Genomic DNA, 122,345 nt, shown 5'->3' on the forward strand with positions numbered 1-122,345 from the left:
ACATAGATTTCTTTCGTAAAAATAATATATGTTGTTACATACACGAGCGAATCGAACAAGTTGAGATATATAAACACCATAAGATGGTGACAAGGGAACGTCACCAACTAAAAATGGATAATTAACAATAGAAAATGAAAAATCATCTCTTTTATCATAAATTTTGGTATTAAGCTTCCCGTTAAAGATATAGACGGGTTTATCTATAATTGACCTAGAAAACATGGGCGCATCCATTAACCTCTCACGTGACCGATCCGCCATTACAACCGTGAAAAATAACGCACGTGTATTGATCAAAACATTATCGATTTTCTGTTTACATTTGTATTTCCTTCATTTTCTTATTTATTTCAATATGGATACTGCCGAAAGTTATAAAAAAAAGGTGGAGGCATTTCTTGTGCAGTTAATAGTTGTACAAATAATCGTAGAAAATTTCAGATGTTGAATAAATCAATAAATAAAATATGTGAATTATACAAGTTGTGCCGACTGCACACAATCCGTTTTTTTTTAATAAAACTTGTTATGAAAGTAAATTTACACTGGCAGATGTCAAACGACTGTTAAAAACTTCAGTTATCTATGAAAATTAATCCGATGACTACAGTTCATTTGCCTCTGTTTGTAAAAAATATCTACACATCAGATGCGGATCCAGGATTTTGAAAGAGGGGAGGGGGTCCCCAAACAAGACACAGTTTGTAGTGGAAGCGGAAAAAAGTCTGGATTAACCGTGAATGAAGCTTCATAAGGGGGCCCGGGCACCCCCCTAAATCCGTTCCTGTACATTTCTTTAGATAATAACAATGAAACCCGAGATGAAACCTACCCCGAGGCTACATCCATGTAGTTAGAATTGGATGCAAATCAACCAAGTATGAAGAGACGAACTTTTTCTGTACATGACGTCTATTTTTATGCTGCAAAATGGACAGACGTTCCGACAACATTAACTCAGACAAAAATATTATTAACAGAGTAGTAAGAAGTTCAAAATTGAATAAAAGGGGGAAACCACTTCAGCGTTTAGACATATTATGAATGACAGTTACGCCTTATTGTATACCTATGTAACTAAGTTTTCTTTAATTTAGTGAAATTACAACATAATTTAATTTTTAATTGCGATATTCAGATAAGCTGTTGTTCGATCGTACTGATGAGGTTAACACTTAGTTCGATATTTGGTTATTTCGGATGGCGCTTTCATATTTTGAAAAGTAAGGCTTGTAAACTTTTTTATTCCTGGGTGCCAGTTCTTGCTGAAAAAACATAAAGGTTTTACAAACAGCTGTATCCATAGACAAATCCCAGCAAAACTTTCTATTAAGGGCACTTCTCTATAAACCTCGTCTCCATATATGAAGGCATGTGTGCTTAAAGTATATATTCACTTAAATTTGCTATCTTTATACAACGTATACAGTATTTTCTGTTGAAACTTGATTTGAACTTTCCTCAGTCGATTATTCTGTGCATGAATTATAAAATTTTGCATATAAGAAAGGATTTTTCAAAGGTCTTGGTAATCAAATAGTTAACCAGAACCTACAGAAGCGTAGCCATAATCCGACGATCCGAAATTCCGACAGTTCAGTAGTCCGATGGTCCAATATACATCCCTAATATAATACTGTAATACTGTATTTCACTGTATTATATACACCGGGGACTGATTCGGGATGAAAATATACGAGACCTCTGTTTTGGGGTGGTGGGGAGGGTGAGTTGGCAAAACACTAAATGACGCTATTAAAACATATAACTAATCATTGCTTTTAATTTACACGTTTGCGACTTTTGTGGTTTAATGGCATTCATTTATTTTTAGCACGGGCCGGAGCATGATTTTGTTCTATGCATACTAGTAGTTTTATGTCAAGTAATTTTTCTGCAAAAGAAATTTGAATTGAACACCTAATAACTAAATTCATGCGGAGACAAAAGTGATATGAAAACGTCACTCAATTTCGAGAAGTATACATGAGTCGAACCACAAGCAAAAAAATCGTTTCTGTGAAAAAGTTTATCATCAAACGGTACATGTCTATAGGTATATTTTTTCATAAGATGTAAGTAACCGCGCGCCGGAGAAAACGGGCTGTCGAATTAGGACCGTCGGTTTGGAGGATTGTTGAATTTTAAGACTGCCTCATTATAGGTCTAACCACAGAAATTTCAATGAGTTTGCTAAAATTGCACCTGTTTTTTCTGATATATCACATTCGACCCGGCAAGACAATTTAATGTATTTATGTATGTGTAATAATAATAAATATTATGATTATCAAATGATTATAATCGATATTTAAATTGGAATTAGTATTCGTATATATTATGTCCCGGGTGTAACGTATCAAATACCGTCAGTTATATTTTAAGGACACGACACCTGGCCTGCAATACACTTATAATTTTAATGTCCATTCCTTAACTAATAATTATTTTATTATTTATTCTGTAATTTTGCCGAGGTCAAGTACGCTTCACGTTCTTGTGTTTACGGTAATTATATGCGGTCTGGGAAATAGATGTATATCTTGTTTACATTTTTTGACGGTTGTAATGGCGATTACTACTACGAGGACGCCTAGGAGTCGCGTCACAAACTAAGGCAGAAAATTGTAAAAACCTGTCTATAGGTATCAAGATCCAGGAAAGGGCAGTGTTCATTGTTAGTATTAGCTTTATTTAAAGTCAGTTCAGCAGGATAAATCTCTTTAGTGTACATACTGTAATCGTCATTATTGAGAGCCAATATATCATCCAGATATCTAAAAGTGTTATCAAATTTTTGTATCAGATGTAAGTCATTAACTGTAACACTTAACAATACAGAAACAGGTCCGCAATGGTGGTGCACAGTTAGTCCCCATTGGAATTCCGATAACTTGACGATATATGGAATCTTTAAAGCGAACAAAAATGTTATCTAGTAAAAATTCAAGGGCAGTTATAGTATCAAAGCAGGTCCAATTGACATAGTGTTCTATTCTAAATGATGGTCCCATGTCCCTATATAGATAAGATATGGGGATGGTGAAATATCTCATAAGAAGACTATAGAGACATGAGAACTAAACAGTCGGGGAATCTGGCAAGGTAATAAGTTATCTGTATCTAAGGTGTGCAGACACTCAAACAGCGATCAGATCATCATTGAAATTCCATAAATGAAATGAACATTACCAGTCTATTACAAGGAATAAACTTCTGACATTACATGTCAAATGCGATTTGTTAAAATATACTTTTCACTTTTTTGGTCTCTTGGAAAATGTTGTTTGTGCTGTATTTTGACCCCTCTACCAAGAAATTTGTTTTACATGCACACGTATAAAAATTGCGGTTTTTATCCAACGCAATCATAGGTTTGAACGTTGTTTTCAATTTAGACTTGTTTTTTTTTTCGTTTGGGCTTGTATTATATTTGCCTTCGGGTTTATATGATCCGTTCATCCTATTTCGACTCTTTAAAATTCAAGTGTCTATCCTAAATTGAGGTAAATGATATGGCCTTCTAAATACCGTTTCGATCCCTAACATCACTGAAGAGACATTATTTGTCGAAATCCGGATATGGTGTACAAATTTTTGCACCTCATGTTTGCCATATACCATCTTCTCAGCAAGTTTATTGTTTTCTGTTTGGTATTGAATTAATAATTCAGATCCATATTACATCTCGTGATCAATTTATTTGGCAATCGTCAATGGCAGTCAGCAGGGTTTAAGAACATCAGTTGTTCGACCTGTTAGTCAAATACGATTTGTTTAAATATACTTTTTCACTTTTTTGGTCTTTTTGAAAATGTTGTTTGTGCTGTATTTAGGCCCCTCTACCAAGAAATTTGTTTTACATGTACACATATAAAAACCCAATCCAACGCAATCATAGGTTTGAACGTTGTTTTCAATTTAGATTTGTATATATAAATCTTATATATTTAAAATATAATATATATATATATATATATATATATATATATATATACCAACAACTTTAAAAGAGTAACATAATGGTTTTCCGTTTTAAAATCTTTTTTTATTACAACAAAATGAAAACTAATCAGTAAATCAAATATCTATAATTTAATGGATATTTACAAGGTGTTTGCAAATCGTAAGCTTTACTCCTGAGAAATAAACTCCGCCATCACAAAATATTAAACCCATCTCCCTATGAATTGACAACACCAGAAACCTCTCCGTAACGATTTTCTCCAACCACGACGAAGCATCAAAAGATACTTCATGAATCACCAGCCGTACGAAATTGACTATAGAAGAACTATTAAATTGCATTTTCTCTTTTACTTTTTTTTTTTAATTTATTTCTTATTTACTTTTTGATGTTTGTCTTTTATGTGTGTGGGTTTTTTTTTGTTTTTTTTTTCCTTCGCTCATACCTACATGAACATGAAAATTAGCCCGTGAAGCTGTTACTTTCATTATTACATAAATATTATATTTTTCCTCTATAGATATGATTCCCCTGCCTGTGAGTACTGGGGATATCTTATCGCTATATAGTACATGTGATTAACATTAAGAATAGTAATTGAGGGTCCATCAGCCGGATTTTCAGATGTATGAACACAAGACACAGAAAGGTTAATGTTAGAATTAAAGGTCAATTAAAAAACTTTCTTTCAAAATTTTGTTCAGCTCCTCATTTTTACCATACTGATTATTCCAAGCAAAAACTAGGGCTTTGTTATCTACTCTTGCATCTATTTTTGAACTTTTCGCCTCAAGATATAATAGCGTTCTTCAAGGCCAGTGCGAACCCTATATTTCGTCACTCCAGTAATCTGAAAATGTTTGGGACTAGCCATTGCTTAAAAATGATACCCCCCATTTAAAATCAGATGCACCAGAAAAAATAGACAAAACATGATGTCTTTCTGCTATCCAATAGAGTGGTTCTATCCAATTATCTAAAAACTTCCAATGGCTAACTTCTTCACTAAGATTTGAATCAATTTTGTCATTGAGTTCTTTACAGCTTTAGAAATAGCCCTTTTGCATACTGAAGTGTAAAGTTTTACCCCTGGGATTGCCAGAGACATCGATATACACATATATTTTTAAATCAATGAAACCGGACATGAATTACATCTTAAACTGTTTTCCCCTCAACACTGCAAATTTATATTTTCTCTGCTCCGTGATGAAAAATGACATACAAACAGTATCAATAATCATGCCTAAAAATGTTAAAGACTGCTTCGGCAGGAAGCTAGATTTATCTATATTAAAAAAAAATACCCTAAACTTATAAAAAGTCTAACAGCAGATCTTACTGCAATATGTGACCTCATTATGGGGTTATCTAGATCATTAGGACGATTACAATTCAATTCTTTAATCAATCGGTCATCAATGTATAATAAACATGAAATAGACTTGCTTCGAATGAATGAATGAAATGCTCTATACATTTAATGTATAGTATATGAAAGCTTAGTTTTTCCATCCAAATGGGAGGGTATTACAGCAGAAAAAGTACCCTCCCCACTCAAACCCTAGTAAATTGATGATTCAGTAATAAATACATTGTCATAACCAGATTTATCATCTAACTTTGTCAGAAATGAGCCCTTTTGAACAGTTTTTGGAACATCCACCAAAGTATCCAGATTAGAAGGTGTATCTTTCATAAACGAGTTAAGGTACATCAAGTTAATACACAAACGAGACTTGGTAGGTTCTATAGTAATTGGTGATACAATATGCGGCGGTTGCACTTCTCCAACTTTCCCCAATAATGTAACAGCACCAGATTGTAAACGAGAAGTTATTTCATCATTAATAAAAACCAATATGTTCTTGACAATTCCCTGCATTGTTGAACTGTCGGGATGGTGGGTAAACGTCATCATATTGTACACCCAAAAATATGCCTTTAAATGGCTGCATAAAGTCGTGGATATCAGCGTAACTGTTAACCCAATTTAACACTTCACTATTACTTCCCTCGATCATTTTAACCCAAACATGTTTATTATTATAAATACTGCAAGCAATGAAATAACATGGATCGGGAAAAACCATTTCTTTATCTAGATCGAAGTCTAAAACATATCTTTCAGGATCAAACACCACATCATCATATTAAACAGTTTCCTTATTCCTATTCACATACTGTATACTACTACAGCGCTTCACAACTTCATACGGTTTGAAGGAGTCAGCAGAGAATTCCCATACACGTGACTTGAAAAGGCATTGTTCATCTGAAACCTACAAAAGTTATAAAACTGTTATTTTCTTGGGCAATCTGCTCTAAAATGGGTTACATCTCCACACTTAAAACAACCAGAGTAGTTTTGAGGTATCTTTCTTGTAGTAGTTAACCTCCTGCAATTTACATTTTTGACTGGCGGAGGACTCTGAGCTTAGCGTGCAGGTTGGAAAAAAGATTGTGCTACTTGCATCATATTGACGAACTGCTGCAGGTCATACTCTGATTTCTGATTTGATGCATTTTTGGGGCTTTCATCTGAATCTTTTTCTTTGTCACACCCATGAACTTTTAAGAACTTTTGCTCCTTTTCAAATATCTTTGTTTCAGCGGGAGAAGACACCAAATAGGTGACCAGAAAACCATTTTTTTTCATAATTCTTATGGCACAAGAATCTTTGTAATACCATGGAATACAATTCTCTATTACTGTCATTTACTCTTCGAGTTACTTCGTCCAAATGATGAGCTTAAGTTGCATGGGATCTACGTTATTCTCTGAGGAACGTGCCGCATACTCTTTGACCTACCTAAGGGCTTGGGCGACAACATCAACATTCATGTTTTTTTTCTGGATTTCTATCTCTAACAACAGATCTTGATTCTGTAATTTGGTAGAATTATTTAATCAGTCAACAATTTTCCTGAGATTTTGAATTTGTTCTATATTCGCAAACACATTAGCTGGAATAACCTCACTCGTTTTAGATAATGACTTTGCAGACTTTATTTTATCACATAAGACGTTTTGGGGTAATGCTATGTTTTAACATGTCATCCGATTTCCAGCCTACATGTGACTCAATTATTTCATTGCTAATTCCTAACCAAGCTAATGTTAAAGCACACCCACTTCTGGTACTATGAGGTGTTTCACCTTCCCACATATCAAGATCCTTTAAATACAATTTTAATCTCGCATTAGCGGCTGATGATGAAAACGGTGCATCTAGAATCTCATTCTGAGACGATGCTAAAGGACGGAAAAAATATCCACCTGTTAATGCAATATCATGTTTTTTACAAAATTTTACATAATTTTCCATCTCATAGTATGAGCAAATTTCTATGTTACTCGACGGGAATACAAGCACTACCCGCGGTTCTCGAATATCTATAGTTTTCCCGATTATAAGACGCAAAAGTATTTCTTCATTATTTGGAAGCCATTTGATTTGATATGTTAGAACTGAACCAAGATCTCCTGCTCATTCGCCAGTAAAAGCAATCACTTAAAAAAAAACTATGTCACGCATTAAAATGTATTGCTGAAAGGTTGTTAATCTCTTATCCGATAACTTATATGAAATGTACCGTGACAAAAGTATAAGTTTATTAAAAAACAGAGGGACTGCCCTTTTCGGAGATGCCGCAGCTAAAGATTGTTCTTATTTAACAGCGGACAAATATCGTTTTATTATCGATGCACCGGCTGGATTACCAAGTCCTAATACTTCGTTCCAATCACCCCCTCTACCATGATCCCTAAAAAATGCACAAATTTGACCAATTAGACTATCAACCGAAAAAGCAGAGAGTCTACACGGACATCCACATGTAAACTGTCCCTTTTACCATTTATTTTCACATTGTTTTATATGCATTTGCGTTTTTCCACTTGCATCTTTTACCACTAAAAACCTACGAACATCCGATGGTAAAGCATCATCTAATGTCCTCTTTGGATCAAAGTGGTTCAGAAAACTCACAAGACTATCACGTAAATCTTTTTTTTTTTTTTTTTTGCTTTGAGTATTTTGTTCTTTGGAGAAGAGATTCCAATTCCGATATCCTATCATTTATCGTATCCCTATTTTCGAAAAACGAATCGTGACATGAAGACTGAAAATTATAAATTATTATGAACTTAACCTTAATTTTATCTGTATAATTAAATCTATATTATAAACATTATTTTCTATCTTCCGCAATCAACCAACACGTTATCATAAACTTCTGAGCAATGTTGATATTTATCGATAAATAAATTTTCCAAAAGATTGTTAAAATAAATCATTTACTCATGTGTCCAAAATTACCCAAGTCTAATTGTTCTTCAACTTGATTTAAAAAACGTTTTCTATTTTCTTTTCACCAATTCTTTATAAAAAATGGGTCAAACGGGGGCAAAATATAATTAATTGAAATTAAGTTGTATGTACAGATAAGATTCGGAAAATCTACAATGTTCACAAATATATATTCTCTCTTAAATCAATTTATGTAATTAATGCTTTGACTTGATTCACATTTATTATATATATACATCTTTTCCGCAAGTTTATTTTTTCTGTTTGGTAATAAATTAATTATAAGATCCATTTTGTTTCATCTTATGATCCGTTTATTTGGCAATCGCCAATGGCAGTCAGCATGGTTTAAGAACATCGGTTGTTCGACATGCTAGTCAAATGCGCTTTGTTAAAATATGCTTTTCACTTTTTTGGGCTTTTGAAAAATGTTGTTTGTGCTGTTTTTAGACCCCTCTACCAAGAAATTTGTTTTGCATGCACACGTATAAAAATTGCGGTTTTTATCCAACGCAATCATAGGTTTGAACGTTGTTTTCAATTTAGACTTGTTAATATATATATAGACTTGTCTATAAGTCTTAATTGAAAACAACGTTCAAACCTATGATTGCGAAAGACTCTTGAATTTTGAAGAGTCGAAATAGGATGAACGGATCATATGAACCCGAAGGCAAATATAATACAAGCCCAAACGAAAAAATATAAATAAGTCTAAATTGAAAACAACGTTCAAAATGACTGCGTTGGATAAAAACCGCAATTTTTATACGTGTGAATGCAAAACAAATTTCTTGGTAAAGGGAAAAAGTGCATAAAAACACACAGTTGCTACCAACTATGACCTTTCTTCAAAACAACATGCACAAATCACTTTACATTTCTAACCGAAATACTACCATCAAGTCTATGGAATCTACGCCAGGTTTTTTTTTTTTTTTTTTTTTTTTTTTTAGCAATTTTTACCATTTGTTCAAAATGAACAAAAGTACCTAAAAACCACAATTCCTGTTCTATAAGCATGCCCACTGTGGATTTTAACAAAAACCTTTGTTACTCATTTATTTAAATTAAAAGGCTCTCTGCATTTTTTAATCTAACAATTCACAGATACACCTGGTCAGGTTCTCCCTGATGCCAAAAACAATATATAACCGACTTGTGCTTCTGACAAGATATTGCATTAACAGGTGGATATTTTTTCCGTCCTTTAGCATCGTCAGAATGAGATTCTAGTTGCACCGTTTTCATCATCAGCCGCTAATGCGAGATTAAAACTGTATTTAAAGGATCTTGGTTTGTGGGAAGGTGAAACTCTTCATAGTAGTACCAAAAGTGGGTGTGCTTTAACATTAGCTTGGTTAGGAATTAGCAATGAAATAATTAAGTCACATGTAGGCTGGCAATCAGATGACATGTTAAAACATAGCATTGCCCCCGAACGTCTTATGTGATAAAATAAAGTCTGCAAAGTCATTATCTAAAACGAGTGAGGTTATTCCAGCTAATGTGTATGCGAATATATAACAAATTCAAAATCTTAGGAAAATTGTTGACTAATTCAATAGTTTTACCAAATTACAAAATCAAGATCTGTTGTTAGAGATAGAAATCCTGAAAAAAAGGTTTGAATGTTGATGTTGCCGCCCAAGCCCTTAGGGAGGTCAAAGAGTACGTGGCACGTTCCTCAGAGATTAACGTAGATACCATGCAACTTAAGCTCATCATTTGGACGAAGTAGCTCGAACAGTAAATGACAGTATTAGAGAATTGTTTTCCATGGTATTACAAAGATTCTTGTGCCATACGAATCATAAAAAAATTGGTTTTCTGGTCACTTCTTTGCTGTCTTCTCCCGCTGAAACAAAGATATTTGATAAGCAGCAGTTCGTCAATATGATGCAAGTAACACAATCCGTTTTCCAACTTGCACGCCCGGCTCAAGAGTCCTCCGCCAGTCATCAATGTAAATTTCAGGAGGTTAACTGCTACTAGAAAGATACCTCAAAACTGCCCTGGTTGTTTTAAATGTGGAGATGTAACCCATTTTAGAGCAGATTGCCCAAGAAAATAACAGTTTTATAACTTTTGTAGGTTTCAGATAAGCAATACCTTTTCAAGTCACGTGTATGGGAATTCTCTGCTGACTCCTTCAAACCGTATGAAGTTGTGAAGCGCTGTAGTAGTATACAGTATGTAAATAGGAATAAGGAAACTGTTTAATATGATGATGTGGTGTTTGATCCTGAAAGATATGTTTTAGACTTCGATCTAGATAAAGAAATGGTTTTTCGCGATCCATGTAATTTCATTGATTGCAGTATTTATAATAATAAACATGTTTGGGTTAAAATAATCGAGGAAAGTAAGAGTGAAGTGTTAAATTGAGTTAACAGTTACGTTGATATCCATGACTTTATGCAGCCATTTAAAAGCATGTTTTGGGTGTACAATATGATAACGTTTACCCACATCCGATCCCGACAGTTCAACAATGCAGCGAATTGTCAAGAACATATTGATTTTATTAATGATGAAATAACTTCTCGTTTACATTCTGGTGCTGTTACATTATTGGGGAAAGTTGGAGAAGTGCAACCGCCGCATATTGTATCACCAATGACATATACCATACATTAAATTTACAGGGCATTTCATTCATTCGAAGCAAGTCTATTTCATGTTTATTATACATTGATGACCGATTGATTGAAGAATTTCATGGTTATCTTCCTTATGATCTAGATAATCCCATAAAGAGGTCACATATTGCAGTAAGATATGCTGTTAGACTTTTTATAAGTTTAGGGTATTTTTTTAATATAGATAAATCTAGCTTCCTGCCGAAGCAGTCTTTAACATTTTTAGGCATGATTATTAATACTGTTTGTATGTCATGTTTCATCACAGAGCAGAGGAAACATAAATTTGCAGTGTTGAGGGAAAACATTTTAAGATGTAATTCATGTCCGGTTTTATTGATCCAAAAATTTAATGGTATGTGTATATCGATGTCTTTGGCAATCCCAGGGGCAAAACTTTACACTTCAGTATGTAATAGGGCTATTTCTAAAGCTGTAAAGAACTCAACGACAATTAAATTTGATTCAAATCTTAGTGAAGAAGTTAGCCATTGGACGTTTTTAGATAATTGGATAGAACCACTCTATTGGATAGCAGAAAGACATCATGTTTTGTCTATTTTTTCTGATGCATCTGATTTTAAATGGGGGTATCATTTTTAAGCAATGGCCAGTCCCAAACATTTTCAGATTACTGGAGTGACGAAATAAAGGGTTCGCACATTATGATAAAGGAAACACTGGGCTTGAAGAACGCTTGAGGCGAAAAGTTAAAAAAAATCAAGCATAGATGCAAGAGTAGATAACAAAGCCCTAGTTTTTACTTGGAATAATCAGTATGGTAAAAATGAGGAGCTGAACAAAATTTTGAAAGAAAGCTGATTAATTGACCTTCAATTCTAACATTAACCTATCTGTGTCGTATGTTCATACATCTGACAATCCGGCTGAGGGACCCTCTAGAAATTTATCTAAATCAGATGCATCAATTACGCAGCGAACTTGGTGGTACTTGCAATATTTATTTGTCCCACACACACTTAATATGTTTTCAATTGATAGTAACACAATGTTAGATGAAGATGGCATCATGAACGTCGTTTTATACCTTTTCCTACACCTGTAAGTCTTTCGTCTGGGGTGGATGTTTTTGTCCAGACATACAACGAAAGAGAAAGATATTACGCATTTCCTCCTTTTTGTTTGAATGCCACTGTAGAAAATTTTATTTTACAAGAAAGACTTAGCTGTACTTTGGGTTTTCCAGATTTTAAACCAGTTCAACCTTGGTTTCCTGTAGTTTTAGCACATGCGAGTCAAGTTGTTCCTATTGGTTTTAAAGGGGATACTGGAGTTTTGCTTTATCCCTCCAAAATGGTTTTCTTTCTGCCAAGAAGGGCTTGCAATGGAATATGCTTGCTGCAAGTTTTTGCTTTGATAGAGTTCATGAAAAAATTGAAAATAAATTGTTATTTCATAAAAACTTTGTTCCAGTTTTAATTATAGGTGATTCGATAATTAAATGTTTGAGCAATACAAATAAAAATGTTAACGTTATTTCCATAAGTGGAGGTAAATTGTTAGATTTTTACTTTTCTTTGGTAGAATTTTTAAAACATTCAACAAGTTTTGCAGTGATTTTCTATTGTTGAACGAATAATGTAAACAAATCTGCAAAACCGGAAACAGCTCAACTTGAAAATGCTGTGAGAGATCTAAATAATATTTTTACCTATTATCTGAGTTGCAGAAGGTTAAAAAATTTTCATTTATTTTTTCTGGTTGTGTGTATACCAAAAATGAAGTTATAGATATATTAGTTTAGGAGTTTGTTTTTGTCTGAATTATTGCATATGAAACTTTGTTTTGATATGTTTTAAATGATAAAATAAATATATATGAGAAGTGCCGTTATGCTTATTTTCACACTAGACACGTCCTCAGATGAATAACAGGAAAATGGCCTGTTTATAATTAGTCAGTGTTTATATTTCCCAACTCGTTCGTTATGCCCGTGTGTGTAGTGATGTCATAGATTTTAACGAACGTAATCAATGTATCACTGGTAAATTATCAAGTCAGGGATTTCGTTATCATAAATTACTTAAAACTTTTACTAAATTTTTTCAAAGATACAAAGATTTCATTAGCATATTTGGCAGTACCTGTAGAAAACTTATTAAAAACGGTATGTCACATCCGAAATTTTACGACAATATTGTACTAAAAGCGCGGAAATTACTATGTGATCCGTGTAAACTCACTGAACCTTTAAACACATTTATTAGAAAAGGTTATCTTATAAAGTTGTAATAAGATCTTTGCACATCTTTACATTGGCACAAATATCGATTTTGTACATAACTAAATTTGTATTCTTTTCGAATGGTTTTTTGTGATGTATAATACACATCCACGTTCATTTTCTATATAGATATTGCTTTATCTATATATAATATTATACATATTTATTACTGCATGTCGATACTTTTATTTTGACAATGCACAAGTCATGTCTTCTTTGACTGTCCATGGCGTTAAAACACTAAATCCCTGGGATATGATTTAGTTGATTTTAGTCTCTGATGCATGAATTTTTATTATTAATTGTTTTTGTCTTTTAACTAGCTTTGTGTAACTGCGAGTAATCTCAAATCGTACGTTCGTGTTAATTTGACCTGTTGACACAATTTGTAATGCATTTTTTTTGTATTTTGTGCTATATCTCGTCTCACTATTTTTAATATGTACCAACTTTGATAAGTATTTAGTATGACGATAAATTTTCACTTCTGTTCTCGTACTATGAACAACAAATTTATTTATTCAAATACCTGTGTACGTTATTTTATTTAACGCCATTTTGTCCAAGGTTATAGTTATCTTTTTGACATTGTTTTACATTCTCCCTTTTTTATTTAATATTGTATTTATATTGTGTCATAGATCTAATGTATTCGTTCAGTGTATGTTTACTTGTTTTTTATTGAGTTAAGCCATTTCAATTTATATTTTATAGTATGTCTTTCTATGTTGTAATGTAACACTGCTATTTCAGGTTAGGGTGAAAGTTGGCGCCTGTTAAAACGTTTAAACCCGCTGCATTTGTTTGCACCTGCCCTAAGTCAGGAACCTGTTGTTCAGTGGTTGTCATTTGTTGATGTGGTTCATAAGTGTTTCTCGTTTCTCGTTTTTTATATCGATTAGACCGTTGGTTTTCCTGTTTGAATTTACACTAGTCATTTTGGATCCCTTTATAGCTTGCTGTTCGGTGTGAGCCAAGGCTCCGTGTTGAAGGCCGTACTTTGACCTATAATTGTTTACTTTTTGCACATTGTGACTTGGATGGAGAGTTGTCTCATTGGCACTCATACCACATCTTCTTATTTCCATGACACATAATACCGTTTTAATTTGAACAGTATATTTAAACTTGAAAAAAATTAAATAAAACTGAAAATAATGTAAAATTTTTAAGTACTAGTATGCTAATTTTTCGAAAAAAAATTATGTGGCGCTAATACGCTCCCGTAAAATTGTCTAATTTTTCTGGGCTATTAGAGTATGTACCTGAATTTTCCTTTCCTTCATCTTTTCCAAAATCCTCTGAATACATTATAATTAGGTCAAGTGAAAGGATTGGAATCATCTTTACTAAATAGATACAAACATATGTCAAGGAGGGCAATCAGAAACAATAAGTCGAATAAAAATACACTAAACTATCACTATGACTAAAAGGGATGTGTGACAAGTAAGCTTTGTGTATGTCTTAAAATAACGGCGCACCATCAACAGTGTTAGTTTTCATAACTTAATAATAACATAACATGTATGTTTCACGAAACTCCGTTAGTTTTTGTGTCTATAAATTTCCGAACATTGTCAATAACTGTTGACTTGGGAATTTTAAGTATTTCAGCGATTTTTCGGAGAGAAAATCCATTCTGGAACATTTCCACAATCATGTTTTTGACATCCATTGACAGTTCCTGACCTTTTCTATCCATCTTGCTATTTTACTTGTTTTAACAAAACAACAATGGCAGACGACAACAAACGTCACATGACGGTAGCCCATCTGATGCACAACGCTAAAAGGTTAGTACAGTAATACTCAGTGACGTGAATGACGTGGGGCAAGGCCATTTAAAAGTCAGTCACATGTAAGAACGTAAAAACGACGCCATTGTGACCGAATACTTTTTGCACGTCTCTGTATGTGTTATTTTGATTAACTAACAGCAATCTCGCGTCATTCTAAAATTAACCTTCATTTCAAAATGAATTGTAACATTCATGATGACACGAGCTTCCACAATAAAGTGTACAGGTAAATAAAAGAAAAACTTGATAGAAATCGTGTTTTCATGATCCTAGCAAAAAAATGTAATTATAAGTATTGAATGCTTAGTAATTTTATAGGGTTGTAAAAGCGTTGACCGTACGCACATTTTAAGAATGAAGCGCTTCCGCGCTTCATGCAAAACGAACTCCGGCCAACGCTTTTACACCCCAATAAATTTACAAAAAGAAGAAGTCATTTATTGAATTAATCTTTAACGTCCTTCTATAGACGGTAAAAAGTACCGTATCCCGGTAAATTATAAAATACTGTACATTAAAAGCATGTTATGAAGATATGTTGGAGAGTTCATTTAAAAAACCCAAAGACAAATTGAATTGGGCATGTTCAGTCATAGATATTTTATGTAAATATGGTTTTCACGATGAATGGCGTAAATAATGTTGATATATTCATACATTATCGTCATGAGCTAAAACAACGAATGAAAGATACCTTTATCACTGATGTTAATGTGTTTTTTAACAATTCATCTAAATGTATACTTTGTAGATATATATATATATGACACAGATATATTGCAATTTTATTTAAATAGACCTGTTAATCAAATATATAAACCTTATATATGTAAATATCGTATCTCTGCCCATAGCCTCAATATCGAAACAGGCAGATATTACAATGTAGATGGAGAAAAAAGATTATGTACTATGTGCAATAGCAATATTGTTGAAGACGAATACCATTTTATTTTATAATGTAATAGATATAGTGATGTAAGAAATCAATATATTAAGAAATATTATTGGCAAAAACCATCCACTTTTAAACTTACAGTTGTTATCAGTTCACAATGTGAAAGAACTTAATGATTTAGGTAATTTTTTGTTCAACATCGAAGAAATCCGTAATACGTACATTTTTTTAGTTGTATTCTTTATTTATCATATGAATTTATTGTCATTCTCCGCCATATGTGTATTTTGTATAATTATTGTAATTAATATTACACTGATGCATTTAAAAATTTGATGTAAAAATGTACATTCTATAAGCTGTATTGCTTCTGAATAAAGTATTATTATAAATGATAAGTGGGCGTTACAGACGAACGTTCATCTAATCTGACACAGTCAATCGGTGATCTGAGCGCGCCAAGATATGGTCTTGTCCACACTGTTGTGAAAACGATACTATATTCCTCCAATATAGAAATGTAAATTGTAAGACAAATAAGAAAGCAACGCGTTCTCACGAAAGCCTTTTACCAACCAAAGTTATTAAAATCATATAAAAAAAGTTTTAATCATAACAATTGTTTAGTTTCAAAGTTTCAGGAAAATCAAAATGAAATGAAGTAAGTCATGTTAACATTAAAATGTAACCTCGAACATTTATGGAAGAAAACTATGGACACATTTTTCAAGATCTGCCCTAATATCTTATGCACTGCCATTAATCTATCATGTGGTGCCGCAGCCAAACATCGTAAAACAATGTGTTAAAATTCTGATTCATTATTTTTCTTCTTTGCAACCAACTGTCCTGAATGGGAAGAACTCGTCACAAAACAATAGACAAATTACGGAAATAAACCCAATAGTACCCGAGTTAATTCTATTGGTGGAGCGCATAACATTGAAAATGGCATAAATGCCTATGATTCATACATGATTAATATATTCTATTGCAATCTACTTGTAATGAAAAGGAAAAAAAATGAAAATGATAGTCTTAAAATGAACATAGATATACCTTAAAAATGAACATAAATAAACCTTTAAAATGAACATAGATAAACTTTTAAATGAACATAGCTAACCTTTAAAATGAACGTAGATAAACCTTTAAAATGAACATAGATAAACCTTTAAAATGAACATAGATAAACCTTTAAAATGCACATAGATCAACTTTAAAATGAACATAGATAAACATTAAAATAAACTTAAAGTTTCAAGTGACAATTACTTACAATCTTATAAACATATTGCCCTTGCTGAGAAAACGCTGCTTTTGGTTCAATATTTTATCTTTTATACAATAACAACAATTTCTCGACGGTTTTACTCCTGAAATTCTATGATATTATAATTGCATACTATTCAAAGAATACAAATTATATCCAATAAAGAAATCCAAATATTTCTGCTGTGTAAACAATGAAGTAAAGTATGTAATCAATAGTCTTTAGTTTCGATGTGAAAGTAATTCTGTTAAGATAACATTTAGCTTTGAAGATTCACGTCGTTATCTTTTAGTTCTTTCCGTCACAATCAAAAGAACTGAATGATCTCAATAACACAGTTTCGTTTTGATTCAGACAACGGCAAGATGATGAGCAGCAATGGAATCTTTGTTCCTTTGATAAACGAATTATTTCCTAGTATCCCATAAAATATAATAGATACGAAGGTAAATGATGCATCAACCAATGACGCAGAACTTCTACAAGCACTTGACAAAACTCAAAGCAAAGATACAACGCTTTTATTGTTGTTCCTCATCTTAAAGTTCCAAGATGTCTTCAACACTACACTATTAGGCATCCTTAAAGTTGTTTCTTATAGAAAATTAAGCAAACAAAAAATTAACTGATTAAATGACAGTGGATGACAAATGTACTTTACTGAGAGGTACTTGTATAGTATGTTCAATCCATACCGTGTTGCTCAGTCAATCTATACCGTGTAGCTCTTGCAATCTATACCGGCACTATATACCGTGTAGCTTGAAATCTATACCGTGTAGCTCTGGTAATCTATGCAGTGTAGCTCTTGCAGTATGAACCGTGTAGCTCCGGTAATCTATACCGTATAGTTCTTGCAATCTATGCATTGTAGCACTTGCAATCTTTATCGTGTAGCTCTAGCAATTTATACCGTGCAGTTCTAGCTATCTATACCGTGTAGCTATAGCAATCTAAACCGTGTAGCTCTTGCAATATCTTTTAAAACGGCCATCAAGGGAATCATCATTGTCTTAACTTGGTAAGTAAAAAGGCAATTTCCAATGAAATTGGTGTGTTCAACCATGGTTTACAGTGCACTCACGTTAAAACCCTGTAATAAGCTTTTCATCAAATGTAGAAATCATAGTTATTTTAGGATAAAATGGAAGTATCTTTTGTAACCTTTGTTTGCGGTTCCGATTTAGATGAGGTTTTTTTGTGACTTTGAATTACGTTTTTGACTTGCCTGTTGCACATAGAAACGATTGTTAGAAAGAAACCTTGGAGCCCGTTAAATACGCTATTTATATACGACAAAACAATGGAATCTACATTGGACGAAATAATACCAACTATCCATGACAATCCAAGAATGAAGAATAATTTGAAATAAATGATAAAAGTTACCCTGTTTTTATGGTTAGATGTTGCTAAAGTAGATCCTTGTTTGGATAATTCTACCTTAACCAATATCAAAAAGAAGCAAAGTAGACTGTAGAATAGGGCAACACATACCGGAATAATGTAAAAGTACAAAAGCCCATCCTGTTTAGAAATCCAACATAAACCATTTTTACCATAACCTAGATGTGAATATTGGACGTCTAAAATGGTAGATGTGACTACAACTATAAACGGAACAATGAAAGCAAATAGTGCGTATATCTTGAAACGCCTTCTTTCAGTTTTCTTCTGGTGTATGGTGTAGCGCTTCATGTTGACCATTCGTCTGGCGATATCACTTGAAATAACAACAGTCCATGCAAAAACACTTAACCAAAGAAAATGGTGGCAGATTGATGCAACTCTAAGAATCATCTTCTGTAGTGGCACATGTCGACAAACAAGAAATACCGCTTGGGCAAAGAATAAAGACGTCGAAAACATGGTGATATTCTTTCCATGGAGGTTGCGTAATCCTTTAAGATATATATAACACGTGATCATAAGCAACAAAGATAAAAGGGAGACAATCATGCAAACATCTGATATGCTGTTAATTACACTGTACAGTGATGATTGATTGTAACACACGTATAATGTGTTGTCTTGTACAAAATGTTCTGCTGGTGTTACTTCTCCGTTTATTAACAGTGTCCCATTGACGTATTCAAATTGGCTACTAGAATAAGCAGTAAAAAATGTGCATTTCATCTTACTTTGGGAAAACGCATCCTCACACACAAACAAAGTTCCGTTTTGTATGAAATGATGTCTCGTTACGTCAACTTGTTGTCCCAAAATAGAGTAAGTGCCATTTGAAAAACTGAAAAAATGCGCTGAATATTGAAAGAACCGGGAGCAAAGTCTTGACGCACAATATGTTATAACCGATAATGAGGTTTCTAACAGAGTTAGAGAAAACCAAGAATAGAAAATATCAATGCCCTCCTTACCAGGAACTAAACCTACCACCGTTTGGTTTGTGTAATCAATTTCCAACGAATGCAATGTAACATGATATGTGTAATTTGGGCATGGCACAGTGTTTTTGTTTTCGAAATTATCCAAAGACGCGATTGTTAAATACGAAACATTTAACGTATTCAGTTCTTGTATCAAATGATACAAAACGGTTGGATGCGTTACATTAAAGACAAAAATAGACGTTAGCTGAGTTTCGTTTTCTGCCCGAAAAGTATCTAAATTCAAAGCAAATAGCTTTATGACTCGAACAGCTGCTTTAGAAATGTTCTCAAATTTTGCGATTGATATATCGGTAAGGTTTATATCAGGTAGGTTAATTTTCATTATTAGCCGGTATCTAATACTGGCATACATATCCTTTGACAGATGAAGCTCGCTGGGGATACATTTGGATTCGTAAATTATAAACCCATTTGGACAGGAAAATTGTGTACATGACATCGTGATAAAGTCAAAGTATAAACCGTTTGGGCAAGTTATTTGTATCAGGTTTTCGTCTGAAACTAAGCCATATCTATCGTATGCAAAAAAGATGTCAAAGCCCGGATAGTTTGGTCGAGACTCTCCGCCACCAATGTTGCCAAATTTACATTTTGCGTTGGCATCTGATGATAAATTGAAATTGAGGCAATTCAAACAATGCCGATTCTTAAACTGCTTTGTTCTTAAGATAATCGGTTCTAGGTAAGAAGAACATAAAATGCTTTCAACATTTAGTGGTTCTTGATCGCATATTGATAATGGATGTAAATAAGACGAAAGACACTTATGAGGTAACAAGTTTTGGCTAACGTTTTTTACCACGAAGCAACCGTCTAATCCTGGTGTACGAACATTAGGACAATGAAGAGTGGCTTTCCAAAAAATTACCTCCTTGGTATTAAATCCATTGCATAATGCACAAAAAATATTACGGAAGGTTATCTGGTAAATCTGTGAAAATTTTAAATAAACTGGAATGTCCCATATATCTTCGAGCGGTGTATTTCTACATCGATTTTCAATAAAATAGTCACGATTATTATCCGGACAGCTATCAATAACTGTGTAAAAATTGTGGGGATATTCAACAAATCTACAGTTTCCGTATTGAGCAATCATTTCTGCTAGTTTGATTTGATGTTTGTCGTATCCCAATCTTTGGAACGCAGTAGTTTTATTGTAAATCATATCTGCAAGTATATCTTCTTCAGATGTGCCAAATAATCGTTCTAACATAACGTAACAGCAGTCATCGAATATCAAACAGTGCTCATCACACGAGCATAGCTTACTAGAACAATTTAGTCTGAAAAAGAATTAACATAAAAAGTAAAATATCAAAAATACCGAACTCCAAGGAAAATTCAAAACGGAAAGTCCCTCATCAATTGGCAAAAATCAAAACCTAAAACACATCAAACGAATGGAAAACAACTGTCATTTTCCTGACTTGGTACAGGCATTTCTGTATGTAGAAAATAGTGGATTAAACCTGGTTTTATTACTTAAATCAAATGTTGTAGAGTGTATCCTCCTGAGTAAATAGTGAGTTTATATTTATTTTTCATACAAAGCTTAGAGTCACCTAAAGGTATAAAATTGTATTGTGTTCACATGTGACAAAATGGACATCATCATTTGGAAACAAATAGAGGAGGAAATACGTCTGTAATTTTTGAGACCTCACATTTAGGATATCATGTCATGTATTAAAAATCGGAGACTAATTGTATATATGTATCCAAAAAAGTTGCAAAGCCAGAATCACTACAAATATGGATAGCAAACAGATTATAAAACACTGAATGATACAGTCAACCACGGTTTAGACTAGCAAAAAGGGCAATCTCAGCATTTAAAACAACTAATCACTGTTTAGTGTTTTATTTTTGGTTTATTGATTAATATGATTTATGATGAATATGTTATATTATGCTATCGATGTATGTTGCAACATTATTATCTCTTTTCAGTATAGATATATTATTTATATAATTTACCTGTATTATTGGCGCAAATGAAATGTATTATTTTGGCGCAAATGTCAGAAATGCAAATTGACGCAAAAGCAAAGCACCGATGTATCGTTGTCCATGAAAAATAACAATGAATCATTCAAACATATTTTTTGACTGCCCTATCAAATGTAATTTATTGTCGGATTTTATAATTATCATTAACAGTAACACGGGTGCCAGTAATGCATGTTGCAGAAACTGTAAATTTACACCAAATACACAAAAACACGACAAAAGGCAACCGCTGATGAGGGTTCTGACTATGGACAGGCTTGTGCGGAGAGGTTAACTAGTTTTTGATATCTCAACTTTTTACTTTTCGTATCTCGACCAGTTTACCATGTAAAGGCACTTATTATAGGATTAAACACACTTTTTCTAGAGTTCATTGATGTGTAAACTGGGGCGATTAACTCACAAACTGAATGACTTTTATGTAAGTTTGTGAGTCAGCGACCCAGTTTACACATCAATAACCATAAGAAATAATGTGTTAAATCCTTTTAATTCTTAACCCAAACTTTTGCAATTTTTAATTAACAATTTTTGGTTACTATTTACTATCAAATGCACAATTGGCATTTCGTAACTAAGGAGTAAGCCGCCATATTGACTTTCTGAAATCCACTAATGTTCGATTAATGCAATAGAATCTAAATTGAAATAACATCTACCTCAAAAACTTCATTTTAATGAGATATTTTTTAAATTTGGTATAAGAAACGGAAAAATCTTGAGAATTTTCATTCGTATGACGTCAGGTTTTCCCATGACGTTATTGCGCCAAGCTCATTCATGAAATTTCGCGGAATTTTATTTTATTGTAAATTGATACATTTTCCAGCTATAATGCATTATTTCTTTTTATTATTCATTAGAATAGAAATAACATTTATTTATTTGCTTTTTCAATCTCAATTTGCTGGAACCCTGATCCCATCCATCTGTATCGCGCATGAATAGATCACAATGAAGGTTACGAGAATAGTTTCGGCAACAAGGTTTATCGAAATGTAAACCAAGCGGACCAATCCATTTCAAGTATTTGTAGATATGCAAGTCATATAAGAATTATAGCAACATAAGATTAAAATCAGTAAAGGAAAACGGTTTAAACTATATACATGAACATTGAATTAAAGATGACAAACCAAACAATATCGGATCAAAGAATGCCCGTAATTACTTAGACCAAGCTCAAAGGACACAACTAGTAGGTGATATGAAAACATACCGATTTACATTACAATTTCAGTCGCTATACTTCATGAAAGATACATTCCCCAAAACGAGCTAAATTCTATCAAGCAAAAAACGTGTCCTTTTTGTGGACTATATAGTGTCTGTCTTCGTCTTTATGATGTTGTCTGTCTATATTCTAATTCTACGGTACTTATTTGCTACATTTGTAAACTACCTTTTTATCATACTTAAATACCATTTGATAAAACGAAATTAAGATCTCGAAGTTTTTTTCATATGCAACTTTTGTTATAATCCTTACATTTTACTTGTGCAATGGTTATGGGCTGTTTAAAGTTGGTTCAGCATTGTCTCTTTTTATTTCACATTTCTGAATTTGTTTCATAGTGTTTAAGGTATGCTCGATACTTTTGTAATTCTCTGGCTTTTCCCTAGGTAATGTTTTGATATCCTATAACTCCTATAGTTTAGCATTTGGTTAAATACATACCGATTTAAAAACACTTCTGACAAAATATTTTCAAATTCCTGTCATTTCTTCATTTTATAAAGCATTCTTTTCCCTCCAAAAATTTCTTAATTTCAAAAATGCTAGTACGCATTGTATTTATTAAATAAAATACACAAACCATCGTTTAAAAATCCTAATTTTGATAAAAACGAGCTCCATATGTGAATAAAATTTATATTTGAATATGTGATATACTTCTTTAATAAAAGGCAAAAGAAATCTGGTTTAAAGAAAAATGTCTGACAAAAAGATTGATTAACACTGAAACTTCCTACCTTGGACATAATGGCATTTCTGATTCATTTGGAATGAAACTATTGTTCTCATAATCGTTATGGTGATCATTATAAATTTCTGGAAGGAAACTAGTCGCATGCTCGTATTTATGATAAATGTCTTCTGCAATCGTGTCCGTTGTATTGGATGTCGTACTATTGAAATTATCTAATATCTGGAGATTTGATGTTTCGTCAACTTTAGGCTTTATTGAAAAACCGCCAGATTTAAAAATCGTCTTATATAATAAAGTGCCAGTAGGTTGCCATGACGTAGTTGGATATAATTTATATTTTTGGCGCTTTGGTATTTTAATTGGAGCAGTCTCGGTGGTGATAGAACTGTTGCCTACATTTCTAATTGACTGGATGTTTCTATGTAGACTATTGGTGTTGTCATCTTCAATATTTTCCGCCTGATTTTGTAATTCTGTTGAATACGTTGGGTTTGTATAATTTCTTGAATATGTTGTTTCTCCAACTATGACTGAAATTAAAAACATAGCATGGTTAAGTTAAATGAAAAAATGAGTTGATAAATAGAAATTAAGACAAAAAAATAAGGTTACGAATTTTGCGCATCGCGTCATCACAATAATACTTCCGTCAAATACATGTGTATTTGTGTTTTAATTGACTGTAATTTAAATAGATTTATGTGATTTAAACATGGGAATAGTATACTATTATGTCCCAGAGTAAACTAAATTTCTGTCCCAAAATGAAATTGTTACAAATGCCATCATGATGATTAGTTTTACATTGTCTGAAATGCACAACTTACCAGTCTTAAGAATCATTAAATAGACGTAGCATTGGAACATATGAACTTCCATTGTGGTAAGTAAAGATAACATTTACTCAAGTCCGGTGGATTTATACTCTTGCTCCAGAGTAATTAATTTATTTTCAATTTCATATTAATGTAAGTACCATCTGATAATTTCCCAAAGGCAGCTGCTTAAATTCAACCGAAAATATAAAATGTAATTAAAAATTGTTTTCGTAAAATATTAAAACTCTTGAGGACGTTTAGAGTATTTAAATGAAATTTCTTAGAAATTTATTATAAGAAAGGGCAATAACTTTCTGGATTATTTGTTTGATAAATGATACGGTACCAATAATTATTTTTCGAGTCTTCTTTAGACACGTGATACTAACGATATTAATTTCCTATTTTGGCTGGATGATAACTGAAGTACATTACATTGGAAAATATCAATCATCATAGAAACCAAACCGTATTTGCAGAACTGAAAAAGAGTCTCAGTTTTCTTTATTAATTTTATCAGAGTTAAATGTATTCTTGTGGTAGCGTGAGGGATACAAGGATTTAATTCCGACCATGCTAATTTATCTAAATTTTCATTTGCTGTCTTTCGTGTGCAGTAAGGGCAATACTGGTTGGTTCGATGTCTGTTACCAAGATAGGATAAGATAAGATATTTTATTGGGTTCAAATCTAAAATTACAGGATTGTTACCAAAGACAATAAACATTGGCTATACATAAACATACAAACACATATCTGTTCACATTTATAAACCTTGTATAATACATGAATTTGTATACCCCTCCATTATAAAAAAAATGTTACATTAGTATATATAAACTTTTCTCAGCTGAGGAGGTGGTACTACAAAGTTATTTATTACTCAATAAAGCATTTCTATAGAATTGTACATGTCACTCATAAATTTTACAATAATTCTAATTATATCATTCTCACTCATGTATTATTTATACAAAAATTTAAATCTTGCTTCATTAGTCATATTTAAAAAGAGGGAACTATTTCACTAATTTTAGAAAATAATTGTTCTCTAATTGTATTTAGTTTTGTACATTTTATAGTGAAATGAAATTCATCTTCTACTTCTAAAAGACATAAAGAACAAATAACGGAGTTTTAGTATGTCTCTCTTGTTCAATTTAAGAACACTATTACTTTTTGCAAATTTTGGCAAAATGTCCTATTACTTTTGTCAATATCAACATTAAGTAGGTTTCCAATTTGTAATTTTCTTAAAGCTGTCTATATGTTCTAAGCTTATTACCGTTCAATGATTTATCATCACAAACAAATATTTTCTTTCCAATAATTCAGATATCTATCATTAAGTTTGGTATGAAGTGCGAGCAATAAACGCTTTTTTGAAAAAGTATCTTGATTTTCCCAAACATGTGAAAGTGAGCTAGCATATGAAAATCTTTTGTCTGTGGGTTGGTCTAGCATGACAACTTAAGGCTTCATAATTCTCCATGATTAATAAAAGGGAATGTAAGCGTTTACTGAAATAAATTTAGGAATCCAATAACAGAAAAAAATATCTAGAGGTTATTATATATATTGCTTTCGTTTTCTATTCAAGAATTTTAAGATGTTCTTTACTCCATATGACAAATTAAATTACGGTATTTAACACCTTAACTGAACAATAGCACACGAGCTATATCAGAGGTCAACATACAGTGGACATCAAAATTAAGATGTGTCTATTTGGTCTTATTAATCCCTGATCTATTTATTTTTGTTTGGTTATTAGGCATATCCGACATACAAAAATTACATTTTGCTGAGGCCTGTTTTACTATTCAGAGAATATTTTAAAATGATATACCTTTCGATGCAAAATTAGTTTGTATTTTTTATATCAAAAAACAAACTTCATCAACAATTATTAAATCCAAATGAATGCAATAAAGCAATTCCAATTCCAAAAAAGTTGAGTGAATTTTCATAGGGTACGGGATATGATACGTTTAAAAGACATTTTTTTATAACTGTGAACGATCGGTCATGATTGATTTGTATGACTATTCCATGCATAATTCCTTTATTTCTATGCATATTTATTATAAAGATTTGGCCGTATGTTCATGGTTCTTCTCTTAACTAAATCACAACCGAAATTTGATGACAGACGGACATGCAAATACCGACATTTACAAAACATTGCTTTCAAATTATATAATAAACATAAAATGTAAATTTAATATTAAATATAAAAATGTAAATTTAATATTATATATAGTTTTTTTATTATTAAATATTCAAAACTTAATGAATAATTAAAATCAAAATGTTTGCGTTATAACGCAAATGTTTGCGTTATTTCGCAAAGGTTTGCGTTATAACGCAAACATAGGAAAAAATATAAAAAAAAAATGTGTGGCGCTAATACGCTTCCGTAAGATTCATTGTATCATATAATTTATCATTATGAATTGAAAATAAATCAGAGTTCAAATCTCCTGTTATCACAATATTCTCACTTAGTTGGTAACTCAATCCCAGTGAATAAATAAGTCTTGTCCAATAGTCATTGTCCGTCCACTCAGGCCTATAAGTACAACAAAGAAGAAATGACTGGCCTTTACCTTTAATCTCTACCCATATTGTCTCATCAATGTGGTTTTCGAGTTCACCTTTACGTAAGATGGATATATCATCCTTTACATAGATTACAATGCCTCAGCCGGCACTGCTACGATCCTTTCGGATTATATTCTTTGAAAATGAGAAAAGCTGCAAATCGTCTATGTTAACACTTGGATCCAAATGAGTTTCAGTTGTAGTTACTTTATCAAATTCATCAGTAAAATGTTGGAGAAAATTAAGCTTATTTCTTAGACTACATGTACGTACGTTTATGTTTCATATGGATAGTGAGGTTTCATTGATACTAGTAGAATCAGTTATAATATCTGTATTCGGACCTGGATTAGTCTCAATATTTCCAATAATTAGGATGGAATTTGAAACAAATAACAGAAAAACAATATCTATATTCGGAATTAAGCTCTGGAGAAGTGAGAGAGAGACGACGAGTAACGAGCATCTGAAATTGGTAAGTAATATTTCTTTTAAAGAGTCTAAAAGTGCATCTACATAAGTTAGATAACCCGATAGCTGCCCTATATTGTTCTATATAATTACCCATTGGGTTTAATCATAGAAATCATAATACACATGAGGCAGCAAAACGAAATATATATATACAATATTAGGTCAATGTCAGAAAAATATAAACTTTTTTGTATGAGGCTGAGAAACTGGGAAGGGCGAGGTTTTACCGAGCCCATCCAGTTTTGTGCCAAATACAAAAAAGTTTATATTTTTATGACATTGACCTAATATTGTTTTTATACTGCAACTTAAATTATTACATCGATAGCTATTTAAATTGTAACACAAATGTCAAACTTATTTTTATCCCTTAATGAACCCCTGTTTGTGGAGAAAGTGTTCCATGATGAAATTGACATTGCACAAAATATAGCTGTGTTACTATATTTAGGAAATAAACACAACTAGTTGCAGTATAAAAAAACACAACTAGTTGCAGTATAAAAATTACAACAACCACACACATCAAGTAACTGATAGACAGGCATTCAGCATTAAATAAATGAAAATATAACTTCTTCCTCTTTTTGTAAAAATCAACATAACTTTATAATGTAATTGTTTTTTAACATTTTTTTAGTAGTTCACCTACTAATTATATCAAATTGTAATCACTTTAATCACATCAAATCCAATGTACGGATGTTCCAGACCATATGCGCATTTAGACCATACGCGTATATGGTATGGACCGTAGACGAACTTATTCAAAATACGTATACGGTCGGACCGTACGCGTGCCGTCTTGTCTAATTTTAAGAAATTTGTCAAATCTAGAATAAACAAATGAAATAAAAACTTAATACAAAAGTCACGCTACATTGTAACTTTGTCAGTTAATCTCCTGTATTAAGTATGAAATTGAGTTAAAAAGCTCACTGAAATTGAAGTTATTTGAAATACAAATAATGTTGGAAGATATGTTTTTTAGAAAATTTAGAGAACTTTACTACAAAAACCGTCAAGCCAGCTGTTTATTTGTGAGAAGACTGATAGAATTAAAATGAAATGCTTGATATATAGTTTTGACAGTTTCTCAGATATTATAAGTGATATTAAAGTCATGTATACATCTTGTGTATTGAATGGTTGTAAGGTGTACATGACTGTCTGTCTGGTTTGTGTCATATTTCCTTGACCTAATTTAATGGTTCATTAGTCAAAGTTCTTATTTCTTGATGATGTTTGCTTCCGAGATACTTTAAGCGATAGCTAACTTAATTTGGTATATCATGGGATGAATTTATACGGCCTCCATGTCTGTCTGAAAAGATTTATCTCACCTTGACATCATGTTCATTGATCATTGACTTGATAATTTAATGTATTGCTTGTTGTAAAAAAAAATGTTCACTTTCAAATAACTTCAATTATAAACACTAAAACAGGGAAGACATTTAAGTGTGTCCAGTTTTGTTATAATAATTATGTATACAATGTAGGTTCTTAAATACGTTAATCCGATATCAATTATCATACAAAAATATTGGATGGAGAGTGGTCTCATTGGCACTCATACCAAATCTTATTTACACAGGTACATTGGGTCATGATGATATACCCTGTCCTCCCTCTTTTTTACGAGGCAATATTTTGTAAAAGTTCTGATTTAAAGCCATTTATACAAATGACGTTTACCTATCTATTCCTGGTCATCTATACAGATATTTTTACTTATTTGTGCTGTTTTACTAGCCAGCTATTTTTATATCGGCAAACTATATAAAAGTTGAAAAAATAGCTGGAGGGGAGTGCAGGATACATTATTATGACCCCATGTCCATGTGCTTATGTTTAGTAACAATTTAATTAAAACTAGCAAAATCGAATTATATGTCGAATTTCTTGTCGGTGCTCTGTACATTTATAGTGACGTAAAAAAGTGATTATATACAAAGAATAAAAAAACAGTACTTGAAGATTCCAGTAATTATGTAATAACTAACGAATTTACTATGAATAGATTACTTTTTAGAAATGATGTCCAAATTGGCCTGTTTGATTCATTGATCGGATCATCATAATACAAAGATCAAATTAATGGAACAAAATCTTCTACAGATACTGTACTTTTTTTCATTTATCAAACTGATAAAAAAATAACTACCAAGAACAAAAGCCCATGCTTTGTATTGTATACCGGGATAAAAAAAAAAGCGAATTGATATTCTAAAAATAAAAAAAGTTGCGTGGACTTTAACGGTGTTTTTTATGGACTTAAGCGGAACTTGTTATTGTGGACTTTAACGGCGTTTTCTTGTGGACTTTAGCGGAGGTCATTTTGTGGACTTTAGCGGAAAGTTTGTGGACTTTAGTGGCGTTGTGGACTTTAGCTGAAATTTGTTGTGGACTTTAGCGGTGTTGTGGACTTTAGAGGAATTATGGACTTTAACGGTGCCACATAGCACCATTACGATCCTTATATGCCAGTTATATTTTAAAAGACAAATGTATCTACTAGTTAATGAGCATCAGTTAATGTACTTGTCTACATTTAGTCAACTTAAAACTATTGTCTGATCGGTTGTCAGGTGGAATTTTCGAAAATTCATAAACATTTAAAAAATTCTAATTCTATATTTCGTGGAAGGGCAGACTAAAAATTTTCAGTGGTTGAAGACTATAAACCCTAGATATCACACACAAAAAGTGAAGTTTTTTCGAAGATATGCATTTTTAAGATCCAACTTAAAAGTCTGTCGTCAAGTATTTTTAGTAAAAATTGCTATTCGAACACACCTATTCTGTTTTTGTGATTCATTAGAAAGGTATTTCACTTGACCCATATATTTCATTTTTTTAGCACTGTGAATTTTCGATGTTATAAAGTCAACATGTAGCCTTGATATATAAAAATGATAGAATCTGAAGCGAGATGATGTATCAAATACTTTTGCTTTTTACGTTTTCAAGACAAAATATTCAACTCAAACACGCCCTAACATAAAAAGATGCACTCGATTTTCTCTTTTCGATGCAATTGTTACCCATTTTTGGAATTATTTCTTGAGTCACATAATGTAAGGGCAGAAAAAAAAATTAAGGAACAAATAGATTGATATGTTCTCCGTCCGTGGTATTTTTTTTTTAAATCGGATATGCATTTTTTAGATCCAACTGAATAGACACCCATGTCGTCGACTTGATATCTAATTGTTCTGCTTAATTATTTAATAGATAAATTGAAAACTTATGCAAATGGTGTTTTTATGATAAAATACTTCGTAATTTAGCCGAAAACTGTCATTTTATTTGTTTCTATTAACTTTTAAAATACTATAGTAAACATTACAGTTAGCATTTATCGCCTTCTCTAGCAAAGAGCTTTGATTCTTTTGTTCTATTTCGACTGGGTTTCCGCCTGTGTTGTTCAGGTAACTTTTAAACCAATTCAATAATTTCCCGTTCACACCGTATGACTTCTTTTTATGTAGCAATCCTTGATGCCAAACTTTATCAAAAGCTTTTTTTTTTATATTTCTTCCTATGTTTGCGTTATAACGTAAACCTTTGCGAAATAACTCAAACATTTGCGTTATAACGCAAACCTTTGCGATATAACGCAAACCTTTGCGTTATAACCAAAACATTTGCGAAATAACGCAAACATTTGTTTTATTTTATTTCTTATTTAAGTTTCAAAGGAAGCAGTTGTTATAAATGGAGGAGGCTGCATATATTAAAATTTATCACCCTTTGTACTCATTGCAATGTAAAATGCTTGAGTGTTTAGCACACATCATGGGATAAAAATGAGCAGGATAATACATGTATATATATATATATATATATATTTATACTGCAATCAGCTATTTTACTATACAGATAAAGCTATACGTATAAACGTTAGCTTTATACGTCAATGACCTCAACTAACCTATTAGCCACGCCTACTTACCGGAACTACTGTATTTCATCAACAACGTCACGTCACAACCATGACAACGTGTAGTAACAATTGTCAAACTTTTGTAAATTTAAACTTGTTATGTCTTGAAATTCGTAATTTACATACCATATTTATTAAATACTATTAAATTAGTTTATTTTCTCTTTCTAATTCCTAAAAATGTCAATGTCTTATCGCCTGGACTTTATGAGTTACTACGCTTATAGGGAAATACCCAACAATGGTACCCCAAGGGAAATTCCAAACACTTTTTTTTAACAATAAATTTGTAACGTATTTTATTTTATTTTTTATGTTTTTTATCGATTGCAGTATAAAGACAATATACGTATAGTGTCTTGAAATATGAAATTTATTTGTATTCGGCACGAAACAGGGGGAAATGCTCGGTAAACCTCGCATTTCCCCCCGTTTCTTAGCCTCATACAAATAAATTTCATATTTCAAGACACTATACGTATATTGTCTAAATATATAGATATTACAAAGAAAATTGAGTAAATTGAAGTTATACCGAAGAAAATAAAAAATCAACCCCGCTAGTGTAGCCGAATTTAAATATACTTCCAAAGTAAGAGCTCGTTTGAGCATTGTGTAAGATTGGTTAGATTCAAACAAGCTACCCTTTTTCCATAAATGTATAAGATGAAGATGTTATCTTATTATAATTATGTTATCTACATTCAAATTGCTATCCAAACATCTTAAATAGCTACCTCACTAGATTGAAATTAAAATTCCATGACTTTTTTTAAAGAATCTTTATCCTATTCTGAGATTTCAACAAACGATTTCTTACATCAAAATTTAAAAAAAAAAATGTTTTTTTCTGAATAATAAATTTTTAAGCAGAAAGATCATTTTGTCTAGTTGACTTATAGTTTCACAATTGTATGACATTATTTTTGCTCTTATCTAGTTTACCACTTTCCGTTAATCAAAACTTTCAAAATCTTGGCCTTTCAATTAAAATTTGCCTATACCATATCTATTTACTTGTTAAATCTATATAATTTTCTGATGCAAAAACCATTCTTAATTTGTGTATAATTAGTATTCCTTTATTTCTATGCATATTTATTATAATGATTTGGCCTTGTGTTCATGGTTCTTCTCTTAACTAAATCACAACCGAAATTTGATGACAGACGGACATATAAATGCCGACATTTACAAAACACTGCTTTCAAATTATATAATAAACATAAAATGTAAATTTAATATTATATATAGTTTTTTTTATTATTAAATATTCAAAACTTAATGAATAAATAAAATCAAAATGTTTGCGTTATAACGCAAATGTTTGCGTTATTTCGCAAAGGTTTGCGTTATAACGCAAAGGTTTGCGTTATTTCGCAAAGGTTTGCGTTATTACGCAAATGTTTGCGTTATTTCGCAAAGGTTTGCGTTATTTCGCAAAGGTTTGCGTTATAAAGCAAAAGGATTATAATAATAATAATAATAATATCTTTATTTAGAGAGAGTAACTCATTTGGATTACACCAATTTTCAATAAGGCTCTCTTAATACAATAATAATTACATTAAAAATAAACAATACATATTCAATAATAATGATAAATAAAGATGTAATACAATTTAAATACAATAAACAATTATTATATATGGCATTACAGTACAAATATCATGGTAATGTTAAAAGTACATAGATTTGTAGTTATGTTTAAATTCTAATACTGTGTTTGATTTTTTAATTGAATTAGGAAGAGCATTCCATACTTTTGGTCCATTGTACGAGAAACTAGACTTATACAACTCTGTATTTGGTTTTGGAATTATAAAATTATCTGAGGACGAAAATCTCGTATTGTATTTTTTGTTTGCAGAAGCTGATAAAATAAGAGTGGACATATATTCTGGACCTAAGCCATATTTTGCCTTATACATTAGTAATGATTTATGATAATGTATTCTTTGTGTAATCGGCACAATGTTACATTCGTGAAATAATTCGCTTGAAGGTTTGGTGTAATCATGTTCGTCTAAAATTATTCTTGCTGCTCTCTTTTGCAGTTTTAGTAAACTATCTAATAGAAAGTTATTACAGTTTCCCCATATTGAACAACAATAATCTAAGTGAGGTAAAACGTAAGCGTTATAGAACATTTGTCTAGCTTTGTGATTTAAATATTTCTTTATCCTTTTTAGTAAAGCTAAAGAAGAGTTAACCCTTTTTATGATATAATCAATATGAGAAGACCAGGATAGAGATGCATCAACAAAAATGCCTAGAACCTTTTCACATGTACTTTCTTTAATTTGTTGTCCATTCATAGCAATATTAATGTTTTCATTTGATGTAACTGAAAGCTTCTGTTTAGAGCCAATACATATAGCCTTCGTTTTAGATACATTTACAGCCATTTTATTGTCATCACACCAGCGAAAAATATCTTGTAAAACCGTATTAAGTTTTTGACTGATACAACTTTTGTTTTGTCCAACGACTGATATGGTGCTATCATCAGCAAATAAATCGGTGTTATGATTAGGATTAGACAAAGGAAGATCATTTATAAAAATTAAAAACAACACAGGTCCTAAAACGGATCCTTGAGGTACACCCGTTTTTTGTTTTTGTAAGTCTGAAAATGTATTTGAAATAGATACCATCTGATATCTGTCAGCCAAATATGATGTAAACCATCGTAACGAAGTATAAGCAAATGTGTATTTTTGAATAAGCAGTTCATGATTGAGAAGATCAAAGGCTTTTGCTAGATCTAGAAACACTGCCCCAACAAGATCGCCATCATCAATGGCTTTAAGCCATTTATCCAATAAAGCTGTTAACGCAGTTTGACAAGAATGGTTTACGCGAAAGCCTGACTGCATTCTATACAATAAGTTGTATTTATTAAGATACTTTACTAAGTGTGTTTTCACATGTTTTTCGAGGATTTTAGAAATGAGTGGTAAAATTACAATTGGTCTGTAATTAAAAACATCCTGTTTTGAACCTTTGTTCTTGTAAACTGGTATGACTTTTGCAAGTTTAAATGAAGATGGAAAAATACATTTTTTAATACTTAAGTTAAAAATATGACAAAGTGGTAGTGAAATAGCATGAGAAGACATCTTTAAAAACTTTGCACTTATGTTATCAAGACCTGTTGCTTTTGATTCATCTAGTGCTTTTAGTTGTAAACACACAAAATCATTACTCATAAGTGGTATAGAAAAATACACGTTATCTGGTACATGACCCGATATGAAATCATCAAGTTTGTTAAAGGAACTATTGTTGCTGTTTTGATTTATATTAAGATTATCTGTGATATTTGTGAAATAAGCATTAAATACATCAGCAACGCTTTTCGGTTCTAAAATTTCCTTTTTGTAACAATCACTTATGATTTTAATACTGGTATGATTGTCGGTTCCGTTGACAGTATGTAGGTGCTTCCATAATTTACTACAGTAACTGTTTCCCTTTTTGTGTTCTATGATATTGGTATAATAATTTTGTTTAGAGTTTTCGATGAGATATTTGACTTTGTTTGATTGCGTTATTAAGCAGAAGGATTGCGTTATAAAGCAAAAGGATTGCGTTATAAAGCAAAGTTTTGCGTTGTAACGCAATAGGTTTGCGTTATAACGCAAAGGTTTGCGTTAAAAAGCAAAAGGATTGCGTTATTTCGCAAAGTTTTGCGTTATAACGCAATAGGTTTGCGTTATAACGCAAAGGTTTGCGTTAACGCAAACATAGGAAAAAATATAAAAAAAAATTGTGTGGCGCTAATACGCTTCCGTAAGATTCATTGTATCATATAATTTATTATTATGAATTGAAAATAAATCAGAGTTCAAATCTCCTGTTATCACAATATTCTCACTTAGTTGGTAACTCAATCCCAGTGAATAAATAAGTCTTGTCCAATAGTCATTGTCCGTCCACTCAGGCCTATAAGTACAACAAAGAAGAAATGACTGGCCTTTACCTTTAATCTCTACCCATATTGTCTCATCGATGTAGTTTTCGAGTTCACCTTTACGTAAGATGGATATATCATCCTTTACATAGATTACAATGCCTCAGCCGGCATTGCTACGATCCTTTCGGATTATATTCTTTGAAAATGAGAAAAGCTGCAAATCGTCTATGTTAACACTTGGATCCAAATGAGTTTCAGTTGTAGTTACTATATCAAATTCATCAGTAAAATGTTGGAGAAAATTAAGCTTATTTCTTAGACTACGTATGTTTATGTTTCATATGGATAGTGAGGTTTCATTGATACTAGTAGAATCAGTTATAATATCTGTATTCGGACCTGGATTAGTCTCAATATTTCCAATAATTAGGATGGAATTTGAAACAAATAACAAAAAAACAATATCTATATTCGGAATTAAGCTCTGGAGAAGTGAGAGAGAGACGACGAGTAACGAGCATCTGAAATTGGTAAGTAACATTTCTTTTAAAGAGTCTAAAAGTGTATCTACATAAGTTAAATAACCCGATAGCTGCCCTATATTGTTCTATATAATTACCCATTGGGTTTTTCATAGAAATCATAATACACATGAGGCAGCAAAACGAAATATATATATACAATATTAGGTCAATGTCAGAAAAATATAAACTTTTTTGTATGAGGCTGAGAAACTGGGGAAGGGCGAGGTTTTACCGAGCCCATCCACAGTTTTGTGCCAAATATGAGGCAGCAAAACGAAATATATATATACAATATTAGGTCAATGTCAGAAAAATATAAACTTTTTTGTATGAGGCTGAGAAACTGGGGAAGGGCGAGGTTTTACCGAGCCCATCCACAGTTTTGTGCAAAATACCAAAAAGTTTATATTTTTATGACATTGACCTAATATTGTTTGTATACTGCAACTTAATTTATTACATTGATAGCTATTTAAATTGTAACACAAATGTCAAACTTATTTTTATCCCTTAATGAACCCCTGTTTGTGGAGAAAGTGTTCCATGATGGAATTGACATTGCACAAAATATAGCTGTGTTACTATATTTAGGAAATAAACACAACTAGTTGCAGTATAAAAATCACAACAACCACACACATCATCACATATAAGGGAGCTACCATTTGATTTTAATGGGGGGAGGGGGCTAGGATGAAATTTGAAAAAAATAGGCAGGACAGGAGTTTTGAGTAAAAAAAAAAGGCAGGATGAGATTATTTGCACAAAAAAAAGGCAGGATGACAATTTATGTGAAAAAAAGTCAGGATAAACTATAAAAAAAAGGGCAGGACTGAATAGAGTGAAAAATAAAAAAGCGGGACCGAATAGAAGGAAAAATAAAAAGGCAGGACAACATTTTTCATCCTAGCCCCCCATAAAAATCAAATGGTAGCCCCATAACTGAGGAAAAGTTCAAAAAAGACAAAAAAAAGAAAATATACAAAACAAAAGAAACAAGGTTTGAAATATGAGAGAGAGCATTTGTATTTGAAATGGGAAATCATTTACTACTTGAAGACTTGGAACTTTTTTTAAAAAGCATTATACTGATATGTTACGTGTAAAATCATATGGTTATAGAACTTTGCAAACTTCTTACCTAATTGCATTTAAGGATTATTGAGTGATTAAAAAGAATTATTAGTTCTCAATAAAATATAAAAAAAAAAAAAAAAAGTAAATAAGGGAAACATCTATAAACTCCAAATTTATGCATAGAGCCACGCAAAACGAAAACAAATACTACAAGTGACATCAATACAACAAAATTCATCAAATACATTACATGGTGCAGTACAACATAAAACAAAAAATAATAATAACAGCGATATAGCTACATTCGTATATGTATTTGCGAATTCAAGTTTCAAGAAGTCTTTAATGTTTTAGGACTTTCTAGTCAAACGCGCCCCAATTTAAATAACGATAACTTCATTCTCAATGTCAATTATCGTCAAAAGAGGCCGTAAGGGATTACAATATTAATAATTGCTTCAAATTTTTTTTAAGTAAAGCAGGTTTTTTTCATCCTTAATAGTTTTGATAGTAATGTTTACTTGTTTACTTTTATATTTCAATACCATTCAATAGTATTCAATAGTTGTTCATACTTAAGTACTTGTTATCATAAATTTGAAACAAAAACCCAAGTATACGTCAGTGAACTGCATGTTTTTGCATGGTTATAACATTTTGTTTACATAGATCTTTAAAGCTGGAGGCATCTGAAGGTTTTCAACAAAAGGAAGTCATATTACATTTATCAACACCGAAGTAAATTTATCAACACAGAAGTAAACTCTATCGGGTTTACAAACAACTGTTTTATTAAATTTAGATTATTTTGCGGTTGTATTATTTATATTGATTTTATTTAGGTGAGAAAAAGGCATTAAATATGAATAAAGTTACTATTTTTTTATTAAAGGGTAAACATTTTCACTGTTGTATCCAGTTTTAAAAAAAGGGGGGGGGGGGGGGGGGGGGTAAAAGTGGGGTATCCGATATTGTGTGTTTTTTCAATGTATTTAGTCACTTAGGAACTTAAACAGACATCGTCACAATACGAGTTTGGTATTACAGGAATTTTCAAGCCTGGAATTATTTAAATTAGGGGAAAAAGAAATAAGTTACAATTGAATACATACAAGTGAACAGGGGAAAAAGAGTGTGTTGGATAAATGGTGTGTCTAGCAGGTGAATACAATTATTCAGATAACTAAAATAATATAAGAAAGAAAAAAAAAGCTTTCGTTGGATTAGACCATCTGTCTGCTATTATAATACTCAAGTTAAGAAAAACGTGTTTATGGTATTTACGTGGAAAATAAGTCAATATTCATTGTACTGCAATTATTTCTGTAAATTCAACAGCTCAAACTAGATAAGAAAAACAGAAAAACAGTTAAATTTTGTTCAAACAGTTTTACTCTCCATTATTATACTGCTGTGAGTTGTTAACTTCATTTGCTTCTGGGCCGAGCTTATTCACAAAGCATCCGTTAGCTAACGGACCCGTTAATATCTCCGTTAAGTTTCCGCTAAGTTTCCGCTAATTTTAATTCGTATTCACAAAGCCTCCGTTAATTAACGCACCCGTTAACGTCTCCGTTAAATGTTCCGTTAAGCCCGATAATTAACGGGTATGTTAACGTCTCCGTTAAATGTTCCGTTAAGCCCGATAATTAACGGGTATGTTAACGTCTCCGTTAAATGTTCCGTTAAGCCCGATAATTAACGGGTACGTTAACGTATCCGTTAAATGTTCCGTTAAGCCCGATAATTAACGGGTATGTTAACGTATCCGTTAAATGTTCCGTTAAGTCCGATAATTAACGGGTATGTTAACGTCTCCGTTAAATGTTCCGTTAAGCCCGATAATTAACGGGTATGTTAACGTCTCCGTTAAATGTTCCGTTAACCCCGATAATTAACGGGTATGTTAACGTATCCGTTATACGGGCACTTTTAAAGAATGCATTATATATGGATTCGAATTTTATAATATTTCTTATATGTAATACGAAAACGAATACGAAATTTGTTCAATGAAAACTGAAGAATAGTCATAAGAATATGCAAGATGTAAAGAAAACTCAATATTGAGTAGGGGAAAAAACCCAAGCATAATCAATTTCTGTCGTCGTTATGTATCAAGCGTAATCCAATGATAAGTTCTGTGATAAACACATGTACGAATGACCTATTGTAACATTGACTAGCTTAACTTATGTTCATGGTAATCTGACACACACACATGTGTTTTAACGGTCATCCAAAGTGATCATTCGGGTTATGGAAGATTGAGATTGGTTTAGTTATTATTTTTAACTAGTTGTACACATAAATAATATTTCATTTTACTGTCCTTATTTGATTTTCTTGTCACACACTAAGTACGTTTAGGGCTTATACGCAACAACACTATTTAATTGAATAAAATATAAAGGCAACCAAGAGAAGAAGTACAAAAAGTAAAAAAAGACCAAATTTTAAAGCCGGTGTATAATCAAATGGCAAATTATTTTTACTTGTCAAACTAACGTTGTTGTCAAATTAGAAATTGGTATCACTTCATTTGGAAAAAAAATGTATAGAAAACCTTCGGAAATGGCTCCAGAACTGTAAATTCAGAAATTAATGCGTGCATTTATTTTTGCGATTTAAGGCCCCCGGCAAAAATACGAGGTTTTATTTTTGCGATTCGCTGAGATCCCATTAAATTTTAAACAGTCGGTTGTCTGTTGTTTACGTTTTTCGTATACCTAATCGTTGATCAAATGACCTACAACTCTATTTCTGTAATCGAATAAAAGAGATTATTCTTTATTGGCATAGTTTTGCAGGTTTTTATATATGAATAAATTCCAAAAAATATTTTGAGTTTATGGAAAAACGTTGATTACAAAATAAATAAGGGTATGAAAAAAGACGTTTTATTTCCATTCAATGATGTCACAAGGAGCACACATTGTTTTAGGAAAAAGTAGAAAAGAATTAATTTATCTGGGAATAATCCTGTTTATCTAAAATTAAAAAAAACACACAAAAGGGCATATTATTATTGGTGAGTCTAGGTACCAGCATGCCATCCTTGTGTCTAGTACAGAGAAGACTATAGATCTATATTTAGCATCCATTATTAAAGTTACAAACAGAAATTAATATGTCAACTCTACATTAAGTACCTAGATCAGTTTCTGGCTAGGAATCAAGTGTTTAAAGTTGGAACAGAGTGAGTTAATCTTAGAAAACATGTATTTTCTCTTACAATGTAGTTTGAGATGGTTGGCACAAAAAAAAAGAAAAGATTTTTATCATTGCATTTGAGGTTCTCCTGAAACATACTCTGCTTTACCTGGAAGTGACGTGATAACGACCTTGCTCTATTCTTAGTCTATGTGACGTAATACGCAAGCGAGTGAATTTTCACACTCGCTCAGGGGATCGTAACATAATCAGATGTCTTTCAAGACCAAAATTTTTCTTGAATGTGTTGTAGCTACGAAGCTTTCTATCAACACAGATATGCATTTTGAGTCTCCATTAATTCCTGTAGTACTGATACAGATTTCTTTTGCATAAAAATGTATGCCTCAAATTGCTTGTAGAAGCTTAACTACCAACACATTTTACATTCTTTTGTAAGTTGAAATATCCATACCATGAGGGGATTTTTACTCGTGTAGCAATGTTGACTCCAAATATGCTTACTTTATTAAATGAAAAGATGAACTCATATTTTATGCCTACGTCATTATCCGATCATAGGTTTTGTTATGCCAAAATGCGGAGGGAATTGCCTTAGTTGTGAAAGGGTGGCAAGATGTGTTGCCCTTTCCAATACACCAAGAAAAAGTTTACAAGTATCCTGAAAGAAGCTTAGGATAAGCCTGATCTACTGTTTTAGTCTGAGATTAAACATTTCTTTTGAAAGGCCTAAACTATCTCAAAGTTTCTAAACTGTTTCTATTTCTAAAAGAATTGTATGATCAAACACATGAAGACTGTTTTATATTTAGATTCAATGACAAGAAGTCCTTGTATAGCTTGTAGTATGCTTTTAATGCCTTTAAATTTTAGTTCATTTATATGTTTTGGAGTTAAGTGTGACGTCCATTTTCACCGAACTAGCACACAATTTTATTTAGGGGCCAGCTGAGGACCACCTCCGGGTGCGGGATTTTCTCGCTGCATTGAAGACCCATTGGTGGCCTTCGGCTGTTGTCTGCTCTTTGGTCGGGTTGTTGTCTCTTTGACATATTCCCCATTTCCATTCTCAATTTTACTTGTCATACAATTCCCTTTGACCGAAGGAAAGAGATTGAGATGCACTAAAATGTTGATCACAATCAATAAATATTTCATAAAGATAAAATGCTTGATATGCCTGTCTGCTTTATTCAAAACGAACATCTTATTATTGTTTTATTGGGACAAATTCTCAAACACCAGCCTTTGTAATACGTACTTAATCGATTAGTTTTACTCTGAGGTCCTTTCCTCATCTTTCCTGAGGTTGAGAAAAATGACAATATTATCATCTGCATATAATAAATAATGGACTGTTCATCAATTACCAAAGACTGGACCAGGCGAATTTTCGAGACAATCAGGAAGGTCATTTTTTTAAATTTTAATAATCATGGGCCTTTAAAAAGTCTGTCACTCTATTTTTTGATAGAACACAAAATTTACTCGGGGCATGCTCTTAATGATATTGTAAAAGTTTGAACCTTACCGCTTGAATTTTATCCCTTGGTGTATGACAATATTGAAAGCCTTCTCTAAATCAAAAAAAAAAGGGAAAAAAAACACTTTTCTTCTTTTGTGCTACAATACAATGGTATTAAGAGTGAACATATGGTCAGATAGTCGTGCTTTTTTGTTGGAACCGATTCGGATATCATTTATGATAAGATACTTATCTAAGGACCTGCAATGACGTTGAGGTTTTTTTTAACAACCTTGATAAAGTGTTCAATAAAAAAACAAAATATTATCGATTGTACAATATTGATGCGGATATTTTGACTTTCATTTTTTTTAAGCTTTCGATCTTTAAATTCAAGTTCAGGGTAGATAAATGGAAACAAACATGCTTTAAGTTAGATAAAATAAATTTCTTTTCATTGCAAATGAAATCTATTCAGTGTTGACCGTTTTATGGAGTATATAGTGGTCTGGACATTTTCCCTTACGACGAGAAAATGTTCTTTATATTCTCTTCACCCTAAGAGTGACTGGGATAGTGGTATAGAAATATGTTCACTTTTGGTCTTTTTGTGACCGGCAGTAAAACACTTGCTAATGATGAGCGTCCGTTTGGCAGTGCGGGATGTATAAATACGCAGCCACGTCCGGTCAGAATTCTGTCCTTCACCAATATACCCCGGGGCTGATCATTTTCCAGTGGCAGTCCAAATTTTCCACCCTTTAATCCGGTTGATTACCTATTACAGGACCTACTTACTGTATTTATTGATAATTTATTTCTCGTCCTGAATATGCATGAAATATTTGCCACTGGACTAAAGAAAAACAGCAATCTATCAATCAAATTCACTTTTTAGCGGAGTGGTTTTTTTTAGGAAATAGCTGATTATACGTTATAGTAGTAAAGCAAAATGTTGCAAGGTTGTCCATTGCCTTATATTCATAGGATCGTGGTATTTTTTACATACTAGACAGGGAGTGCTGTCTTTTTCATTTAATTCTTAATACTCAAAAGGGAAAGTAGACAATAGTTCAATTACCACTTTTACCGATTCTATGAAGTAGATTTTTTATTGCGGCCTGCAAATGTATCGGACTACTGGGGTGTGAGACTAATGAGGTATCGGACCAATGGGGTGTCGGAATAGCGGAGCGACTCTAAGAAAACTACGACTTCAGTTATTTTACCGTTTCTACATGGGGCAAAGAGGTAGTGCCAACTTCCCTTGAATTTGTATCACAGCAGGGACATTTTCAAAAATTCTTTCAATCTTTACATAAATTCATATACAAGGATAGTATAACAGCCTTATTTGTGATCTTAAGGTTCTAACAATATATGATTGCTTATTTTTAGTTGACTGTTATGGAATATCCGTTTCACAAATGACAACGAATATGTCGTAACTACAATCCCGTACCGTTTTCCCCGAATGTGACCTACAGAATTAGACGTATCACCGGGTTTGTACTAACATGAGCAACACGACGGGTGCCACATGTGTAGCTGGATCTGCTTACCCTTCCGGAGCACCTGAGATCACCCCCAATATTGGTGCATGGGTTCGTGTTGCATAGTCTTTAGTTTTCTATGTTGTGTTTTGTGTACTATTGTTTGTATATTTGTCTATTTCTTTTATAGTCATGGCGTTGTCAGTTTATTTTCGACTTATGAGTTTGAATGTCCCTTTGGTATCTTTCGCCTCTCTTTTATATCTAAACAGATCACCAAATTGTAAGTGCCTGAAGATAACTCATAACCGCAATTTTGACAAATTTTGGCAAATTTTGAGTATTTATCACAGAAATGTTTAAAATGATCGTCGTTAACCAAAACTAAGCTTTTTGATGTTTAATTTCCAGTAGGATTGGACAAGTTTTAGATGTTGACCTTTTGAATGAAAACAAATACAGGGTAAATGGGTCCTTTTTTTGACGTCGAAAAATGAAATTAAGGTAGCTGGAGTGTCTAAATGTTCGACGATAGATCAGGGATCTTGTTTTTTCGTTAAAATACATTGAAATAAACGAAATCACGGTTATTCTATATGGGCTTTTTTTCCTTTATTGAGGAACAATTTAAAGATATAATTGGTCAAAATTCCATGAGAGAATTGCTTTTCATAAATACTTACGAAATCTCAAATAAAAATAAAAAAAACACAAATTGTCCTATCAAATTCCATATAATTATCTGCCCTTGATTTTAAATGATCTTTTTTTTCTGAAAATTTAAAACAAACTTAACGACAATTTTTTGATAGTTTAGTCTTAAAATTTCAAGTTTTAGATGTTTCGGTTGTATATTGAATGATGCGTGGTAAATTATTTCAAACCAAAAGAGTAATTTTGCAACATACCCAGAAGGGATGCTCAAGAAAAGTCACCCGATCTATCTTAATTCAGATCAAAAAGCTATGGAAGGATTGAAAAATGTCAAAAGTCGCCAGTTACTGTCAAAGTTCAGTTTAAGTGATCTATGTAGAATTAGGCCTATAAAAAAGATCTATAATATATAGAGATCGTAGAAGTCCTTTATTATTCAAAGTTGTATTGATTTTGGAAGAACTGTTGGTAAAGAAGACAGACTTGCTTTGCTTAGAAAAGCAAATTTTAATTTTAAATAATCAAGATCAAAATTAAATGCTCTGTAATTTTGTTCTTTCTAGTTCTGATTTCTATGACCTCTGGTAAAGCTTAGATATTTTATTGTGAAATGATAGGAATCCAATTTGCCAAAACATTTGATTCTGTCGGTAAAAGACAAAGCTGAGACGCCCGACGGACAACAACTAAAAATAACATAAGTACAATCTTTGTTTTCTTACACCATAATTCGCTAAATAAAAATATAAGTCGAAGGTCTCTTCTGAACAAATTCTGTGAAATTTTAGCATCTCCTTGGCATATCCAATTTCTGTTATAGCCCTAACACAGAGACCCTGGGATTATCTACATACACCGGGGTACCCCCGAGGGATAACTTTTGAAATCCACCTAAGGCTTTTCAACATCCTTCGTATTATATCCCCTTTATGTTCCCCCTTTTGCCGTCACCGTCAAAGGAGTGTCTGAATCCGACCCTGCTATACAGGTAAATTGTGTCGTAGGTTTCAGAATTTTGATATTTGTCATAACGAAGGTCAGAATTATGAGCGAAACAGAAATTCGTGCAAACCAGGTAGGATAATTCAATTTAAATTTCGGAGGAAGGGGAGGGTCGTCCTGAAGATTTTGGAAAATAATCTGCTAGCCTAGTAAGAACTAACAAAATAATCTCGCCTATGACAGGATTAAATGTATATTCTTCCCCACAAATTGCAAGAAATAGTTATTTACAACATGGACATAAATTAACCAAGCAACAGGCGCAAACTAATATTACGTTCTCAAAAATTCCAAGCCCTCTTCCCCAGAAAATGAAATGATCGTCGCCTAAATGAGTAAAATCCTCGAAGACATCCATCATTCCTCTTCTTGATTTTTAGATTAATTGTTTGATTTGTTTTCTTAACAAAAAGTCTTTCTGAAGGTGAGTGAAATAAATGGGGAATGTGTCCATGGGACACAGATGATGCCCCCGCTTGTATATAACGTTATAAAGGGACATAACACAAGAACGGTAAAAGTGACGTTACCAAAATTCGTACTTGATCTGAGTTTTGAGGTAATAAGCATTGTCTATAAGTTTCATAACATTTGGTTGAGGCAAACTTAAGTTAGAGAACGGAAATAAAAAATTCAGCAATTTTTCGACTTGTAAAGGGGCATAACTCTAGAACGAAGAAAGTGACGCCACCAAAATTCAAAATTGATCTGTGTTTTGTAGTAATAAGCATTGTGTATAAGTTTCATAATATTTGGTTGAGGCAAACTAAATGTAGAGAACGGAAACCAATGTTGGGGCGTACGGACGGACGGACAGACGTGCAGACAGACAAGGGTAAAACTTAATGCCCCCTCCGCTACGGAGGGGACATAAAAAACTAATTGTTTCTTTGAAAATTAAAAGTAAATAACAGCACTGATTCTAAAATTTTCTTGATCGTGTATGTTATTGCAAAAATAAGTATTTTGGGTTATCTTGTCACTAGTAACTTCATTTGAATAAGTTGTCATGCGCAGCTATAACTTTAATCGGAATTCACATTTTTTATACATCTTTGACATCGGAATTATTATGCGACTCTGGGAGACATTATCCTAATCTAAAAAGAGTAAAAAATGATTTGACTAAAACTACACTAACACAATTTGATTGATGTGTTGTTGTTTGGTTAATGTTCAGTGGCAGATATTTTATGTGTATTCACACCGAGAACATATCAACAATAGATCTAATATCGTTGGTTTTGCATGAGTCGATCGACAGGGATTGATGAAGGACGAGATATTTGACTTAGTTTTAAAAATATTATGGTAGGTTGGAAAGAAGAATATTTTTCCTTGCAATATAACCTTTGGATCCTCTGGGAATTGTCGAAATAATCGAACTGCTACATTTCCCACGTGAGGTGCGCTCGCTACTACCACTAGCCTATCAAATTAAATGATAAAACTATACTAAACGTTACGAATAAATGACCAAATACCACCACCAAGACGCAGTGTTGATTAATTGTCATGTTTGTAGACGTATTGCAGCAAATTCTATAAGCATAATTATGAGAAAATTTTAAACATCGCCTGTTTACATTGTTATGATGAAAATGAAAACATTACATTATTTTTACTGTATTGCCCATTTGGTTTATAAACCAATGAAAACACCCGACACTTCAATTACGTCTAATTTGCATACTAACGCACCCGTTATAGCACACCCGTTATCACAATGTTTACGGAAACGTTTGTGAATACCACGTTAAATTTTAACGGACGTACCCGTTAACGGCTCCGTTAAGTTAACGAGTCCGTTAGTTAACGGATGCTTCGTGAATAAGCTCCCAGCTGGACTCCTATCGGTATCTGAACGTTGTTGGTTAGGTGATGCGGTAATGCCCCGTTCGATGTCAGAGATGTCACCAAAGCTATTTATCAGTCCCTTTCGACTATTTTCAGCCCTTTTAACAAATATACGACCGTCTGAGGTCCAATAGGCGTATATTTGGTTGTTGTATTTCATCTGGGATAGTTTTTTTGTCGGGTCTTTTTTTCATGTTGGTGCGCTCGAAGCGTTTACCTTAAAGGATTATATATGTTTGAATAGGTGAGGAGCTTTCGGTGGCGTAGCTAAGCCATTTTTAAGTGTACGCCCGAACATCGGCGAGGGGTTTGAGGGTTCTTAGCGGGTACAGGGCAAGGTACCTTCCAGCAGGGGTCCGACGGAAGCTAATAATTTATTGAGAGAGAGAGATACTATTTTTTGTCATTAAAACTCATCAATAGCAACATACTTTAAAGTCTAATTTCTTGATTTTTTCATGTATAATTTATTCAGTGTGTTGATTTGGAATCTAATGGCCAATAGTTGTTACTAGTACTATGAAATATGTTTAAAAGGAGATGTGGGGTAAAACAATCAATCGACCAAAGATCCAAACCTTTCGAAATATAAAAAAAGCAAGTCTACATTTTCAATGGTGTCGTTCTTTTGATTATTATGACTTAATCTAGTTTTCTTCCCTTTTATTCGCCAATTTCGATAGTGGACAAGTACATGCAATAATAAATCTCCATAATGGTCAGGTGTGACATAAACATACTCAAAGGGTTCCGTGAAATTCTGTGTTTCGTCTTGGATTGCTGCTGTCGGTTAAACTCCAAGTTTCATAACAATCTATGAAAGTTTACAAATGTAGCAGGTGAAAAATATTTAATTCAAGACCGTCTGCTAATTGCCCCCCAAAAATGGTAAAATACTGAAAAATGAAAAAAAAAAAATTTTAGACTGAAATTTGCTGACTGTTTAAAATAATTATAGAATAACTAATCGATGAATTCAAATAGAGAAAAATATTCAACGAGTGACCGAACAACACATTAATTCACGAATGCGCGTAGCGCATGAGTTAATTATCAGTGTTGTTCGGTCACGAGTTGAATATTTTTCGATATTTGAATTCTTTGATTAGTTATTCTTTTTATTACATTGGCAAATGGCTTTTTTTAATGAAATTAATGTAGAAAATGTAAGGAACTATATCTTTTTTCTATGCATTCACAATTTGTTTTGATCCGACGTTATCGACGTCTTGACAACGCCTATTGTTGTATGACGTCAGAGAGTGAAATAACCACGTTTATTTCACATGTGAAATTATCGGTTTTTATTTGACTGGGAAATCAATGTAATTCAATGCTACCAATGTAATAAAGGAATATATCTCACCCATGCAAAGCTCTGATTCTTTGTCCGGAATTGGCTATACTTTAGGTACGTTTTATTTTGATCAGCTCTTCCAATGTTTTTATTAGGTTTTGGATTTTTAAATATTTCGGCCTCAAGCATCACTGATTAGACATTAATTGTCGAAATGCGCATCTGGTGCAAACAAAATTCGTACAGTTGGTGTTAACATTTTTACATAAAATTCGATGAAGTTTTGACAAAGCAATTGATGCGTAACAAACAGTATCTACTGGTTAACTAATAAAAACAATGTTCTTTTCAGTAAAATGCGGAAAAATTAAAATTAAATTTTCATAATTATGCTCTGGATACTCTTTTGATCATAAACAAAATTCTGCCTATATTCTGTAAAATTTCATAAAGGTTTTACAAATTCATAGATGTTTTAAAAAAAATTTAGCCACAGGCTGAACATAAAAATTGACGACGCCAACGCCGATTACGGAATGTCTCGCAGGCTCGACAAAACTGCATATCGTATCTCAGCAGATAATGAATTGCTTTAAACTATAGGAAAGGGAGGATAATTCACAGTAGATACAGATTTTGACAGAAAACGAACAAATAAATAATATGATACCATTTGATTAAAAAGTAAATTTTTTCCGACTGTTATCTTCAATTACAAGTCAGTGGAGAAAGAACTACAAGGCTCATGTGCTTTTAGCCAGATCGTTTAATTCCCTTCCTGTTAAAAATGGCTGAATCCGCCGCCGATGCGTGTTGTCAATAGAACGATAGGACGATTTCCCCTCTACATTTGTATTTATTTCACTCGCATGGTCAAAATCTTAAAGCTCTTGTCAAATACTAATTGGAAATTGAATATTTAAAAGGGTCTAAATCATATACTTAAATTTTTTTTAACAATTTATATTTCCCTTACTCAAAATGAAACTCGTTGCTACAACTTGTTGCTGTTAAAGTCATTTTGAAACGAAATTACTTAATTTGTATCTGCAAAACTATTTATATCTTTTATATCTTTACTTTCAAAGAAATTTTGGTTTTGATTAACGATGTCCTTTTACACTTTTGGGGAAACTGCTCAAAATTTACAAGTCAAAATCACTTAGATATGGAAACAAGCCATAATAGTTTGTTCTTATGTTGTACTTTTCAACCATTGTCCCAGGTTAGGGGAGGGTTGGGCGCCTGCTCACATGTTTAACCCCGCCAGATTCTGTATGTGCCTGTCCCAAGTCAGGAGCCTGTAATTCAGTGGTTGTCGTTTGTTTCTGTGTTACATATTTGCTTTTCGTTCATTATTTTGTACATAAATTAGGCCGTTAGTTCTCTCGTTTGGATTATTACATTGTCCGGGGCCTTTTAAATTGGCTATGCGGTATGGGCTTTGCTCATTGTTGAAGGCCGTACGATGACCTATAGTTTATTTCTGTGTTATTTGGTTTCTTGTGAATAGTTGTCTCATTGGCAAATTGCCGGCCAGGGGCGGATCCAGGATTTGGAAAAGGGGGGGGCGTAGTAATAAAGTTCGTCGAGCGGAGCGAGGCGAAAAAAATTTTGGACCCTTTTTTGGCTAAAAAACATAAAATAAGTGTAAAATGCTTTTTATAGTTAAAGTGTAGGGTTTGGACATTTTTGGTGCCGTATTCTCTCCATTAATTGTCTATTATGAAATGATTGGATGGATCCAAAGCTATGTACTAATTAATATATTTGATGTGGGATTTGTCAGTAAAAAATGGACATGGAAAATTCTCGTTTGTTGTATGGTTAGTTAGCATAACCTCACAGATTTCTTGTTGTAAACAAGATATACGGCTATTCAATGAAATTTACAATACGACCGACACGAAGAAAGACAAACAAGCAATTTTTATCCAAATGTTTGGTTGAAATGTTTCAACCAACAAGGGAAGTGAGGGGTTCCAAATCAACCAAAGGCTACGAATGAGTCGGAAATGACAATGAAGTTGTGAATGACGGTCGACACATGGAGACATATAGGCCACACCCAGCAGGCAGGTTGCAGTCGGGCCTTGAAAAAAGTATTCAGTATATCAGTTCGGCGAAACAGACATTCCGGTCAGATATGGGATTCACATGCAACCCCCCCCCCCCCCCCCCCCCCCCAAAAAAAAAAATTACGCCCGTTTTTTATTCATCATGTTCATTTAATGCTAAATAATTTTGTTGAAAATATTTTTTTCTAATAGCAATAAAGTGGACAAGATTATTGTTTTCAATCCAGATACGGCCAGAATTTTTGTTTAAGGCAAAAATCAGGGTCAGAATTTTTTCTCTAAAATATCTCAGACTGCCCCCTCAAATCAAATTGTCCGTACCTTAGATTTAAATCTATATCTGGAGCTTACTGATTGGGGATCACTATTCAGCAATGTTATTAATAGGCTGGGGCGTGTGGGGTTAAACATGTTTTCGTATGTAAATAATATTGCTGTGGAACTTTTTTTTTCATGAGAGTGTAATAGAGTATTACTTTCTGTTGGGTGGAATTGTGAAATAGAAGTCAATACGTTCTTGCTCAATACTTTGTCGCTTTGAAGGCGTCATGCTTGTCATCCTCAGCCTAAGCAATGTGTTACTGTAATTTGAATTTCAAAATGACTGAGTGACGTTTATTTCGACGTACTGGTCAACTCCACCGTAGCGAATCACATGACTTTGACATAATCAATTATAATATATTACAGTAAATACGAACGAAAAATATCTTTATAAGTAAAAAATATAAAGAATTGTCGCATAAAAATTAAATACACGGGAAATGGCAAATTTCGCGAAGTCTAGTCTGATACTAGTTAATCATTTTACAAAATAAAAAAAAAAAAAAAAATTGCGTACGCCCTCTACGCCCCCCTCTGGATCCGCCACTGAATTGCCAATCGTACCACATCTTTTTATATAATATTGTAAGAACCTTAAATTAGATACTTGGGCTCTGCTGCTATGGAATAATTAAAGATTGAAATACTTTTTGAAAACGGTCATGATGTGAATCAAATTCAGGGGATACTGTCCCTACCTCTTACTATAATGCCTAATGACAATTCTTCAGAAAACATAATTGACCGATGAATGGAAAGCCGATTACAGTATAATATTAGTTCCTTAATATCTTAAAAAACAGGGACATTCCGGTGATAGGATGGGCGATTATTTTAGTACATAAATCATATTTTAAAACCCCTTCTAAACAATTTAAGGATCAAGGAGTGATGTACAATATCATAATTGGAAGTGTCAGACTTGAAAAACTGTGAGCAGAGAACCCGAATGCATATACCACCGTTACTCTCATATTTGTGTAGATCTCGAAAATCGAAAACAACATAAAGGTTTATACAAACAAAATTAATCAGGTGGCGAGGCGCATCATGCCAGATTGATTGATTGATTGATTGATTGGGGTTTAACGCCAATTTCAATCCTATTTTGCTATTTCATGGCTGTCAGTTTTTATTGGTGGAGGAAGCCGGAGTTCCCGGAGAGAACAAACGACCCTCAGTCGGAAAACTGACAATCCTAGTCAATTAAGATCGGAGTCGAGCGCACCTGTCACGTGCGGGATTCGAACTTACAACCTCAGTGTGGACAGGCTAGCACCATGTCAGAGAGTCATATAACATATAACATCTCATTTTTTTTTTGCTTTCTACGTTTAGGCATTTTTTACTGTCATATTGAAATGCGAAGTCATAGTGGATATGGCCTTTTTCCGCCATGATTTCAGGGATGAAAGAAATGACTAAAAATGTGTACCAAAACGCCATGAAGATCGTTAAAGTATACATGTAATTATTTTAATGAAATGTGATGAAACAAAAGGCAAAATGCCAGTTATTGCACAATATTCAATTATATTGCATACACATGCATTGAGTATTCAAACTCTGAAATATTACCAATCGGTAATCTTGACTGAAACTCACAGCTTTAAGTTAACCGATATTCAAAATTTCATAATTTCTTTCAAATTGTATACTTCATTTATACAAAATGGAGATTAACGTGGTTAATTTTACTAATTAAATCGTCAAAATAATTCGGTTCAGTCATTCAGTTTAATTCGCTAAATTTTCAAATTTTGCTACGGGAAAATATCGACTTCCGATAAGGAAAATTACTAAATTGAGATGTGCAAATATTAGATTTCCTGTAGAAACTGAAAGATGGGCCACGGTACCTAAAGAGAAAAGAATTTGTAACCTTTGAAAAACGGAATCTGGAATGAATTTATTATATTTATTCCAATGTGCATTTCCACCACTTGAACAACTTCGAAAAAATATGTACCTAGTTACTAAAGTACAAATCCAAATGAGATAAAAGTGAAAAATATGTTATCATAATGTCATGTTCAACAAAAATCTGTCCTTGTTCCTGAAAAAAATCTCGAAGTATTTTTTTAGAAATATCATGTTTCAGATTGTGCTTTTATAGCACTAAATAATTTGGTGAAACATGATATATATATCATATTTTCGATCTGGGTGTATGTTCTCTGTATTTTTACAGTCTCGCCTGCCATCATTTATGTATATAATGTTTGTTTATTGTCCTCTCATACACTCAATGTGTCTGAGGTTAAATAAAGAATTTTGAACTTTTAATTTCGATAAGACCTCGGGTTCATTAATCGATGTACATGTAAGATAGCAATGATGATTCTTGGAAGATAATCTCATTCGGTGGTTTTGGAGACGTTGCGAATGAAAAGTATATCTATGCAAAATGGATGTATTTATCAAAGTTGTACAAAAATCGAACATGTAAAAATGTTGTTAATTTATCGTTGACACGTGTTTGGTTATTTATAGTAAGGTCGGTTCCATTTGGATATTGAGTTCATGCACGAGTGAATTAAGTTGGTTTCAATTCATTAGAGCCATTGCAGTCAAAGTGTACAGTACCAGCTGCTTAATTTCGGTGTATTTACACGAACTTTCCACATTATAATACTCATAATAAAAAGAGCGCTGGTCTCTGCAAGTGGTGTCTCCCATGTGAGTTTGTGGTTATTTGATAAATATTTTATGTTCGTTTGAGTTTACGAATTAGAATTTAAGATTAAAAACACGCGCATTACGCAATTGGATTGAAAAGGCATAAACAAATAATTATAATTTTGACAGAAGTTCTGTTTTGGAACCCATTTTCAACCCCTAAAACCGAACAAACGTTGTAAAAACAGAAAATTGAAAGAGGCATAAAACTGACCTTTGAAAAGAATCTGAATACACTAATTTTAAAATCCTTTGCAATGAATGGCTAGATATGTCTTATTTTCGATGCAAAATATAGTTAGCATGCATTTTGTGTCCAGGATACACGTATATGTATGGGGTAAACAAATTAGTACAAATCTAGACACCGCGATAAATTTATATATAAATAGTGGACACATGTGGACTCGAATCTATTTCCATATATTATTAAGAATTAAAGAAACAAAGGATACAGGCGGAAACAAATGGACACAAGGTTATTTCTATATAAGAATTATAGAAACTGGAGGCTACAAGGTTTATTTTTGTGGTTCAAAGAACAATGACCCCTATTTGGGACATACAAAAAGGTGCAATAAAAATATTCTGACCTGTGAAGAGTATTACGATATTAACAAACCGCCCACAAAACGTAGTAAAAATCATCCGAAAAGGGTCGCAATTACTTAAATAAGAAATCGCCAAGACAACTTCAGCCATTTTGACTTTTCTATTTGTAGATCTTGCTAGTATTTTCTGCTTTTAAAGTTTCTATTTATTTTAGTTTTCAAGATAAAATGCAAAAATGAAGATTTTCTCTATTTATTAAGAGTTTTCAAGATAAAACAGATCTGCATTTGACACCTATGTTCTATTGTAAGCCATGTCTACCATGTTGGTTGGAAAGCACTCAACTAGATACCCAAATGAATAGTTTGGTCAATTTTGGTTAAATTTGGCCTTACAGTTTCAGAGATTTTTTTTGCTAAAATTAACAACGACGCACAGTGATAAGAATAAATAAATAAGGTAACTAAGGGGCAATCGTGTACTGTCAATGTCAAAACCATTTATGTGGACATTGCCTTGTACTCGATGATCAATGAAACTGAACAAATTTCTAAGGATTGGATCAAGTGGTACTATAATCACCATCCAGAATACAAAGAAATGTAGTTTTTAAGCAATTCCAAAGCAGGTCTTTTGAACGATAAATGTCAAAACCATATCAAAAGCAAATTAGACATGTGTTTATTTCAAAAGATGTGAGCATGCAGTATTATCATAAAAAAGATGAAACCCATAATACAGGTGTAATACCACCAAATTATAGTACGTCACATCAGACGTCATATCCGGTTGCATACGAAGAAGGTTCGAAAAAAATATCCCCTTGAATTTGCCAGTTGAAGAAAATTTATCCAACATTTCATTGCAGTAAAAAAAAAAATCCGAGTCATAAACATAGCTTGGGTGTTTCAAAGCACCATTCTTTTTTTATTAGCTCACCTGGCCTAAAAGGCCAAGTCAGTTTTTCTCATCACTTGGCGTCCGTCGTCTGTCATCATAACTTTTTACATTTTGAACTTCTAAGGATCATTAATTGGAATGAAACCAAATATTGCATGAATATTCCTTATGAGGTTATGACCAAGTGTTGTTACTTTGTAGCTGATCCATCATCCAAGATGGCCGCCAGTGGGGGACTTCGTTTAACATAGGACCATATGGACTACAAATGTTTTCTTTTAGAGAAACACTGAATGGAATGAAACCAAACATGACATGAATGTTCCTAATGAGGCGCTGACCAAGTGTTGTTACTTTGTAGTCAATCAATCATCCAAGATATTTTCCAGCGGGGAACTTAGTTTAACAAAGGACCCTATGTGAAATACATACAAAAGTCTTCTTTTGAAGAACCACTGAATGTAATGAAACCAAACATGGCATGAATGTTCCTTATGAGGTGCTGACCAAGTGTTACTTTATAGCAAATCCATCAACCAAGATGGCTGCAAATGTGCGACTTGATACTTTGTTGCCGATTAACTGTTCAAGATGGCCACTATGATTTTTGTTAAATTACGGGGCCAATATTAAACCAAACTTGGTCTCAATTATTTTTAGGGTATCTGTTATGATTTTAATCTATATTTACATCATTTCCACAACCAAAGTAGAACCAGGTGAGCGACACAGGATCGTCAGAGCCTCTGGTTTGGTGTTTCTATAGAATATTTAGGAAACTTGAGGTTACATGGTTACAAAAGCTTGTACACAGGAAAAAAGGGGAGAACATTTGATTGGTGAACTTCCAGTGATGGTAATCATCGTATATGCAATGACATGTTATTTGAAATTTTGTCTGTAGCCATACAGTTAGAAAGAATAAAACTTGACTAAAGCCAAGTATTTCTTTATTTGGAACAAAGATAAATTTTTAGAAGAGTGCAAATTTAATAAAGACTAATGGGGGAAAACAATGGTAATATTACACCTCTAAAGGTAACTACGACAAAATCGAACTTGACCTACATTTTATTGTTGTCCATGACATTAGGCAAATTGTAATTAATCAGAGTGGAAAGCAAACTTGAGACAGGACAAAGGGATGGATGGACATATGCATCACCATGGAAGTGGTTGATGAGCTGTAACATAGGTTTTGTCAAAAAAAATTCATTTACGAATCTTTCCAAATATTTAGGCTTAAACAAAACAAATAATATATTCATATTGCCGATAATCTGGACATCGGATTTTATCTTCATTAAAACAATAAACATGCAAACAAGGATAAGCATAAATTCATAAAGAAAATCGTAGCAATTATAATTGATGAAATGCTCTTGCATTTTATTTTATGAGAAATATCAAATAATGGCAAAAATTCTATCATCGACGACCCCGCTGACATGGAACAACCAACTAAAAACTGAAAATGTAGTGGAGAAAAAATTGGAAAATTCCAATACCCAATGCTAGGAAGATTGTCTAAGGAGGTATACTTGAACAGTTTTAAAGAAATCCTTATTATTCAAAACAGACTGCTGGCTAGAAGTGTTAGCTTATAAATTATTTTTCAATGTTATTCCTTGAAACGTGGGGAAATTTAATCTAATGCATCATGATAAATACCAAAATGACACTTCCTAAACCTATCGTAACTACTTTTATGCCACTGTAGTACATCATCATAGTATTAGATGAAGACAGATCTGCATCATGAGTAAGATGTAATTAGAAAAAATATTATTGTACAAAATACATGAAAGTATTGTTGATTCATTTTAATTTCCTGGATACCAAATCTCAGTGTGTTTGTTATAAAAAAAAAACCTTGATAACTGAAAATGTCCAGTACGGCCCTGCTTGCACATTTTTGTGCGAGGCATACACAAATATTGATTGTAATACTAACAAACTCAATTCAATTAATTCAATGTTTTATGACTGTCTCCTCTCTCGACATTGTAAAACAATACTAAATAAAATGAGCCATTCTATACAGAATTATAAGACTATTAAAATGCATAGATATAATACATTAAACAATATGAAATAAAGTACTACATGTATTTACCATATATAAAATTTCAACGCCTTTTTAAATTCAAATAACAGGTTTTGGAACACACATGTATCATATTTACATCTGAGAATAACACATCTGAGAATAAAAACACTAACTTTTGGTTATCATCTAAAGTATTAAAATTTTCATTATAAGTTTCAGCAACATAATATAAATAAATGGTTTCTAAAATCTTCATAAAGAGGACATCTTAATAAAACATGTGCTTCGTCTTCAATAAAACTATAACATATATGGCACACGCTAAAACAATATTTTCATATTTCCCAGTTTAAATCCTTAGTGGAGCAACACCACATCTAAATTTGAGAAAAGCACTTCTGTGAATGAAATGCATTTTGACATTAAAAGTTTAACAACATAATTTGTGTCCATATTTTCAGGACACGATAAATGACTTGAATTCAGTTCAGAGAAGCTAGTTTTCCTTACTAAAAAGTTCCAGTTTTCAGCACACTTATGCTTAGTACTCATTCTATCAGCCCACTAATGAACTTTTGCATTTATCAGACTTGAGCTCATGTTATTTAATCTACACCACAAACAAATAATACCACCTATTTTTGATAAGCAGTGGAAAAGTATTAACTACATACTTGTGCCAAATATAAACAATGCAAACATAATCTTAGTTTGCCGACAGCCCGTCATGCTCGATGGACGCCAGATTGTATTATAAATATTCACAAATTCAATAAATCATTATTATTGCAATGTATATATAATTCAAAATCATACAATTCCTATGTATATATTATCCCATGGAAGTAAAATATAATACTTCCATGATTTTCCAAAATACACCAAAACCAACTTTTGACTAAATGCACCCCTTCATAGACAGTCAAGGCCGGCCAGGAACAACTAGAGATAAAAAACGATATAATCGATCAAAAAGCTCTAGAAACCTGTGTCAGTGGATGCCAAGTGCGCAATCCCGTCTCCAGGGTCAGGTGCTCTGACCTACACCTTAAAACGTGTGTATTGACAAATCAAAATGCAATATAAAATAAAATTATCAACGTATAATACAATAATACCCAAGTCTCCAGTAACTGCAGCATTTGGTGCATATTTTTCTACTTCTAGAAAATCTACAGGCCCCATTATGTATGGAATTTATACAAGAATATCTTTTTACACCCCATATACCTTTTCATATTCTATTATAGGACAAACCAAACTTTCATATAATTTTACAAATACATCGAAACAAACACCCCCTTAAAGTTTACACTTGGCTATTACCATCCTTAAAGTTCTATTTGCTGAAGATGCAACGGCTTTTGCAGTGATATTATAGTCTAAATGCTTGTTTAAAATGAGACCAAGTATCATTACTAGAAGACTTTATAGTATGACCATTACAATTAAAAATTACATCATATCTAGGTATAGATGGTGGTCTAAATTGTACAATGTCACTCTTGTTTGTATTAATTGTCATACAATTGTCTTCAAATCATGTAGAAAAAGCATTTACCAAAAGTTGTAGCTCTTTTTCATCGTTTGCTATAATAACATCATCAGCATATAATAAAATACAGTTTTTCATCACCAATATCTATTCCGCAGTCAAAGGACTTAAGAAATGTTACTCAATCATTAATATACAAGTTGAACAAAATGAGCGACAAGGGACATCCTTGTTTCAAGCCAGTGTTTACATCAAACCAGTCTGTGAAATGATCGTTTATTCTTACAGAACATTTGTATAAATTGACTTAATAGCAGAACAAAAAGTCTGTGCAACACCAATTTTATCTAGTTTATACCATAAAATATCTCTGTGTAGTGTCGTAAGCCTTTTTAAAATCAATATAAAGGCGCAAAAGATTGATTTAGGAAGTGTTTTTCTCACATTTATCAAATTAGTAAGAGTAGATAATTGGTCTATTGTACTACAAAGTTGTCATAAACCATTCTGTTCCTCAACCAGTACATTGTTATCATCTACCCACTGAGCTAATCTATAGTTCAGTATATTACAGTACAATTTGTAAGACACTGATGCAAGGGCGATCCCTCTATAACAAAGGGGGGTCTCTCGCGTCTGACATGTTAGATTTAGGAATATAATTCATAATACATTAATACTTTTAATAGGATATCAACAGGATCCATTAGACTATACTTAACGACACTATCTAATTAAGTGGATTAACCATGTTAGCTATCAGTGATTTTGCAGATCCATTTAACCAAATGTTTTAATGAAGCAGAAATTTATATTTGGAATTTTGTTTTCAAAGTTTTTCTAATTTTCAATTTCCATCCATCAAACTGTGTCAAATACAATTTAATTTTGATACAATAACTTTCCAAAATCGATTTAAAAATTATAAATTATAAAGTTTAAATATTATATATTCACAGTTCAAATGTTCATGCACTGATACTGTTTCTTTTTCAATGACAATAAAATACCAAATGTATATCATTTCAGAATTACATTGACAGTTCCCTTTGAATGACAGAACCATATCCTGAAGACATAGAAACCACTGATTCCTCCATAGAAAAAAACAAGAAACACCTCAATAAGAACTACCTCAGTAACTCCGAAACCCACTATGTTAAATGTTAGTGAAGATGATACCATGCAAGCAAAATGTACTTCTGAAATGATAATTTGATATTTGCTTAGTCCACAACAAAACTTTTAAGATATACATTAAAGGGTGCATAAACTAAACCATAAGTTAAAGTCAATTTTGTTTGTGCTAATTTGAATTTGATTTTTTTTTTAATTTTTAATTTAAATATATTTAACAAAACTGCATATACATTTTTGTTTTTATCTTACAAAAGCAATGATAGATATAACAGGAACAAGTATTTCACCAAACTGGGTGTTCTGATTTGGTTACTCAAAAGATGATGCAAAAAGGAAAATACAGAATATTTACAGACTATTCTAATTTATTCATATGTAGATATGGTAACTTGTCAAATTTGAAGATAGTTTCTATTTTAAGATCTTATTTAGAGCTGGCCTTAATTACAACCAACAATTGATCTTTTGGCTAGTATACAATGGAAGTTGCTGGCAAACCAAAACTATCTGATGTATATACATTTTGAACTTGAATTTCAAAAAATCTAAATAAAGTCATATTGTCCAAATTACTTAATAAAAAATTCAGGTAAATAAGTAAATATCTAAATTGACAATCTACTTTCTTTAATATGAATATTGAAAAAGAGGTTTACAATACATTTTTAATTATGATTGTTATATCATTGTAGACATATTGAGGGCACTTGGCAAATTCTCATCTGATATTTTGAACATTCAAGATTTTTTTAATCTTCATCTATAAACTATAATCTTATTTATTCTCTAAAGAATTAAACTGTCTCTTCACGATTCTCAATTTAACATCTTCTGCTGCCATGCTGCACCTTCTACTACTGAAACATCATAAAGGTTGAATCTGTAAAAAAAAAAACAATCAATTCAGAAATTAATGTGATGCATGTTTTATGTCAAATCCTAAATTGGAGACTAGTATACGTACAATTACTTTATATTCTTATTAAAAATACACCTCAGTACAGTAAATATTTGAAAATTTACTTCACTAGATTATAAATTTGAACAAAAGAAATATGTACACTAATTTGAAATAATATTTTATTTAAGCTGTTGTTCCCGAGAAAACTGATATTTATTACCCAACACATATAAACATAGTCTAAAGTACAATTGTAATGACTACCTACATGTTAAACATCCTAATGTGCATCTACCATGAAACCATATTCATTGGGTAGGAGTGGAACATATCTGGGCTGTATCTGTTTCAAAAGAAAAAATTTAAATTAGCATCAGCTTTAGAGAATATTTAATGGCTGTTAAGAAAATTAAAAAATTAATGTGATTCATGTTTTATGTCAAATCTTAAATTACGGACAATTAATTTACAATGACTCTTTCATTCTCATTAAAATATACCACATTCGAAATTCGAATAAAAGATATTTTAGACCAATCTGTAATAAAATTTTAAGCTATTGTTTCAGTGAAAACAGATTTTTATTGACTTCAAAATATTTACATAGTTTTAAGTACAATTGTAATGACCAAATACTTACATGTTGACTCTTCCTATCTGCCATGAATCCATCTTCTCTGTCTAGGAGTGCAACATATTTAGATGTATCTTTAACAAAAACTATAAATTAATATCAGCTTTAAATACAGACTATTTGCTGTTCCAATTTTTTCAGAATTTAATCTTTGCATGTTGGACAAGAATATTTATAATTACTATACATTCCATTAAGAATATATTTCATTAGAGTATAAATTTGAAGAAATTTTTTTGAGACCAATTTGTAATAAAGTTTCAAATTGGTTGATAATGAAATAGAGCCAGACAAAAAAACTAAATACATTTTACCATAAACACAAGTTATCATACTATGTAATCAGCTCTGCTGGGGGATCTGCTTTTACGAGATTAGCGCCCATTAAATTCATCAATGTTATATCAAAATCTAAAGTTTGCTCTCTGCAGAGGTCTGCTTTTACGAGACCCATTTTAACATAAAGCATCTTTTTGTCAAACTGTTCAGGAAAAAACGGATTTTTATTACCTAACAAACATAAACATAAGTTTTAAGAACAATTGTAATGACCAAATACCTACATGTGCAACATCCTAATGTGTGAAAGCATCTTTCATGGTATAGGAGTGTTACATATTAAGGCTGTATAATCTGTAACAAAAACAAAAATTATTAATTAGTTTACGCTTTAAATCCAGACTCTTTGCTATTGCAATCAATTCAGAAAATAATGTGATGCATGTTTTATGTTAAATCCCAAAATAGAGAAAAGTATATAATTACAATTACTATACGTTCTTATTAAAATATTCAGCATTAAGAGTATAAATTTGAATGAAAGAAATTTTAGACCAATTTGTTATAAAGCTTCAATCTGTTGTTTCAGGAAAAAACTGATTTTTATTACCTAACAAATATAAATATAGTTTGAAGGAAAATTGTAATGACCAAATACCTACATGTGACTTATCCTAATGTGCTATCTGCAATGGAAGCATCTTTCATGGTATAGGAGTCTTACATATTTAGGCTGTATCTGTAATGAAAACAAAAAAAATAAACATTAATTTCAGCTTTTAATCCAGACTATTTGCTGTTGCAATCAATTCAGAAATTAATGTGATGCATGTTGTAATGTCAAATCCTTTATTGGAGACAAGAATTTTTACAATCACTATACATTCTTATTAAAATATATCTCATTACAGTGAATATTTCAATAAATGTAATGTAGGACCAATTTGTAATAAAATTTCAAGCTGTTGTTCCAGGAAAAACTGATTTTTATTACCCAACAAATATAAACATACAGTCGACTCTCGTTATCTCGAAGTCAGCCGGACCAGAGAATTATTTCGAGATACACGTAGTTCGACTCAAACGAAAACCGGAAGTTTGACAGACCAAGGGACACAACTCTTGCTAATGGTAAAGCTAAAATAAATCCGGATGAATATGGGAAGGGGATCGATATTCTGGTATCAGATCGATGTATTTGTATGTCATGGTCTTTCATTATTATAATAACATTATTTTTACTTATTCAATTGTTTCAGTTACAATTTTTTCTTATGGCTTTTATCCGAGAGAGTAATTTCCAATCTATCTTAGCGTTATCTAGGTCGTTTAAAGTTGACAAAATTGTTTATTCTCGGATACAAGAGATTTTAGAAAATTTAGATTTCTCTTCATTTTGTTTCATCTCACTCTTTCTTTCCAAAAGAAAATACAACAAGATTAAAGACGCCGATTGAGTAGTTTTTAGGTGATCATCAACGGAAGTCTTAATCCTCACTTTATACACACCCAAATTCATTAGTGTAAATCATGATTAATTGTTTTGTAAACATGTTAAATACTTTTTCATAAACATTAACAATGTATCACTAATTATTTATTAAAATTCTATAAAAAATATCTTAAGTAAACACTCGTGGAAATAGCATGTCATAAATCAATTACAGTGGTCAGTGACCGGAAATTTAATTACACGTGTATTGTCAGATTAACTCTTCAATCCATTTAAATCCCGGAGGTCATGTTTTGACTTATTTGTATTAGTTCGAGATAAATAATGAATTTTGAATGCTTTTGTTAACCTTGGGACCGTAAATTTAGTTCGACTCAACCGAAATTTCGACTCATCCGATTTCCACTCATCAGGAGTCGAAATACATACATTTATATGGAACAAAGTTCGGGACCACGTGAAAACTTCGACTCATCCGAAATTTCGAGTCAACCGAGTTCGAGACAACGAGAGTTAACTGTAGTTTTAAGAACAATTGTTATGAATAAAAACCTACATGTGACTAATCCTAATGTGCTATCTGCAATGGAAGCATCTTTCATGGTATAGGAGTCTTACATATTTAGGCAGTATCTGTAACAAAAACAAATATTTTAAATTAGTTTCAGCTTCAAAATCAAAGCTATTTGCTGTTGCAATCAATTCAGAAATTAATGTGATGCATGTTTTATGTCAAATCCTAAATTGGAGACGTATATTTACAATAACTATACATTCTTATTAAAATATACTTCATTAGGATATAAATAGGAATAAAAGAAATTTTAGACCAATTTGTTATAAAGCTTCAATCTGTTGTTTCAGTGAAAACTGATTTTAATGCCTAACAAATACTAGAGGCTCCAAGGAGCCTGTGTCGCTCACCTGATATTTTTATTTACAATTGATGCATGAAATAATGCAACCGTTATACATTTGCTTTAGTTTTCAGAGATACAAGTCAAAAACTGCATTTTCCCCCAAAGTTCTATTTTTAGCCATGTCTGACATGTTGGTTGGCAGGCAGGGTCATCCGACACATTTATTAAACTAGATACCCTAGTGATGATTGTGGCCAAGTTTGGTTAAATTTGTCTCAGTTGTTTCAGGAGAGAAGATTTTTGTAAAAGATTACAAAAATTTACGAATAATTGTTAAATTTGACTTTAAAGGGCAATAACTCCTTATGGGGTCAATTGACCATATTGGTCATGTTGACTTCTTTGTAGATCTGACTTTGCTGAACATAATGGCTGTTTACAGTTTATTTCCATCTATAATAATATTCAAGATAACAAAAAACTGCAAAATTTCCTTAAAATTACTAATTCAGGGGCAGCAACCCAACAAAGGGTTGTCTGATTCATCTGAAAATTTCAGGGCAGATAGATCTTAACCTGATGAACATTTTTACCCGTAGTCAGATTTGCTCTAAATGCTTTAGTTTCAGAGATATAAGCCAAAAACTGCATTTTACCCCTACGTTCTATTTTTAGCCATGTCGGCCATCTTGGTTGGCAGGCGGGGTCATCGGACACATTTTTAAAACTAGATACTAGACGGACGCCAAGTGATGAGAAAAGCTCACTTGGCCCTGTGGGCCAGGTGAGCTAATAAACCTAGTTTAAATAAAAAAATTGTAATGAATAAATACCTACATGTGAATAATCCTAATGTGCTATCTACAATGAAACCATTTTCATTGTCGAAGAGTGTAACATATTTAGGCGTTATCTGTAACAAAAACAAAAATTGTAAATTAGTATCAGCTTTAAATAGGGAATATTTGATGTTGCAATCAATTCAGAAATTAATGTGATGCATGTTTTATGTCAAATCCTAAATTGGAGACTAAAATATTTACAATTACTTATTACAGTAAATATTTGAATAAAAGAAATGTTCGACAAATTTGTAATAAAATTTTAAACTGTTGTTCAACGGGAAAACTGATTTTTGTTACCCAACACATATAAAAAGAGTTAAAAGTACAATTATAATGACCAAATACCTACATGATACAAATCTTCGTGTGCTGTATACCATGAAAGCATCTTCATTGTCTAGGAGGGTAACATATCTAGTCTGTATCTGTTACAAAAACAAAAACTCTAAATCAGTATCAGCTTTAAATAGAGAATATTGGTTGTTGCAATTAATTCAAAATTAATATGATGCATTTTTGATGAAAAATCCTAATCTGAAGAGAAGTATATAAACAATTTCTATACATTATCATTAAAATAATCTTCATAAGAGTATAAATTTGAATTGAAGAAATTTTAAATCAATTTGTAATCAAATCTAATTTAAGCTTCCAGGGAAAACTTATGTTTGTTACCTGCCAACCATATAAACATAGTTTAAAGTACAATTAAAAATACCAAATACCTACATGCTACGTATCCAGATGTGTGATCAATCTACCATGAAACCATCTTCATTGTCTAGGAGTGTAACATATTTCGGCTGTATCTATAACAAAACCAAATCATCAATTAGTATCAGCTTCAAATAGAGACTATTGGCTGTTGCAACAATTATAAAATAAATGTCACTCATATTTTATGTCAAATCCTAAATTGGACACAAGAATATTTAAAATTACTACACATTCATGTTAAAATTTACTTCACTAGATTATAAATTTGATCAAAAGAAATATGTACACTAATTTGAAATAATATTTTATTTCAGCTGTTGTTCCAGGTAAAACTGATATTTATTACCCAACACATATAAACATAGTCTAAAGTACAATTGTAATGACTACCTACATGTTAAACATCCTAATGTGCATCTACCATGAAACCATATTCATTTGGTAGGAGTGGAACATATCTGGGCTGTATCTGTTTCAAAAGAAAAAATTTAAATTAGCATCAGCTCAAGGAGAATATTTAAAGGCTGTTAAAAAAATTCAAAAATTAATGTGATTCATGTTTTATGTCAAATCTTAAATTACGGACAATTAATTTACAATTACTTATTCATTCTTATTAAAATATACCACATTTGAAATTCGAATAAAAGATATTTTAGACCAATCTGTAATAAAATTTTAAGCTATTGTTTCAGTGAAAACAGATTTTTATTGACTTCCAAATATTAACATAGTTTTAAGTACAATTGTAATGACCAAATACTTACATGTTGACTCTTCCTATCTGCCATGAATCCATCTTCTCTGTCTAGGAGTGCAACATATTTAGATGTATCTTTAACAAAAACTATAAATTAATATCAGCTTTAAATACAGACTATTTGCTGTTGCAATTTTTTCAGAATTTAATCTTTGCATGTTGGACAAGAATAATTATAATTACTATACATTCCATTAAGAATATATTTCATTAGAGTATAAATTTGAAGAAATTTTTTTGAGACCAATTTGTAATAAAGTTTCAAATTGGTTGATAATGAAATAGAGCCAGACAAAAAAACTAAATACATTTTACCATAAACACAAGTTATCATACTATGTAATCAGCTCTGCTGGGGGATCTGCTTTTACGAGATTAGCGCCCATTAAAATTCATCAATGTTATATCAAAATCTAAAGTTTGCTCTCTGCAGAGGTCTGCTTTTACGAGACCCATTTTAACATAAAGCATCTTTTTGTCAAACTGTTCAGGAAAAAAAGGATTTTTATTACCTAACAAACATAAACATAAGTTTTAAGAACAATTGTAATGACCAAATACCTACATGTGCAACATCCTAATGTGTGAAAGCATCTTTCATGGTATAGGAGTGTTACATATTAAGGCTGTATAATCTGTAACAAAAACAAAAATTATTAATTAGTTTACGCTTTAAATCCAGACTCTTTGCTGTTGCAATCAATTCAGAAAATAATGTGATGCATGTTTTATGTTAAATCCCAAAATAGAGAAAAGTATATAATTACAATTACTATACGTTCTTATTAAAATATTCAGCATTAAGAGTATAAATTTGAATGAAAGAAATTTTAGACCAATTTGTTATAAAGCTTCAATCTGTTGTTTCAGGAAAAAACTGATTTTTATTACCTAACAAATATAAATATAGTTTGAAGGAAAATTGTAATGACCAAATACCTACATGTGACTTATCCTAATGTGCATCTGCAATGGAAGCATCTTTCATGGTATAGGAGTCTTACATATTTAGGCTGTATCTGTAATGAAAACAAAAAAAATAAACATTAATTTCAGCTTTTAATCCAGACTATTTGCTGTTGCAATCAATTCAGAAATTAATGTGATGCATGTTGTAATGTCAAATCCTTAATTGGAGACAAGAATTTTTACAATCACTATACATTCTTATTAAAATATATCTCATTACAGTGAATATTTCAATAAATGTAATGTAGGACCAATTTGTAATAAAATTTCAAGCTGTTGTTCCAGGAAAAACTGATTTTTATTACCTAACAAATATAAACACAGTTTTAAGAACAATTGTTATGAATAAAAACCTACATGTGACTAATCCTAATGTGCTATCTGCAATGGAAGCATCTTTCATGGTATAGGAGTCTTACATATTTAGGCAGTATCTGTAACAAAAACAAATATTTTAAATTAGTTTCAGCTTCAAAATCAAAGCTATTTGCTGTTGCAATCAATTCAGAAATTAATGTGATGCATGTTTTATGTCAAATCCTAAATTGGAGACGTATATTTACAATAACTATACATTCTTATTAAAATATACTTCATTAGGATATAAATAGGAATAAAAGAAATTTTAGACCAATTTGTTATAAAGCTTCAATCTGTTGTTTCAGTGAAAACTGATTTTAATGCCTAACAAATACTAGAGGCTCCAAGGAGCCTGTGTCGCTCACCTGATATTTTTATTTACAATTGATGCATGAAATAATGCAACCGTTATACATTTGCTTTAGTTTTCAGAGATACAAGTCAAAAACTGCATTTTCCCCCAAAGTTCTATTTTTAGCCATGTCTGACATGTTGGTTGGCAGGCAGGGTCATCGGACACATTTATTAAACTAGATACCCTAGTGATGATTGTGGCCAAGTTTGGTTAAATTTGTCTCAGTTGTTTCAGGAGAGAAGATTTTTGTAAAAGATTACAAAAATTTACGAATAATTGTTAAATTTGACTTTAAAGGGCAATAACTCCTTATGGGGTCAATTGACCATATTGGTCATGTTGACTTCTTTGTAGATCTGACTTTGCTGAACATAATGGCTGTTTACAGTTTATCTCCATCTATAATAATATTCAAGATAACAAAAAACTGCAAAATTTCCTTAAAATTACTAATTCAGGGGCAGCAACCCAACAAAGGGTTGTCTGATTCATCTGCAAATTTCAGGGCAGATAGATCTTAACCTGATGAACATTTTTACCCATAGTCAGATTTGCTCTAAATGCTTTAGTTTCAGAGATATAAGCCAAAAACTGCATTTTACCCCCATGTTCTAATTTTAGAAATGTCGGCCATCTTGGTTGGCAGGCGGGGTCATCGGACACATTTTTAAAACTAGATACTAGACGGACGCCAAGTGATGAGAAAAGCTCACTTGGCCCTGTGGGCCATGTGAGCTAATAAACCTAGTTTAAATAAAAAAATTGTAATGAATAAATACCTACATGTGAATAATCCTAATGTGCTATCTACAATGAAACCATTTTCATTGTCGAAGAGTGTAACATATTTAGGCGTTATCTGTAACAAAAACAAAAATTGTAAATTAGTATCAGCTTTAAATAGGGAATATTTGATGTTGCAATCAATTCAGAAATTAATGTGATGCATGTTTTATGTCAAATCCTAAATTGGAGACTAAAATATTTACAATTACTTATTACAGTAAATATTTGAATAAAAGAAATGTTCGACAAATTTGTAATAAAATTTTAAACTGTTGTTCAACGGGAAAACTGATTTTTGTTACCCAACACATATAAAAAGAGTTAAAAGTACAATTATAATGACCAAATACCTACATGATACAAATCTTCGTGTGCTGTATACCATGAAAGCATCTTCATTGTCTAGGAGGGTAACATATCTAGTCTGTATCTGTTACAAAAACAAAAACTCTAAATCAGTTTCAGCTTTAAATAGAGAATATTGGTTGTTGCAATTAATTCAAAAATAATATGATGCATTTTTGATGAAAAATCCTAATCTGAAGAGAAGTATATAAACAATTTCTATACATTATCATTAAAATAATCTTCATAAGAGTATAAATTTGAATTGAAGAAATTTTAAATCAATTTGTAATCAAATCTAATTTAAGCTTCCAGGGAAAACTTATTTTTGTTACCTGCCAACCATATAAACATAGTTTAAAGTACAATTAAAAATACCAAATACCTACATGCTACGTATCCAGATGTGTGATCAATCTACCATGACACCATCTTCATTGTCTAGGAGTGTAACATATTTCGGCTGTATCTATAACAAAACCAAATCATCAATTAGTATCAGCTTCAAATAGAGACTATTGGCTGTTGCAACAATTATAAAATAAATGTCACTCATATTTTATGTCAAATCCTAAATTGGACACAAGAATATTTAAAATTACTACACATTCATGTTAAAATTTACTTCACTAGATTATAAATTTGAACAAAAGAAATATGTACACTAATTTGAAATAATATTTTATTTAAGCTGTTGTTCCAGGTAAAACTGATATTTATTACCCAACACATATAAACATAGTCTAAAGTACAATTGTAATGACTACCTACATGTTAAACATCCTAATGTGCATCTACCATGAAACCATATTCATTGGGTAGGAGTGGAACATATCTGGGCTGTATCTGTTTCAAAAGAAAAAATTTAAATTAGCATCAGCTTTAGAGAATATTTAATGGCTGTTAAAAAAATTCAAAAATTAATGTGATTCATGTTTTATGTCAAATCTTAAATTACGGACAATTAATTTACAATTACTTATTCATTCTTATTAAAATATACCACATTTGAAATTCGAATAAAAGATATTTTAGACCAATCTGTAATAAAATTTTAAGCTATTGTTTCAGTGAAAACAGATTTTTATTGACTTCCAAATATTAACATAGTTTTAAGTACAATTGTAATGACCAAATACTTACATGTTGACTCTTCCTATCTGCCATGAATCCATCTTCTCTGTCTAGGAGTGCAACATATTTAGATGTATCTTTAACAAAAACTATAAATTAATATCAGCTTTAAATACAGACTATTTGCTGTTGCAATTTTTTCAGAATTTAATCTTTGCATGTTGGACAAGAATATTTATAATTACTATACATTCCATTAAGAATATATTTCATTAGAGTATAAATTTGAAGAAATTTTTTTGAGACCAATTTGTAATAAAGTTTCAAATTGGTTGATAATGAAATAGAGCCAGACAAAAAAACTAAATACATTTTACCATAAACACAAGTTATCATACTATGTAATCAGCTCTGCTGGGGGATCTGCTTTTACGAGATTAGCGCCCATTAAATTCATCAATGTTATATCAAAATCTAAAGTTTGCTCTCTGCAGAGGTCTGCTTTTACGAGACCCATTTTAACATAAAGCATCTTTTTGTCAAACTGTTCAGGAAAAAACGGATTTTTATTACCTAACAAACATAAACATAAGTTTTAAGAACAATTGTAATGACCAAATACCTACATGTGCAACATCCTAATGTGTGAAAGCATCTTTCATGGTATAGGAGTGTTACATATTAAGGCTGTATAATCTGTAACAAAAACAAAAATTATTAATTAGTTTACGCTTTAAATCCAGACTCTTTGCTATTGCAATCAATTCAGAAAATAATGTGATGCATGTTTTATGTTAAATCCCAAAATAGAGAAAAGTATATAATTACAATTACTATACGTTCTTATTAAAATATTCAGCATTAAGAGTATAAATTTGAATGAAAGAAATTTTAGACCAATTTGTTATAAAGCTTCAATCTGTTGTTTCAGGAAAAAACTGATTTTTATTACCTAACAAATATAAATATAGTTTGAAGGAAAATTGTAATGACCAAATACCTACATGTGACTTATCCTAATGTGCATCTGCAATGGAAGCATCTTTCATGGTATAGGAGTCTTACATATTTAGGCTGTATCTGTAATGAAAACAAAAAAAATAAACATTAATTTCAGCTTTTAATCCAGACTATTTGCTGTTGCAATCAATTCAGAAATTAATGTGATGCATGTTGTAATGTCAAATCCTTTATTGGAGACAAGAATTTTTACAATCACTATACATTCTTATTAAAATATATCTCATTACAGTGAATATTTCAATAAATGTAATGTAGGACCAATTTGTAATAAAATTTCAAGCTGTTGTTCCAGGAAAAACTGATTTTTATTACCTAACAAATATAAACACAGTTTTAAGAACAATTGTTATGAATAAAAACCTACATGTGACTAATCCTAATGTGCTATCTGCAATGGAAGCATCTTTCATGGTATAGGAGTCTTACATATTTAGGCAGTATCTGTAACAAAAACAAATATTTTAAATTAGTTTCAGCTTCAAAATCAAAGCTATTTGCTGTTGCAATCAATTCAGATATTAATGTGATGCATGTTTTATGTCAAATCCTAAATTGGAGACGTATATTTACAATAACTATACATTCTTATTAAAATATACTTCATTAGGATATAAATAGGAATAAAAGAAATTTTAGACCAATTTGTTATAAAGCTTCAATCTGTTGTTTCAGTGAAAACTGATTTTAATGCCTAACAAATACTAGAGGCTCCAAGGAGCCTGTGTCGCTCACCTGATATTTTTATTTACAATTGATGCATGAAATAATGCAACCGTTATACATTTGCTTTAGTTTCAGAGATACAAGTCAAAAACTGCATTTTCCCCCAAAGTTCTATTTTTAGCCATGTCTGACATCGGACACATTTATTAAACTAGATACCCTAGTGATGATTGTGGCCAAGTTTGGTTAAATTTGTCTCAGTTGTTTCAGGAGAGAAGATTTTTGTAAAAGATTACAAAAATTTACGAATAATTGTTAAATTTGACTTTAAAGGGCAATAACTCCTTATGGGGTCAATTGACCATATTGGTCATGTTGACTTCTTTGTAGATCTGACTTTGCTGAACATAATGGCTGTTTACAGTTTATCTCCATCTATAATAATATTCAAGATAACAAAAAACTGCAAAATTTCCTTAAAATTACTAATTCAGGGGCAGCAACCCAACAAAGGGTTGTCTGATTCATCTGAAAATTTCAGGGCTGATAGATCTTAACCAGATGAACATTTTTACCCATAGTCAGATTTGCTCTAAATGCTTTAGTTTCAGAGATATAAGCCAAAAACTGCATTTTACCCCTATGTTCTATTTTTAGCCATGTCGGCCATCTTGGTTGGCAGGCGGGGTCATCGGACACATTTTTAAAACTAGATACCCTAGTGATGATTGTGGCCAAGTTTGGTTAAATTTGGCCCAGTCGTTTCAGAGGAGATTTTTGTAAAAGTTAACGGACGACGACGGACGCCAAGTGATGAGAAAAGCTCATTGGCCCTGTGGGCCAGGTGAGCTAATAAACCTAGTTTAAATAAAAAAATTGTTATGAATAGATACCTACATGTGACTAATCCTAATGTGCTATCTACAATGAAACCATTTTCATTGTCGAAGAGTATAACATATTTAGGCGTTATCTGTAACAAAAACAAAAATTGTAAATTAGTATCAGCTTTAAATAGGGAATATTTGATGTTGCAATCAATTCAGAAATTAATGATATGCATGTTTTATGTCAAATCCTAAATTGGAGACTAGAATATTTACAATTACTTAACTTATTACAGTAAATATTTGAATAAAAGAAATGTTCGACAAATTTGTAATAAAATTTTAAACTGTTGTTCAACGGGAAAACTGATTTTTGTTACCCAACACATATAAAAAGAGTTAAAAGTACAATTATAATGACCAAATACCTACATGATACAAATCTTCGTGTGCTGTATACCATGAAAGCATCTTCATTGTCTAGGAGGGTAACATATCTAGTCTGTATCTGTTACAAAAACAAAAACTCTAAATCAGTATCAGCTTTAAATAGAGAATATTGGTTGTTGCAATTAATTCAAAATTAATATGATGCATTTTTGATGAAAAATCCTAATTTGAAGACAAGTATATAAACAATTTCTATACATTATCATTAAAATAATCTTCATAAGAGTATAAATTTGAATTGAAGAAATTTTAAATCAATTTGTAATCAAATCTAATTTAAGCTTCCAGGGAAAACTTATTTTTGTTACCTGCAAACCATATAAACATAGTTTAAAGTACAATTAAAAATACCAAATACCTACATGCTACGTATCCAGATGTGTGATCAATCTACCATGAAACCATCTTCATTGTCTAGGAGTGTAACATATTTCGGCTGTATCTATAACAAAACCAAATCATCAATTAGTATCAGCTTCAAATAGAGACTATTGGCTGTTGCAACAATTATAAAATAAATGTCACTCATATTTTATGTCAAATCCTAAATTGGACACAAGAATATTTAAAATTACTACACATTCATGTTAAAATTTACTTCACTAGATTATAAATTTGAACAAAAGAAATATGTACACTAATTTGAAATAATATTTTATTTAAGCTGTTGTTCCAGGTAAAACTGATATTTATTACCCAACACATATAAACATAGTCTAAAGTACAATTGTAATGACTACCTACATGTTAAACATCCTAATGTGCATCTACCATGAAACCATATTCATTGGGTAGGAGTGGAACATATCTGGGCTGTATCTGTTTCAAAAGAAAAAATTTAAATTAGCATCAGCTTTAGAGAATATTTAATGGCTGTTAAAAAAATTCAAAAATTAATGTGATTCATGTTTTATGTCAAATCTTAAATTACGGACAATTAATTTACAATTACTTATTCATTCTTATTAAAATATACCACATTTGAAATTCGAATAAAAGATATTTTAGACCAATCTGTAATAAAATTTTAAGCTATTGTTTCAGTGAAAACAGATTTTTATTGACTTCCAAATATTAACATAGTTTTAAGTACAATTGTAATGACCAAATACTTACATGTTGACTCTTCCTATCTGCCATGAATCCATCTTCTCTGTCTAGGAGTGCAACATATTTAGATGTATCTTTAACAAAAACTATAAATTAATATCAGCTTTAAATACAGACTATTTGCTGTTGCAATTTTTTCAGAATTTAATCTTTGCATGTTGGACAAGAATATTTATAATTACTATACATTCCATTAAGAATATATTTCATTAGAGTATAAATTTGAAGAAATTTTTTTGAGACCAATTTGTAATAAAGTTTCAAATTGGTTGATAATGAAATAGAGCCAGACAAAAAAACTAAATACATTTTACCATAAACACAAGTTATCATACTATGTAATCAGCTCTGCTGGGGGATCTGCTTTTACGAGATTAGCGCCCATTAAAATTCATCAATGTTATATCAAAATCTAAAGTTTGCTCTCTGCAGAGGTCTGCTTTTACGAGACCCATTTTAACATAAAGCATCTTTTTGTCAAACTGTTCAGGAAAAAACGGATTTTTATTACCTAACAAACATAAACATAAGTTTTAAGAACAATTGTAATGACCAAATACCTACATGTGCAACATCCTAATGTGTGAAAGCATCTTTCATGGTATAGGAGTGTTACATATTAAGGCTGTATAATCTGTAACAAAAACAAAAATTATTAATTAGTTTACGCTTTAAATCCAGACTCTTTGCTGTTGCAATCAATTCAGAAAATAATGTGATGCATGTTTTATGTTAAATCCCAAAATAGAGAAAAGTATATAATTACAATTACTATACGTTCTTATTAAAATATTCAGCATTAAGAGTATAAATTTGAATGAAAGAAATTTTAGACCAATTTGTTATAAAGCTTCAATCTGTTGTTTCAGGAAAAAACTGATTTTTATTACCTAACAAATATAAATATAGTTTGAAGGAAAATTGTAATGACCAAATACCTACATGTGACTTATCCTAATGTGCATCTGCAATGGAAGCATCTTTCATGGTATAGGAGTCTTACATATTTAGGCTGTATCTGTAATGAAAACAAAAAAAATAAACATTAATTTCAGCTTTTAATCCAGACTATTTGCTGTTGCAATCAATTCAGAAATTAATGTGATGCATGTTGTAATGTCAAATCCTTAATTGGAGACAAGAATTTTTACAATCACTATACATTCTTATTAAAATATATCTCATTACAGTGAATATTTTAATAAATGTAATGTAGGACCAATTTGTAATAAAATTTCAAGCTGTTGATCCAGGAAAAACTGATTTTTATTACCTAACAAATATAAACACAGTTTTAAGAACAATTGTTATGAATAAAAACCTACATGTGACTAATCCTAATGTGCTATCTGCAATGGAAGCATCTTTCATGGTATAGGAGTCTTACATATTTAGGCAGTATCTGTAACAAAAACAAATATTTTAAATTAGTTTCAGCTTCAAAATCAAAGCTATTTGCTGTTGCTATCAATTCAGAAATTAATGTGATGCATGTTTTATGTCAAATCCTAAATTGGAGACGTATATTTACAATAACTATACATTCTTATTAAAATATACTTCATTAGGATATAAATAGGAATAAAAGAAATTTTAGACCAATTTGTTATAAAGCTTCAATCTGTTGTTTCAGTGAAAACTGATTTTAATGCCTAACAAATACTAGAGGCTCCAAGGAGCCTGTGTCGCTCACCTGATATTTTTATTTACAATTGATGCATGAAATAATGCAACCGTTATACATTTGCTTTAGTTTTCAGAGATACAAGTCAAAAACTGCATTTTCCCCCAAAGTTCTATTTTTAGCCATGTCTGACATGTTGGTTGGCAGGCAGGGTCATCGGACACATTTATTAAACTAGATACCCTAGTGATGATTGTGGCCAAGTTTGGTTAAATTTGTCTCAGTTGTTTCAGGAGAGAAGATTTTTGTAAAAGATTACAAAAATTTACGAATAATTGTTAAATTTGACTTTAAAGGGCAATAACTCCTTATTGGGTCAATTGACCATATTGGTCATGTTGACTTCTTTGTAGATCTGACTTTGCTGAACATAATGGCTGTTTACAGTTTATCTCCATCTATAATAATATTCAAGATAACAAAAAACTGCAAAATTTCCTTAAAATTACTAATTCAGGGGCAGCAACCCAACAAAGGGTTGTCTGATTCATCTGAAAATTTCAGGGCAGATAGATCTTAACCTGATGAACATTTTTACCCATAGTCAGATTTGCTCTAAATGCTTTAGTTTCAGAGATATAAGCCAAAAACTGCATTTTACCCCTATGTTCTATTTTTAGCCATGTCGGCCATCTTGGTTGGCAGGCGGGGTCATCAGACACATTTTTAAAACTAGATACTAGACGGACGCCAAGTGATGAGAAAAGCTCACTTGGCCCTGTGGGCCAGGTGAGCTAATAAACCTAGTTTAAATAAAAAAATTGTAATGAATAAATACCTACATGTGAATAATCCTAATGTGCTATCTACAATGAAACCATTTTCATTGTCGAAGAGTGTAACATATTTAGGCGTTATCTGTAACAAAAACAAAAATTGTAAATTAGTATCAGCTTTAAATAGGGAATATTTGATGTTGAAATCAATTCAGAAATTAATGTGATGCATGTTTTATGTCAAATCCTAAATTGGAGACTAAAATATTTACAATTACTTATTACAGTAAATATTTGAATAAAAGAAATGTTCGACAAATTTGTAATAAAATTTTAAACTGTTGTTCAACGGGAAAACTGATTTTTGTTACCCAACACATATAAAAAGAGTTAAAAGTACAATTATAATGACCAAATACCTACATGATACAAATCTTCGTGTGCTGTATACCATGAAAGCATCTTCATTGTCTAGGAGGGTAACATATCTAGTCTATCTGTTACAAAAACAAAAACTCTAAATCAGTATCAGCTTTAAATAGAGAATATTGGTTGTTGCAATTAATTCAAAATTAATATGATGCATTTTTGATGAAAAATCCTAATCTGAAGAGAAGTATATAAACAATTTCTATACATTATCATTAAAATAATCTTCATAAGAGTATAAATTTGAATTGAAGAAATTTTAAATCAATTTGTAATCAAATCTAATTTAAGCTTCCAGGGAAAACTTATTTTTGTTACCTGCCAACTATATAAACATAGTTTAAAGTACAATTAAAAATACCAAATACCTACATGCTACGTATCCAGATGTGTGATCAATCTACCATGAAACCATCTTCATTGTCTAGGAGTGTAACATATTTCGGCTGTATCTATAACAAAACCAAATCATCAATTAGTATCAGCTTCAAATAGAGACTATTGGCTGTTGCAACAATTATAAAATAAATGTCACTCATATTTTATGTCAAATCCTAAATTGGACACAAGAATATTTAAAATTACTACACATTCATGTTAAAATTTACTTCACTAGATTATAAATTTGAACAAAAGAAATATGTACACTAATTTGAAATAATATTTTATTTAAGCTGTTGTTCCAGGTAAAACTGATATTTATTAACCAACACATATAAACATAGTCTAAAGTACAATTGTAATGACTACCTACATGTTAAACATCCTAATGTGCATCTACCATGAAACCATATTCATTGGGTAGGAGTGGAACATATATGGGCTGTATCTGTTTCAAAAGAAAAAATTTAAATTAGCATCAGCTTGAGAGAATATTTAATGGCTGTTAAAAAAATTCAAAAATTAATGTGATTCATGTTTTATGTCAAATCTTAAATTACGGACAATTAATTTACAATTACTTGTTCATTCTTATTAAAATATACCACATTTGAAATTCGAATAAAAGATATTTTAGACCAATCTGTAATAAAATTTTAAGCTATTGTTTCAGTGAAAACAGATTTTTATTGACTTCCAAATATTAACATAGTTTTAAGTACAATTGTAATGACCAAATACTTACATGTTGACTCTTCCTATCTGCCATGAATCCATCTTCTCTGTCTAGGAGTGCAACATATTTAGATGTATCTTTAACAAAAACTATAAATTAATATCAGCTTTAAATACAGACTATTTGCTGTTGCAATTTTTTCAGAATTTAATCTTTGCATGTTGGACAAGAATATTTATAATTACTATACATTCCATTAAGAATATATTTCATTAGAGTATAAATTTGAAGAAATTTTTTTGAGACCAATTTGTAATAAAGTTTCAAATTGGTTGATAATGAAATAGAGCCAGACAAAAAAACTAAATACATTTTACCATAAACACAAGTTATCATACTATGTAATCAGCTCTGCTGGGGGATCTGCTTTTACGAGATTAGCGCCCATTAAAATTCATCAATGTTATATCAAAATCTAAAGTTTGCTCTCTGCAGAGGTCTGCTTTTACGAGACCCATTTTAACATAAAGCATCTTTTTGTCAAACTGTTCAGGAAAAAACGGATTTTTATTACCTAACAAACATAAACATAAGTTTTAAGAACAATTGTAATGACCAAATACCTACATGTGCAACATCCTAATGTGTGAAAGCATCTTTCATGGTATAGGAGTGTTACATATTAAGGCTGTATAATCTGTAACAAAAACAAAAATTATTAATTAGTTTACGCTTTAAATCCAGACTCTTTGCTGTTGCAATCAATTCAGAAAATAATGTGATGCATGTTTTATGTTAAATCCCAAAATAGAGAAAAGTATATAATTACAATTACTATACGTTCTTATTAAAATATTCAGCATTAAGAGTATAAATTTGAATGAAAGAAATTTTAGACCAATTTGTTATAAAGCTTCAATCTGTTGTTTCAGGAAAAAACTGATTTTTATTACCTAACAAATATAAATATAGTTTGAAGGAAAATTGTAATGACCAAATACCTACATGTGACTTATCCTAATGTGCATCTGCAATGGAAGCATCTTTCATGGTATAGGAGTCTTACATATTTAGGCTGTATCTGTAATGAAAACAAAAAAAAATAAACATTAATTTCAGCTTTTAATCCAGACTATTTGCTGTTGCAATCAATTCAGAAATTAATGTGATGCATGTTGTAATGTCAAATCCTTAATTGGAGACAAGAATTTTTACAATCACTATACATTCTTATTAAAATATATCTCATTACAGTGAATATTTCAATAAATGTAATGTAGGACCAATTTGTAATAAAATTTCAAGCTGTTGTTCCAGGAAAAACTGATTTTTATTACCTAACAAATATAAACACAGTTTTAAGAACAATTGTTATGAATAAAAACCTACATGTGACTAATCCTAATGTGCTATCTGCAATGGAAGCATCTTTCATGGTATAGGAGTCTTACATATTTAGGCAGTATCTGTAACAAAAACAAATATTTTAAATTAGTTTCAGCTTCAAAATCAAAGCTATTTGCTGTTGCAATCAATTCAGAAATTAATGTGATGCATGTTTTATGTCAAATCCTAAATTGGAGACGTATATTTACAATAACTATACATTCTTATTAAAATATACTTCATTAGGATATAAATAGGAATAAAAGAAATTTTAGACCAATTTGTTATAAAGCTTCAATCTGTTGTTTCAGTGAAAACTGATTTTAATGCCTAACAAATACTAGAGGCTCCAAGGAGCCTGTGTCGCTCACCTGATATTTTTATTTACAATTGATGCATGAAATAATGCAACCGTTATACATTTGCTTTAGTTTTCAGAGATACAAGTCAAAAACTGCATTTTCCCCCAAAGTTCTATTTTTAGCCATGTCTGACATGTTGGTTGGCAGGCAGGGTCATCCGACACATTTATTAAACTAGATACCCTAGTGATGATTGTGGCCAAGTTTGGTTAAATTTGTCTCAGTTGTTTCAGGAGAGAAGATTTTTGTAAAAGATTACAAAAATTTACGAATAATTGTTAAATTTGACTTTAAAGGGCAATAACTCCTTATGGGGTCAATTGACCATATTGGTCATGTTGACTTCTTTGTAGATCTGACTTTGCTGAACATAATGGCTGTTTACAGTTTATCTCCATCTATAATAATATTCAAGATAACAAAAAACTGCAAAATTTCCTTAAAATTACTAATTCAGGGGCAGCAACCCAACAAAGGGTTGTAAGATTCATCTGAAAATTTCAGGGCAGATAGATCTTAACCTGATGAACATTTTTACCCATAGTCAGATTTGCTCTAAATGCTTTAGTTTCAGAGATATAAGCCAAAAACTGCATTTTACCCCTATGTTCTATTTTTAGCCATGTCGGCCATCTTGGTTGGCAGGCGGGGTCATCAGACACATTTTTAAAACTAGATACTAGACGGACGCCAAGTGATGAGAAAAGCTCACTTGGCCCTGTGGGCCAGGTGAGCTAATAAACCTAGTTTAAATAAAAAAATTGTAATGAATAAATACCTACATGTGAATAATCCTAATGTGCTATCTACAATGAAACCATTTTCATTGTCGAAGAGTGTAACATATTTAGGCGTTATCTGTAACAAAAACAAAAATTGTAAATTAGTATCAGCTTTAAATAGGGAATATTTGATGTTGCAATCAATTCAGAAATTAATGTGATGCATGTTTTATGTCAAATCCTAAATTGGAGACTAAAATATTTACAATTACTTATTACAGTAAATATTTGAATAAAAGAAATGTTCGACAAATTTGTAATAAAATTTTAAACTGTTGTTCAACGGGAAAACTGATTTTTGTTACCCAACACATATAAAAAGAGTTAAAAGTACAATTATAATGACCAAATACCTACATGATACAAATCTTCGTGTGCTGTATACCATGAAAGCATCTTCATTGTCTAGGAGGGTAACATATCTAGTCTGTATCTGTTACAAAAACAAAAACTCTAAATCAGTATCAGCTTTAAATAGAGAATATTGGTTGTTGCAATTAATTCAAAATTAATATGATGCATTTTTGATGAAAAATCCTAATCTGAAGAGAAGTATATAAACAATTTCTATACATTATCATTAAAATAATCTTCATAAGAGTATAAATTTGAATTGAAGAAATTTTAAATCAATTTGTAATCAAATCTAATTTAAGCTTCCAGGGAAAACTTATTTTTGTTACCTGCCAACCATATAAACATAGTTTAAAGTACAATTAAAAATACCAAATACCTACATGCTACGTATCCAGATGTGTGATCAATCTACCATGAAACCATCTTCATTGTCTAGGAGTGTAACATATTTCGGCTGTATCTATAACAAAACCAAATCATCAATTAGTATCAGCTTCAAATAGAGACTATTGGCTGTTGCAACAATTATAAAATAAATGTCACTCATATTTTATGTCAAATCCTAAATTGGACACAAGAATATTTAAAATTACTACACATTCATGTTAAAATTTACTTCACTAGATTATAAATTTGAACAAAAGAAATATGTACACTAATTTGAAATAATATTTTATTTAAGCTGTTGTTCCAGGTAAAACTGATATTTATTAACCAACACATATAAACATAGTCTAAAGTACAATTGTAATGACTACCTACATGTTAAACATCCTAATGTGCATCTACCATGAAACCATATTCATTGGGTAGGAGTGGAACATATCTGGGCTGTATCTGTTTCAAAAGAAAAAATTTAAATTAGCATCAGCTTTAGAGAATATTTAATGGCTGTTAAAAAAAATCAAAAATTAATGTGATTCATGTTTTATGTCAAATCTTAAATTACGGACAATTAATTTACAATTACTTATTCATTCTTATTAAAATATACCACATTTGAAATTCGAATAAAAGATATTTTAGACCAATCTGTAATAAAATTTTAAGCTATTGTTTCAGTGAAAACAGATTTTTATTGACTTCCAAATATTAACATAGTTTTAAGTACAATTGTAATGACCAAATACTTACATGTTGACTCTTCCTATCTGCCATGAATCCATCTTCTCTGTCTAGGAGTGCAACATATTTAGATGTATCTTTAACAAAAACTATAAATTAATATCAGCTTTAAATACAGACTATTTGCTGTTGCAATTTTTTCAGAATTTAATCTTTGCATGTTGGACAAGAATATTTATAATTACTATACATTCCATTAAGAATATATTTCATTAGAGTATAAATTTGAAGAAATTTTTTTGAGACCAATTTGTAATAAAGTTTCAAATTGGTTGATAATGAAATAGAGCCAGACAAAAAAACTAAATACATTTTACCATAAACACAAGTTATCATACTATGTAATCAGCTCTGCTGGGGGATCTGCTTTTACGAGATTATCGCCCATTAAAATTCATCAATGTTATATCAAAATCTAAAGTTTGCTCTCTGCAGAGGTCTGCTTTTACGAGACCCATTTTAACATAAAGCATCTTTTTGTCAAACTGTTCAGGAAAAAACGGATTTTTATTACCTAACAAACATAAACATAAGTTTTAAGAACAATTGTAATGACCAAATACCTACATGTGCAACATCCTAATGTGTGAAAGCATCTTTCATGGTATAGGAGTGTTACATATTAAGGCTGTATAATCTGTAACAAAAACAAAAATTATTAATTAGTTTACGCTTTAAATCCAGACTCTTTGCTGTTGCAATCAATTCAGAAAATAATGTGATGCATGTTTTATGTTAAATCCCAAAATAGAGAAAAGTATATAATTACAATTACTATACGTTCTTATTAAAATATTCAGCATTAAGAGTATAAATTTGAATGAAAGAAATTTTAGACCAATTTGTTATAAAGCTTCAATCTGTTGTTTCAGGAAAAAACTGATTTTTATTACCTAACAAATATAAATATAGTTTGAAGGAAAATTGTAATGACCAAATACCTACATGTGACTTATCCTAATGTGCATCTGCAATGGAAGCATCTTTCATGGTATAGGAGTCTTACATATTTAGGCTGTATCTGTAATGAAAACAAAAAAAATAAACATTAATTTCAGCTTTTAATCCAGACTATTTGCTGTTGCAATCAATTCAGAAATTAATGTGATGCATGTTGTAATGTCAAATCCTTAATTGGAGACAAGAATTTTTACAATCACTATACATTCTTATTAAAATATATCTCATTACAGTGAATATTTTAATAAATGTAATGTAGGACCAATTTGTAATAAAATTTCAAGCTGTTGTTCCAGGAAAAACTGATTTTTATTACCTAACAAATATAAACACAGTTTTAAGAACAATTGTTATGAATAAAAACCTACATGTGACTAATCCTAATGTGCTATCTGCAATGGAAGCATCTTTCATGGTATAGGAGTCTTACATATTTAGGCAGTATCTGTAACAAAAACAAATATTTTAAATTAGTTTCAGCTTCAAAATCAAAGCTATTTGCTGTTGCAATCAATTCAGAAATTAATGTGATGCATGTTGTAATGTCAAATCCTTAATTGGAGACAAGAATTTTTACAATCACTATACATTCTTATTAAAATATACTTCATTAGGATATAAATAGGAATAAAAGAAATTTTAGACCAATTTGTTATAAAGCTTCAATCTGTTGTTTCAGTGAAAACTGATTTTAATGCCTAACAAATACTAGAGGCTCCAAGGAGCCTGTGTCGCTCACCTGATATTTTTATTTACAATTGATGCATGAAATAATGCAACCGTTATACATTTGCTTTAGTTTTCAGAGATACAAGTCAAAAACTGCATTTTCCCCCAAAGTTCTATTTTTAGCCATGTCTGACATGTTGGTTGGCAGGCAGGGTCATCGGACACATTTATTAAACTAGATACCCTAGTGATGATTGTGGCCAAGTTTGGTTAAATTTGTCTCAGTTGTTTCAGGAGAGAAGATTTTTGTAAAAGATTACAAAAATTTACGAATAATTGTTAAATTTGACTTTAAAGGGCAATAACTCCTTATTGGGTCAATTGACCATATTGGTCATGTTGACTTCTTTGTAGATCTGACTTTGCTGAACATAATGGCTGTTTACAGTTTATCTCCATCTATAATAATATTCAAGATAACAAAAAACTGCAAAATTTCCTTAAAATTACTAATTCAGGGGCAGCAACCCAACAAAGGGTTGTCTGATTCATCTGAAAATTTCAGGGCAGATAGATCTTAACCTGATGAACATTTTTACCCATAGTCAGATTTGCTCTAAATGCTTTAGTTTCAGAGATATAAGCCAAAAACTGCATTTTACCCCTATGTTCTATTTTTAGCCATGTCGGCCATCTTGGTTGGCAGGCGGGGTCATCGGACACATTTTTAAAACTAGATACTAGACGGACGCCAAGTGATGAGAAAAGCTCACTTGGCCCTGTGGGCCAGGTGAGCTAATAAACCTAGTTTAAATAAAAAAATTGTAATGAATAAATACCTACATGTGAATAATCCTGTGCTATCTACAATGAAACCATTCTCATTGTCGAAGAGTGTAACATATTTAGGCGTTATCTGTAACAAAAACAAAAATTGTAAATTAGTATCAGCTTTAACTAGGGAATATTTGATGTTGAAATCAATTCAGAAATTAATGTGATGCATGTTTTATGTCAAATCCTAAATTGGAGACTAAAATATTTACAATTACTTATTACAGTAAATATTTGAATAAAAGAAATGTTCGACAAATTTGTAATAAAATTTTAAACTGTTGTTCAACGGGAAAACTGATTTTTGTTACCCAACACATATAAAAAGAGTTAAAAGTACAATTATAATGACCAAATACCTACATGATACAAATCTTCGTGTGCTGTATACCATGAAAGCATCTTCATTGTCTAGGAGGGTAACATATCTAGTCTGTATCTGTTACAAAAACAAAAACTCTAAATCAGTATCAGCTTTAAATAGAGAATATTGGTTGTTGCAATTAATTCAAAATTAATATGATGCATTTTTGATGAAAAATCCTAATCTGAAGAGAAGTATATAAACAATTTCTATACATTATCATTAAAATAATCTTCATAAGAGTATAAATTTGAATTGAAGAAATTTTAAATCAATTTGTAATCAAATCTAATTTAAGCTTCCAGGGAAAACTTATTTTTGTTACCTGCCAACTATATAAACATAGTTTAAAGTACAATTAAAAATACCAAATACCTACATGCTACGTATCCAGATGTGTGATCAATCTACCATGAAACCATCTTCATTGTCTAGGAGTGTAACATATTTCGGCTGTATCTATAACAAAACCAAATCATCAATTAGTATCAGCTTCAAATAGAGACTATTGGCTGTTGCAACAATTATAAAATAAATGTCACTCATATTTTATGTCAAATCCTAAATTGGACACAAGAATATTTAAAATTACTACACATTCATGTTAAAATTTACTTCACTAGATTATAAATTTGAACAAAAGAAATATGTACACTAATTTGAAATAATATTTTATTTAAGCTGTTGTTCCAGGTAAAACTGATATTTATTAACCAACACATATAAACATAGTCTAAAGTACAATTGTAATGACTACCTACATGTTAAACATCCTAATGTGCATCTACCATGAAACCATATTCATTGGGTAGGAGTGGAACATATCTGGGCTGTATCTGTTTCAAAAGAAAAAATTTAAATTAGCATCAGCTTTAGAGAATATTTAATGGCTGTTAAAAAAAATCAAAAATTAATGTGATTCATGTTTTATGTCAAATCTTAAATTACGGACAATTAATTTACAATTACTTATTCATTCTTATTAAAATATACCACATTTGAAATTCGAATAAAAGATATTTTAGACCAATCTGTAATAAAATTTTAAGCTATTGTTTCAGTGAAAACAGATTTTTATTGACTTCCAAATATTAACATAGTTTTAAGTACAATTGTAATGACCAAATACTTACATGTTGACTCTTCCTATCTGCCATGAATCCATCTTCTCTGTCTAGGAGTGCAACATATTTAGATGTATCTTTAACAAAAACTATAAATTAATATCAGCTTTAAATACAGACTATTTGCTGTTGCAATTTTTTCAGAATTTAATCTTTGCATGTTGGACAAGAATATTTATAATTACTATACATTCCATTAAGAATATATTTCATTAGAGTATAAATTTGAAGAAATTTTTTTGAGACCAATTTGTAATAAAGTTTCAAATTGGTTGATAATGAAATAGAGCCAGACAAAAAAACTAAATACATTTTACCATAAACACAAGTTATCATACTATGTAATCAGCTCTGCTGGGGGATCTGCTTTTACGAGATTAGCGCCCATTAAAATTCATCAATGTTATATCAAAATCTAAAGTTTGCTCTCTGCAGAGGTCTGCTTTTACGAGACCCATTTTAACATAAAGCATCTTTTTGTCAAACTGTTCAGGAAAAAACGGATTTTTATTACCTAACAAACATAAACATAAGTTTTAAGAACAATTGTAATGACCAAATACCTACATGTGCAACATCCTAATGTGTGAAAGCATCTTTCATGGTATAGGAGTGTTACATATTAAGGCTGTATAATCTGTAACAAAAACAAAAATTATTAATTAGTTTACGCTTTAAATCCAGACTCTTTGCTGTTGCAATCAATTCAGAAAATAATGTGATGCATGTTTTATGTTAAATCCCAAAATAGAGAAAAGTATATAATTACAATTACTATACGTTCTTATTAAAATATTCAGCATTAAGAGTATAAATTTGAATGAAAGAAATTTTAGACCAATTTGTTATAAAGCTTCAATCTGTTGTTTCAGGAAAAAACTGATTTTTATTACCTAACAAATATAAATATAGTTTGAAGGAAAATTGTAATGACCAAATACCTACATGTGACTTATCCTAATGTGCATCTGCAATGGAAGCATCTTTCATGGTATAGGAGTCTTACATATTTAGGCTGTATCTGTAATGAAAACAAAAAAAATAAACATTAATTTCAGCTTTTAATCCAGACTATTTGCTGTTGCAATCAATTCAGAAATTAATGTGATGCATGTTGTAATGTCAAATCCTTAATTGGAGACAAGAATTTTTACAATCACTATACATTCTTATTAAAATATATCTCATTACAGTGAATATTTCAATAAATGTAATGTAGGACCAATTTGTAATAAAATTTCAAGCTGTTGTTCCAGGAAAAACTGATTTTTATTACCTAACAAATATAAACACAGTTTTAAGAACAATTGTTATGAATAAAAACCTACATGTGACTAATCCTAATGTGCTATCTGCAATGGAAGCATCTTTCATGGTATAGGAGTCTTACATATTTAGGCAGTATCTGTAACAAAAACAAATATTTTAAATTAGTTTCAGCTTCAAAATCAAAGCTATTTGCTGTTGCAATCAATTCAGAAATTAATGTGATGCATGTTTTATGTCAAATCCTAAATTGGAGACGTATATTTACAATAACTATACATTCTTATTAAAATATACTTCATTAGGATATAAATAGGAATAAAAGAAATTTTAGACCAATTTGTTATAAAGCTTCAATCTGTTGTTTCAGTGAAAACTGATTTTAATGCCTAACAAATACTAGAGGCTCCAAGGAGCCTGTGTCGCTCACCTGATATTTTTATTTACAATTGATGCATGAAATAATGCAACCGTTATACATTTGCTTTAGTTTTCAGAGATACAAGTCAAAAACTGCATTTTCCCCCAAAGTTCTATTTTTAGCCATGTCTGACATGTTGGTTGGCAGGCAGGGTCATCGGACACATTTATTAAACTAGATACCCTAGTGATGATTGTGGCCAAGTTTGGTTAAATTTGTCTCAGTTGTTTCAGGAGAGAAGATTTTTGTAAAAGATTACAAAAATTTACGAATAATTGTTAAATTTGACTTTAAAGGGCAATAACTCCTTATGGGGTCAATTGACCATATTGGTCATGTTGACTTCTTTGTAGATCTGACTTTGCTGAACATAATGGCTGTTTACAGTTTATCTCCATCTATAATAATATTCAAGATAACAAAAAACTGCAAAATTTCCTTAAAATTACTAATTCAGGGGCAGCAACCCAACAAAGGGTTGTCTGATTCATCTGAAAATTTCAGGGCAGATAGATCTTAACCTGATGAACATTTTTACCCATGGTCAGATTTGCTCTAAATGCTTTAGTTTCAGAGATATAAGCCAAAAACTGCATTTAACCCCTATGTTCTATTTTTAGCCATGTCGGCCATCTTGGTTGGCAGGCGGGGTCATCGGACACATTTTTAAAACTTAGATGGACGCCAAGTGATGAGAAAAGCTCACTTGGCCCTGTGGGCCAGGTGAGCTAATAAACCTAGTTTAAATAAAAAAATTGTAATGAATAAATACCTACATGTGAATAATCCTAATGTGCTATCTACAATGAAACCATTTTCATTGTCGAAGAGTGTAACATATTTAGGCGTTATCTGTAACAAAAACAAAAATTGTAAATTAGTATCAGCTTTAAATAGGGAATATTTGATGTTGCAATCAATTCAGAAATTAATGTGATGCATGTTTTATGTCAAATCCTAAATTGGAGACTAAAATATTTACAATTACTTATTACAGTAAATATTTGAATAAAAGAAATGTTCGACAAATTTGTAATAAAATTTTAAACTGTTGTTCAACGGGAAAACTGATTTTTGTTACCCAACACATATAAAAAGAGTTAAAAGTACAATTATAATGACCAAATACCTACATGATACAAATCTTCGTGTGCTGTATACCATGAAAGCATCTTCATTGTCTAGGAGGGTAACATATCTAGTCTGTATCTGTTACAAAAACAAAAACTCTAAATCAGTATCAGCTTTAAATAGAGAATATTGGTTGTTGCAATTAATTCAAAATTAATATGATGCATTTTTGATGAAAAATCCTAATCTGAAGAGAAGTATATAAACAATTTCTATACATTATCATTAAAATAATCTTCATAAGAGTATAAATTTGAATTGAAGAAATTTTAAATCAATTTGTAATCAAATCTAATTTAAGCTTCCAGGGAAAACTTATTTTTGTTACCTGCCAACCATATAAACATAGTTTAAAGTACAATTAAAAATACCAAATACCTACATGCTACGTATCCAGATGTGTGATCAATCTACCATGAAACCATCTTCATTGTCTAGGAGTGTAACATATTTCGGCTGTATCTATAACAAAACCAAATCATCAATTAGTATCAGCTTCAAATAGAGACTATTGGCTGTTGCAACAATTATAAAATAAATGTCACTCATATTTTATGTCAAATCCTAAATTGGACACAAGAATATTTAAAATTACTACACATTCATGTTAAAATTTACTTCACTAGATTATAAATTTGAACAAAAGAAATATGTACACTAATTTGAAATAATATTTTATTTAAGCTGTTGTTCCAGGTAAAACTGATATTTATTACCCAACACATATAAACATAGTCTAAAGTACAATTGTAATGACTACCTACATGTTAAACATCCTAATGTGCATCTACCATGAAACCATATTCATTGGGTAGGAGTGGAACATATCTGGGCTGTATCTGTTTCAAAAGAAAAAATTTAAATTAGCATCAGCTTTAGAGAATATTTAATGGCTGTTAAAAAAATTCAAAAATTAATGTGATTCATGTTTTATGTCAAATCTTAAATTACGGACAATTAATTTACAATTACTTATTCATTCTTATTAAAATATACCACATTTGAAATTCGAATAAAAGATATTTTAGACCAATCTGTAATAAAATTTTAAGCTATTGTTTCAGTGAAAACAGATTTTTATTGACTTCCAAATATTAACATAGTTTTAAGTACAATTGTAATGACCAAATACTTACATGTTGACTCTTCCTATCTGCCATGAATCCATCTTCTCTGTCTAGGAGTGCAACATATTTAGATGTATCTTTAACAAAAACTATAAATTAATATCAGCTTTAAATACAGACTATTTGCTGTTGCAATTTTTTCAGAATTTAATCTTGCATGTTGGACAAGAATATTTATAATTACTATACATTCCATTAAGAATATATTTCATTAGAGTATAAATTTGAAGAAATTTTTTTGAGACCAATTTGTAATAAAGTTTCAAATTGGTTGATAATGAAATAGAGCCAGACAAAAAAACTAAATACATTTTACCATAAACACAAGTTATCATACTATGTAATCAGCTCTGCTGGGGGATCTGCTTTTCCGAGATTAGCGCCCATTAAAATTCATTAATGTTATATCAAAATCTAAAGTTTGCTCTCTGCAGAGGTCTGCTTTTACGAGACCCATTTTAACATAAAGCATCTTTTTGTCAAACTGTTCAGGAAAAAACGGATTTTTATTACCTAACAAACATAAACATAAGTTTCAAGAACAATTGTAATGACCAAATACCTACATGTGCAACATCCTAATGTGTGAAAGCATCTTTCATGGTATAGGAGTGTTACATATTAAGGCTGTATAATCTGTAACAAAAACAAAAATTATTAATTAGTTTACGCTTTAAATCCAGACTCTTTGCTGTTGCAATCAATTCAGAAAATAATGTGATGCATGTTTTATGTTAAATCCCAAAATAGAGAAAAGTATATAATTACAATTACTATACGTTCTTATTAAAATATTCAGCATTAAGAGTATAAATTTGAATGAAAGAAATTTTAGACCAATTTGTTATAAAGCTTCAATCTGTTGTTTCAGGAAAAAACTGATTTTTATTACCTAACAAATATAAATATAGTTTGAAGGAAAATTGTAATGACCAAATACCTACATGTGACTTATCCTAATGTGCATCTGCAATGGAAGCATCTTTCATGGTATAGGAGTCTTACATATTTAGGCTGTATCTGTAATGAAAACAAAAAAAATAAACATTAATTTCAGCTTTTAATCCAGACTATTTGCTGTTGCAATCAATTCAGAAATTAATGTGATGCATGTTGTAATGTCAAATCCTTAATTGGAGACAAGAATTTTTACAATCACTATACATTCTTATTAAAATATATCTCATTACAGTGAATATTTCAATAAATGTAATGTAGGACCAATTTGTAATAAAATTTCAAGCTGTTGTTCCAGGAAAAACTGATTTTTATTACCTAACAAATATAAACACAGTTTTAAGAACAATTGTTATGAATAAAAACCTACATGTGACTAATCCTAATGTGCTATCTGCAATGGAAGCATCTTTCATGGTATAGGAGTCTTACATATTTAGGCAGTATCTGTAACAAAAACAAATATTTTAAATTAGTTTCAGCTTCAAAATCAAAGCTATTTGCTGTTGCAATCAATTCAGAAATTAATGTGATGCATGTTTTATGTCAAATCCTAAATTGGAGACGTATATTTACAATAACTATACATTCTTATTAAAATATACTTCATTAGGATATAAATAGGAATAAAAGAAATTTTAGACCAATTTGTTATAAAGCTTCAATCTGTTGTTTCAGTGAAAACTGATTTTAATGCCTAACAAATACTAGAGGCTCCAAGGAGCCTGTGTCGCTCACCTGATATTTTTATTTACAATTGATGCATGAAATAATGCAACCGTTATACATTTGCTTTAGTTTTCAGAGATACAAGTCAAAAACTGCATTTTCCCCCAAAGTTCTATTTTTAGCCATGTCTGACATGTTGGTTGGCAGGCAGGGTCATCGGACACATTTATTAAACTAGATACCCTAGTGATGATTGTGGCCAAGTTTGGTTAAATTTGTCTCAGTTGTTTCAGGAGAGAAGATTTTTGTAAAAGATTACAAAAATTTACGAATAATTGTTAAATTTGACTTTAAAGGGCAATAACTCCTTATGGGGTCAATTGACCATATTGGTCATGTTGACTTCTTTGTAGATCTGACTTTGCTGAACATAATGGCTGTTTACAGTTTATCTCCATCTATAATAATATTCAAGATAACAAAAAACTGCAAAATTTCCTTAAAATTACTAATTCAGGGGCAGCAACCCAACAAAGGGTTGTCTGATTCATCTGAAAATTTCAGGGCAGATAGATCTTAACCTGATGAACATTTTTACCCATAGTCAGATTTGCTCTAAATGCTTTAGTTTCAGAGATATAAGCCAAAAACTGCATTTTACCCCTATGTTCTATTTTTAGCCATGTCGGCCATCTTGGTTGGCAGGCGGGGTCATCGGACACATTTTTAAAACTAGATGGACGCCAAGTGATGAGAAAAGCTCACTTGGCCCTGTGGGCCAGGTGAGCTAATAAACCTAGTTTAAATAAAAAAATTGTAATGAATAAATACCTACATGTGAATAATCCTAATGTGCTATCTACAATGAAACCATTTTCATTGTCGAAGAGTGTAACATATTTAGGCGTTATCTGTAACAAAAACAAAAATTGTAAATTAGTATCAGCTTTAAATAGGGAATATTTGATGTTGCAATCAATTCAGAAATTAATGTGATGCATGTTTTATGTCAAATCCTAAATTGGAGACTAAAATATTTACAATTACTTATTACAGTAAATATTTGAATAAAAGAAATGTTCGACAAATTTGTAATAAAATTTTAAACTGTTGTTCAACGGGAAAACTGATTTTTGTTACCCAACACATATAAAAAGAGTTAAAAGTACAATTATAATGACCAAATACCTACATGATACAAATCTTCGTGTGCTGTATACCATGAAAGCATCTTCATTGTCTAGGAGGGTAACATATCTAGTCTGTATCTGTTACAAAAACAAAAACTCTAAATCAGTATCAGCTTTAAATAGAGAATATTGGTTGTTGCAATTAATTCAAAATTAATATGATGCATTTTTGATGAAAAATCCTAATCTGAAGAGAAGTATATAAACAATTTCTATACATTATCATTAAAATAATCTTCATAAGAGTATAAATTTGAATTGAAGAAATTTTAAATCAATTTGTAATCAAATCTAATTTAAGCTTCCAGGGAAAACTTATTTTTGTTACCTGCCAACCATATAAACATAGTTTAAAGTACAATTAAAAATACCAAATACCTACATGCTACGTATCCAGATGTGTGATCAATCTACCATGAAACCATCTTCATTGTCTAGGAGTGTAACATATTTCGGCTGTATCTATAACAAAACCAAATCATCAATTAGTATCAGCTTCAAATAGAGACTATTGGCTGTTGCAACAATTATAAAATAAATGTCACTCATATTTTATGTCAAATCCTAAATTGGACACAAGAATATTTAAAATTACTACACATTCATGTTAAAATTTACTTCACTAGATTATAAATTTGAACAAAAGAAATATGTACACTAATTTGAAATAATATTTTATTTAAGCTGTTGTTCCAGGTAAAACTGATATTTATTACCCAACACATATAAACATAGTCTAAAGTACAATTGTAATGACTACCTACATGTTAAACATCCTAATGTGCATCTACCATGAAACCATATTCATTGGGTAGGAGTGGAACATATATGGGCTGTATCTGTTTCAAAAGAAAAAATTTAAATTAGCATCAGCTTTAGAGAATATTTAATGGCTGTTAAAAAAATTCAAAAATTAATGTGATTCATGTTTTATGTCAAATCTTAAATTACGGACAATTAATTTACAATTACTTATTCATTCTTATTAAAATATACCACATTTGAAATTCGAATAAAAGATATTTTAGACCAATCTGTAATAAAATTTTAAGCTATTGTTTCAGTGAAAACAGATTTTTATTGACTTCCAAATATTAACATAGTCTTAAGTACAATTGTAATGACCAAATACTTACATGTTGACTCTTCCTATCTGCCATGAATCCATCTTCTCTGTCTAGGAGTGCAACATATTTAGATGTATCTTTAACAAAAACTATAAATTAATATCAGCTTTAAATACAGACTATTTGCTGTTGCAATTTTTTCAGAATTTAATCTTGCATGTTGGACAAGAATATTTATAATTACTATACATTCCATTAAGAATATATTTCATTAGAGTATAAATTTGAAGAAATTTTTTTGAGACCAATTTGTAATAAAGTTTCAAATTGGTTGATAATGAAATAGAGCCAGACAAAAAAACTAAATACATTTTACCATAAACACAAGTTATCATACTATGTAATCAGCTCTGCTGGGGGATCTGCTTTTACGAGATTAGCGCCCATTAAAATTCATCAATGTTATATCAAAATCTAAAGTTTGCTCTCTGCAGAGGTCTGCTTTTACGAGACCCATTTTAACATAAAGCATCTTTTTGTCAAACTGTTCAGGAAAAAACGGATTTTTATTACCTAACAAACATAAACATAAGTTTTAAGAACAATTGTAATGACCAAATACCTACATGTGCAACATCCTAATGTGTGAAAGCATCTTTCATGGTATAGGAGTGTTACATATTAAGGCTGTATAATCTGTAACAAAAACAAAAATTATTAATTAGTTTACGCTTTAATGTGCATCTGCAATGGAAGCATCTTTCATGGTATAGGAGTCTTACATATTTAGGCTGTATCTGTAATGAAAACAAAAAAAATAAACATTAATTTCAGCTTTTAATCCAGACTATTTGCTGTTGCAATCAATTCAGAAATTAATGTGATGCATGTTGTAATGTCAAATCCTTAATTGGAGACAAGAATTTTTACAATCACTATACATTCTTATTAAAATATATCTCATTACAGTGAATATTTCAATAAATGTAATGTAGGACCAATTTGTAATAAAATTTCAAGCTGTTGTTCCAGGAAAAACTGATTTTTATTACCTAACAAATATAAACACAGTTTTAAGAACAATTGTTATGAATAAAAACCTACATGTGACTAATCCTAATGTGCTATCTGCAATGGAAGCATCTTTCATGGTATAGGAGTCTTACATATTAAGGCAGTATCTGTAACAAAAACAAATATTTTAAATTAGTTTCAGCTTCAAAATCAAAGCTATTTGCTGTTGCAATCAATTCAGAAATTAATGTGATGCATGTTTTATGTCAAATCCTAAATTGGAGACGTATATTTACAATAACTATACATTCTTATTAAAATATACTTCATTAGGATATAAATAGGAATAAAAGAAATTTTAGACCAATTTGTTATAAAGCTTCAATCTGTTGTTTCAGTGAAAACTGATTTTAATGCCTAACAAATACTAGAGGCTCCAAGGAGCCTGTGTCGCTCACCTGATATTTTTATTTACAATTGATGCATGAAATAATGCAACCGTTATACATTTGCTTTAGTTTTCAGAGATACAAGTCAAAAACTGCATTTTCCCCCAAAGTTCTATTTTTAGCCATGTCTGACATGTTGGTTGGCAGGCAGGGTCATCGGACACATTTATTAAACTAGATACCCTAGTGATGATTGTGGCCAAGTTTGGTTAAATTTGTCTCAGTTGTTTCAGGAGAGAAGATTTTTGTAAAAGATTACAAAAATTTACGAATAATTGTTAAATTTGACTTTAAAGGGCAATAACTCCTTATGGGGTCAATTGACCATATTGGTCATGTTGACTTCTTTGTAGATCTGACTTTGCTGAACATAATGGCTGTTTACAGTTTATCTCCATCTATAATAATATTCAAGATAACAAAAAACTGCAAAATTTCCTTAAAATTACTAATTCAGGGGCAGCAACCCAACAAAGGGTTGTCTGATTCATCTGAAAATTTCAGGGCAGATAGATCTTAACCTGATGAACATTTTTACCCATGGTCAGATTTGCTCTAAATGCTTTAGTTTCAGAGATATAAGCCAAAAACTGCATTTTACCACTATGTTCTATTTTAAGCCATGTCGGCCATCTTGGTTGGCAGGCGGGGTCATCGGACACATTTTTAAAACTAGATGGACGCCAAGTGATGAGAAAAGCTCACTTGGCCCTGTGGGCCAGGTGAGCTAATAAACCTAGTTTAAATAAAAAAATTGTAATGAATAAATACCTACATGTGAATAATCCTAATGTGCTATCTACAATGAAACCATTTTCATTGTCGAAGAGTGTAACATATTTAGGCGTTATCTGTAACAAAAACAAAAATTGTAAATTAGTATCAGCTTTAAATAGGGAATATTTGATGTTGCAATCAATTCAGAAATTAATGTGATGCATGTTTTATGTCAAATCCTAAATTGGAGACTAAAATATTTACAATTACTTATTACAGTAAATATTTGAATAAAAGAAATGTTCGACAAATTTGTAATAAAATTTTAAACTGTTGTTCAACGGGAAAACTGATTTTTGTTACCCAACACATATAAAAAGAGTTAAAAGTACAATTATAATGACCAAATACCTACATGATACAAATCTTCGTGTGCTGTATACCATGAAAGCATCTTCATTGTCTAGGAGGGTAACATATCTAGTCTGTATCTGTTACAAAAACAAAAACTCTAAATCAGTATCAGCTTTAAATAGAGAATATTGGTTGTTGCAATTAATTCAAAATTAATATGATGCATTTTTGATGAAAAATCCTAATCTGAAGAGAAGTATATAAACAATTTCTATACATTATCATTAAAATAATCTTCATAAGAGTATAAATTTGAATTGAAGAAATTTTAAATCAATTTGTAATCAAATCTAATTTAAGCTTCCAGGGAAAACTTATTTTTGTTACCTGCCAACCATATAAACATAGTTTAAAGTACAATTAAAAATACCAAATACCTACATGCTACGTATCCAGATGTGTGATCAATCTACCATGAAACCATCTTCATTGTCTAGGAGTGTAACATATTTCGGCTGTATCTATAACAAAACCAAATCATCAATTAGTATCAGCTTCAAATAGAGACTATTGGCTGTTGCAACAATTATAAAATAAATGTCACTCATATTTTATGTCAAATCCTAAATTGGACACAAGAATATTTAAAATTACTACACATTCATGTTAAAATTTACTTCACTAGATTATAAATTTGAACAAAAGAAATATGTACACTAATTTGAAATAATATTTTATTTAAGCTGTTGTTCCAGGTAAAACTGATATTTATTACCCAACACATATAAACATAGTCTAAAGTACAATTGTAATGACTACCTACATGTTAAACATCCTAATGTGCATCTACCATGAAACCATATTCATTGGGTAGGAGTGGAACATATATGGGCTGTATCTGTTTCAAAAGAAAAATTTAAATTAGCATCAGCTTTAGAGAATATTTAATGGCTGTTAAAAAAATTCAAAAATTAATGTGATTCATGTTTTATGTCAAATCTTAAATTACGGACAATTAATTTACAATTACTTATTCATTCTTATTAAAATATACCACATTTGAAATTCGAATAAAAGATATTTTAGACCAATCTGTAATAAAATTTTAAGCTATTGTTTCAGTGAAAACAGATTTTTATTGACTTCCAAATATTAACATAGTCTTAAGTACAATTGTAATGACCAAATACTTACATGTTGACTCTTCCTATCTGCCATGAATCCATCTTCTCTGTCTAGGAGTGCAACATATTTAGATGTATCTTTAACAAAAACTATAAATTAATATCAGCTTTAAATACAGACTATTTGCTGTTGCAATTTTTTCAGAATTTAATCTTGCATGTTGGACAAGAATATTTATAATTACTATACAATCCATTAAGAATATATTTCATTAGAGTATAAATTTGAAGAAATTTTTTTGAGACCAATTTGTAATAAAGTTTCAAATTGGTTGATAATGAAATAGAGCCAGACAAAAAAACTAAATACATTTTACCATAAACACAAGTTATCATACTATGTAATCAGCTCTGCTGGGGGATCTGCTTTTACGAGATTAGCGCCCATTAAAATTCATCAATGTTATATCAAAATCTAAAGTTTGCTCTCTGCAGAGGTCTGCTTTTACGAGACCCATTTTAACATAAAGCATCTTTTTGTCAAACTGTTCAGGAAAAAACGGATTTTTATTACCTAACAAACATAAACATAAGTTTTAAGAACAATTGTAATGACCAAATACCTACATGTGCAACATCCTAATGTGTGAAAGCATCTTTCATGGTATAGGAGTGTTACATATTAAGGCTGTATAATCTGTAACAAAAACAAAAATTATTAATTAGTTTACGCTTTAAATCCAGACTCTTTGCTGTTGCAATCAATTCAGAAAATAATGTGATGCATGTTTTATGTTAAATCCCAAAATAGAGAAAAGTATATAATTACAATTACTATAGTTCTTATTAAAATATTCAGCATTAAGAGTATAAATTTGAATGAAAGAAATTTTAGACCAATTTGTTATAAAGCTTCAATCTGTTGTTTCAGGAAAAAACTGATTTTTATTACCTAACAAATATAAATATAGTTTGAAGGAAAATTGTAATGACCAAATACCTACATGTGACTTATCCTAATGTGCATCTGCAATGGAAGCATCTTTCATGGTATAGGAGTCTTACATATTTAGGCTGTATCTGTAATGAAAACAAAACAAATAAACATTAATTTCAGCTTTTAATCCAGACTATTTGCTGTTGCAATCAATTCAGAAATTAATGTGATGCATGTTGTAATGTCAAATCCTTAATTGGAGACAAGAATTTTTACAATCACTATACATTCTTATTAAAATATATCTCATTACAGTGAATATTTTAATAAATGTAATGTAGGACCAATTTGTAATAAAATTTCAAGCTGTTGTTCCAGGAAAAACTGATTTTTATTACCTAACAAATATAAACACAGTTTTAAGAACAATTGTTATGAATAAAAACCTACATGTGACTAATCCTAATGTGCTATCTGCAATGGAAGCATCTTTCATGGTATAGGAGTCTTACATATTTAGGCAGTATCTGTAACAAAAACAAATATTTTAAATTAGTTTCAGCTTCAAAATCAAAGCTATTTGCTGTTGCAATCAATTCAGAAATTAATGTGATGCATGTTTTATGTCAAATCCTAAATTGGAGACGTATATTTACAATAACTATACATTCTTATTAAAATATACTTCATTAGGATATAAATAGGAATAAAAGAAATTTTAGACCAATTTGTTATAAAGCTTCAATCTGTTGTTTCAGTGAAAACTGATTTTAATGCCTAACAAATACTAGAGGCTCCAAGGAGCCTGTGTCGCTCACCTGATATTTTTATTTACAATTGATGCATGAAATAATGCAACCGTTATACATTTGCTTTAGTTTTCAGAGATACAAGTCAAAAACTGCATTTTCCCCCAAAGTTCTATTTTTAGCCATGTCTGACATGTTGGTTGGCAGGCAGGGTCATCGGACACATTTATTAAACTAGATACCCTAGTGATGATTGTGGCCAAGTTTGGTTAAATTTGTCTCAGTTGTTTCAGGAGAGAAGATTTTTGTAAAAGATTACAAAAATTTACGAATAATTGTTAAATTTGACTTTAAAGGGCAATAACTCCTTATGGGGTCAATTGACCATATTGGTCATGTTGACTTCTTTGTAGATCTGACTTTGCTGAACATAATGGCTGTTTACAGTTTATCTCCATCTATAATAATATTCAAGATAACAAAAAACTGCAAAATTTCCTTAAAATTACTAATTCAGGGGCAGCAACCCAACAAAGGGTTGTCTGATTCATCTGAAAATTTCAGGGCAGATAGATCTTAACCAGATGAACATTTTTACCCATAGTCAGATTTGCTCTAAATGCTTTAGTTTCAGAGATATAAGCCAAAAACTGCATTTTACCCCTATGTTCTATTTTTAGCCATGTCGGCCATCTTGGTTGGCAGGCGGGGTCATCGGACACATTTTTAAAACTAGATACTAGACGGACGCCAAGTGATGAGAAAAGCTCACTTGGCCCTGTGGGCCAGGTGAGCTAATAAACCTAGTTTAAATAAAAAAATTGTAATGAATAAATACCTACATGTGAATAATCCTAATGTGCTATCTACAATGAAACCATTTTCATTGTCGAAGAGTGTAACATATTTAGGCGTTATCTGTAACAAAAACAAAAATTGTAAATTAGTATCAGCTTTAAATAGGGAATATTTGATGTTGAAATCAATTCAGAAATTAATGTGATGCATGTTTTATGTCAAATCCTAAATTGGAGACTAAAATATTTACAATTACTTATTACAGTAAATATTTGAATAAAAGAAATGTTCGACAAATTTGTAATAAAATTTTAAACTGTTGTTCAACGGGAAAACTGATTTTTGTTACCCAACACATATAAAAAGAGTTAAAAGTACAATTATAATGACCAAATACCTACATGATACAAATCTTCGTGTGCTGTATACCATGAAAGCATCTTCATTGTCTAGGAGGGTAACATATCTAGTCTGTATCTGTTACAAAAACAAAAACTCTAAATCAGTATCAGCTTTAAATAGAGAATATTGGTTGTTGCAATTAATTCAAAATTAATATGATGCATTTTTGATGAAAAATCCTAATCTGAAGAGAAGTATATAAACAATTTCTATACATTATCATTAAAATAATCTTCATAAGAGTATAAATTTGAATTGAAGAAATTTTAAATCAATTTGTAATCAAATCTAATTTAAGCTTCCAGGGAAAACTTATTTTTGTTACCTGCCAACTATATAAACATAGTTTAAAGTACAATTAAAAATACCAAATACCTACATGCTACGTATCCAGATGTGTGATCAATCTACCATGAAACCATCTTCATCGTCTAGGAGTGTAACATATTTCGGCTGTATCTATAACAAAACCAAATCATCAATTAGTATCAGCTTCAAATAGAGACTATTGGCTGTTGCAACAATTATAAAATAAATGTCACTCATATTTTATGTCAAATCCTAAATTGGACACAAGAATATTTAAAATTACTACACATTCATGTTAAAATTTACTTCACTAGATTATAAATTTGAACAAAAGAAATATGTACACTAATTTGAAATAATATTTTATTTAAGCTGTTGTTCCAGGTAAAACTGATATTTATTACCCAACACATATAAACATAGTCTAAAGTACAATTGTAATGACTACCTACATGTTAAACATCCTAATGTGCATCTACCATGAAACCATATTCATTGGGTAGGAGTGGAACATATATGGGCTGTATCTGTTTCAAAAGAAAAAATTTAAATTAGCATCAGCTTTAGAGAATATTTAATGGCTGTTAAAAAAATTCAAAAATTAATGTGGTCAAATCTTAAATTACAGACAATTAATTTACAATTACTTGTTCATTCTTATTAAAATATACCACATTTGAAATTCGAATAAAAGATATTTTAGACCAATCTGTAATAAAATTTTAAGCTATTGTTTCAGTGAAAACCGATTTTTATTGACTTCCAAATATTAACATAGTTTTAAGTACAATTGTAATGACCAAATACTTACATGTTGACTCTTCCTATCTGCCATGAATCCATCTTCTCTGTCTAGGAGTGCAACATATTTAGATGTATCTTTAACAAAAACTATAAATTAATATCAGCTTTAAATACAGACTATTTGCTGTTGCAATTTTTTCAGAATTTAATCTTTGCATGTTGGACAAGAATATTTATAATTACTATACATTCCATTAAGAATATATTTCATTAGAGTATAAATTTGAAGAAATTTTTTTGAGACCAATTTGTAATAAAGTTTCAAATTGGTTGATAATGAAATAGAGCCAGACAAAAAAACTAAATACATTTTACCATAAACACAAGTTATCATACTATGTAATCAGCTCTGCTGGGGGATCTGCTTTTACGAGATTAGCGCCCATTAAAATTCATCAATGTTATATCAAAATCTAAAGTTTGCTCTCTGCAGAGGTCTGCTTTTACGAGACCCATTTTAACATAAAGCATCTTTTTGTCAAACTGTTCAGGAAAAAACGGATTTTTATTACCTAACAAACATAAACATAAGTTTTAAGAACAATTGTAATGACCAAATACCTACATGTGCAACATCCTAATGTGTGAAAGCATCTTTCATGGTATAGGAGTGTTACATATTAAGGCTGTATAATCTGTAACAAAAACAAAAATTATTAATTAGTTTACGCTTTAAATCCAGACTCTTTGCTGTTGCAATCAATTCAGAAAATAATGTGATGCATGTTTTATGTTAAATCCCAAAATAGAGAAAAGTATATAATTACAATTACTATACGTTCTTATTAAAATATTCAGCATTAAGAGTATAAATTTGAATGAAAGAAATTTTAGACCAATTTGTTATAAAGCTTCAATCTGTTGTTTCAGGAAAAAACTGATTTTTATTACCTAACAAATATAAATATAGTTTGAAGGAAAATTGTAATGACCAAATACCTACATGTGACTTATCCTAATGTGCATCTGCAATGGAAGCATCTTTCATGGTATAGGAGTCTTACATATTTAGGCTGTATCTGTAATGAAAACAAAAAAAATAAACATTAATTTCAGCTTTTAATCCAGACTATTTGCTGTTGCAATCAATTCAGAAATTAATGTGATGCATGTTGTAATGTCAAATCCTTAATTGGAGACAAGAATTTTTACAATCACTATACATTCTTATTAAAATATATCTCATTACAGTGAATATTTTAATAAATGTAATGTAGGACCAATTTGTAATAAAATTTCAAGCTGTTGTTCCAGGAAAAACTGATTTTTATTACCTAACAAATATAAACACAGTTTTAAGAACAATTGTTATGAATAAAAACCTACATGTGACTAATCCTAATGTGCTATCTGCAATGGAAGCATCTTTCATGGTATAGGAGTCTTACATATTTAGGCAGTATCTGTAACAAAAACAAATATTTTAAATTAGTTTCAGCTTCAAAATCAAAGCTATTTGCTGTTGCAATCAATTCAGAAATTAATGTGATGCATGTTTTATGTCAAATCCTAAATTGGAGACGTATATTTACAATAACTATACATTCTTATTAAAATATACTTCATTAGGATATAAATAGGAATAAAAGAAATTTTAGACCAATTTGTTATAAAGCTTCAATCTGTTGTTTCAGTGAAAACTGATTTTAATGCCTAACAAATACTAGAGGCTCCAAGGAGCCTGTGTCGCTCACCTGATATTTTTATTTACAGTTGATGCATGAAATAATGCAACCGTTATACATTTGCTTTAGTTTTCAGGGATACAAGTCAAAAACTGCATTTTCCCCCAAAGTTCTATTTTTAGCCATGTCTGACATGTTGGTTGGCAGGCAGGGTCATCGGACACATTTATTAAACTAGATACCCTAGTGATGATTGTGGCCAAGTTTGGTTAAATTTGTCTCAGTTGTTTCAGGAGAGAAGATTTTTGTAAAAGATTACAAAAATTTACGAATAATTGTTAAATTTGACTTTAAAGGGCAATAACTCCTTATGGGGTCAATTGACCATATTGGTCATGTTGACTTCTTTGTAGATCTGACTTTGCTGAACATAATGGCTGTTTACAGTTTATCTCCATCTATAATAATATTCAAGATAACAAAAAACTGCAAAATTTCCTTAAAATTACTAATTCAGGGGCAGCAACCCAACAAAGGGTTGTCTGATTCATCTGAAAATTTCAGGGCAGATAGATCTTAACCAGATGAACATTTTTACCCATAGTCAGATTTGCTCTAAATGCTTTAGTTTCAGAGATATAAGCCAAAAACTGCATTTTACCCCTATGTTCTATTTTTAGCCATGTCGGCCATCTTGGTTGGCAGGCGGGGTCATCGGACACATTTTTAAAACTAGATACCCTAGTGATGATTGTGGGAAGTTTGGTTAAATTTGGCCCAGTCGTTTCAGAGGAGATTTTTGTAAAAGTTAACGGACGACGACGGACGCCAAGTGATGAGAAAAGCTCATTGGCCCTGTGGGCCAGGTGAGCTAATAAACCTAGTTTAAATAAAAAAATTGTAATGAATAGATACCTACATGTGACTTATCCTAATGTGCTATCTACAATGAAACCATTTTCATTGTCGAAGAGTGTAACATATTTAGGCGTTATCTGTAACAAAAACAAAAATTGTAAATTAGTATCAGCTTTAAATAGGGAATATTTGATGTTGCAATCAATTCAGAAATTAATGTGATGCATGTTTTATGTCAAATCCTAAATTGGAGACTAGAATATTTACAATTACTTAACTTATTACAGTAAATATTTGAATAAAAGAAATGTTCGACAAATTTGTAATAAAATTTTAAACTGTTGTTCAACGGGAAAACTGATTTTTGTTACCCAACACATATAAAAAGAGTTAAAAGTACAATTATAATGACCAAATACCTACATGATACAAATCTTCGTGTGCTGTATACCATGAAAGCATCTTCATTGTCTAGGAGGGTAACATATCTAGTCTGTATCTGTTACAAAAACAAAAACTCTAAATCAGTATCAGCTTTAAATAGAGAATATTGGTTGTTGCAATTAATTCAAAATTAATATGATGCATTTTTGATGAAAAATCCTAATTTGAAGACAAGTATATAAACAATTTCTATACATTATCATTAAAATAATCTTCATAAGAGTATAAATTTGAATTGAAGAAATTTTAAATCAATTTGTAATCAAATCTAATTTAAGCTTCCAGGGAAAACTTATTTTTGTTACCTGCAAACCATATAAACATAGTTTAAAGTACAATTAAAAATACCAAATACCTACATGCTACATATCCAGATGTGTGATCAATCTACCATGAAACCATCTTCATTGTCTAGGAGTGTAACATATTTCGGCTGTATCTATAACAAAACCAAATCATCAATTAGTATCAGCTTCAAATAGAGACTATTGGCTGTTGCAACAATTATAAAATAAATGTCACTCATATTTTATGTCAAATCCTAAATTGGACACAAGAATATTTAAAATTACTACACATTCATGTTAAAATTTACTTCACTAGATTATAAATTTGAACAAAAGAAATATGTACACTAATTTGAAATAATATTTTATTTAAGCTGTTGTTCCAGGTAAAACTGATATTTATTTAATATTACCCAACACATATAAACATAGTCTAAAGTACAATTGTAATGACTACCTACATGTTAAACATCCTAATGTGCATCTACCATGAAACCATATTCATTGGGTAGGAGTGGAACATATCTGGGCTGTATCTGTTTCAAAAGAAAAAAATTAAATTAGCATCAGCTTTAGAGAATATTTAATGGCTGTTAAAAAAATTAAAAAATTAGTGTGATTCATGTTTTATGTCAAATCTTAAATTACGGACAATTAATTTACAATTACTCTTTCATTCTTATTAAAATATACCACATTTGAAATTCAAATAAAAGATATTTTAGACCAATCTGTAATAAAATTTTAAGCTATTGTTTCAGTGAAAACCGATTTTTATTGACTTCCAAATATTAACATAGTTTTAAGTACAATTGTAATGACCAAATACTTACATGTTGACTCTTCCTATCTGCCATGAATCCATCTTCTCTGTCTAGGAGTGCAACATATTTAGATGTATCTTTAACAAAAACTATAAATTAATATCAGCTTTAAATACAGACTATTTGCTGTTGCAATTTTTTCAGAATTTAATCTTTGCATGTTGGACAAGAATATTTATAATTACTATACATTCCATTAAGAATATATTTCATTAGAGTATAAATTTGAAGAAATTTTTTTGAGACCAATTTGTAATAAAGTTTCAAATTGGTTGATAATGAAATAGAGCCAGACAAAAAAACTAAATACATTTTACCATAAACACAAGTTATCATACTATGTAATCAGCTCTGCTGGGGGATCTGCTTTTACGAGATTAGCGCCCATTAAAATTCATCAATGTTATATCAAAATCTAAAGTTTGCTCTCTGCAGAGGTCTGCTTTTACGAGACCCATTTTAACAACAAGCATCATTTTGTCAAACTGTTCAGGAAAAAACGGATTTTTATTACCTAACAAACAAACATAAGTTTTAAGAACAATTGTAATGACCAAATACCTACATGTGCAACATCCTAATGTGTGAAAGCATCTTTCATGGTATAGGAGTGTTACATATTAAGGCTGTATAATCTGTAACAAAAACAAAAATTATTAATTAGTTTACGCTTTAAATCCAGACTCTTTGCTGTTGCAATCAATTCAGAAAATAATGTGATGCATGTTTTATGTTAAATCCCAAAATAGAGAAAAGTATATAATTACAATTACTATACGTTCTTATTAAAATATTCAGCATTAAGAGTATAAATTTGAATGAAAGAAATTTTAGACCAATTTGTTATAAAGCTTCAATCTGTTGTTTCAGGAAAAAACTGATTTTTATTACCTAACAAATATAAATATAGTTTGAAGGAAAATTGTAATGACCAAATACCTACATGTGACTTATCCTAATGTGCATCTGCAATGGAAGCATCTTTCATGGTATAGGAGTCTTACATATTTAGGCTGTATCTGTAATGAAAACAAAAAAAATAAACATTAATTTCAGCTTTTAATCCAGACTATTTGCTGTTGCAATCAATTCAGAAATTAATGTGATGCATGTTGTAATGTCAAATCCTTAATTGGAGACAAGAATTTTTACAATCACTATACATTCTTATTAAAATATATCTCATTACAGTGAATATTTCAATAAATGTAATGTAGGACCAATTTGTAATAAAATTTCAAGCTGTTGTTCCAGGAAAAACTGATTTTTATTACCTAACAAATATAAACACAGTTTTAAGAACAATTGTTATGAATAAAAACCTACATGTGACTAATCCTAATGTGCTATCTGCAATGGAAGCATCTTTCATGGTATAGGAGTCTTACATATTTAGGCAGTATCTGTAACAAAAACAAATATTTTAAATTAGTTTCAGCTTCAAAATCAAAGCTATTTGCTGTTGCAATCAATTCAGAAATTAATGTGATGCATGTTTTATGTCAAATCCTAAATTGGAGACGTATATTTACAATAACTATACATTCTTATTAAAATATACTTCATTAGGATATAAATAGGAATAAAAGAAATTTTAGACCAATTTGTTATAAAGCTTCAATCTGTTGTTTCAGTGAAAACTGATTTTAATGCCTAACAAATACTAGAGGCTCCAAGGAGCCTGTGTCGCTCACCTGATATTTTTATTTACAATTGATGTATGAAATAATGCAACCGTTATACATTTGCTTTAGTTTCAGAGATACAAGTCAAAAACTGCATTTTCCCCCAAAGTTCTATTTTTAGCCATGTCTGACATCGGACACATTTATTAAACTAGATACCCTAGTGATGATTGTGGCCAAGTTTGGTTAAATTTGTCTCAGTTGTTTCAGGAGAGAAGATTTTTGTAAAAGATTACAAAAATTTACGAATAATTGTTAAATTTGACTTTAAAGGGCGATAACTCCTTATGGGGTCAATTGACCATATTGGTCATGTTGACTTCTTTGTAGATCTGACTTTGCTGAACATAATGGCTGTTTACAGTTTATCTCCATCTATAATAATATTCAAGATAACAAAAAACTGCAAAATGTCCTTAAAATTACTAATTCAGGGGCAGCAACCCAACAAAGGGTTGTCTGATTCATCTGAAAATTTCAGGGCAGATAGATCTTAACCAGATGAACATTTTTACCCATAGTCAGATTTGCTCTAAATGCTTTAGTTTCAGAGATATAAGCCAAAAACTGCATTTTACCCCTATGTTCTATTTTTAGCCATGTCGGCCATCTTGGTTGGCAGTCGGAGTCATCGGACACATTTTTAAAACTAGATACCCTAGTGATGATTGTGGCCAAGTTTGGTTAAATTTGGCCCAGTCGTTTCAGAGGAGATTTTTGTAAAAGTTAACGGACGACGACGGACGCCAAGTGATGAGAAAAGCTCATTGGCCCTGTGGGCCAGGTGAGCTATATATAATAACTTAGTTTAAATAAAAAAATTGTAATGAATAGATACCTACATGTGACTAATCCTAATGTGCTATCTACAATGAAACCATTTTCATTGTCGAAGAGTGTAACATATTTAGGCGTTATCTGTAACAAAAACAAAAATTGTAAATTAGTATCAGCTTTAAATAGGGAATATTTGATGATGCAATCAATTCAGAAATTAATGTGATGCATGTTTTATGTCAAATCCTAAATTGGAGAATAGAATATTTACAATTACTTAACTTATTACAGTAAATATTTGAATAAAAGAAATGTTCGACAAATTTGTAATAAAATTTTAAACTGTTGTTCAACGGGAAAACTGATTTTTGTTACCCAACACATATAAAAAGAGTTAAAAGTACAATTATAATGACCAAATACCTACATGATACAAATCTTCGTGTGCTGTATACCATGAAAGCATCTTCATTGTCTAGGAGGGTAACATATCTAGTCTGTATCTGTTACAAAAACAAAAACTCTAAATCAGTATCAGCTTTAAATAGAGAATATTGGTTGTTGCAATTAATTCAAAATTAATATGATGCATTTTTGATGAAAAATCCTAATCTGAAGAGAAGTATATAAACAATTTCTATACATTATCATTAAAATAATCTTCATAAGAGTATAAATTTGAATTGAAGAAATTTTAAATCAATTTGTAATCAAATCTAATTTAAGCTTCCAGGGAAAACTTATTTTTGTTACCTGCCAACCATATAAACATAGTTTAAAGTACAATTAAAAATACCAAATACCTACATGCTACGTATCCAGATGTGTGATCAATCTACCATGAAACCATCTTCATTGTCTAGGAGTGTAACATATTTCGGCTGTATCTATAACAAAACCAAATCATCAATTAGTATCAGCTTCAAATAGAGACTATTGGCTGTTGCAACAATTATAAAATAAATGTCACTCATATTTTATGTCAAATCCTAAATTGGACACAAGAATATTTAAAATTACTACACATTCATGTTAAAATTTACTTCACTAGATTATAAATTTGAACAAAAGAAATATGTACACTAATTTGAAATAATATTTTATTTAAGCTGTTGTTCCAGGTAAAACTGATATTTATTACCCAACACATATAAACATAGTCTAAAGTACAATTGTAATGACTACCTACATGTTAAACATCCTAATGTGCATCTACCATGAAACCATATTCATTGGGTAGGAGTGGAACATATCTGGGCTGTATCTGTTTCAAAAGAAAAAATTTAAATTAGCATCAGCTTTAGAGAATATTTAATGGCTGTTAAAAAAATTCAAAAATTAATGTGATTCATGTTTTATGTCAAATCTTAAATTACAGACAATTAATTTACAATTACTTATTCATTCTTATTAAAATATACCACATTTGAAATTCGAATAAAAGATATTTTAGACCAATCTGTAATAAAATTTTAAGCTATTGTTTCAGTGAAAACAGATTTTTATTGACTTCCAAATATTAACATAGTTTTAAGTACAATTGTAATGACCAAATACTTACATGTTGACTCTTCCTATCTGCCATGAATCCATCTTCTCTGTCTAGGAGTGCAACATATTTAGATGTATCTTTAACAAAAACTATAAATTAATATCAGCTTTAAATACAGACTATTTGCTGTTGCAATTTTTTCAGAATTTAATCTTTGCATGTTGGACAAGAATATTTATAATTACTATACATTCCATTAAGAATATATTTCATTAGAGTATAAATTTGAAGAAATTTTTTTGAGACCAATTTGTAATAAAGTTTCAAATTGGTTGATAATGAAATAGAGCCAGACAAAAAAACTAAATACATTTTACCATAAACACAAGTTATCATACTATGTAATCAGCTCTGCTGGGGGATCTGCTTTTACGAGATTAGCGCCCATTAAAATTCATCAATGTTATATCAAAATCTAAAGTTTGCTCTCTGCAGAGGTCTGCTTTTACGAGACCCATTTTAACATAAAGCATCTTTTTGTCAAACTGTTCAGGAAAAAACGGATTTTTATTACCTAACAAACATAAACATAAGTTTTAAGAACAATTGTAATGACCAAATACCTACATGTGCAACATCCTAATGTGTGAAAGCATCTTTCATGGTATAGGAGTGTTACATATTAAGGCTGTATAATCTGTAACAAAAACAAAAATTATTAATTAGTTTACGCTTTAAATCCAGACTCTTTGCTGTTGCAATCAATTCAGAAAATAATGTGATGCATGTTTTATGTTAAATCCCAAAATAGAGATAAGTATATAATTACAATTACTATACGTTCTTATTAAAATATTCAGCATTAAGAGTATAAATTTGAATGAAAGAAATTTTAGACCAATTTGTTATAAAGCTTCAATCTGTTGTTTCAGGAAAAAACTGATTTTTATTACCTAACAAATATAAATATAGTTTGAAGGAAAATTGTAATGACCAAATACCTACATGTGACTTATCCTAATGTGCATCTGCAATGGAAGCATCTTTCATGGTATAGGAGTCTTACATATTTAGGCTGTATCTGTAATGAAAACAAAACAAATAAACATTAATTTCAGCTTTTAATCCAGACTATTTGCTGTTGCAGTCAATTCAGAAATTAATGTGATGCATGTTGTAATGTCAAATCCTTAATTGGAGACAAGAATTTTTACAATCACTATACATTCTTATTAAAATATATCTCATTACAGTGAATATTTCAATAAATGTAATGTAGGACCAATTTGTAATAAAATTTCAAGCTGTTGTTCCAGGAAAAACTGATTTTTATTACCTAACAAATATAAACACAGTTTTAAGAACAATTGTTATGAATAAAAACCTACATGTGACTAATCCTAATGTGCTATCTGCAATGGAAGCATCTTTCATGGTATAGGAGTCTTACATATTTAGGCAGTATCTGTAACAAAAACAAATATTTTAAATTAGTTTCAGCTTCAAAATCAAAGCTATTTGCTGTTGCAATCAATTCAGAAATTAATGTGATGCATGTTTTATGTCAAATCCTAAATTGGAGACGTATATTTACAATAACTATACATTCTTATTAAAATATACTTCATTAGGATATAAATAGGAATAAAAGAAATTTTAGACCAATTTGTTATAAAGCTTCAATCTGTTGTTTCAGTGAAAACTGATTTTAATGCCTAACAAATACTAGAGGCTCCAAGGAGCCTGTGTCGCTCACCTGATATTTTTATTTACAATTGATGCATGAAATAATGCAACCGTTATACATTTGCTTTAGTTTTCAGAGATACAAGTCAAAAACTGCATTTTCCCCCAAAGTTCTATTTTTAGCCATGTCTGACATGTTGGTTGGCAGGCAGGGTCATCGGACACATTTATTAAACTAGATACCCTAGTGATGATTGTGGCCAAGTTTGGTTAAATTTGTCTCAGTTGTTTCAGGAGAGAAGATTTTTGTAAAAGATTACAAAAATTTACGAATAATTGTTAAATTTGACTTTAAAGGGCAATAACTCCTTATGGGGTCAATTGACCATATTGGTCATGTTGACTTCTTTGTAGATCTGACTTTGCTGAACATAATGGCTGTTTACAGTTTATCTCCATCTATAATAATATTCAAGATAACAAAAAACTGCAAAATTTCCTTAAAATTACTAATTCAGGGGCAGCAACCCAACAAAGGGTTGTCTGATTCATCTGAAAATTTCAGGGCAGATAGATCTTAACCTGATGAACATTTTTACCCATAGTCAGATTTGCTCTAAATGCTTTAGTTTCAGAGATATAAGCCAAAAACTGCATTTTACCCCTATGTTCTATTTTTAGCCATGTCGGCCATCTTGGTTGGCAGGCGGGGTCATCGGACACATTTTTAAAACTAGATACTAGACGGACGCCAAGTGATGAGAAAAGCTCACTTGGCCCTGTGGGCCAGGTGAGCTAATAAACCTAGTTTAAATAAAAAAATTGTAATGAATAAATACCTACATGTGAATAATCCTAATGTGCTATCTACAATGAAACCATTTTCATTGTCGAAGAGTGTAACATATTTAGGCGTTATCTGTAACAAAAACAAAAATTGTAAATTAGTATCAGCTTTAAATAGGGAATATTTGATGTTGCAATCAATTCAGAAATTAATGTGATGCATGTTTTATGTCAAATCCTAAATTGGAGACTAAAATATTTACAATTACTTATTACAGTAAATATTTGAATAAAAGAAATGTTCGACAAATTTGTAATAAAATTTTAAACTGTTGTTCAACGGGAAAACTGATTTTTGTTACCCAACACATATAAAAAGAGTTAAAAGTACAATTATAATGACCAAATACCTACATGATACAAATCTTCGTGTGCTGTATACCATGAAAGCATCTTCATTGTCTAGGAGGGTAACATATCTAGTCTGTATCTGTTACAAAAACAAAAACTCTAAATCAGTATCAGCTTTAAATAGAGAATATTGGTTGTTGCAATTAATTCAAAATTAATATGATGCATTTTTGATGAAAAATCCTAATCTGAAGAGAAGTATATAAACAATTTCTATACATTATCATTAAAATAATCTTCATAAGAGTATAAATTTGAATTGAAGAAATTTTAAATCAATTTGTAATCAAATCTAATTTAAGCTTCCAGGGAAAACTTATTTTTGTTACCTGCCAACCATATAAACATAGTTTAAAGTACAACTAAAAATACCAAATACCTACATGCTACGTATCCAGATGTGTGATCAATCTACCATGAAACCATCTTCATTGTCTAGGAGTGTAACATATTTCGGCTGTATCTATAACAAAACCAAATCATCAATTAGTATCAGCTTCAAATAGAGACTATTGGCTGTTGCAACAATTATAAAATAAATGTCACTCATATTTTATGTCAAATCCTAAATTGGACACAAGAATATTTAAAATTACTACACATTCATGTTAAAATTTACTTCACTAGATTATAAATTTGAACAAAAGAAATATGTACACTAATTTGAAATAATATTTTATTTAAGCTGTTGTTCCAGGTAAAACTGATATTTATTACCCAACACATATAAACATAGTCTAAAGTACAATTGTAATGACTACCTACATGTTAAACATCCTAATGTGCATCTACCATGAAACCATATTCATTGGGTAGGAGTGGAACATATCTGGGCTGTATCTGTTTCAAAAGAAAAAATTTAAATTAGCATCAGCTTTAGAGAATATTTAATGGCTGTTAAAAAAATTCAAAAATTAATGTGATTCATGTTTTATGTCAAATCTTAAATTACGGACAATTAATTTACAATTACTTATTCATTCTTATTAAAATATACCACATTTGAAATTCGAATAAAAGATATTTTAGACCAATCTGTAATAAAATTTTAAGCTATTGTTTCAGTGAAAACAGATTTTTATTGACTTCCAAATATTAACATAGTTTTAAGTACAATTGTAATGACCAAATACTTACATGTTGACTCTTCCTATCTGCCATGAATCCATCTTCTCTGTCTAGGAGTGCAACATATTTAGATGTATCTTTAACAAAAACTATAAATTAATATCAGCTTTAAATACAGACTATTTGCTGTTGCAATTTTTTCAGAATTTAATCTTTGCATGTTGGACAAGAATATTTATAATTACTATACATTCCATTAAGAATATATTTCATTAGAGTATAAATTTGAAGAAATTTTTTTGAGACCAATTTGTAATAAAGTTTCAAATTGGTTGATAATGAAATAGAGCCAGACAAAAAAACTAAATACATTTTACCATAAACACAAGTTATCATACTATGTAATCAGCTCTGCTGGGGGATCTGCTTTTACGAGATTAGCGCCCATTAAAATTCATCAATGTTATATCAAAATCTAAAGTTTGCTCTCTGCAGAGGTCTGCTTTTACGAGACCCATTTTAACATAAAGCATCTTTTTGTCAAACTGTTCAGGAAAAAACGGATTTTTATTACCTAACAAACATAAACATAAGTTTTAAGAACAATTGTAATGACCAAATACCTACATGTGCAACATCCTAATGTGTGAAAGCATCTTTCATGGTATAGGAGTGTTACATATTAAGGCTGTATAATCTGTAACAAAAACAAAAATTATTAATTAGTTTACGCTTTAAATCCAGACTCTTTGCTGTTGCAATCAATTCAGAAAATAATGTGATGCATGTTTTATGTTAAATCCCAAAATAGAGAAAAGTATATAATTACAATTACTATACGTTCTTATTAAAATATTCAGCATTAAGAGTATAAATTTGAATGAAAGAAATTTTAGACCAATTTGTTATAAAGCTTCAATCTGTTGTTTCAGGAAAAAACTGATTTTTATTACCTAACAAATATAAATATAGTTTGAAGGAAAATTGTAATGACCAAATACCTACATGTGACTTATCCTAATGTGCATCTGCAATGGAAGCATCTTTCATGGTATAGGAGTCTTACATATTTAGGCTGTATCTGTAATGAAAACAAAAAAAATAAACATTAATTTCAGCTTTTAATCCAGACTATTTGCTGTTGCAATCAATTCAGAAATTAATGTGATGCATGTTGTAATGTCAAATCCTTAATTGGAGACAAGAATTTTTACAATCACTATACATTCTTATTAAAATATATCTCATTACAGTGAATATTTCAATAAATGTAATGTAGGACCAATTTGTAATAAAATTTCAAGCTGTTGTTCCAGGAAAAACTGATTTTTATTACCTAACAAATATAAACACAGTTTTAAGAACAATTGTTATGAATAAAAACCTACATGTGACTAATCCTAATGTGCTATCTGCAATGGAAGCATCTTTCATGGTATAGGAGTCTTACATATTTAGGCAGTATCTGAAACAAAAACAAATATTTTAAATTAGTTTCAGCTTCAAAATCAAAGCTATTTGCTGTTGCAATCAATTCAGCAATTAATGTGATGCATGTTTTATGTCAAATCCTAAATTGGAGACGTATATTTACAATAACTATACATTCTTATTAAAATATACTTCATTAGGATATAAATAGGAATAAAAGAAATTTTAGACCAATTTGTTATAAAGCTTCAATCTGTTGTTTCAGTGAAAACTGATTTTAATGCCTAACAAATACTAGAGGCTCCAAGGAGCCTGTGTCGCTCACCTGATATTTTTATTTACAATTGATGCATGAAATAATGCAACCGTTATACATTTGCTTTAGTTTTCAGAGATACAAGTCAAAAACTGCATTTTCCCCCAAAGTTCTATTTTTAGCCATGTCTGACATGTTGGTTGGCAGGCAGGGTCATCGGACACATTTATTAAACTAGATACCCTAGTGATGATTGTGGCCAAGTTTGGTTAAATTTGTCTCAGTTGTTTCAGGAGAGAAGATTTTTGTAAAAGATTACAAAAATTTACGAATAATTGTTAAATTTGACTTTAAAGGGCAATAACTCCTTATGGGGTCAATTGACCATATTGGTCATGTTGACTTCTTTGTAGATCTGACTTTGCTAACATAATGGCTGTTTACAGTTTATCTCCATCTATAATAATATTCAAGATAACAAAAAACTGCAAAATTTCCTTAAAATTACTAATTCAGGGGCAGCAACCCAACAAAGGGTTGTCTGATTCATCTGAAAATACAGGGCAGATAGATCTTAACCAGATGAACATTTTTACCCATAGTCAGATTTGCTCTAAATGCTTTAGTTTCAGAGATATAAGCCAAAAACTGCATTTTACCCCTATGTTCTATTTTTAGCCATGTCGGCCATCTTGGTTTGCAGGCGGGGTCATCGGACACATTTTTAAAACTAGATACCCTAGTGATGATTGTGGCCAAGTTTGGTTAAATTTGGCCCAGTCGTTTCAGAGGAGATTTTTGTAAAAGTTAACGGACGACGACGGACGCCAAGTGATCAGAAAAGCTCATTGGCCCTGTGGGCCAGGTGAGCTAATAAACCTAGTTTAAATAAAAAAATTGTAATGAATAGATACCTACATGTGACTAATCCTAATGTGCTATCTACAATGAAACCATTTTCATTGTCGAAGAGTGTAACATATTTAGGCGTTATCTGTAACAAAAACAAAAATTGTAAATTAGTATCAGCTTTAAATAGGGAATATTTGATGTTGCAATCAATTCAGAAATTAATGTGATGCATGTTTTATGTCAAATCCTAAATTGGAGACTAGAATATTTACAATTACTTAACTTATTACAGTAAATATTTGAATAAAAGAAATGTTCGACAAATTTGTAATAAAATTTTAAACTGTTGTTCAACGGGAAAACTGATTTTTGTTACCCAACACATATAAAAAGAGTTAAAAGTACAATTATAATGACCAAATACCTACATGATACAAATCTTCGTGTGCTGTATACCATGAAAGCATCTTCATTGTCTAGGAGGGTAACATATCTAGTCTGTATCTGTTACAAAAACAAAAACTCTAAATCAGTATCAGCTTTAAATAGAGAATATTGGTTGTTGCAATTAATTCAAAATTAATATGATGCATTTTTGATGAAAAATCCTAATTTGAAGACAAGTATATAAACAATTTCTATACATTATCATTAAAATAATCTTCATAAGAGTATAAATTTGAATTGAAGAAATTTTAAATCAATTTGTAATCAAATCTAATTTAAGCTTCCAGGGAAAACTTATTTTTGTTTCCTGCAAACCATATAAACATAGTTTAAAGTACAATTAAAAATACCAAATACCTACATGCTACGTATCCAGATGTGTGATCAATCTACCATGAAACCATCTTCATTGTCTAGGAGTGTAACATATTTCGGCTGTATCTATAACAAAACCAAATCATCAATTAGTATCAGCTTCAAATAGAGACTATTGGCTGTTGCAACAATTATAAAATAAATGTCACTCATATTTTATGTCAAATCCTAAATTGGACACAAGAATATTTAAAATTACTACACATTCATGTTAAAATTTACTTCACTAGATTATAAATTTGAACAAAAGAAATATGTACACTAATTTGAAATAATATTTTATTTAAGCTGTTGTTCCAGGTAAAACTGATATTTATTACCCAACACATATAAACATAGTCTAAAGTACAATTGTAATGACTACCTACATGTTAAACATCCTAATGTGCATCTACCATGAAACCATATTCATTGGGTAGGAGTGGAACATATCTGGGCTGTATCTGTTTCAAAAGAAAAAATTTAAATTAGCATCAGCTTTAGAGAATATTTAATGGCTGTTAAAAAAATTCAAAAATTAATGTGATTCATGTTTTATGTCAAATCTTAAATTACGGACAATTAATTTACAATTACTTATTCATTCTTATTAAAATATACCACATTTGAAATTCGAATAAAAGATATTTTAGACCAATCTGTAATAAAATTTTAAGCTATTGTTTCAGTGAAAACAGATTTTTATTGACTTCCAAATATTAACATAGTTTTAAGTACAATTGTAATGACCAAATACTTACATGTTGACTCTTCCTATCTGCCATGAATCCATCTTCTCTGTCTAGGAGTGCAACATATTTAGATGTATCTTTAACAAAAACTATAAATTAATATCAGCTTTAAATACAGACTATTTGCTGTTGCAATTTTTTCAGAATTTAATCTTTGCATGTTGGACAAGAATATTTATAATTACTATACATTCCATTAAGAATATATTTCATTAGAGTATAAATTTGAAGAAATTTTTTTGAGACCAATTTGTAATAAAGTTTCAAATTGGTTGATAATGAAATAGAGCCAGACAAAAAAACTAAATACATTTTACCATAAACACAAGTTATCATACTATGTAATCAGCTCTGCTGGGGGATCTGCTTTTCCGAGATAAGCGCCCATTAAAATTCATTAATGTTATATCAAAATCTAAAGTTTGCTCTCTGCAGAGGTCTGCTTTTACGAGACCCATTTTAACATAAAGCATCTTTTTGTCAAACTGTTCAGGAAAAAACGGATTTTTATTACCTAACAAACATAAACATAAGTTTCAAGAACAATTGTAATGACCAAATACCTACATGTGCAACATCCTAATGTGTGAAAGCATCTTTCATGGTATAGGAGTGTTACATATTAAGGCTGTATAATCTGTAACAAAAACAAAAATTATTAATTAGTTTACGCTTTAAATCCAGACTCTTTGCTGTTGCAATCAATTCAGAAAATAATGTGATGCATGTTTTATGTTAAATCCCAAAATAGAGAAAAGTATATAATTACAATTACTATACGTTCTTATTAAAATATTCAGCATTAAGAGTATAAATTTGAATGAAAGAAATTTTAGACCAATTTGTTATAAAGCTTCAATCTGTTGTTTCAGGAAAAAACTGATTTTTATTACCTAACAAATATAAATATAGTTTGAAGGAAAATTGTAATGACCAAATACCTACATGTGACTTATCCTAATGTGCATCTGCAATGGAAGCATCTTTCATGGTATAGGAGTCTTACATATTTAGGCTGTATCTGTAATGAAAACAAAAAAAATAAACATTAATTTCAGCTTTTAATCCAGACTATTTGCTGTTGCAATCAATTCAGAAATTAATGTGATGCATGTTGTAATGTCAAATCCTTAATTGGAGACAAGAATTTTTACAATCACTATACATTCTTATTAAAATATATCTCATTACAGTGAATATTTCAATAAATGTAATGTAGGACCAATTTGTAATAAAATTTCAAGCTGTTGTTCCAGGAAAAACTGATTTTTATTACCTAACAAATATAAACACAGTTTTAAGAACAATTGTTATGAATAAAAACCTACATGTGACTAATCCTAATGTGCTATCTGCAATGGAAGCATCTTTCATGGTATAGGAGTCTTACATATTTAGGCAGTATCTGAAACAAAAACAAATATTTTAAATTAGTTTCAGCTTCAAAATCAAAGCTATTTGCTGTTGCAATCAATTCAGCAATTAATGTGATGCATGTTTTATGTCAAATCCTAAATTGGAGACGTATATTTACAATAACTATACATTCTTATTAAAATATACTTCATTAGGATATAAATAGGAATAAAAGAAATTTTAGACCAATTTGTTATAAAGCTTCAATCTGTTGTTTCAGTGAAAACTGATTTTAATGCCTAACAAATACTAGAGGCTCCAAGGAGCCTGTGTCGCTCACCTGATATTTTTATTTACAATTGATGCATGAAATAATGCAACCGTTATACATTTGCTTTAGTTTCAGAGATACAAGTCAAAAACTGCATTTTCCCCCAAAGTTCTATTTTTAGCCATGTCTGACATCAGACACATTTATTAAACTAGATACCCTAGTGATGATTGTGGCCAAGTTTGGTTAAATTTGTCTCAGTTGTTTCAGGAGAGAAGATTTTTGTAAAAGATTACAAAAATTTACGAATAATTGTTAAATTTGACTTTAAAGGGCAATAACTCCTTATGGGGTCAATTGACCATATTGGTCATGTTGACTTCTTTGTAGATCTGACTTTGCTGAACATAATGGCTGTTTACAGTTTATCTCCATCTATAATAATATTCAAGATAACAAAAAACTGCAAAATTTCCTTGAAATTACTAATTCAGGGGCAGCAACCCAACAAAGGGTTGTCTGATTCATCTGAAAATTTCAGGGCAGATAGATCTTAACCAGATGAACATTTTTACCCATAGTCAGATTTGCTCTAAATGCTTTAGTTTCAGAGATATAAGCCAAAAACTGCATTTTACCCCTATGTTCTATTTTTAGCCATGACGGCCATCTTGGTTGGCAGGCGGGGTCATCGGACACATTTTTAAAACTAGACACCCTAGTGATGATTGTGGCCAAGTTTGGTTAAATTTGGCCCAGTCGTTTCAGAGGGGATTTTTGTAAAAGTTAACGGACGACGACGGATGCCAAGTGATGAGAAAAGCTCATTGGCCCTGTGGGCCAGGTGAGCTAATAAACCTAGTTTAAATAAAAAAATTGTAATGAATAGATACCTACATGTGACTAATCCTAATGTGCTATCTACAATGAAACCATTTTCATTGTCGAAGAGTGTAACATATTTAGGCGTTATCTGTAACAAAAACAAAAATTGTAAATTAGTATCAGCTTTAAATAGGGAATATTTGATGTTGCAATCAATTCAGAAATTAATGTGATGCATGTTTTATGTCAAATCCTAAATTGGAGACTAGAATATTTACAATTACTTAACTTATTACAGTAAATATTTGAATAAAAGAAATGTTCGACAAATTTGTAATAAAATTTTAAACTGTTGTTCAACGGGAAAACTGATTTTTGTTACCCAACACATATAAAAAGAGTTAAAAGTACAATTATAATGACCAAATACCTACATGATACAAATCTTCGTGTGCTGTATACCATGAAAGCATCTTCATTGTCTAGGAGGGTAACATATCTAGTCTGTATCTGTTACAAAAACAAAAACTCTAAATCAGTATCAGCTTTAAATAGAGAATATTGGTTGTTGCAATTAATTCAAAATTAATATGATGCATTTTTGATGAAAAATCCTAATTTGAAGACAAGTATATAAACAATTTCTATACATTATCATTAAAATAATCTTCATAAGAGTATAAATTTGAATTGAAGAAATTTTAAATCAATTTGTAATCAAATCTAATTTAAGCTTCCAGGGAAAACTTATTTTTGTTACCTGCAAACCATATAAACATATTTTAAAAGTACAATTAAAAATACCAAATACCTACATGCTACATATCCAGATGTGTGATCAATCTACCATGAAACCATCTTCATTGTCTAGGAGTGTAACATATTTAGGCTGTATCTATAACAAAACCATACCATCAATTAGTATCAGCTTCAAATAGAGACTATTGGCTGTTGCAACAATTATAAAATAAATGTCGCTCATATTTTATGTCAAATCCTAAATTGGACACAAGAATATTTAAAATTACTACACATTCATGTTAAAATTTACTTCACTAAGATTATAAATTTGAACAAAAGAAATATGTACACTAATTTGAAATAATATTTTATTTAAGCTGTTGTTCCAGGTAAAACTGATATTTATTACCCAACACATATAAACATAGTCTAAAGTACAATTGTAATGACTACCTACATGTTAAACATCCTAATGTGCATCTACCATGAAACCATATTCATTGGGTAGGAGTGGAACATATCTGGGCTGTATCTGTTTCAAAAGAAAAAATTTAAATTAGCATCAGCTTTGGAGAATATTTAATGGCTGTTAAAAAAATTAAAAAATTAATGTGATTCATGTTTTATGTCAAATCTTAAATTACGGACAATTAATTTACAATTACTCTTTCATTCTTATTAAAATATACCACATTTGAAATTCGAATAAAAGATATTTTAGACCAATCTGTAATAAAATTTTAAGCTATTGTTTCAGTGAAAACAGATTTTTATTGACTTCCAAATATTAACATAGTTTTAAGTACAATTGTAATGACCAAATACTTACATGTTGACTCTTCCTATCTGCCATGAATCCATCTTCTCTGTCTAGGAGTGCAACATATCTAGATGTATCTTTAACAAAAACTATAAATTAATATCAGCTTTAAATACAGACTATTTGCTGTTGCAATTTTTTCAGAATTTAATCTTTGCATGTTGGACAAGAATATTTATAATTACTATACATTCCATTAAGAATATATTTCATTAGAGTATAAATTTGAAGAAATTTTTTTGAGACCAATTTGTAATAAAGTTTCAAATTGGTTGATAATGAAATAGAGCCAGACGAAAAAACTAAATACATTTTACCATAAACACAAGTTATCATACTATGTAATCAGCTCTGCTGGGGGATCTGCTTTTACGAGATTAGCGCCCATTAAATTCATCAATGTTATATCAAAATCTAAAGTTTGCTCTCTGCAGAGGTCTGCTTTTACGAGACCCATTTTAACATAAAGCATCTTTTTGTCAAACTGTTCAGGAAAAAACGGATTTTTATTACCTAACAAACATAAACATAGTTTTAAGAACAATTGTAATGACCAAATACCTACATGTGCAACATCCTAATGTGTGAAAGCATCTTTCATGGTATAGGAGTGTTACATATTAAGGCTGTATAATCTGTAACAAAAACAAAAAATATTAATTAGTTTACGCTTTAAATCCAGACTCTTTGCTGTTGCAATCAATTCAGAAAATAATGTGATGCATGATTTATGTTAAATCCCAAAATAGAGAAAAGTATATAATTACAATTACTATATGTTCTTATTAAAATATTCAGCATTAGAGTATAAATTTGATTGAAAGAAATTTTAGACCAATTTGTTATAAAGCTTCAATCTGTTGTTTCAGGAAAAACAAACATATCCAAGAATGTGAGGTCAAAGTCAAATAAACCAAACTAGAAATACATGTAAATATTACAATCATTCCATTAACCAAATATGCTTTTAATATATTTGACCTATTGCACTTCAATCAAACAAACTTAACCAGGAAAACTTAACCATGATCAATGATCCATGAAAATGTGGTCAAGATCAGATGAACCCTGCCAGACAGACATGTACACCTTACAATCATTACATGCTTTAAATATAGATGACCTATTGCATATAGTATCTCAGAAACAAACTTAACCAGGAAAACTTAAGATTGACTAATGAACCATGAAAATGAGGTCATGGTCAGATGATAATTGTCAGACAGATATGTACAGCTTTCAATCATTCCACACGCCAAATATAGTTGACCTATTGCTTAAAGTATTAGAAAAAAAGACCAAAAAACAAAATCTTAAAATTGAGCAATGAACCGTGAAAATGAGGTCAAATAAAACATGCCAGACTGACATGCACATCGTAAAATATTTTCATATACCAAATATAGTTGACCTATTGCATTCAGTATCTAGAGGCTCTCAAGAGCCTGTGTCGCTCACCTGTATTTACTGATGCTTTGGAAATCATGTAAAATAAGGTTAAAATCATAATTAATAGTATAAGATATTAG

The 122,345-nt window shown here is 30.8% G+C and overlaps 2 long non-coding RNA genes across 19 annotated transcripts; both read right to left on the reverse strand.

Moving 5' to 3' along the window:
- Window positions 1-57,247: 57,247 nt before the first annotated feature.
- On the reverse strand, window positions 57,248-60,632 carry LOC127734049 (uncharacterized). Its single transcript, XR_007997385.1, has 3 exons — window positions 60,565-60,632; window positions 60,193-60,267; window positions 57,248-59,903 (listed from the first exon to the last, which is right to left on the reverse strand). It is a non-coding gene; the product is annotated as an uncharacterized LOC127734049 (long non-coding RNA).
- An 870-nt stretch (window positions 60,633-61,502) lies between these two features.
- On the reverse strand, window positions 61,503-121,445 carry LOC127734046 (uncharacterized). Of its 18 annotated transcripts, none has more exons than XR_007997376.1 (8): window positions 121,382-121,445; window positions 120,826-120,893; window positions 120,454-120,528; window positions 120,071-120,150; window positions 115,679-115,754; window positions 103,313-103,388; window positions 78,710-78,786; window positions 61,503-61,576 (listed from the first exon to the last, which is right to left on the reverse strand). It is a non-coding gene; the product is annotated as an uncharacterized LOC127734046 (long non-coding RNA). The 18 variants fall into 18 exon arrangements; XR_007997374.1 differs by lacking the exon at window positions 78,710-78,786 and adding an exon at window positions 82,661-82,737; XR_007997379.1 differs by lacking the exon at window positions 115,679-115,754 and adding an exon at window positions 119,690-119,765.
- Between the last annotated feature and the right edge of the window lie 900 nt (window positions 121,446-122,345).

This window comes from Mytilus californianus, unplaced genomic scaffold (genome assembly GCF_021869535.1).
Source record: "Mytilus californianus isolate M0D057914Y unplaced genomic scaffold, xbMytCali1.0.p SCAF_3, whole genome shotgun sequence".
Classification (NCBI taxonomy): Eukaryota; Metazoa; Mollusca; class Bivalvia; order Mytilida; family Mytilidae; genus Mytilus; species Mytilus californianus.